General features: G+C 33.4%; 18 protein-coding genes across 18 annotated transcripts; all 18 read right to left on the bottom strand.

The window, feature by feature from the left end:
- Nucleotides 1–3,664: 3,664 nt before the first annotated feature.
- Nucleotides 3,665–4,688, bottom strand: LOC145134043 (chlorophyll a-b binding protein 40, chloroplastic-like). The gene has a single exon (XM_079068968.1). The coding sequence runs from the start codon at nucleotides 4,639–4,641 to the stop codon at nucleotides 3,838–3,840; it is 804 nt and encodes a 267-aa protein (XP_078925094.1). The 5' UTR covers nucleotides 4,642–4,688; the 3' UTR covers nucleotides 3,665–3,837.
- A 4,333-nt stretch (nucleotides 4,689–9,021) lies between these two features.
- On the bottom strand, nucleotides 9,022–10,044 carry LOC145132479 (chlorophyll a-b binding protein 40, chloroplastic). Its single transcript, XM_079067274.1, has one exon. It carries the CDS (start codon nucleotides 9,996–9,998, stop codon nucleotides 9,195–9,197), a length of 804 nt encoding a protein of 267 aa, XP_078923400.1. The 5' UTR covers nucleotides 9,999–10,044; the 3' UTR covers nucleotides 9,022–9,194.
- A 4,324-nt stretch (nucleotides 10,045–14,368) lies between these two features.
- Nucleotides 14,369–15,391, bottom strand: LOC145132829 (chlorophyll a-b binding protein 40, chloroplastic-like). The gene has a single exon (XM_079067758.1). It carries the CDS (start codon nucleotides 15,343–15,345, stop codon nucleotides 14,542–14,544), a length of 804 nt encoding a protein of 267 aa, XP_078923884.1. The 5' UTR covers nucleotides 15,346–15,391; the 3' UTR covers nucleotides 14,369–14,541.
- A 4,318-nt stretch (nucleotides 15,392–19,709) lies between these two features.
- On the bottom strand, nucleotides 19,710–20,732 carry LOC145133905 (chlorophyll a-b binding protein 40, chloroplastic-like). Its single transcript, XM_079068851.1, has one exon. It carries the CDS (start codon nucleotides 20,684–20,686, stop codon nucleotides 19,883–19,885), a length of 804 nt encoding a protein of 267 aa, XP_078924977.1. The 5' UTR covers nucleotides 20,687–20,732; the 3' UTR covers nucleotides 19,710–19,882.
- Nucleotides 20,733–25,061: 4,329 nt separating this feature from the next.
- LOC145132651 (chlorophyll a-b binding protein 40, chloroplastic-like) lies at nucleotides 25,062–26,084 on the bottom strand. The gene has a single exon (XM_079067523.1). The coding sequence runs from the start codon at nucleotides 26,036–26,038 to the stop codon at nucleotides 25,235–25,237; it is 804 nt and encodes a 267-aa protein (XP_078923649.1). The 5' UTR covers nucleotides 26,039–26,084; the 3' UTR covers nucleotides 25,062–25,234.
- A 4,247-nt stretch (nucleotides 26,085–30,331) lies between these two features.
- Nucleotides 30,332–31,424, bottom strand: LOC145132905 (chlorophyll a-b binding protein 40, chloroplastic-like). The gene has a single exon (XM_079067860.1). The coding sequence runs from the start codon at nucleotides 31,376–31,378 to the stop codon at nucleotides 30,587–30,589; it is 792 nt and encodes a 263-aa protein (XP_078923986.1). The 5' UTR covers nucleotides 31,379–31,424; the 3' UTR covers nucleotides 30,332–30,586.
- A 4,332-nt stretch (nucleotides 31,425–35,756) lies between these two features.
- Nucleotides 35,757–36,779, bottom strand: LOC145132423 (chlorophyll a-b binding protein 40, chloroplastic-like). The gene has a single exon (XM_079067195.1). It carries the CDS (start codon nucleotides 36,731–36,733, stop codon nucleotides 35,930–35,932), a length of 804 nt encoding a protein of 267 aa, XP_078923321.1. The 5' UTR covers nucleotides 36,734–36,779; the 3' UTR covers nucleotides 35,757–35,929.
- A 4,459-nt stretch (nucleotides 36,780–41,238) lies between these two features.
- On the bottom strand, nucleotides 41,239–42,131 carry LOC145133737 (chlorophyll a-b binding protein 40, chloroplastic-like). The gene has a single exon (XM_079068700.1). The coding sequence runs from the start codon at nucleotides 42,083–42,085 to the stop codon at nucleotides 41,282–41,284; it is 804 nt and encodes a 267-aa protein (XP_078924826.1). The 5' UTR covers nucleotides 42,086–42,131; the 3' UTR covers nucleotides 41,239–41,281.
- Nucleotides 42,132–46,378: 4,247 nt separating this feature from the next.
- On the bottom strand, nucleotides 46,379–47,471 carry LOC145132895 (chlorophyll a-b binding protein 40, chloroplastic-like). Its single transcript, XM_079067847.1, has one exon. It carries the CDS (start codon nucleotides 47,423–47,425, stop codon nucleotides 46,634–46,636), a length of 792 nt encoding a protein of 263 aa, XP_078923973.1. The 5' UTR covers nucleotides 47,426–47,471; the 3' UTR covers nucleotides 46,379–46,633.
- Nucleotides 47,472–51,789: 4,318 nt separating this feature from the next.
- Nucleotides 51,790–52,812, bottom strand: LOC145133352 (chlorophyll a-b binding protein 40, chloroplastic-like). Its single transcript, XM_079068295.1, has one exon. It carries the CDS (start codon nucleotides 52,764–52,766, stop codon nucleotides 51,963–51,965), a length of 804 nt encoding a protein of 267 aa, XP_078924421.1. The 5' UTR covers nucleotides 52,767–52,812; the 3' UTR covers nucleotides 51,790–51,962.
- A 4,327-nt stretch (nucleotides 52,813–57,139) lies between these two features.
- LOC145133683 (chlorophyll a-b binding protein 40, chloroplastic-like) lies at nucleotides 57,140–58,153 on the bottom strand. The gene has a single exon (XM_079068622.1). The coding sequence runs from the start codon at nucleotides 58,114–58,116 to the stop codon at nucleotides 57,313–57,315; it is 804 nt and encodes a 267-aa protein (XP_078924748.1). The 5' UTR covers nucleotides 58,117–58,153; the 3' UTR covers nucleotides 57,140–57,312.
- A 4,336-nt stretch (nucleotides 58,154–62,489) lies between these two features.
- On the bottom strand, nucleotides 62,490–63,503 carry LOC145132236 (chlorophyll a-b binding protein 40, chloroplastic-like). Its single transcript, XM_079066943.1, has one exon. It carries the CDS (start codon nucleotides 63,464–63,466, stop codon nucleotides 62,663–62,665), a length of 804 nt encoding a protein of 267 aa, XP_078923069.1. The 5' UTR covers nucleotides 63,467–63,503; the 3' UTR covers nucleotides 62,490–62,662.
- Nucleotides 63,504–67,863: 4,360 nt separating this feature from the next.
- LOC145132494 (chlorophyll a-b binding protein 40, chloroplastic) lies at nucleotides 67,864–68,877 on the bottom strand. The gene has a single exon (XM_079067291.1). It carries the CDS (start codon nucleotides 68,838–68,840, stop codon nucleotides 68,037–68,039), a length of 804 nt encoding a protein of 267 aa, XP_078923417.1. The 5' UTR covers nucleotides 68,841–68,877; the 3' UTR covers nucleotides 67,864–68,036.
- A 4,333-nt stretch (nucleotides 68,878–73,210) lies between these two features.
- Nucleotides 73,211–74,221, bottom strand: LOC145132863 (chlorophyll a-b binding protein 40, chloroplastic-like). Its single transcript, XM_079067805.1, has one exon. The coding sequence runs from the start codon at nucleotides 74,173–74,175 to the stop codon at nucleotides 73,384–73,386; it is 792 nt and encodes a 263-aa protein (XP_078923931.1). The 5' UTR covers nucleotides 74,176–74,221; the 3' UTR covers nucleotides 73,211–73,383.
- Nucleotides 74,222–78,538: 4,317 nt separating this feature from the next.
- LOC145132234 (chlorophyll a-b binding protein 40, chloroplastic-like) lies at nucleotides 78,539–79,561 on the bottom strand. Its single transcript, XM_079066941.1, has one exon. It carries the CDS (start codon nucleotides 79,513–79,515, stop codon nucleotides 78,712–78,714), a length of 804 nt encoding a protein of 267 aa, XP_078923067.1. The 5' UTR covers nucleotides 79,516–79,561; the 3' UTR covers nucleotides 78,539–78,711.
- Nucleotides 79,562–84,063: 4,502 nt separating this feature from the next.
- Nucleotides 84,064–84,913, bottom strand: LOC145132482 (chlorophyll a-b binding protein 40, chloroplastic). The gene has a single exon (XM_079067281.1). The coding sequence runs from the start codon at nucleotides 84,865–84,867 to the stop codon at nucleotides 84,064–84,066; it is 804 nt and encodes a 267-aa protein (XP_078923407.1). The 5' UTR covers nucleotides 84,868–84,913.
- Nucleotides 84,914–89,401: 4,488 nt separating this feature from the next.
- LOC145133490 (chlorophyll a-b binding protein 40, chloroplastic-like) lies at nucleotides 89,402–90,262 on the bottom strand. Its single transcript, XM_079068429.1, has one exon. The coding sequence runs from the start codon at nucleotides 90,214–90,216 to the stop codon at nucleotides 89,413–89,415; it is 804 nt and encodes a 267-aa protein (XP_078924555.1). The 5' UTR covers nucleotides 90,217–90,262; the 3' UTR covers nucleotides 89,402–89,412.
- Nucleotides 90,263–106,833: 16,571 nt separating this feature from the next.
- LOC145133567 (chlorophyll a-b binding protein 40, chloroplastic-like) lies at nucleotides 106,834–107,838 on the bottom strand. The gene has a single exon (XM_079068498.1). The coding sequence runs from the start codon at nucleotides 107,808–107,810 to the stop codon at nucleotides 107,007–107,009; it is 804 nt and encodes a 267-aa protein (XP_078924624.1). The 5' UTR covers nucleotides 107,811–107,838; the 3' UTR covers nucleotides 106,834–107,006.
- Nucleotides 107,839–110,346: the final 2,508 nt, after the last annotated feature.

Genomic DNA, 110,346 nt, shown 5'->3' with positions numbered 1-110,346 from the left:
GTATTTTGAAAACCTATACCAACGACATGTCGGTATAGGGTATTATAAAATTAATTTCGATTTACTTATATTCGGTGTCGTAGAAAATAAAAACGGTGTCTTTTTCATCAGCAGCTTATATAGACGATATGTCGTCGGTATAAGGTATTAAAAAAATAATTTCGATTTATTTTTATTCGGTGTCGCGGAAAATAAAAACGGTGTCGTTTTCGTAATCTTATGCCGGCGACATTCCGTCTGCAAAAAGATGGTTCGATCCGCGTGCAATATCTTTCCAGACAATATGTCGTCTGTAAAACTGTTTTTTTTAATGACATAAAAAGGAAACGACGTAGTTTTTGTTGGCCTATACCGACGAAGTGTCGTCGGCATAGGGTTTAGTTATAACAAAGAGGGACCTGCGTTCATTTTGCAGTCGATGTTTTTCTGTTTTCTTTCTCGTGATGTCGGCGATGCAGACCATCCTCCGACCACTCCCGTTCTTCGGCGACTAAAAGGTATGGTTCTTGGTCCTTGTTTTCTTCTTAATTTGTGATAGCTTGAGTTTTAACTCCAATGTTGGGGGATTTTTTTCCGATTGTTGGAGTCCCTAATTCACAGCCTTCACCATTGTCGAAGTATCCTCCGACAACAGCCTTCACCACCGCCGAAGAAACTTATTTATGGTGATTCGGCTACCTTCACCACCAATTTTGAGGTAAGTTTTTGATTTCTTTTTTCATTTTTTGGCATGAAAGTGTGTTTATGCAACCTACTGTATAATTGATTTATGTTTATGCTCACTGTGGTGTATTGTGGTGTATTGGCATGAAAATGAAATTAGGCATGATTTGTTTGAGTTTGTATTTAGATGTATACATTTGTATGAAATTGAAATTAGATGTCTAAAACGTTAGCTGTTATAAGGTATGATTGTATGAAATTGGATGTATTGCTTAATTGTTTGAAATTGAAATTTGAATTGGATTTAATGTATGTTTAATTGTATGAAATTGGAATATGAAAGTGGTATTGTATGTCTAAAATGAAATGAAAATTAGAATTGAATGTATTGTATACATATATGATTATGTGATATTTAGGTTTAATAGTTTGAGTGTATTTAAGATGAAGTGACAAAGTTCTTAATTGATAAGTTATAGTTTTTGTATTTAGATGTTATTCTTTGTATTGTAAAGTGCTTAATTGATAAGTTAAAGTGTTTGATAAGTTGAAGTGTTTGTATTTACATGTATGATTGTATTATATGTTTATTATGTTTTTATTTTCTTGTTAATATGGTTTCAAAGTGCTTAATTTTGGTAGTGACTTAATGTTGGTCATTACGACTTAGCTTAATTAGGTTATTAATAGATACGTACTATTAGTAATTTTAAATTAATTATAAAATAAAGTTAAATTAATTTTTAAAAAATCAATAACGAAAAAGAAAATATTAAGTTAATGGTAAAATCAAAATAAATTAGTTTTAAAATCAAATTAATATTAATATTAAAATGAAATTAAATTAATTATAAAATCAAATTAAAAAAATTAAAAAAAAAAACTATTAACAAAAAAGAAAATATTAAACTAATTATAAAATCCAATTAAGTTAATTTAAAAAAAATTAAATTAATTATAACACCAAATTAATATAATTATTCAAATATAATAAAATAAATTATAAAATCAAATTAACATTAAAACTATAACAAAATCAAATTAAATTAATTTAAAAAAACTAATAACAAAAAATAAAATATTAAATTAATTATAAAATCAAATTAAGTTTAAAATAAAATTAAATTAATTATAAAATCAAATTAATATTAATATTAAAATAAAATAAAATTAATTATAAAATCAAATTAAATTAATTTAAAAAACTAATAAAAAAAGAAAATATTAAATTAATTAAAAAATCAAATTAAGTTAATTTTATAATCAAATTAAATTAATTATAAAATCAAATTAAAATAACTATAAAATCAAATTAAACGGTATATTTTTTAAACCATAATATTATGTAATATAATATTATAAGTATGATGCTATAAAAGAAAATAAACTAAAGTATGATGTTATAATTAACACAATTATGATACTTTTGTTAATAACAACATTATACTTTTGGAACCCTAGGTAGTGGCGTACTATGAAAATCGGTGAAACCACCTTCTAGGAGCATGCTTGAGGTTTTATAAGGATTTTTGAGGACGGAAGACGTGACCTTGAAATTGGGATCATAGAAACCATGTGGTTGATGCATGTATACTAACCTAAAGGTGACAGTGAGAAAAGTCAATTTTTGCATGGTTTAAAATAAGCTGATAAATAGACCGGTATCAATAGATAATATTTTGAGGGTTATACGGATGATGTCCCATATCAAAATGGCGTTGAATATCTCATCACAATCAATTCTTCGGTTTTGGAAGCGACTGTTGGCTACAAGGTTGACATTATAAAGAGAGATACCTACATTGAAACTATGATGAAAGAGCCACATGTAGCGTACAATATTAACCCATTGGAGTCGTCATACAAGAGTCCATGTCCTATTCAAGATACGAACATGGTACTCATCATGTATAACATGTCGCCAGTTGAGGTCCCGGATATCTTGTATGTGGGAGTGGGAGATAGGTTACATAGTTGAGGTCATGAATATCTTGTAGGTGGGATCGGGGGTTAGGATACATAGATGACATGTGGATATTGAGGCATTGTAATGGTTTAACAAGCCCTTCCTGGTTGTATTGTTCGAACTTAACTATTCATGATCTGTAAAATCGAGTTTTAACTAGTCCTTCCTAATCCTTAAATATTGTTAATATTGAAGTTTACTTTCATTCAAAGAATTCAGTATATGCATATATCTTTATTTTGTTTTAGATTTTCATTATTTAAATAAATAATATGTCACTTGATTCTTGTATATTGGTTTTTAGCATAATTCGATTCTTATATATAAACATACTATTTCGAAGGTCACATTAGTATTAGTCAAGAACCAAAGATGGGCTACGTTACCGAAACATTCGCTACACGCTTTGCTCGTGACGGATTGGCGACTAGGGATTGGTTTGTGTGTGTGTGGTTGAAGGGTTTCCGAGCTAGTTTTGGATAGTTTTGCAATGGACTTCCGTTGCTATTTTGTACGCTTTTTTTTCTCTATGGAACCATTATATTATAGATAAGACAGGTTTTTCTCTAGTGTCAATTATAATAGACAAACCATGTTTCAAAATCAACCATTGGAATAGGAATGAACGGAAATCTCGAAAAATCCAAAATACACATTCCGATCAATACTCTAGAAGCATAAAATCCAATTTTAGAAGTTTTAAATTAAAAGTTATACATATCATAGCAGTTTGAATGAAAATGACGATTGATTGTTTTTGTTATGAGGCATGAATTCGTAGAATTCCTACATAGTTATGCATATCAGCGTGGTTTGAATGATAATGGTGATTGACTAATTGATTCGGTCAAGAGGCATGATTTCCTATTTAAGTACACATATCCGTTGTTCCATCCTATAGAAATTAGAAGGGCCCCTTTCAAAAAATGAACTACATTATCATACTCTCAGTGGTAATAAAGTGATGTGATCAGCTATTTATAAATATGGTACTGAAGATTAGAATGTGGAAATGACCGTTTATATCCGGTAAGCTTTGTAAATGTTCATTCATATTTGCACAGCTAATTAATCAATTTACAAAAATATGGATATGGTGGATTTAACTCCATGAATCAAGACCTCTCATTTTCGACCTTATGCTGGTGAAATTTACAATGTCGCAAGCTGTTTTTCTTTCATGGACATTATATTCTTCCCGGCCAGTTTTAGTTTCCAGGGACGAAGTTGGTGGCATAAGCCCATGCGTTGTTGGTAACTGGATCGGCAATGTGGTCTGCAAGGTTTTCTAATGGACCTTTTCCGGTGACTATGGCTTGAACAAAGAACCCAAACATTGAAAACATAGCTAATCTTCCGTTCTTAATCTCCTTCACCTTCAACTCTGCAAAAGCCTCCGGATCTTCAGCTAATCCCAGCGGGTCAAAGCTTCCTCCAGGGTACAATGGGTCAACTATCTCCCCAAGAGGCCCACCGGCAACTCTATAACCTTCAACAGCACCCATCAAGATCACTTGTGTAGCCCAAATTGCCAATATGCTCTGTGCGTGGACCAAGTTGGGGTTGCCCAGATAGTCAAGCCCACCCTCACTAAAGATTTGGGATCCTGCCTTGAACCACACAGCTTCACCGAACTTGACGCCATTGCGGGCTAGAAGCTCCGGGAAAACACATCCCAAAGCTCCTAGCATGGCCCACCTACAATGGATGACCTCAAGCTCACGGTTCTTGGCAAAAGTCTCAGGATCTGCTGAGAGCCCGGCTGTGTCCCACCCGTAGTCTGCAGGGAATTCTCCGGTTAGATATGATGGAGCCTCACCCGAGAATGGCCCCAAGTACTTCACTCTGTCAGGTCCGTACCATGGGCTTCCTGATGAAGCGGTCTTGGGCTTTGCTGCTGTCTTTCTCATTGTCACCCTTCCATCACCAGAAAACTCTGAGGTAGATGGAGCAACCTTGATTGCCTGCCCGGCAAATGAAGGAGATGAGAGAGCCATTGTTGAAGCAGCCATGTATTTATGAACAAAAGATTGAGTTGTATTTGTGTAGTTGAGCAAATGAGAAGAAGAGTTGGTGTAGGAATTGGGAAGTTAGTGTAGTGTTATATAGGTTATGTATGGATATGGAGACGTGGGTATAATATCCATATTATCTCTGTTATTGGTCAAGCTTAGTTTCAAGATTTCAGTTTTGGCGGTATCTATTTCTATCAATCAAGCCTCATGCACCCATCACCCATGCCATGCCATACTAAGCCAATAAGAAATGTGGTTCAGATTTCAACAAATTTGGTTCACAAATTTCCTTCCAGAGTTATTAATATTTGGAGCATATTTATTTTTGTAAATCTTACTTTTACTATCCAACTCCACATCTTTCGTATACGAGAGTGTCATTTTCTTTTAGCATTTTTCCAACAATAACTTGTTTTCAAATTTTAACTCAAAATATTTTATTTTACAATATTTTTATTCAAAAATGTCATATATACGTAATGTTTGTTTTTAGCTTGATCTCAAAAAGTTCATTATCACTACAAGATTAACAATATGTACAGACGACACCTATCCCGACCACATATGTCGTCGGCAAAAGTCCAGCTATCCAGACGACATGTCGTCGGCAGCACAGTATTTTCCAACTTTGACCCTATTTCTTTGACCGGAAAAGCTAAGCAGACGACATGTTGTCGTCGTAGATTCGGTGGGAAGGGGCAAAATTGTCGCGGTATTTTGAAAACCTATACCAACGACATGTCGGTATAGGGTATTATAAAATTAATTTCGATTTACTTATATTCGGTGTCGTAGAAAATAAAAACGGTGTCTTTTTCATCAGCAGCTTATATAGACGATATGTCGTCGGTATAAGGTATTAAAAAAATAATTTCGATTTATTTTTATTCGGTGTCGCGGAAAATAAAAACGGTGTCGTTTTCGTAATCTTATGCCGGCGACATTCCGTCTGCAAAAAGATGGTTCGATCCGCGTGCAATATCTTTCCAGACAATATGTCGTCTGTAAAACTGTTTTTTTTAATGACATAAAAAGGAAACGACGTAGTTTTTGTTGGCCTATACCGACGAAGTGTCGTCGGCATAGGGTTTAGTTATAACAAAGAGGGACCTGCGTTCATTTTGCAGTCGATGTTTTTCTGTTTTCTTTCTCGTGATGTCGGCGATGCAGACCATCCTCCGACCACTCCCGTTCTTCGGCGACTAAAAGGTATGGTTCTTGGTCCTTGTTTTCTTCTTAATTTGTGATAGCTTGAGTTTTAACTCCAATGTTGGGGGATTTTTTTCCGATTGTTGGAGTCCCTAATTCACAGCCTTCACCATTGTCGAAGTATCCTCCGACAACAGCCTTCACCACCGCCGAAGAAACTTATTTATGGTGATTCGGCTACCTTCACCACCAATTTTGAGGTAAGTTTTTGATTTCTTTTTTCATTTTTTGGCATGAAAGTGTGTTTATGCAACCTACTGTATAATTGATTTATGTTTATGCTCACTGTGGTGTATTGTGGTGTATTGGCATGAAAATGAAATTAGGCATGATTTGTTTGAGTTTGTATTTAGATGTATACATTTGTATGAAATTGAAATTAGATGTCTAAAACGTTAGCTGTTATAAGGTATGATTGTATGAAATTGGATGTATTGCTTAATTGTTTGAAATTGAAATTTGAATTGGATTTAATGTATGTTTAATTGTATGAAATTGGAATATGAAAGTGGTATTGTATGTCTAAAATGAAATGAAAATTAGAATTGAATGTATTGTATACATATATGATTATGTGATATTTAGGTTTAATAGTTTGAGTGTATTTAAGATGAAGTGACAAAGTTCTTAATTGATAAGTTATAGTTTTTGTATTTAGATGTTATTCTTTGTATTGTAAAGTGCTTAATTGATAAGTTAAAGTGTTTGATAAGTTGAAGTGTTTGTATTTACATGTATGATTGTATTATATGTTTATTATGTTTTTATTTTCTTGTTAATATGGTTTCAAAGTGCTTAATTTTGGTAGTGACTTAATGTTGGTCATTACGACTTAGCTTAATTAGGTTATTAATAGATACGTACTATTAGTAATTTTAAATTAATTATAAAATAAAGTTAAATTAATTTTTAAAAAATCAATAACGAAAAAGAAAATATTAAGTTAATGGTAAAATCAAAATAAATTAGTTTTAAAATCAAATTAATATTAATATTAAAATGAAATTAAATTAATTATAAAATCAAATTAAAAAAATTAAAAAAAAAAACTATTAACAAAAAAGAAAATATTAAACTAATTATAAAATCCAATTAAGTTAATTTAAAAAAAAATTAAATTAATTATAACACCAAATTAATATAATTATTCAAATATAATAAAATAAATTATAAAATCAAATTAACATTAAAACTATAACAAAATCAAATTAAATTAATTTAAAAAAACTAATAACAAAAAATAAAATATTAAATTAATTATAAAATCAAATTAAGTTTAAAATAAAATTAAATTAATTATAAAATCAAATTAATATTAATATTAAAATAAAATAAAATTAATTATAAAATCAAATTAAATTAATTTAAAAAACTAATAAAAAAAGAAAATATTAAATTAATTAAAAAATCAAATTAAGTTAATTTTATAATCAAATTAAATTAATTATAAAATCAAATTAAAATAACTATAAAATCAAATTAAACGGTATATTTTTTAAACCATAATATTATGTAATATAATATTATAAGTATGATGCTATAAAAGAAAATAAACTAAAGTATGATGTTATAATTAACACAATTATGATATTTTTGTTAATAACAACATTATACTTTTGGAACCCTAGGTAGTGGCGTACTATGAAAATCGGTGATACCACCTTCTAGGAGCATGCTTGAGGTTTTATAAGGATTTTTGAGGACGGAAGACGTGACCTTGAAATTGGGATCATAGAAACCATGTGGTTGATGCATGTATACTAACCTAAAGGTGACCGTGAGAAAAGTCAATTTTTGCATGGTTTAATATAAGCTGATAAATAGACCGGTATCAATAGATAATATTTTGAGGGTTATACGGATGATGTCCCATATCAAAATGGCGTTGAATATCTCATCACAATCAATTCTTCGGTTTTGGAAGCGACTGTTGGCTACAAGGTTGACATTATAAAGAGAGATACCTACATTGAAACTATGATGAAAGAGCCACATGTAGCGTACAATATTAACCCATTGGAGTCGTCATACAAGAGTCCATGTCCTATTCAAGATACGAACATGGTACTCATCATGTATAACATGTCGCCAGTTGAGGTCCCGGATATCTTGTATGTGGGAGTGGGAGATAGGTTACATAGTTGAGGTCATGAATATCTTGTAGGTGGGATCGGGGGTTAGGATACATAGATGACATGTGGATATTGAGGCATTGTAATGGTTTAACAAGCCCTTCCTGGTTGTATTGTTCGAACTTAACTATTCATGATCTGTAAAATCGAGTTTTAACTAGTCCTTCCTAATCCTTAAATATTGTTAATATTGAAGTTTACTTTCATTCAAAGAATTCAGTATATGCATATATCTTTATTTTGTTTTAGATTTTCATTATTTAAATAAATAATATGTCACTTGATTCTTGTATATTGGTTTTTAGCATAATTCGATTCTTATATATAAACATACTATTTCGAAGGTCACATTAGTATTAGTCAAGAACCAAAGATGGGCTACGTTACCGAAACATTCGCTACACGCTTTGCTCGTGACGGATTGGCGACTAGGGATTGGTTTGTGTGTGTGTGGTTGAAGGGTTTCCGAGCTAGTTTTGGATAGTTTTGCAATGGACTTCCGTTGCTATTTTGTACGCTTTTTTTTCTCTATGGAACCATTATATTATAGATAAGACAGGTTTTTCTCTAGTGTCAATTATAATAGACAAACCATGTTTCAAAATCAACCATTGGAATAGGAATGAACGGAAATCTCGAAAAATCCAAAATACACATTCCGATCAATACTCTAGAAGCATAAAATCCAATTTTAGAAGTTTTAAATTAAAAGTTATACATATCATAGCAGTTTGAATGAAAATGACGATTGATTGTTTTTGTTATGAGGCATGAATTCGTAGAATTCCTACATAGTTATGCATATCAGCGTGGTTTGAATGATAATGGTGATTGACTAATTGATTCGGTCAAGAGGCATGATTTCCTATTTAAGTACACATATCCGTTGTTCCATCCTATAGAAATTAGAAGGGCCCCTTTCATAAAATGAACTACATTATCATACTCTCAGTGGTAATAAAGTGATGTGATCAGCTATTTATAAATATGGTACTGAAGATTAGAATGTGGAAATGACCGTTTATATCCGGTAAGCTTTGTAAATGTTCATTCATATTTGCACAGCTAATTAATCAATTTACAAAAATATGGATATGGTGGATTTAACTCCATGAATCAAGACCTCTCATTTTCGACCTTATGCTGGTGAAATTTACAATGTCGCAAGCTGTTTTTCTTTCATGGACATTATATTCTTCCCGGCCAGTTTTAGTTTCCAGGGACGAAGTTGGTGGCATAAGCCCATGCGTTGTTGGTAACTGGATCGGCAATGTGGTCTGCAAGGTTTTCTAATGGACCTTTTCCGGTGACTATGGCTTGAACAAAGAACCCAAACATTGAAAACATAGCTAATCTTCCGTTCTTAATCTCCTTCACCTTCAACTCTGCAAAAGCCTCCGGATCTTCAGCTAATCCCAGCGGGTCAAAGCTTCCTCCAGGGTACAATGGGTCAACTATCTCCCCAAGAGGCCCACCGGCAACTCTATAACCTTCAACAGCACCCATCAAGATCACTTGTGTAGCCCAAATTGCCAATATGCTCTGTGCGTGGACCAAGTTGGGGTTGCCCAGATAGTCAAGCCCACCCTCACTAAAGATTTGGGATCCTGCCTTGAACCACACAGCTTCACCGAACTTGACGCCATTGCGGGCTAGAAGCTCCGGGAAAACACATCCCAAAGCTCCTAGCATGGCCCACCTACAATGGATGACCTCAAGCTCACGGTTCTTGGCAAAAGTCTCAGGATCTGCTGAGAGCCCGGCTGTGTCCCACCCGTAGTCTCCAGGGAATTCTCCGGTTAGATATGATGGAGCCTCACCCGAGAATGGCCCCAAGTACTTCACTCTGTCAGGTCCGTACCATGGGCTTCCTGATGAAGCGGTCTTGGGCTTTGCTGCTGTCTTTCTCATTGTCACCCTTCCATCACCAGAAAACTCTGAGGTAGATGGAGCAACCTTGATTGCCTGCCCGGCAAATGAAGGAGATGAGAGAGCCATTGTTGAAGCAGCCATGTATTTATGAACAAAAGATTGAGTTGTATTTGTGTAGTTGAGCAAATGAGAAGAAGAGTTGGTGTAGGAATTGGGAAGTTAGTGTAGTGTTATATAGGTTATGTATGGATATGGAGACGTGGGTATAATATCCATATTATCTCTGTTATTGGTCAAGCTTAGTTTCAAGATTTCAGTTTTGGCGGTATCTATTTCTATCAATCAAGCCTCATGCACCCATCACCCATGCCATGCCATACTAAGCCAATAAGAAATGTGGTTCAGATTTCAACAAATTTGGTTCACAAATTTCCTTCCAGAGTTATTAATATTTGGAGCATATTTATTTTTGTAAATCTTACTTTTACTATCCAACTCCACATCTTTCGTATACGAGAGTGTCATTTTCTTTTAGCATTTTTCCAACAATAACTTGTTTTCAAATTTTAACTCAAAATATTTTATTTTACAATATTTTTATTCAAAAATGTCATATATACGTAATGTTTGTTTTTAGCTTGATCTCAAAAAGTTCATTATCACTACAAGATTAACAATATGTACAGACGACACCTATCCCGACCACATATGTCGTCGGCAAAAGTCCAGCTATCCAGACGACATGTCGTCGGCAGCACAGTATTTTCCAACTTTGACCCTATTTCTTTGACCGGAAAAGCTAAGCAGACGACATGTTGTCGTCGTAGATTCGGTGGGAAGGGGCAAAATTGTAGCGGTATTTTGAAAACCTATACCAACGACATGTCGGTATAGGGTATTATAAAATTAATTTCGATTTACTTATATTCGGTGTCGTAGAAAATAAAAACGGTGTCTTTTTCATCAGCAGCTTATATAGACGATATGTCGTCGGTATAAGGTATTAAAAAAATAATTTCGATTTATTTTTATTCGGTGTCGCGGAAAATAAAAACGGTGTCGTTTTCGTAATCTTATGCCGGCGACATTCCGTCTGCAAAAAGATGGTTCGATCCGCATGCAATATCAATATGTCGTCTGTAAAACTGTTTTTTTTAATGACATAAAAAGGAAACGACGTAGTTTTTGTTGGCCTATACCGACGAAGTGTCGTCGGCATAGGGTTTAGTTATAACAAAGAGGGACCTGCGTTCATTTTGCAGTCGATGTTTTTCTGTTTTCTTTCTCGTGATGTCGGCGATGCAGACCATCCTCCGACCACTCCCGTTCTTCGGCGACTAAAAGGTATGGTTCTTGGTCCTTGTTTTCTTCTTAATTTGTGATAGCTTGAGTTTTAACTCCAATGTTGGGGGATTTTTTTCCGATTGTTGGAGTCCCTAATTCACAGCCTTCACCATTGTCGAAGTATCCTCCGACAACAGCCTTCACCACCGCCGAAGAAACTTATTTATGGTGATTCGGCTACCTTCACCACCAATTTTGAGGTAAGTTTTTGATTTCTTTTTTCATTTTTTGGCATGAAAGTGTGTTTATGCAACCTACTGTATAATTGATTTATGTTTATGCTCACTGTGGTGTATTGTGGTGTATTGGCATGAAAATGAAATTAGGCATGATTTGTTTGAGTTTGTATTTAGATGTATACATTTGTATGAAATTGAAATTAGATGTCTAAAACGTTAGCTGTTATAAGGTATGATTGTATGAAATTGGATGTATTGCTTAATTGTTTGAAATTGAAATTTGAATTGGATTTAATGTATGTTTAATTGTATGAAATTGGAATATGAAAGTGGTATTGTATGTCTAAAATGAAATGAAAATTAGAATTGAATGTATTGTATACATATATGATTATGTGATATTTAGGTTTAATAGTTTGAGTGTATTTAAGATGAAGTGACAAAGTTCTTAATTGATAAGTTATAGTTTTTGTATTTAGATGTTATTCTTTGTATTGTAAAGTGCTTAATTGATAAGTTAAAGTGTTTGATAAGTTGAAGTGTTTGTATTTACATGTATGATTGTATTATATGTTTATTATGTTTTTATTTTCTTGTTAATATGGTTTCAAAGTGCTTAATTTTGGTAGTGACTTAATGTTGGTCATTACGACTTAGCTTAATTAGGTTATTAATAGATACGTACTATTAGTAATTTTAAATTAATTATAAAATAAAGTTAAATTAATTTTTAAAAAATCAATAACGAAAAAGAAAATATTAAGTTAATGGTAAAATCAAAATAAATTAGTTTTAAAATCAAATTAATATTAATATTAAAATGAAATTAAATTAATTATAAAATCAAATTAAAAAAATTAAAAAAAAAACTATTAACAAAAAAGAAAATATTAAACTAATTATAAAATCCAATTAAGTTAATTTAAAAAAAAATTAAATTAATTATAACACCAAATTAATATAATTATTCAAATATAATAAAATAAATTATAAAATCAAATTAACATTAAAACTATAACAAAATCAAATTAAATTAATTTAAAAAAACTAATAACAAAAAATAAAATATTAAATTAATTATAAAATCAAATTAAGTTTAAAATAAAATTAAATTAATTATAAAATCAAATTAATATTAATATTAAAATAAAATAAAATTAATTATAAAATCAAATTAAATTAATTTAAAAAACTAATAAAAAAAGAAAATAATAAATTAATTAAAAAATCAAATTAAGTTAATTTTATAATCAAATTAAATTAATTATAAAATCAAATTAAAATAACTATAAAATCAAATTAAACGGTATATTTTTTAAACCATAATATTATGTAATATAATATTATAAGTATGATGCTATAAAAGAAAATAAACTAAAGTATGATGTTATAATTAACACAATTATGATACTTTTGTTAATAACAACATTATACTTTTGGAACCCTAGGTAGTGGCGTACTATGAAAATCGGTGATACCACCTTCTAGGAGCATGCTTGAGGTTTTATAAGGATTTTTGAGGACGGAAGACGTGACCTTGAAATTGGGATCATAGAAACCATGTGGTTGATGCATGTATACTAACCTAAAGGTGACAGTGAGAAAAGTCAATTTTTGCATGGTTTAAAATAAGCTGATAAATAGACCGGTATCAATAGATAATATTTTGAGGGTTATACGGATGATGTCCCATATCAAAATGGCGTTGAATATCTCATCACAATCAATTCTTCGGTTTTGGAAGCGACTGTTGGCTACAAGGTTGACATTATAAAGAGAGATACCTACATTGAAACTATGATGAAAGAGCCACATGTAGCGTACAATATTAACCCATTGGAGTCGTCATACAAGAGTCCATGTCCTATTCAAGATACGAACATGGTACTCATCATGTATAACATGTCGCCAGTTGAGGTCCCGGATATCTTGTATGTGGGAGTGGGAGATAGGTTACATAGTTGAGGTCATGAATATCTTGTAGGTGGGATCGGGGGTTAGGATACATAGATGACATGTGGATATTGAGGCATTGTAATGGTTTAACAAGCCCTTCCTGGTTGTATTGTTCGAACTTAACTATTCATGATCTGTAAAATCGAGTTTTAACTAGTCCTTCCTAATCCTTAAATATTGTTAATATTGAAGTTTACTTTCATTCAAAGAATTCAGTATATGCATATATCTTTATTTTGTTTTAGATTTTCATTATTTAAATAAATAATATGTCACTTGATTCTTGTATATTGGTTTTTAGCATAATTCGATTCTTATATATAAACATACTATTTCGAAGGTCACATTAGTATTAGTCAAGAACCAAAGATGGGCTACGTTACCGAAACATTCGCTACACGCTTTGCTCGTGACGGATTGGCGACTAGGGATTGGTTTGTGTGTGTGTGGTTGAAGGGTTTCCGAGCTAGTTTTGGATAGTTTTGCAATGGACTTCCGTTGCTATTTTGTACGCTTTTTTTTCTCTATGGAACCATTATATTATAGATAAGACAGGTTTTTCTCTAGTGTCAATTATAATAGACAAACCATGTTTCAAAATCAACCATTGGAATAGGAATGAACGGAAATCTCGAAAAATCCAAAATACACATTCCGATCAATACTCTAGAAGCATAAAATCCAATTTTAGAAGTTTTAAATTAAAAGTTATACATATCATAGCAGTTTGAATGAAAATGACGATTGATTGTTTTTGTTATGAGGCATGAATTCGTAGAATTCCTACATAGTTATGCATATCAGCGTGGTTTGAATGATAATGGTGATTGACTAATTGATTCGGTCAAGAGGCATGATTTCCTATTTAAGTACACATATCCGTTGTTCCATCCTATAGAAATTAGAAGGGCCCCTTTCATAAAATGAACTACATTATCATACTCTCAGTGGTAATAAAGTGATGTGATCAGCTATTTATAAATATGGTACTGAAGATTAGAATGTGGAAATGACCGTTTATATCCGGTAAGCTTTGTAAATGTTCATTCATATTTGCACAGCTAATTAATCAATTTACAAAAATATGGATATGGTGGATTTAACTCCATGAATCAAGACCTCTCATTTTCGACCTTATGCTGGTGAAATTTACAATGTCGCAAGCTGTTTTTCTTTCATGGACATTATATTCTTCCCGGACAGTTTTAGTTTCCAGGGACGAAGTTGGTGGCATAAGCCCATGCGTTGTTGGTAACTGGATCGGCAATGTGGTCTGCAAGGTTTTCTAATGGACCTTTTCCGGTGACTATGGCTTGAACAAAGAACCCAAACATTGAAAACATAGCTAATCTTCCGTTCTTAATCTCCTTCACCTTCAACTCTGCAAAAGCCTCCGGATCTTCAGCTAATCCCAGCGGGTCAAAGCTTCCTCCAGGGTACAATGGGTCAACTATCTCCCCAAGAGGCCCACCGGCAACTCTATAACCTTCAACAGCACCCATCAAGATCACTTGTGTAGCCCAAATTGCCAATATGCTCTGTGCGTGGACCAAGTTGGGGTTGCCCATATAGTCAAGCCCACCCTCACTAAAGATTTGGGATCCTGCCTTGAACCACACAGCTTCACCGAACTTGACGCCATTGCGGGCTAGAAGCTCCGGGAAAACACATCCCAAAGCTCCTAGCATGGCCCACCTACAATGGATGACCTCAAGCTCACGGTTCTTGGCAAAAGTCTCAGGATCTGCTGAGAGCCCGGCTGTGTCCCACCCGTAGTCTCCAGGGAATTCTCCGGTTAGATATGATGGAGCCTCACCCGAGAATGGCCCCAAGTACTTCACTCTGTCAGGTCCGTACCATGGGCTTCCTGATGAAGCGGTCTTGGGCTTTGCTGCTGTCTTTCTCATTGTCACCCTTCCATCACCAGAAAACTCTGAGGTAGATGGAGCAACCTTGATTGCCTGCCCGGCAAATGAAGGAGATGAGAGAGCCATTGTTGAAGCAGCCATGTATTTATGAACAAAAGATTGAGTTGTATTTGTGTAGTTGAGCAAATGAGAAGAAGAGTTGGTGTAGGAATTGGGAAGTTAGTGTAGTGTTATATAGGTTATGTATGGATATGGAGACGTGGGTATAATATCCATATTATCTCTGTTATTGGTCAAGCTTAGTTTCAAGATTCCAGTTTTGGCGGTATCTATTTCTATCAATCAAGCCTCATGCACCCATCACCCATGCCATGCCATACTAAGCCAATAAGAAATGTGGTTCAGATTTCAACAAATTTGGTTCACAAATTTCCTTCCAGAGTTATTAATATTTGGAGCATATTTATTTTTGTAAATCTTACTTTTACTATCCAACTCCACATCTTTCGTATACGAGAGTGTCATTTTCTTTTAGCATTTTTCCAACAATAACATGTTTTCAAATTTTAACTCAAAATATTTTATTTTACAATATTTTTATTCAAAAATGTCATATATACGTAATGTTTGTTTTTAGCTTGATCTCAAAAAGTTCATTATCACTACAAGAATAACAATGTGTACAGACGACACCTATCCCGACCACATATGTCGTCGGCAAAAGTCCAGCTATCCAGACGACATGTCGTCTTTTCCAACTTTGACCCTATTTCTTTGACCGGAAAAGCTAAGCAGACGACATGTTGTCGTCGTAGATTCGGTGGGAAGGGGCAAAATTTTCGCGGTATTTTGAAAACCTATACCAACGACATTTCGGTATAGGGTATTATAAAATTAATTTCGATTTACTTATATTCGGTGTCGGAGAAAATAAAAACGGTGTCTTTTTCATCAGCTTATACAGACGATATGTCGTCGGTATAAGGTATTAAAAAAATAATTTCGATTTATTTTTATTCCGTGTCGCGGAAAATAAAAACGGTGTCGTTTTCGTAATCTTATGTCGGCGACATTCCGTCTGCAAAAAGATGGGTCGATCCGCGTGAAATATCTTTCCAGACAATATGTCGTCTGTAAAACTGTTTTTTTTTAATGACATAAAAAGGAAACGACGTAGTTTTTGTTGGCCTATACCGACGAAGTGTCGTCGGCATAGGGTTTAGTTATAACAAAGAGGGACCTGCGTTCATTTTGCAGTCGATGCTTTTCTGTTTTCTTTCTCGCGATGTCGGCGATGCAGACCATCCTCCGGCCACTCCCGTTCATCGGCGACTAAAAGGTATGGTTCTTGGTCCTTGTTTTCTTCTTAATTTGTGATAGCTTGAGTTTTAACTCCAATGTTGGGGGATTTTTTTCCGATTGTTGGAGTCCCTAATTCACAGCCTTCACCATTGTCGAAGTATCCTCCGACAACAGCCTTCACCACCGCCGAAGAAACTTATTTATGGTGATTCGGCTACCTTCACCACCAATTTTGAGGTAAGTTTTTGATTTCTTTTTTCATTTTTTGGCATGAAAGTGTGTTTATGCAACCTACTGTATAATTGATTTATGTTTATGTTCACTGTGGTGTATTGTGGTGTATTGTGGTGTATTGGCATAAAATGAAATTAGGCATGATTTGTTTGATTTTGTATTTAGATGTATACATTTGTATGAAATTGAAATTAGATGTCTAAAACGTTAGCTGTTATAAGGTATGATTGTATGAAATTGGATGTATTGCTTAATTGTTTGAAATTGAAATTTGAATTGGATGTAATGTATGTTTAATTGTATGAAATTGGAATATGAAAGTGGTATTGTATGTCTAAAATGAAATGAAAATTAGAATTGAATGTATTGTATACATATATGATTATGTGATATTTAGGTTTAATAGTTTGAGTGTATTTAAGATGAAGTGACAAAGTTCTTAATTGATAAGTTATAGTTTTTGTATTTAGATGCTATTCTTTGTATTGTAAAGTGCTTAATTGATAAGTTAAAGTGTTTGATAAGTTGAAGTGTTTGTATTTACATGTATGATTGTATTATATGTTTATTATGTTTTTATTTTCTTGTTAATTTGGTTTCAAAGTGCTTAATTTTGGTAGTGACTTAATGTTGGTCATTACGACTTAGCTTAATTAGGTTATTAATAGATACGTACTATTAGTAATTTTAAATTAATTATAAAATAAAGTTAAATTAATTTTTAAAAAATCAATAACGAAAAAGAAAATATTAAGTTAATGGTAAAATCAAAATAAATTAGTTTTAAAATCAAATTAATATTAATATTAAAATCAAATTAAATTAATTATAAAATCAAATTAAAAAAATTAAAAAAAAAACTATTAACAAAAAAGAAAATATTAAACTAATTATAAAATCCAATTAAGTTAATTTAAAAAAAATTAAATTAATTATAACACCAAATTAATATAATTATTCAAATATAATAAAATAAATTATAAAATCAAATTAACATTAAAACTATAACAAAATCAAATTAAATTAATTTAAAAAAACTAATAACAAAAAATAAAATATTAAATTAATTATAAAATCAAATTAAGTTTAAAATAAAATAAAATAAATTATAAAATCAAATTAATATTAATATTAAAATAAAATAAAATTAATTATAAAATCAAATTAAATTAATTTAAAAAACTAATAAAAAAAGAAAATATTAAATTAATTAAAAAATCAAATTAAGTTAATTTTATAATCAAATTAAATTAATTATAAAATCAAATTAAAATAACTATAAAATCAAATTAAACGGTATATTTTTTAAACCATAATATTATGTAATATAATATTATAAGTATGATGCTATAAAAGAAAATAAACTAAAGTATGATGTTATAATTAACACAATTATGATACTTTTGTTAATAACAACATTATACTTTTGGAACCCTAGGTAGTGGCGTACTATGAAAATCGGTGATACCACCTTCTAGGAGCATGCTTGAGGTTTTATAAGGATTTTTGAGGACGGAAGACGTGACCTTGAAATTGGGATCATAGAAACCATGTGGTTGATGCATGTATACTAACCTAAAGGTGACAGTGAGAAAAGTCAATTTTTGCATGGTTTAAAATAAGCTGATAAATAGACCGGTATCAATAGATAATATTTTGAGGGTTATACGGATGATGTCCCATATCAAAATGGCGTTGAATATCTCATCACAATCAATTCTTCGGTTTTGGAAGCGACTGTTGGCTACAAGGTTGACATTATAAAGAGAGATACCTACATTGAAACTATGATGAAAGAGCCACATGTAGCGTACAATATTAACCCATTGGAGTCGTCATACAAGAGTCCATGTCCTATTCAAGATACGAACATGGTACTCATCATGTATAACATGTCGCCAGTTGAGGTCCCGGATATCTTGTATGTGGGAGTGGGAGATAGGTTACATAGTTGAGGTCATGAATATCTTGTAGGTGGGATCGGGGGTTAGGATACATAGATGACATGTGGATATTGAGGCATTGTAATGGTTTAACAAGCCCTTCCTGGTTGTATTGTTCGAACTTAACTATTCATGATCTGTAAAATCGAGTTTTAACTAGTCCTTCCTAATCCTTAAATATTGTTAATATTGAAGTTTACTTTCATTCAAAGAATTCAGTATATGCATATATCTTTATTTTGTTTTAGATTTTCATTATTTAAATAAATAATATGTCACTTGATTCTTGTATATTGGTTTTTAGCATAATTCGATTCTTATATATAAACATACTATTTCGAAGGTCACATTAGTATTAGTCAAGAACCAAAGATGGGCTACGTTACCGAAACATTCGCTACACGCTTTGCTCGTGACGGATTGGCGACTAGGGATTGGTTTTTGTGTGTGTGGTTGAAGGGTTTCCGAGCTAGTTTTGCAATGGACTTCCGTTGCTATTTTGTACGCTTTTTTTTTCTCTATGGAACCATTATATTATAGATAAGACAGGTTTTTCTCTAGTGTCAATTATAATAGACAAACCATGTTTCAAAATCAACCATTGGAATAGGAATGAACGGAAATCTCGAAAAATCCAAAATACACATTCCGATCAATACTCTACAAGCATAAAATCCAATTTTAGAAGTTTTAAATTAAAAGTTATACATATCATAGCAGTTTGAATGAAAATGACGATTGATTGTTTTTGTTATGAGGCATGAATTCGTAGAATTCCTACATAGTTATGCATATCAGCGTGGTTTGAATGATAATGGTGATTGACTAATTGATTCGGTCAAGAGGCATGATTTCCTATTTAAGTACACATATCCGTTGTTCCATCCTATAGAAATTAGAAGGGCCCCTTTCATAAAATGAACTACATTATCATACTCTCAGTGGTAATAAAGTGATGTGATCAGCTATTTATAAATATGGTACTGAAGATTAGAATGTGGAAATGACCGTTTATATCCGGTAAGCTTTGTAAATGTTCATTCATATTTGCACAGCTAATTAATCAATTTACAAAAATATGGATATGGTGGATTTAACTCCATGAATCAAGACCTCTCATTTTCGACCTTATGCTGGTGAAATTTACAATGTCGCAAGCTGTTTTTCTTTCATGGACATTATATTCTTCCCGGACAGTTTTAGTTTCCAGGGACGAAGTTGGTGGCATAAGCCCATGCGTTGTTGGTAACTGGATCGGCAATGTGGTCTGCAAGGTTTTCTAATGGACCTTTTCCGGTGACTATGGCTTGAACAAAGAACCCAAACATTGAAAACATAGCTAATCTTCCGTTCTTAATCTCCTTCACCTTCAACTCTTCAAAAGCCTCCGGATCTTCAGCTAATCCCAGCGGGTCAAAGCTTCCTCCAGGGTACAATGGGTCAACTATCTCCCCAAGAGGCCCACCGGCAACTCTATAACCTTCAACAGCACCCATCAAGATCACTTGTGTAGCCCAAATTGCCAATATGCTCTGTGCGTGGACCAAGTTGGGGTTGCCCAGATAGTCAAGCCCACCCTCACTAAAGATTTGGGATCCTGCCTTGAACCACACAGCTTCACCGAACTTGACGCCATTGCGGGCTAGAAGCTCCGGGAAAACACATCCCAAAGCTCCTAGCATGGCCCACCTACAATGGATGACCTCAAGCTCACGGTTCTTGGCAAAAGTCTCAGGATCTGCTGAGAGCCCGGCTGTGTCCCACCCGTAGTCTCCAGGGAATTCTCCGGTTAGATATGATGGAGCCTCACCCGAGAATGGCCCCAAGTACTTCACTCTGTCAGGTCCGTACCATGGGCTTCCTGATGAAGCGGTCTTGGGCTTTGCTGCTGTCTTTCTCATTGTCACCCTTCCATCACCAGAAAACTCTGAGGTAGATGGAGCAACCTTGATTGCCTGCCCGGCAAATGAAGGAGATGAGAGAGCCATTGTTGAAGCAGCCATGTATTTATGAACAAAAGATTGAGTTGTATTTGTGTAGTTGAGCAAATGAGAAGAAGAGTTGGTGTAGGAATTGGGAAGTTAGTGTAGTGTTATATAGGTTATGTATGGATATGGAGACGTGGGTATAATATCCATATTATCTCTGTTATTGGTCAAGCTTAGTTTCAAGATTTCAGTTTTGGCGGTATCTATTTCTATCAATCAAGCCTCATGCACCCATCACCCATGCCATGCCATACTAAGCCAATAAGAAATGTGGTTCAGATTTCAACAAATTTGGTTCACAAATTTCCTTCCAGAGTTATTAATATTTGGAGCATATTTATTTTTGTAAATCCTACTTTTACTATCCAATTCCACATCTTTCGTATACGAGAGTGTCATTTTCTTTTAGCATTTTTCCAACAATAACTTGTTTTCAAATTTTAACTCAAAATATTTTATTTTACAATATTTTTATTCAAAAATGTCATATATACGTAATGTTTGTTTTTAGCTTGATCTCAAAAAGTTCATTATCACTACAAGAATAACAATGTGTACAGACGACACCTATCCCGACCACATATGTCGTCGGCAAAAGTCCAGCTATCCAGACGACATGTCGTCGGCAGCACAGTATTTTCCAACTTTGACCCTATTTCTTTGACCGGAAAAGCTAAGCAGACGACATGTTGTCGTCGTAGATTCGGTGGGAAGGGGCAAAATTTTCGCGGTATTTTGAAAACCTATACCAACGACATGTCGGTATAGGGTATTATAAAATTAATTTCGATTTACTTATATTCGGTGTCGTAGAAAATAAAAACGATGTCTTTTTCATCAGCTTATACAGACGATATGTCGTCGGTATAAGGTATTAAAAAAATAATCTCGATTTATTTTTATTCGGTGTCGCGGAAAATAAAAACGGTGTCGTTTTCGTAATCTTATGCCGGCGACATTCCGTCTGCAAAAAGATGGGTCGATCCGCGTGAAATATCTTTCCAGACAATATGTCGTCTGTAAAACTGTTTTTTTTAATGACATAAAAAGGAAACGACGTAGTTTTTGTTGGCCTATACCGACGAAGTGTCGTCGGCATAGGGTTTAGTCATAACAAAGAGGGACCTGCGTTCATTTTGCAGTCGATGCTTTTCTGTTTTCTTTCTCGCGATGTCGGCGATGCAGACCATCCTCCGGCCACTCCCGTTCATCGGCGACTAAAAGGTATGGTTCTTGGTCCTTGTTTTCTTCTTAATTTGTGATAGCTTGAGTTTTAACTCCAATGTTGGGGGATTTTTTTCCGATTGTTGGAGTCCCTAATTCACAGCCTTCACCATTGTCGAAGTATCCTCCGACAACAGCCTTCACCACCGCCGAAGAAACTTATTTATGGTCATTCGGCTACCTTCACCACCAATTTTGAGGTAAGTTTTTGATTTCTTTTTTCATTTTTTGGCATGAAAGTGTGTTTATGCAACCTACTGTATAATTGATTTATGTTTATGCTCACTGTGGTGTATTGTGGTGTATTGGCATGAAAATGAAATTAGGCATGATTTGTTTGATTTTGTATTTAGATGTATACATTTGTATGAAATTGAAATTAGATGTCTAAAACGTTAGCTGTTATAAGGTATGATTGTATGAAATTGGATGTATTGCTTAATTGTTTGAAATTGAAATTTGATTTGGATGTAATGTATGCTTAATTGTATGAAATTGGAATATGAAAGTGGTATTGTATGTCTAAAATGAAATGAAAATTTGAATTGAATGTATTGTATACATATATGATTATGTGATATTTAGGTTTAATAGTTTGAGTGTATTTAAGATGAAGTGACAAAGTTCTTAATTGATAAGTTATGGTTTTTATATTTATATGATATTCTTTGTATTGTAAAGTGCTTAATTGATAAGTTAAAGTGTTTGATAAGTTGAAGTGTTTGTATTTACATGTATGATTGTATTATATGTTTATTATGTTTTTATTTTCTTGTTAATACGGTTTCAAAGTGCTTAATTTTGGTAGTGACTTAATGTTGGTCATTACGACTTAGCTTAATTAGGTTATTAATAGCTACGTACTATTAGTAATTTTAAATTAATTATAAAATAAAGTTAAATTAATTTTTTAAACATCAATAACGAAAAAGAAAATATTAAGTTAATGGTAAAATCAAAATAAATTAGTTTTAAAATCAAATTAATATTAATATTAAAATGAAATTAAATTAATTATAAAATCAAATTAAAAAAATTAAAAAAAAACTATTAACAAAAAAGAAAATATTAAACTAATTATAAAATCCAATTAAGTTAATTTAAAAAAAAATTAAATTAATTATAAAACCAAATTAATATAATTATTCAAATATAATAAAATAAATTATAAAATCAAATTAACATTAAAACTATAACAAAATCAAATTAAATTAATTTAAAAAAACTAATAACAAAAAATAAAATATTAAATTAATTATAAAATCAAATTAAGTTTAAAATAAAATTAAATTAATTATAAAATCAAATTAATATTAATATTAAAATAAAATAAAATTAATTATAAAATCAAATTAAATTAATTTAAAAAACGAATAAAAAACGAAAATATTAAATTAATTAAAAAATCAAATTAAGTTAGTTTTATAATCAAATTAAATTAATTATAAAATCAAATTAAAATAACTATAAAATCAAATTAAACGGTATATTTTTTAAACCATAATATTATGTAATATAATATTATAAGTATGATGCTATAAAAGAAAATAAACTAAAGTATGATGTTATAATTAACACAATTATGATACTTTTGTTAATAACAACATTATACTTTTGGAACCCTAGGTAGTGGCGTACTATGAAAATCGGTGATACCACCTTCTAGGAGCATGCTTGAGGTTTTATAAGGATTTTTGAGGACGGAAGACGTGACCTTGAAATTGGGATCATAGAAACCATGTGGTTGATGCATGTATACTAACCTAAAGGTGACAGTGAGAAAAGTCAATTTTTGCATGGTTTAAAATAAGCTGATAAATAGACCGGTATCAATAGATAATATTTTGAGGGTTATACGGATGATGTCCCATATCAAAATGGCGTTGAATATCTCATCACAATCAATTCTTCGGTTTTGGAAGCGACTGTTGGCTACAAGGTTGACATTATAAAGAGAGATACCTACATTGAAACTATGATGAAAGAGCCACATGTAGCGTACAATATTAACCCATTGGAGTCGTCATACAAGAGTCCATGTCCTATTCAAGATACGAACATGGTACTCATCATGTATAACATGTCGCCAGTTGAGGTCCCGGATATCTTGTATGTGGGAGTGGGAGATAGGTTACATAGTTGAGGTCATGAATATCTTGTAGGTGGGATCGGGGGTTAGGATACATAGATGACATGTGGATATTGAGGCATTGTAATGGTTTAACAAGCCCTTCCTGGTTGTATTGTTCGAACTTAACTATTCATGATCTGTAAAATCGAGTTTTAACTAGTTCTTCCTAATCCTTAAATATTGTTAATATTGAAGTTTACTTTCATTCAAAGAATTCAGTATATGCATATATCTTTATTTTGTTTTAGATTTTCATTATTTAAATAAATAATATGTCACTTGATTCTTGTATATTGGTTTTTAGCATAATTCGATTCTTATATATAAACATACTATTTCGAAGGTCACATTAGTATTAGTCAAGAACCAAAGATGGGCTACGTTACCGAAACATTCGCTACACGCTTTGCTCGTGACGGATTGGCGACTAGGGATTGGTTTGTGTGTGTGTGGTTGAAGGGTTTCCGAGCTAGTTTTGGATAGTTTTGCAATGGACTTCCGTTGCTATTTTGTACGCTTTTTTTTCTCTATGGAACCATTATATTATAGATAAGACAGGTTTTTCTCTAGTGTCAATTATAATAGACAAACCATGTTTCAAAATCAACCATTGGAATAGGAATGAACGGAAATCTCGAAAAATCCAAAATACACATTCCGATCAATACTCTAGAAGCATAAAATCCAATTTTAGAAGTTTTAAATTAAAAGTTATACATATCATAGCAGTTTGAATGAAAATGACGATTGATTGTTTTTGTTATGAGGCATGAATTCGTAGAATTCCTACATAGTTATGCATATCAGCGTGGTTTGAATGATAATGGTGATTGACTAATTGATTCGGTCAAGAGGCATGATTTCCTATTTAAGTACACATATCCGTTGTTCCATCCTATAGAAATTAGAAGGGCCCCTTTCATAAAATGAACTACATTATCATACTCTCAGTGGTAATAAAGTGATGTGATCAGCTATTTATAAATATGGTACTGAAGATTAGAATGTGGAAATGACCGTTTATATCCGGTAAGCTTTGTAAATGTTCATTCATATTTGCACAGCTAATTAATCAATTTACAAAAATATGGATATGGTGGATTTAACTCCATGAATCAAGACCTCTCATTTTCGACCTTATGCTGGTGAAATTTACAATGTCGCAAGCTGTTTTTCTTTCATGGACATTATATTCTTCCCGGACAGTTTTAGTTTCCAGGGACGAAGTTGGTGGCATAAGCCCATGCGTTGTTGGTAACTGGATCGGCAATGTGGTCTGCAAGGTTTTCTAATGGACCTTTTCCGGTGACTATGGCTTGAACAAAGAACCCAAACATTGAAAACATAGCTAATCTTCCGTTCTTAATCTCCTTCACCTTCAACTCTGCAAAAGCCTCCGGATCTTCAGCTAATCCCAGCGGGTCAAAGCTTCCTCCAGGGTACAATGGGTCAACTATCTCCCCAAGAGGCCCACCGGCAACTCTATAACCTTCAACAGCACCCATCAAGATCACTTGTGTAGCCCAAATTGCCAATATGCTCTGTGCGTGGACCAAGTTGGGGTTGCCCATATAGTCAAGCCCACCCTCACTAAAGATTTGGGATCCTGCCTTGAACCACACAGCTTCACCGAACTTGACGCCATTGCGGGCTAGAAGCTCCGGGAAAACACATCCCAAAGCTCCTAGCATGGCCCACCTACAATGGATGACCTCAAGCTCACGGTTCTTGGCAAAAGTCTCAGGATCTGCTGAGAGCCCGGCTGTGTCCCACCCGTAGTCTCCAGGGAATTCTCCGGTTAGATATGATGGAGCCTCACCCGAGAATGGCCCCAAGTACTTCACTCTGTCAGGTCCGTACCATGGGCTTCCTGATGAAGCGGTCTTGGGCTTTGCTGCTGTCTTTCTCATTGTCACCCTTCCATCACCAGAAAACTCTGAGGTAGATGGAGCAACCTTGATTGCCTGCCCGGCAAATGAAGGAGATGAGAGAGCCATTGTTGAAGCAGCCATGTATTTATGAACAAAAGATTGAGTTGTATTTGTGTAGTTGAGCAAATGAGAAGAAGAGTTGGTGTAGGAATTGGGAAGTTAGTGTAGTGTTATATAGGTTATGTATGGATATGGAGACGTGGGTATAATATCCATATTATCTCTGTTATTGGTCAAGCTTAGTTTCAAGATTCCAGTTTTGGCGGTATCTATTTCTATCAATCAAGCCTCATGCACCCATCACCCATGCCATGCCATACTAAGCCAATAAGAAATGTGGTTCAGATTTCAACAAATTTGGTTCACAAATTTCCTTCCAGAGTTATTAATATTTGGAGCATATTTATTTTTGTAAATCTTACTTTTACTATCCAACTCCACATCTTTCGTATACGAGAGTGTCATTTTCTTTTAGCATTTTTCCAACAATAACTTGTTTTCAAATTTTAACTCAAAATATTTTATTTTACAATATTTTTATTCAAAAATGTCATATATACGTAATGTTTGTTTTTAGCTTGATCTCAAAAAGTTCATTATCACTACAAGAATAACAATGTGTACAGACGACACCTATCCCGACCACATATGTCGTCGGCAAAAGTCCAGCTATCCAGACGACATGTCGTCTTTTCCAACTTTGACCCTATTTCTTTGACCGGAAAAGCTAAGCAGACGACATGTTGTCGTCGTAGATTCGGTGGGAAGGGGCAAAATTTTCGCGGTATTTTGAAAACCTATACCAACGACATTTCGGTATAGGGTATTATAAAATTAATTTCGATTTACTTATATTCGGTGTCGGAGAAAATAAAAACGGTGTCTTTTTCATCAGCTTATACAGACGATATGTCGTCGGTATAAGGTATTAAAAAAATAATTTCGATTTATTTTTATTCCGTGTCGCGGAAAATAAAAACGGTGTCGTTTTCGTAATCTTATGCCGGCGACATTCCGTCTGCAAAAAGATGGGTCGATCCGCGTGAAATATCTTTCCAGACAATATGTCGTCTGTAAAACTGTTTTTTTTTAATGACATAAAAAGGAAACGACGTAGTTTTTGTTGGCCTATACCGACGAAGTGTCGTCGGCATAGGGTTTAGTTATAACAAAGAGGGACCTGCGTTCATTTTGCAGTCGATGCTTTTCTGTTTTCTTTCTCGCGATGTCGGCGATGCAGACCATCCTCCGGCCACTCCCGTTCATCGGCGACTAAAAGGTATGGTTCTTGGTCCTTGTTTTCTTCTTAATTTGTGATAGCTTGAGTTTTAACTCCAATGTTGGGGGATTTTTTTCCGATTGTTGGAGTCCCTAATTCACAGCCTTCACCATTGTCGAAGTATCCTCCGACAACAGCCTTCACCACCGCCGAAGAAACTTATTTATGGTGATTCGGCTACCTTCACCACCAATTTTGAGGTAAGTTTTTGATTTCTTTTTTCATTTTTTGGCATGAAAGTGTGTTTATGCAACCTACTGTATAATTGATTTATGTTTATGTTCACTGTGGTGTATTGTGGTGTATTGTGGTGTATTGGCATAAAATGAAATTAGGCATGATTTGTTTGATTTTGTATTTAGATGTATACATTTGTATGAAATTGAAATTAGATGTCTAAAACGTTAGCTGTTATAAGGTATGATTGTATGAAATTGGATGTATTGCTTAATTGTTTGAAATTGAAATTTGAATTGGATGTAATGTATGTTTAATTGTATGAAATTGGAATATGAAAGTGGTATTGTATGTCTAAAATGAAATGAAAATTAGAATTGAATGTATTGTATACATATATGATTATGTGATATTTAGGTTTAATAGTTTGAGTGTATTTAAGATGAAGTGACAAAGTTCTTAATTGATAAGTTATAGTTTTTGTATTTAGATGCTATTCTTTGTATTGTAAAGTGCTTAATTGATAAGTTAAAGTGTTTGATAAGTTGAAGTGTTTGTATTTACATGTATGATTGTATTATATGTTTATTATGTTTTTATTTTCTTGTTAATTTGGTTTCAAAGTGCTTAATTTTGGTAGTGACTTAATGTTGGTCATTACGACTTAGCTTAATTAGGTTATTAATAGATACGTACTATTAGTAATTTTAAATTAATTATAAAATAAAGTTAAATTAATTTTTAAAAAATCAATAACGAAAAAGAAAATATTAAGTTAATGGTAAAATCAAAATAAATTAGTTTTAAAATCAAATTAATATTAATATTAAAATCAAATTAAATTAATTATAAAATCAAATTAAAAAAATTAAAAAAAAAAACTATTAACAAAAAAGAAAATATTAAACTAATTATAAAATCCAATTAAGTTAATTTAAAAAAAATTAAATTAATTATAACACCAAATTAATATAATTATTCAAATATAATAAAATAAATTATAAAATCAAATTAACATTAAAACTATAACAAAATCAAATTAAATTAATTTAAAAAAACTAATAACAAAAAATAAAATATTAAATTAATTATAAAATCAAATTAAGTTTAAAATAAAATAAAATAAATTATAAAATCAAATTAATATTAATATTAAAATAAAATAAAATTAATTATAAAATCAAATTAAATTAATTTAAAAAAGTAATAAAAAAAGAAAATATTAAATTAATTAAAAAATCAAATTAAGTTAATTTTATAATCAAATTAAATTAATTATAAAATCAAATTAAAATAACTATAAAATCAAATTAAACGGTATATTTTTTAAACCATAATATTATGTAATATAATATTATAAGTATGATGCTATAAAAGAAAATAAACTAAAGTATGATGTTATAATTAACACAATTATGATACTTTTGTTAATAACAACATTATACTTTTGGAACCCTAGGTAGTGGCGTACTATGAAAATCGGTGATACCACCTTCTAGGAGCATGCTTGAGGTTTTATAAGGATTTTTGAGGACGGAAGACGTGACCTTGAAATTGGGATCATAGAAACCATGTGGTTGATGCATGTATACTAACCTAAAGGTGACAGTGAGAAAAGTCAATTTTTGCATGGTTTAAAATAAGCTGATAAATAGACCGGTATCAATAGATAATATTTTGAGGGTTATACGGATGATGTCCCATATCAAAATGGCGTTGAATATCTCATCACAATCAATTCTTCGGTTTTGGAAGCGACTGTTGGCTACAAGGTTGACATTATAAAGAGAGATACCTACATTGAAACTATGATGAAAGAGCCACATGTAGCGTACAATATTAACCCATTGGAGTCGTCATACAAGAGTCCATGTCCTATTCAAGATACGAACATGGTACTCATCATGTATAACATGTCGCCAGTTGAGGTCCCGGATATCTTGTATGTGGGAGTGGGAGATAGGTTACATAGTTGAGGTCATGAATATCTTGTAGGTGGGATCGGGGGTTAGGATACATAGATGACATGTGGATATTGAGGCATTGTAATGGTTTAACAAGCCCTTCCTGGTTGTATTGTTCGAACTTAACTATTCATGATCTGTAAAATCGAGTTTTAACTAGTCCTTCCTAATCCTTAAATATTGTTAATATTGAAGTTTACTTTCATTCAAAGAATTCAGTATATGCATATATCTTTATTTTGTTTTAGATTTTCATTATTTAAATAAATAATATGTCACTTGATTCTTGTATATTGGTTTTTAGCATAATTCGATTCTTATATATAAACATACTATTTCGAAGGTCACATTAGTATTAGTCAAGAACCAAAGATGGGCTACGTTACCGAAACATTCGCTACACGCTTTGCTCGTGACGGATTGGCGACTAGGGATTGGTTTGTGTGTGTGTGGTTGAAGGGTTTCCGAGCTAGTTTTGGATAGTTTTGCAATGGACTTCCGTTGCTATTTTGTACGCTTTTTTTTCTCTATGGAACCATTATATTATAGATAAGACAGGTTTTTCTCTAGTGTCAATTATAATAGACAAACCATGTTTCAAAATCAACCATTGGAATAGGAATGAACGGAAATCTCGAAAAATCCAAAATACACATTCCGATCAATACTCTAGAAGCATAAAATCCAATTTTAGAAGTTTTAAATTAAAAGTTATACATATCATAGCAGTTTGAATGAAAATGACGATTGATTGTTTTTGTTATGAGGCATGAATTCGTAGAATTCCTACATAGTTATGCATATCAGCGTGGTTTGAATGATAATGGTGATTGACTAATTGATTCGGTCAAGAGGCATGATTTCCTATTTAAGTACACATATCCGTTGTTCCATCCTATAGAAATTAGAAGGGCCCCTTTCATAAAATGAACTACATTATCATACTCTCAGTGGTAACAAAAATGATGTGATCAGCTATTTATAAATATGGTACTGAAGATTAGAATGTGGAAATGACCGTTTATATCCGGTAAGCTTTGTAAATATTCATTCATATTTGCACAGCTAATTAATCAATTTACAAAAATATGGATATGGTGGATTTAACTCCATGAATCAAGACCTCTCATTTTCGACCTTATGCTGGTGAAATTTACAATGTCGCAAGCTGTTTTTCTTTCGTGGACATTATATTCTTCCCGGCCAGTTTTAGTTTCCAGGGACGAAGTTGGTGGCATAAGCCCATGCGTTGTTGGTAACTGGATCGGCAATGTGGTCTGCAAGGTTTTCTAATGGACCTTTTCCGGTGACTATGGCTTGAACAAAGAACCCAAACATTGAAAACATAGCTAATCTTCCGTTCTTAATCTCCTTCACCTTCAACTCCGGATCTTCAGCTAATCCCAGCGGGTCAAAGCTTCCTCCAGGGTACAATGGGTCAACTATCTCCCCAAGAGGCCCACCGGCAACTCTATAACCTTCAACAGCACCCATCAAGATCACTTGTGTAGCCCAAATTGCCAATATGCTCTGTGCGTGGACCAAGTTGGGGTTGCCCAGATAGTCAAGCCCACCCTCACTAAAGATTTGGGATCCTGCCTTGAACCACACAGCTTCACCGAACTTGACGCCATTGCGGGCTAGAAGCTCCGGGAAAACACATCCCAAAGCTCCTAGCATGGCCCACCTACAATGGATGACCTCAAGCTCACGGTTCTTGGCAAAAGTCTCAGGATCTGCTGAGAGCCCGGCTGTGTCCCACCCGTAGTCTCCAGGGAATTCTCCGGTTAGATATGATGGAGCCTCACCCGAGAATGGCCCCAAGTACTTCACTCTGTCAGGTCCGTACCATGGGCTTCCTGATGAAGCGGTCTTGGGCTTTGCTGCTGTCTTTCTCATTGTCACCCTTCCATCACCAGAAAACTCTGAGGTAGATGGAGCAACCTTGATTGCCTGCCCGGCAAATGAAGGAGATGAGAGAGCCATTGTTGAAGCAGCCATGTATTTATGAACAAAAGATTGAGTTGTATTTGTGTAGTTGAGCAAATGAGAAGAAGAGTTGGTGTAGGAATTGGGAAGTTAGTGTAGTGTTATATAGGTTATGTATGGATATGGAGACGTGGGTATAATATCCATATTATCTCTGTTATTGGTCAAGCTTAGTTTCAAGATTTCAGTTTTGGCGGTATCTATTTCTATCAATCAAGCCTCATGCACCCATCACCCATGCCATGCCATACTAAGCCAATAAGAAATGTGGTTCAGATTTCAACAAATTTGGTTCACAAATTTCCTTCCAGAGTTATTAATATTTGGAGCATATTTATTTTTGTAAATCCTACTTTTACTATCCAATTCCACATCTTTCGTATACGAGAGTGTCATTTTCTTTTAGCATTTTTCCAACAATAACTTGTTTTCAAATTTTAACTCAAAATATTTTATTTTACAATATTTTTATTCAAAAATGTCATATATACGTAATGTTTGTTTTTAGCTTGATCTCAAAAAGTTCATTATCACTACAAGAATAACAATGTGTACAGACGACACCTATCCCGACCACATATGTCGTCGGCAAAAGTCCAGCTATCCAGACGACATGTCGTCGGCAGCACAGTATTTTCCAACTTTGACCCTATTTCTTTGACCGGAAAAGCTAAGCAGACGACATGTTGTCGTCGTAGATTCGGTGGGAAGGGGCAAAATTTTCGCGGTATTTTGAAAACCTATACCAACGACATGTCGGTATAGGGTATTATAAAATTAATTTCGATTTACTTATATTCGGTGTCGTAGAAAATAAAAACGATGTCTTTTTCATCAGCTTATACAGACGATATGTCGTCGGTATAAGGTATTAAAAAAATAATCTCGATTTATTTTTATTCGGTGTCGCGGAAAATAAAAACGGTGTCGTTTTCGTAATCTTATGCCGGCGACATTCCGTCTGCAAAAAGATGGGTCGATCCGCGTGAAATATCTTTCCAGACAATATGTCGTCTGTAAAACTGTTTTTTTTAATGACATAAAAAGGAAACGACGTAGTTTTTGTTGGCCTATACCGACGAAGTGTCGTCGGCATAGGGTTTAGTTATAACAAAGAGGGACCTGCGTTCATTTTGCAGTCGATGCTTTTCTGTTTTCTTTCTCGCGATGTCGGCGATGCAGACCATCCTCCGGCCACTCCCGTTCATCGGCGACTAAAAGGTATGGTTCTTGGTCCTTGTTTTCTTCTTAATTTGTGATAGCTTGAGTTTTAACTCCAATGTTGGGGGATTTTTTTCCGATTGTTGGAGTCCCTAATTCACAGCCTTCACCATTGTCGAAGTATCCTCCGACAACAGCCTTCACCACCGCCGAAGAAACTTATTTATGGTCATTCGGCTACCTTCACCACCAATTTTGAGGTAAGTTTTTGATTTCTTTTTTCATTTTTTGGCATGAAAGTGTGTTTATGCAACCTACTGTATAATTGATTTATGTTTATGCTCACTGTGGTGTATTGTGGTGTATTGGCATGAAAATGAAATTAGGCATGATTTGTTTGATTTTGTATTTAGATGTATACATTTGTATGAAATTGAAATTAGATGTCTAAAACGTTAGCTGTTATAAGGTATGATTGTATGAAATTGGATGTATTGCTTAATTGTTTGAAATTGAAATTTGATTTGGATGTAATGTATGCTTAATTGTATGAAATTGGAATATGAAAGTGGTATTGTATGTCTAAAATGAAATGAAAATTAGAATTGAATGTATTGTATACATATATGATTATGTGATATTTAGGTTTAATAGTTTGAGTGTATTTAAGATGAAGTGACAAAGTTCTTAATTGATAAGTTATGGTTTTTATATTTATATGATATTCTTTGTATTGTAAAGTGCTTAATTGATAAGTTAAAGTGTTTGATAAGTTGAAGTGTTTGTATTTACATGTATGATTGTATTATATGTTTATTATGTTTTTATTTTCTTGTTAATACGGTTTCAAAGTGCTTAATTTTGGTAGTGACTTAATGTTGGTCATTACGACTTAGCTTAATTAGGTTATTAATAGCTACGTACTATTAGTAATTTTAAATTAATTATAAAATAAAGTTAAATTAATTTTTTAAACATCAATAACGAAAAAGAAAATATTAAGTTAATGGTAAAATCAAAATAAATTAGTTTTAAAATCAAATTAATATTAATATTAAAATGAAATTAAATTAATTATAAAATCAAATTAAAAAAATTAAAAAAAAAACTATTAACAAAAAAGAAAATATTAAACTAATTATAAAATCCAATTAAGTTAATTTAAAAAAAAATTAAATTAATTATAAAACCAAATTAATATAATTATTCAAATATAATAAAATAAATTATAAAATCAAATTAACATTAAAACTATAACAAAATCAAATTAAATTAATTTAAAAAAACTAATAACAAAAAATAAAATATTAAATTAATTATAAAATCAAATTAAGTTTAAAATAAAATTAAATTAATTATAAAATCAAATTAATATTAATATTAAAATAAAATAAAATTAATTATAAAATCAAATTAAATTAATTTAAAAAACTAATAAAAAACGAAAATATTAAATTAATTAAAAAATCAAATTAAGTTAGTTTTATAATCAAATTAAATTAATTATAAAATCAAATTAAAATAACTATAAAATCAAATTAAACGGTATATTTTTTAAACCATAATATTATGTAATATAATATTATAAGTATGATGCTATAAAAGAAAATAAACTAAAGTATGATGTTATAATTAACACAATTATGATACTTTTGTTAATAACAACATTATACTTTTGGAACCCTAGGTAGTGGCGTACTATGAAAATCGGTGATACCACCTTCTAGGAGCATGCTTGAGGTTTTATAAGGATTTTTGAGGACGGAAGACGTGACCTTGAAATTGGGATCATAGAAACCATGTGGTTGATGCATGTATACTAACCTAAAGGTGACAGTGAGAAAAGTCAATTTTTGCATGGTTTAAAATAAGCTGATAAATAGACCGGTATCAATAGATAATATTTTGAGGGTTATACGGATGATGTCCCATATCAAAATGGCGTTGAATATCTCATCACAATCAATTCTTCGGTTTTGGAAGCGACTGTTGGCTACAAGGTTGACATTATAAAGAGAGATACCTACATTGAAACTATGATGAAAGAGCCACATGTAGCGTACAATATTAACCCATTGGAGTCGTCATACAAGAGTCCATGTCCTATTCAAGATACGAACATGGTACTCATCATGTATAACATGTCGCCAGTTGAGGTCCCGGATATCTTGTATGTGGGAGTGGGAGATAGGTTACATAGTTGAGGTCATGAATATCTTGTAGGTGGGATCGGGGGTTAGGATACATAGATGACATGTGGATATTGAGGCATTGTAATGGTTTAACAAGCCCTTCCTGGTTGTATTGTTCGAACTTAACTATTCATGATCTGTAAAATCGAGTTTTAACTAGTCCTTCCTAATCCTTAAATATTGTTAATATTGAAGTTTACTTTCATTCAAAGAATTCAGTATATGCATATATCTTTATTTTGTTTTAGATTTTCATTATTTAAATAAATAATATGTCACTTGATTCTTGTATATTGGTTTTTAGCATAATTCGATTCTTATATATAAACATACTATTTCGAAGGTCACATTAGTATTAGTCAAGAACCAAAGATGGGCTACGTTACCGAAACATTCGCTACACGCTTTGCTCGTGACGGATTGGCGACTAGGGATTGGTTTGTGTGTGTGTGTGGTTGAAGGGTTTCCGAGCTAGTTTTGGATAGTTTTGCAATGGACTTCCGTTGCTATTTTGTACGCTTTTTTTTCTCTATGGAACCATTATATTATAGATAAGACAGGTTTTTCTCTAGTGTCAATTATAATAGACAAACCATGTTTCAAAATCAACCATTGGAATAGGAATGAACGGAAATCTCGAAAAATCCAAAATACACATTCCGATCAATACTCTAGAAGCATAAAATCCAATTTTAGAAGTTTTAAATTAAAAGTTATACATATCATAGCAGTTTGAATGAAAATGACGATTGATTGTTTTTGTTATGAGGCATGAATTCGTAGAATTCCTACATAGTTATGCATATCAGCGTGGTTTGAATGATAATGGTGATTGACTAATTGATTCGGTCAAGAGGCATGATTTCCTATTTAAGTACACATATCCGTTGTTCCATCCTATAGAAATTAGAAGGGCCCCTTTCATAAAATGAACTACATTATCATACTCTCAGTGGTAATAAAGTGATGTGATCAGCTATTTATAAATATGGTACTGAAGATTAGAATGTGGAAATGACCGTTTATATCCGGTAAGCTTTGTAAATGTTCATTCATATTTGCACAGCTAATTAATCAATTTACAAAAATATGGATATGGTGGATTTAACTCCATGAATCAAGACCTCTCATTTTCGACCTTATGCTGGTGAAATTTACAATGTCGCAAGCTGTTTTTCTTTCATGGACATTATATTCTTCCCGGACAGTTTTAGTTTCCAGGGACGAAGTTGGTGGCATAAGCCCATGCGTTGTTGGTAACTGGATCGGCAATGTGGTCTGCAAGGTTTTCTAATGGACCTTTTCCGGTGACTATGGCTTGAACAAAGAACCCAAACATTGAAAACATAGCTAATCTTCCGTTCTTAATCTCCTTCACCTTCAACTCTTCAAAAGCCTCCGGATCTTCAGCTAATCCCAGCGGGTCAAAGCTTCCTCCAGGGTACAATGGGTCAACTATCTCCCCAAGAGGCCCACCGGCAACTCTATAACCTTCAACAGCACCCATCAAGATCACTTGTGTAGCCCAAATTGCCAATATGCTCTGTGCGTGGACCAAGTTGGGGTTGCCCAGATAGTCAAGCCCACCCTCACTAAAGATTTGGGATCCTGCCTTGAACCACACAGCTTCACCGAACTTGACGCCATTGCAGGCTAGAAGCTCCGGGAAAACACATCCCAAAGCTCCTAGCATGGCCCACCTACAATGGATGACCTCAAGCTCACGGTTCTTGGCAAAAGTCTCAGGATCTGCTGAGAGCCCGGCTGTGTCCCACCCGTAGTCTCCAGGGAATTCTCCGGTTAGATATGATGGAGCCTCACCCGAGAATGGCCCCAAGTACTTCACTCTGTCAGGTCCGTACCATGGGCTTCCTGATGAAGCGGTCTTGGGCTTTGCTGCTGTCTTTCTCATTGCCACCCTTCCATCACCAGAAAACTCTGAGGTAGATGGAGCAACCTTGATTGCCTGCCCGGCAAATGAAGGAGATGAGAGAGCCATTGTTGAAGCAGCCATGTATTTATGAACAAAAGATTGAGTTGTATTTGTGTAGTTGAGCAAATGAGAAGAAGAGTTGGTGTAGGAATTGGGAAGTTAGTGTAGTGTTATATAGGTTATGTATGGATATGGAGACGTGGGTATAATATCCATATTATCTCTGTTATTGGTCAAGCTTAGTTTCAAGATTCCAGTTTTGGCGGTATCTATTTCTATCAATCAAGCCTCATGCACCCATCACCCATGCCATGCCATACTAAGCCAATAAGAAATGTGGTTCAGATTTCAACAAATTTGGTTCACAAATTTCCTTCCAGAGTTATTAATATTTGGAGCATATTTATTTTTGTAAATCTTACTTTTACTATCCAACTCCACATCTTTCGTATACGAGAGTGTCATTTTCTTTTAGCATTTTTCCAACAATAACTTGTTTTCAAATTTTAACTCAAAATATTTTATTTTACAATATTTTTATTCAAAAATGTCATATATACGTAATGTTTGTTTTTAGCTTGATCTCAAAAAGTTCATTATCACTACAAGAATAACAATGTGTACAGACGACACCTATCCCGACCACATATGTCGTCGGCAAAAGTCCAGCTATCCAGACGACATGTCGTCTTTTCCAACTTTGACCCTATTTCTTTGACCGGAAAAGCTAAGCAGACGACATGTTGTCGTCGTAGATTCGGTGGGAAGGGGCAAAATTTTCGCGGTATTTTGAAAACCTATACCAACGACATTTCGGTATAGGGTATTATAAAATTAATTTCGATTTACTTATATTCGGTGTCGGAGAAAATAAAAACGGTGTCTTTTTCATCAGCTTATACAGACGATATGTCGTCGGTATAAGGTATTAAAAAAATAATTTCGATTTATTTTTATTCCGTGTCGCGGAAAATAAAAACGGTGTCGTTTTCGTAATCTTATGCCGGCGACATTCCGTCTGCAAAAAGATGGGTCGATCCGCGTGAAATATCTTTCCAGACAATATGTCGTCTGTAAAACTGTTTTTTTTTAATGACATAAAAAGGAAACGACGTAGTTTTTGTTGGCCTATACCGACGAAGTGTCGTCGGCATAGGGTTTAGTTATAACAAAGAGGGACCTGCGTTCATTTTGCAGTCGATGCTTTTCTGTTTTCTTTCTCGCGATGTCGGCGATGCAGACCATCCTCCGGCCACTCCCGTTCATCGGCGACTAAAAGGTATGGTTCTTGGTCCTTGTTTTCTTCTTAATTTGTGATAGCTTGAGTTTTAACTCCAATGTTGGGGGATTTTTTTCCGATTGTTGGAGTCCCTAATTCACAGCCTTCACCATTGTCGAAGTATCCTCCGACAACAGCCTTCACCACCGCCGAAGAAACTTATTTATGGTGATTCGGCTACCTTCACCACCAATTTTGAGGTAAGTTTTTGATTTCTTTTTTCATTTTTTGGCATGAAAGTGTGTTTATGCAACCTACTGTATAATTGATTTATGTTTATGTTCACTGTGGTGTATTGTGGTGTATTGTGGTGTATTGGCATAAAATGAAATTAGGCATGATTTGTTTGATTTTGTATTTAGATGTATACATTTGTATGAAATTGAAATTAGATGTCTAAAACGTTAGCTGTTATAAGGTATGATTGTATGAAATTGGATGTATTGCTTAATTGTTTGAAATTGAAATTTGAATTGGATGTAATGTATGTTTAATTGTATGAAATTGGAATATGAAAGTGGTATTGTATGTCTAAAATGAAATGAAAATTAGAATTGAATGTATTGTATACATATATGATTATGTGATATTTAGGTTTAATAGTTTGAGTGTATTTAAGATGAAGTGACAAAGTTCTTAATTGATAAGTTATAGTTTTTGTATTTAGATGCTATTCTTTGTATTGTAAAGTGCTTAATTGATAAGTTAAAGTGTTTGATAAGTTGAAGTGTTTGTATTTACATGTATGATTGTATTATATGTTTATTATGTTTTTATTTTCTTGTTAATATGGTTTCAAAGTGCTTAATTTTGGTAGTGACTTAATGTTGGTCATTACGACTTAGCTTAATTAGGTTATTAATAGATACGTACTATTAGTAATTTTAAATTAATTATAAAATAAAGTTAAATTAATTTTTAAAAAATCAATAACGAAAAAGAAAATATTAAGTTAATGGTAAAATCAAAATAAATTAGTTTTAAAATCAAATTAATATTAATATTAAAATCAAATTAAATTAATTATAAAATCAAATTAAAAAAATTAAAAAAAAAAACTATTAACAAAAAAGAAAATATTAAACTAATTATAAAATCCAATTAAGTTAATTTAAAAAAAATTAAATTAATTATAACACCAAATTAATATAATTATTCAAATATAATAAAATAAATTATAAAATCAAATTAACATTAAAACTATAACAAAATCAAATTAAATTAATTTAAAAAAACTAATAACAAAAAATAAAATATTAAATTAATTATAAAATCAAATTAAGTTTAAAATAAAATAAAATAAATTATAAAATCAAATTAATATTAATATTAAAATAAAATAAAATTAATTATAAAATCAAATTAAATTAATTTAAAAAAGTAATAAAAAAAGAAAATATTAAATTAATTAAAAAATCAAATTAAGTTAATTTTATAATCAAATTAAATTAATTATAAAATCAAATTAAAATAACTATAAAATCAAATTAAACGGTATATTTTTTAAACCATAATATTATGTAATATAATATTATAAGTATGATGCTATAAAAGAAAATAAACTAAAGTATGATGTTATAATTAACACAATTATGATACTTTTGTTAATAACAACATTATACTTTTGGAACCCTAGGTAGTGGCGTACTATGAAAATCGGTGATACCACCTTCTAGGAGCATGCTTGAGGTTTTATAAGGATTTTTGAGGACGGAAGACGTGACCTTGAAATTGGGATCATAGAAACCATGTGGTTGATGCATGTATACTAACCTAAAGGTGACAGTGAGAAAAGTCAATTTTTGCATGGTTTAAAATAAGCTGATAAATAGACCGGTATCAATAGATAATATTTTGAGGGTTATACGGATGATGTCCCATATCAAAATGGCGTTGAATATCTCATCACAATCAATTCTTCGGTTTTGGAAGCGACTGTTGGCTACAAGGTTGACATTATAAAGAGAGATACCTACATTGAAACTATGATGAAAGAGCCACATGTAGCGTACAATATTAACCCATTGGAGTCGTCATACAAGAGTCCATGTCCTATTCAAGATACGAACATGGTACTCATCATGTATAACATGTCGCCAGTTGAGGTCCCGGATATCTTGTATGTGGGAGTGGGAGATAGGTTACATAGTTGAGGTCATGAATATCTTGTAGGTGGGATCGGGGGTTAGGATACATAGATGACATGTGGATATTGAGGCATTGTAATGGTTTAACAAGCCCTTCCTGGTTGTATTGTTCGAACTTAACTATTCATGATCTGTAAAATCGAGTTTTAACTAGTCCTTCCTAATCCTTAAATATTGTTAATATTGAAGTTTACTTTCATTCAAAGAATTCAGTATATGCATATATCTTTATTTTGTTTTAGATTTTCATTATTTAAATAAATAATATGTCACTTGATTCTTGTATATTGGTTTTTAGCATAATTCGATTCTTATATATAAACATACTATTTCGAAGGTCACATTAGTATTAGTCAAGAACCAAAGATGGGCTACGTTACCGAAACATTCGCTACACGCTTTGCTCGTGACGGATTGGCGACTAGGGATTGGTTTGTGTGTGTGTGGTTGAAGGGTTTCCGAGCTAGTTTTGGATAGTTTTGCAATGGACTTCCGTTGCTATTTTGTACGCTTTTTTTTCTCTATGGAACCATTATATTATAGATAAGACAGGTTTTTCTCTAGTGTCAATTATAATAGACAAACCATGTTTCAAAATCAACCATTGGAATAGGAATGAACGGAAATCTCGAAAAATCCAAAATACACATTCCGATCAATACTCTAGAAGCATAAAATCCAATTTTAGAAGTTTTAAATTAAAAGTTATACATATCATAGCAGTTTGAATGAAAATGACGATTGATTGTTTTTGTTATGAGGCATGAATTCGTAGAATTCCTACATAGTTATGCATATCAGCGTGGTTTGAATGATAATGGTGATTGACTAATTGATTCGGTCAAGAGGCATGATTTCCTATTTAAGTACACATATCCGTTGTTCCATCCTATAGAAATTAGAAGGGCCCCTTTCATAAAATGAACTACATTATCATACTCTCAGTGGTAACAAAAATGATGTGATCAGCTATTTATAAATATGGTACTGAAGATTAGAATGTGGAAATGACCGTTTATATCCGGTAAGCTTTGTAAATATTCATTCATATTTGCACAGCTAATTAATCAATTTACAAAAATATGGATATGGTGGATTTAACTCCATGAATCAAGACCTCTCATTTTCGACCTTATGCTGGTGAAATTTACAATGTCGCAAGCTGTTTTTCTTTCGTGGACATTATATTCTTCCCGGCCAGTTTTAGTTTCCAGGGACGAAGTTGGTGGCATAAGCCCATGCGTTGTTGGTAACTGGATCGGCAATGTGGTCTGCAAGGTTTTCTAATGGACCTTTTCCGGTGACTATGGCTTGAACAAAGAACCCAAACATTGAAAACATAGCTAATCTTCCGTTCTTAATCTCCTTCACCTTCAACTCTTCAAAAGCCTCCGGATCTTCAGCTAATCCCAGCGGGTCAAAGCTTCCTCCAGGGTACAATGGGTCAACTATCTCCCCAAGAGGCCCACCGGCAACTCTATAACCTTCAACAGCACCCATCAAGATCACTTGTGTAGCCCAAATTGCCAATATGCTCTGTGCGTGGACCAAGTTGGGGTTGCCCAGATAGTCAAGCCCACCCTCACTAAAGATTTGGGATCCTGCCTTGAACCACACAGCTTCACCGAACTTGACGCCATTGCGGGCTAGAAGCTCCGGGAAAACACATCCCAAAGCTCCTAGCATGGCCCACCTACAATGGATGACCTCAAGCTCACGGTTCTTGGCAAAAGTCTCAGGATCTGCTGAGAGCCCGGCTGTGTCCCACCCGTAGTCTCCAGGGAATTCTCCGGTTAGATATGATGGAGCCTCACCCGAGAATGGCCCCAAGTACTTCACTCTGTCAGGTCCGTACCATGGGCTTCCTGATGAAGCGGTCTTGGGCTTTGCTGCTGTCTTTCTCATTGTCACCCTTCCATCACCAGAAAACTCTGAGGTAGATGGAGCAACCTTGATTGCCTGCCCGGCAAATGAAGGAGATGAGAGAGCCATTGTTGAAGCAGCCATGTATTTATGAACAAAAGATTGAGTTGTATTTGTGTAGTTGAGCAAATGAGAAGAAGAGTTGGTGTAGGAATTGGGAAGTTAGTGTAGTGTTATATAGGTTATGTATGGATATGGAGACGTGGGTATAATATCCATATTATCTCTGTTATTGGTCAAGCTTAGTTTCAAGATTTCAGTTTTGGCGGTATCTATTTCTATCAATCAAGCCTCATGCACCCATCACCCATGCCATGCCATACTAAGCCAATAAGAAATGTGGTTCAGATTTCAACAAATTTGGTTCACAAATTTCCTTCCAGAGTTATTAATATTTGGAGCATATTTATTTTTGTAAATCTTACTTTTACTATCCAACTCCACATCTTTCATATACGAGAGTGTCATTTTCTTTTAGCATTTTTCCAACAATAACTTGTTTTCAAATTTTAACTCAAAATATTTTATTTTACAATATTTTTATTCAAAAATGTCATATATACGTAATGTTTGTTTTTAGCTTGATCTCAAAAAGTTCATTATCACTACAAGAATAACAATGTGTACAGACGACACCTATCCCGACCACATATGTCGTCGGCAAAAGTCCAGCTATCCAGACGACATGTCGTCGGCAGCACAGTATTTTCCAACTTTGACCCTATTTCTTTGACCGGAAAAGCTAAGCAGACGACATGTTGTCGTCGTAGATTCGGTGGGAAGGGGCAAAATTTTCGCGGTATTTTGAAAACCTATACCAACGACATGTCGGTATAGGGTATTATAAAATTAATTTCGATTTACTTATATTCGGTGTCGTAGAAAATAAAAACGGTGTCTTTTTCATCAGCTTATACAGACGATATGTCGTCGGTATAAGGTATTAAAAAAACAATTTCGATTTATTTTTATTCGGTGTCGCGGAAAATAAAAACGGTGTCGTTTTCGTAATCTTATGCCGGCGACATTCCGTCTACAAAAAGATGGGTCGATCCGCGTGAAATATCTTTCCAGACAATATGTCGTCTGTAAAACTGTTTTTTTTAATGACATAAAAAGGAAACGACGTAGTTTTTGTTGGCCTATACCGACGAAGTGTCGTCGGCATAGGGTTTAGTTATAACAAAGAGGGACCTGCGTTCATTTTGCAGTCGATGCTTTTCTGTTTTCTTTCTCGCGATGTCGGCGATGCAGACCATCCTCCGGCCACTCCCGTTCATCGGCGACTAAAAGGTATGGTTCTTGGTCCTTGTTTTCTTCTTAATTTGTGATAGCTTGAGTTTTAACTCCAATGTTGGGGGATTTTTTTCCGATTGTTGGAGTCCCTAATTCACAGCCTTCACCATTGTCGAAGTATCCTCCGACAACAGCCTTCACCACCGCTGAAGAAACTTATTTATGGTGATTCGGCTACCTTCATCACCAATTTTGAGGTAAGTTTTTGATTTCTTTTTTCATTTTTTGGCATGAAAGTGTGTTTATGCAACCTACTGTATAATTGATTTATGTTTATGCTCACTGTGGTGTATTGTGGTGTATTGGCATGAAAATGAAATTAGGCATGATTTGTTTGATTTTGTATTTAGATGTATACATTTGTATGAAATTGAAATTAGATGTCTAAAACGTTAGCTGTTATAAGGTATGATTGTATGAAATTGGATGTATTGCTTAATTGTTTGAAATTGAAATTTGATTTGGATGTAATGTATGCTTAATTGTATGAAATTGGAATATGAAAGTGGTATTGTATGTCTAAAATGAAATGAAAATTAGAATTGAATGTATTGTATACATATATGATTATGTGATATTTAGGTTTAATAGTTTGAGTGTATTTAAGATGAAGTGACAAAGTTCTTAATTGATAAGTTATGGTTTTTGTATTTAGATGTTATTCTTTGTATTGTAAAGTGCTTAATTGATAAGTTAAAGTGTTTGATAAGTTGAAGTGTTTGTATTTACATGTATGATTGTATTATATGTTTATTATGTTTTTATTTTCTTGTTAATACGGTTTCAAAGTGCTTAATTTTGGTAGTGACTTAATGTTGGTCATTACGACTTAGCTTAATTAGGTTATTAATAGCTACGTACTATTAGTAATTTTAAATTAATTATAAAATAAAGTTAAATTAATTTTTAAAAAATCAATAACGAAAAAGAAAATATTAAGTTAATGGTAAAATCAAAATAAATTAGTTTAAAAATCAAATTAATATTAATATTAAAATGAAATTAAATTAATTATAAAATCAAATTAAAAAAATTAAAAAAAACTATTAAAAAAAAGAAAATATTAAACTAATTATAAAATCCAATTAAGTTAATTTTAAAAAAAATTAAATTAATTATAACATCAAATTAATATAATTTTTCAAATATAATAAAATAAATTACAAAATCAAATTAATATTAAAACTATAACAAAATCAAATTAAATTAATTTAAAAAAACTAATAACAAAAAATAAAATATTAAATTAATTATAAAATCAAATTAAGTTTAAAATAAAATTAAATTGATTATAAAATCAAATTAATATTAATATTAAAATAAAATAAAATTAATTATAAAATAAAATAAAATTAATTTAAAAAACTAATAAAAAAAGAAAATATTAGATTAATTAAAAAATCAAATTAAGTTAATTTTATAATCAAATTAAATTAATTATAAAATCAAAATTAAAATAACTATAAAATCAAATTAAACGGTATATTTTTTAAACCATAATATTATGTAATATAATATTAAAAGTATGATGCTATAAAAGAAAATAAACAAAAGTATGATGTTATAATTAACACAATTATGATACTTTTGTTAATTACAACATTATACTTTTGGAACCCTAGGTAGTGGCGTACTATGAAAATCGGTGATACCACCTTCTAGGAGCATGCTTGAGGTTTTATAAGGATTTTTGAGGACGGAAGACGTGACCCTGAAATTGGGATCATAGAAACCCTGTGGTTGATGCATGTATACTAACCTAAAGGTGACCGTGAGAAAAGTCAATTTTTGCATGGTTTAAAATAAGCTGATAAATAGACCGGTATCAATAGATAATATTTTGAGGGTTATACGGATGATATCCCATATGAAAATGGCGTTGAAAATCTCATCACAATCAATTCTTCGGTTTTGGAAGCGACTGTTGGCTACAAGGTTGACATTATAAAGAGAGATACCTACATTGAAACTATGATGAAAGAGCCACATGTAGCGTACAATATTAACCCATTGGAGTCGTCATACAAGAGTCCATGTCCTATTCAAGATACAAACATGGTACTCATCATGTATAACATGTCGCCAGTTGAGGTCCCGGATATCTTGTATGTGGGAGTGGGAGATAGGTTACATAGTTGAGGTCATGAATATCTTGTAGGTGGGATCGGGGGTTAGGATACATAGATGACATGTGGATATTGAGGCATTGTAATGGTTTAACAAGCCCTTCCTGGTTGTATTGTTCGAACTTAACTATTCATGATCTGTAAAATCGAGTTTTAACTAGTCCTTCCTAATCCTTAAATATTGTTAATATTGAAGTTTACTTTCATTCAAAGAATTCAGTATATGCATATATCTTTATTTTGTTTTAGATTTTCATTATTTAAATAAATAATATGTCACTTGATTCTTGTATATTGGTTTTTAGCATAATTCGATTCTTATATATAAACATACTATTTCGAAGGTCACATTAGTATTAGTCAAGAACCAAAGATGGGCTACGTTACCGAAACATTCGCTACACGCTTTGCTCGTGACGGATTGGCGACTAGGGATTGGTTTGTGTGTGTGTGGTTGAAGGGTTTCCGAGCTAGTTTTGGATAGTTTTGCAATGGACTTCCGTTGCTATTTTGTACGCTTTTTTTTCTCTATGGAACCATTATATTATAGATAAGACAGGTTTTTCTCTAGTGTCAATTATAATAGACAAACCATGTTTCAAAATCAACCATTGGAATAGGAATGAACGGAAATCTCGAAAAATCCAAAATACACATTCCGATCAATACTCTAGAAGCATAAAATCCAATTTTAGAAGTTTTAAATTAAAAGTTATACATATCATAGCAGTTTGAATGAAAATGACGATTGATTGTTTTTGTTATGAGGCATGAATTCGTAGAATTCCTACATAGTTATGCATATCAGCGTGGTTTGAATGATAATGGTGATTGACTAATTGATTCGGTCAAGAGGCATGATTTCCTATTTAAGTACACATATCCGTTGTTCCATCCTATAGAAATTAGAAGGGCCCCTTTCATAAAATGAACTACATTATCATACTCTCAGTGGTAACAAAAATGATGTGATCAGCTATTTATAAATATGGTACTGAAGATTAGAATGTGGAAATGACCGTTTATATCCGGTAAGCTTTGTAAATATTCATTCATATTTGCACAGCTAATTAATCAATTTACAAAAATATGGATATGGTGGATTTAACTCCATGAATCAAGACCTCTCATTTTCGACCTTATGCTGGTGAAATTTACAATGTCGCAAGCTGTTTTTCTTTCGTGGACATTATATTCTTCCCGGCCAGTTTTAGTTTCCAGGGACGAAGTTGGTGGCATAAGCCCATGCGTTGTTGGTAACTGGATCGGCAATGTGGTCTGCAAGGTTTTCTAATGGACCTTTTCCGGTGACTATGGCTTGAACAAAGAACCCAAACATTGAAAACATAGCTAATCTTCCGTTCTTAATCTCCTTCACCTTCAACTCCGGATCTTCAGCTAATCCCAGCGGGTCAAAGCTTCCTCCAGGGTACAATGGGTCAACTATCTCCCCAAGAGGCCCACCGGCAACTCTATAACCTTCAACAGCACCCATCAAGATCACTTGTGTAGCCCAAATTGCCAATATGCTCTGTGCGTGGACCAAGTTGGGGTTGCCCAGATAGTCAAGCCCACCCTCACTAAAGATTTGGGATCCTGCCTTGAACCACACAGCTTCACCGAACTTGACGCCATTGCGGGCTAGAAGCTCCGGGAAAACACATCCCAAAGCTCCTAGCATGGCCCACCTACAATGGATGACCTCAAGCTCACGGTTCTTGGCAAAAGTCTCAGGATCTGCTGAGAGCCCGGCTGTGTCCCACCCGTAGTCTCCAGGGAATTCTCCGGTTAGATATGATGGAGCCTCACCCGAGAATGGCCCCAAGTACTTCACTCTGTCAGGTCCGTACCATGGGCTTCCTGATGAAGCGGTCTTGGGCTTTGCTGCTGTCTTTCTCATTGTCACCCTTCCATCACCAGAAAACTCTGAGGTAGATGGAGCAACCTTGATTGCCTGCCCGGCAAATGAAGGAGATGAGAGAGCCATTGTTGAAGCAGCCATGTATTTATGAACAAAAGATTGAGTTGTATTTGTGTAGTTGAGCAAATGAGAAGAAGAGTTGGTGTAGGAATTGGGAAGTTAGTGTAGTGTTATATAGGTTATGTATGGATATGGAGACGTGGGTATAATATCCATATTATCTCTGTTATTGGTCAAGCTTAGTTTCAAGATTTCAGTTTTGGCGGTATCTATTTCTATCAATCAAGCCTCATGCACCCATCACCCATGCCATGCCATACTAAGCCAATAAGAAATGTGGTTCAGATTTCAACAAATTTGGTTCACAAATTTCCTTCCAGAGTTATTAATATTTGGAGCATATTTATTTTTGTAAATCTTACTTTTACTATCCAACTCCACATCTTTCGTATACGAGAGTGTCATTTTCTTTTAGCATTTTTCCAACAATAACTTGTTTTCAAATTTTAACTCAAAATATTTTATTTTACAATATTTTTATTCAAAAATGTCATATATACGTAATGTTTGTTTTTAGCTTGATCTCAAAAAGTTCATTATCACTACAAGAATAACAATGTGTACAGACGACACCTATCCCGACCACATATGTCGTCGGCAAAAGTCCAGCTATCCAGACGACATGTCGTCGGCAGCACAGTATTTTCCAACTTTGACCCTATTTCTTTGACCGGAAAAGCTAAGCAGACGACATGTTGTCGTCGTAGATTCGGTGGGAAGGGGCAAAATTTTCGCGGTATTTTGAAAACCTATACCAACGACATGTCGGTATAGGGTATTATAAAATTAATTTCGATTTACTTATATTCGGTGTCGTAGAAAATAAAAACGGTGTCTTTTTCATCAGCTTATACAGACGATATGTCGTCGGTATAAGCTATTAAAAAAACAATTTCGATTTATTTTTATTCGGTGTCGCGGAAAATAAAAACGGTGTCGTTTTCGTAATCTTATGCCGGCGACATTCCGTCTACAAAAAGATGGGTCGATCCGCGTGAAATATCTTTCCAGACAATATGTCGTCTGTAAAACTGTTTTTTTTAATGACATAAAAAGGAAACGACGTAGTTTTTGTTGGCCTATACCGACGAAGTGTCGTCGGCATAGGGTTTAGTTATAACAAAGAGGGACCTGCGTTCATTTTGCAGTCGATGCTTTTCTGTTTTCTTTCTCGCGATGTCGGCGATGCAGACCATCCTCCGGCCACTCCCGTTCATCGGCGACTAAAAGGTATGGTTCTTGGTCCTTGTTTTCTTCTTAATTTGTGATAGCTTGAGTTTTAACTCCAATGTTGGGGGATTTTTTTCCGATTGTTGGAGTCCCTAATTCACAGCCTTCACCATTGTCGAAGTATCCTCCGACAACAGCCTTCACCACCGCTGAAGAAACTTATTTATGGTGATTCGGCTACCTTCATCACCAATTTTGAGGTAAGTTTTTGATTTCTTTTTTCATTTTTTGGCATGAAAGTGTGTTTATGCAACCTACTGTATAATTGATTTATGTTTATGCTCACTGTGGTGTATTGTGGTGTATTGGCATGAAAATGAAATTAGGCATGATTTGTTTGATTTTGTATTTAGATGTATACATTTGTATGAAATTGAAATTAGATGTCTAAAACGTTAGCTGTTATAAGGTATGATTGTATGAAATTGGATGTATTGCTTAATTGTTTGAAATTGAAATTTGATTTGGATGTAATGTATGCTTAATTGTATGAAATTGGAATATGAAAGTGGTATTGTATGTCTAAAATGAAATGAAAATTAGAATTGAATGTATTGTATACATATATGATTATGTGATATTTAGGTTTAATAGTTTGAGTGTATTTAAGATGAAGTGACAAAGTTCTTAATTGATAAGTTATGGTTTTTGTATTTAGATGTTATTCTTTGTATTGTAAAGTGCTTAATTGATAAGTTAAAGTGTTTGATAAGTTGAAGTGTTTGTATTTACATGTATGATTGTATTATATGTTTATTATGTTTTTATTTTCTTGTTAATACGGTTTCAAAGTGCTTAATTTTGGTAGTGACTTAATGTTGGTCATTACGACTTAGCTTAATTAGGTTATTAATAGCTACGTACTATTAGTAATTTTAAATTAATTATAAAATAAAGTTAAATTAATTTTTAAAAAATCAATAACGAAAAAGAAAATATTAAGTTAATGGTAAAATCAAAATAAATTAGTTTAAAAATCAAATTAATATTAATATTAAAATGAAATTAAATTAATTATAAAATCAAATTAAAAAAATTAAAAAAAACTATTAAAAAAAAGAAAATATTAAACTAATTATAAAATCCAATTAAGTTAATTTTAAAAAAAATTAAATTAATTATAACATCAAATTAATATAATTTTTCAAATATAATAAAATAAATTACAAAATCAAATTAATATTAAAACTATAACAAAATCAAATTAAATTAATTTAAAAAAACTAATAACAAAAAATAAAATATTAAATTAATTATAAAATCAAATTAAGTTTAAAATAAAATTAAATTGATTATAAAATAAAATTAATATTAATATTAAAATAAAATAAAATTAATTATAAAATAAAATAAAATTAATTTAAAAAACTAATAAAAAAAGAAAATATTAGATTAATTAAAAAATCAAATTAAGTTAATTTTATAATCAAATTAAACTAATTATAAAATCAAAATTAAAATAACTATAAAATCAAATTAAACAGTATATTTTTTAAACCATAATATTATGTAATATAATATTAAAAGTATGATGCTATAAAAGAAAATAAACAAAAGTATGATGTTATAATTAACACAATTATGATACTTTTGTTAATTACAACATTATACTTTTGGAACCCTAGGTAGTGGCGTACTATGAAAATCGGTGATACCACCTTCTAGGAGCATGCTTGAGGTTTTATAAGGATTTTTGAGGACGGAAGACGTGACCCTGAAATTGGGATCATAGAAACCCTGTGGTTGATGCATGTATACTAACCTAAAGGTGACCGTGAGAAAAGTCAATTTTTGCATGGTTTAAAATAAGCTGATAAATAGACCGGTATCAATAGATAATATTTTGAGGGTTATACGGATGATGTCCCATATGAAAATGGCGTTGAAAATCTCATCACAATCAATTCTTCGGTTTTGGAAGCGACTGTTGGCTACAAGGTTGACATTATAAAGAGAGATACCTACATTGAAACTATGATGAAAGAGCCACATGTAGCGTACAATATTAACCCATTGGAGTCGTCATACAAGAGTCCATGTCCTATTCAAGATACAAACATGGTACTCATCATGTATAACATGTCGCCAGTTGAGGTCCCGGATATCTTGTATGTGGGAGTGGGAGATAGGTTACATAGTTGAGGTCATGAATATCTTGTAGGTGGGATCGGGGGTTAGGATACATAGATGACATGTGGATATTGAGGCATTGTAATGGTTTAACAAGCCCTTCCTGGTTGTATTGTTCGAACTTAACTATTCATGATCTGTAAAATCGAGTTTTAACTAGTCCTTCCTAATCCTTAAATATTGTTAATATTGAAGTTTACTTTCATTCAAAGAATTCAGTATATGCATATATCTTTATTTTGTTTTAGATTTTCATTATTTAAATAAATAATATGTCACTTGATTCTTGTATATTGGTTTTTAGCATAATTCGATTCTTATATATAAACATACTATTTCGAAGGTCACATTAGTATTAGTAAAGAACCAAAGATGGGCTACGTTACCGAAACATTCGCTACACGCTTTGCTCGTGACGGATTGGCGACTAGGGATTGGTTTGTGTGTGTGTGGTTGAAGGGTTTCCGAGCTAGTTTTGCAATGGACTTCCGTTGCTATTTTGTACGCTTTTTATTCTCTATGGAACCATTATATTATAGATAAGACAGGTTTTTCTCTAGTGTCACTTATAATAGACAAACCATGTTTCAAAATCAACCATTGGAATAGGAATGAACGGAAATCTCGAAAAATCCAAAATACACATTCCGATCAATACTCTAGAAGCATAAAATCCAATTTTAGAAGTTTTAAATTAAAAGTTATACATATTATAGCAGTTTGAATGAAAATGACGATTGATTGTTTTTGTTATGAGGCATGAATTCGTAGAATTCCTACATAGTTATGCATATCAGCGTGGTTTGAATGATAATGGTGATTGACTAATTGATTCGGTCAAGAGGCATGATTTCGTATTTAAGTACACATATCCGTTGTTCCATCCTATAGAAATTAGAAGGGCCCCTTTCATAAAATGAACTACATTATCATACTCTCAGTGGTAATAAAGTGATGTGATCAGCTATTTATAAATATGGTACTGAAGATTAGAATGTGGAAATGACCGTTTATATCCGGTAAGCTTTGTAAATGTTCATTCATATTTGCACAGCTAATTAATCAATTTACAAAAATATGGATATGGTGGATTTAACTCCATGAATCAAGACCTCTCATTTTCGACCTTATGCTGGTGAAATTTACAATGTCGCAAGCTGTTTTTCTTTCATGGACATTATATTCTTCCCGGACAGTTTTAGTTTCCAGGGACGAAGTTGGTGGCATAAGCCCATGCGTTGTTGGTAACTGGATCGGCAATGTGGTCTGCAAGGTTTTCTAATGGACCTTTTCCGGTGACTATGGCTTGAACAAAGAACCCAAACATTGAAAACATAGCTAATTTTCCGTTCTTAATCTCCTTCACCTTCAACTCTGCAAAAGCCTCCGGATCTTCAGCTAATCCCAGCGGGTCAAAGCTTCCTCCAGGGTACAATGGGTCAACTATCTCCCCAAGAGGCCCACCGGCAACTCTATAACCTTCAACAGCACCCATCAAGATCACTTGTGTAGCCCAAATTGCCAATATGCTCTGTGCGTGGACCAAGTTGGGGTTGCCCAGATAGTCAAGCCCACCCTCACTAAAGATTTGGGATCCTGCCTTGAACCACACAGCTTCACCGAACTTGACGCCATTGCGGGCTAGAAGCTCCGGGAAAACACATCCCAAAGCTCCTAGCATGGCCCACCTACAATGGATGACCTCAAGCTCACGGTTCTTGGCAAAAGTCTCAGGATCTGCTGAGAGCCCGGCTGTGTCCCACCCGTAGTCTCCAGGGAATTCTCCGGTTAGATATGATGGAGCCTCACCCGAGAATGGCCCCAAGTACTTCACTCTGTCAGGTCCGTACCATGGGCTTCCTGATGAAGCGGTCTTGGGCTTTGCTGCTGTCTTTCTCATTGTCACCCTTCCATCACCAGAAAACTCTGAGGTAGATGGAGCAACCTTGATTGCCTGCCCGGCAAATGAAGGAGATGAGAGAGCCATTGTTGAAGCAGCCATGTATTTATGAACAAAAGATTGAGTTGTATTTGTGTAGTTGAGCAAATGAGAAGAAGAGTTGGTGTAGGAATTGGGAAGTTAGTGTAGTGTTATATAGGTTATGTATGGATATGAAGACGTGGGTATAATATCCATATTATCTCTGTTATTGGTCAAGCTTAGTTTCAAGATTTCAGTTTTGGCGGTATCTATTTCTATCAATCAAGCCTCATGCACCCATCACCCATGCCATGCCATACTAAGCCAATAAGAAATGTGGTTCAGATTTCAACAAATTTGGTTCACAAATTTCCTTCCAGAGTTATTAATATTTGGAGCATATTTATTTTTGTAAATCTTACTTTTACTATCCAACTCCACATCTTTCGTATACGAGAGTGTCATTTTCTTTTAGCATTTTTCCAACAATAACTTGTTTTCAAATTTTAACTCAAAATATTTTATTTTACAATATTTTTATTCAAAAATGTCATATATACGTAATGTTTGTTTTTAGCTTGATCTCAAAAAGTTCATTATCACTACAAGAATAACAATGTGTACAGACGACACCTATCCCGACCACATATGTCGTCGGCAAAAGTCCAGCTATCCAGACGACATGTCGTCGGCAGCACAGTATTTTCCAACTTTGACCCTATTTCTTTGACCGGAAAAGCTAAGCAGACGACATGTTGTCGTGGTAGATTCGGTGGGAAGGGGCAAAATTTTCGCGGTATTTTGAAAACCTATACCAACGACATGTCGGTATAGGGTATTATAAAATTAATTTCGATTTACTTATATTCGGTGTCGTAGAAAATAAAAACGGTGTCTTTTTCATCAGCTTATACAGACGATATGTCGTCGGTATAAGGTATTAAAAAAACAATTTCGATTTATTTTTATTCGGTGTCGCGGAAAATAAAAACGGTGTCGTTTTCGTAATCTTATGCCGGCGACATTCCGTCTACAAAAAGATGGGTCGATCCGCGTGAAATATCTTTCCAGACAATATGTCGTCTGTAAAACTGTTTTTTTTAATGACATAAAAAGGAAACGACGTAGTTTTTGTTGGCCTATACCGACGAAGTGTCGTCGGCATAGGGTTTAGTTATAACAAAGAGGGACCTGCGTTCATTTTGCAGTCGATGCTTTTCTGTTTTCTTTCTTGCGATGTCGGCGATGCAGACCATCCTCCGGCCACTCCCGTTCATCGGCGACTAAAAGGTATGGTTCTTGGTCCTTGTTTTCTTCTTAATTTGTGATAGCTTGAGTTTTAACTCCAATGTTGGGGGATTTTTTTCCGATTGTTGGAGTCCCTAATTCACAGCCTTCACCATTGTCGAAGTATCCTCCGACAACAGCCTTCACCACCGCCGAAGAAACTTATTTATGGTCATTCGGCTACCTTCACCACCACTTTTGAGGTAAGTTTTTGATTTCTTTTTTCATTTTTTGGCATGAAAGTGTGTTTATGCAACCTACTGTATAATTGATTTATGTTTATGCTCACTGTGGTGTATTGTGGTGTATTGGCATGCAAATGAAATTAGGCATGATTTGTTTGATTTTGTATTTAGATGTATACATTTGTATGAAATTGAAATTAGATGTCTAAAACGTTAGCTGTTATAAGGTATGATTGTATGAAATTGGATGTATTGCTTAATTGTTTGAAATTGAAATTTGATTTGGATGTAATGTATGCTTAATTGTATGAAATTGGAATATGAAAGTGGTATTGTATGTATAAAATGAAATGAAAATTAGAATTGAATGTATTGTATACATATATGATTATGTGATATTTAGGTTTAATAGTTTGAGTGTATTTAAGATGAAGTGACAAAGTTCTTAATTGATAAGTTATGGTTTTTGTATTTAGATGCTATTCTTTGTATTGTAAAGTGCTTAATTGATAAGTTAAAGTGTTTGATAAGTTGAAGTGTTTGTATTTACATGTATGATTGTATTATATGTTTATTATGTTTTTATTTTCTTGTTAATACGGTTTCAAAGTGCTTAATTTTGGCAGTGACTTAATGTTGGTCATTACGACTTAGCTTAATTAGGTTATTAATAGCTACGTACTATTAGTAATTTTAAATTAATTATAAAATAAAGTTAAATTAATTTTTAAAAAATCAATAACGAAAAAGAAAATATTAAGTTAATGGTAAAATCAAAATAAATTAGTTTTAAAATCAAATTAATATTAATATTAAAATGAAATTAAATTAATTATAAAATCAAATTAAAAAAATTAAAAAAAAAACTATTAACAAAAAAGAAAATATTAAACTAATTATAAAATCCAATTAAGTTAATTTAAAAAACAATTAAATTAATTATAACATCAATTAATATAATTATTCAAATATAATAAAATAAATTATAAAATCAAATTAATATTAAAACTATAACAAAATCAAATTAAATTAATTTAAAAAAACTAATAATGAAAAATAAAATATTAAATTAATTATAAAATCAAATTAAGTTTAAAATAAAATTAAATTAATTATAAAATCAAATTAATATTAATATTAAAATCAAATAAAATTAATTATAAAATCAAATTAAATTAATTTAAAAAACTAATAAAAAAAGAAAATATTAAATTAATTAAAAAATCAAATTAAGTTAATTTTATAACCAAATTAAATTAATTATAAAATCAAAATAAATTAACTATAAAATCAAATTAAATGGTATATTTTTTAAACCATAATATTATGTAATATAATATTAAAAGTATGATGCTATAAAAGAAAATAAACTAAAGTATGATGTTATTATTAACACAATTATGATACTTTTGTTAATTACAACATTATACTTTTGGAACCCTAGGTAGTGGCGTACTATGAAAATCGGTGATACCACCTTCTAGGAGCATGCTTGAGGTTTTATAAGGATTTTTGAGGACGGAAGACGTGACCCTGAAATTGGGATCATAGAAACCCTGTGGTTGATGCATGTATACTAACCTAAAGGTGACCGTGAGAAAAGTCAATTTTTGCATGGTTTAAAATAAGCTGATAAATAGACCGGTATCAATAGATAATATTTTGAGGGTTATACGGATGATGTCCCATATCAAAATGGCGTTGAATATCTCATCACAATCAATTCTTCGGTTTTGGAAGCGACTGTTGGCTACAAGGTTGACATTATAAAGAGAGATACCTACATTGAAACTATGATGAAAGAGCCACATGTAGCGTACAATATTAACCCATTGGAGTCGTCATACAAGAGTCCATGTCCTATTCAAGATACGAACATGGTACTCATCATGTATAACATGTCGCCAGTTGAGGTCCCGGATATCTTGTATGTGGGAGTGGGAGATAGGTTACATAGTTGAGGTCATGAATATCTTGTAGGTGGGATCGGGGGTTAGGATACATAGATGACATGTGGATATTGAGGCATTGTAATGGTTTAACAAGCCCTTCCTGGTTGTATTGTTCGAACTTAACTATTCATGATCTGTAAAATCGAGTTTTAACTAGTCCTTCCTAATCCTTAAATATTGTTAATATTGAAGTTTACTTTCATTCAAAGAATTCAGTATATGCATATATCTTTATTTTGTTTTAGATTTTAATTATTTAAATAAATAATATGTCACTTGATTCTTGTATATTGGTTTTTAGCATAATTCGATTCTTATATATAAACATACTATTTCGAAGGTCACATTAGTATTAGTCAAGAACCAAAGATGGGCTACGTTACCGAAACATTCGCTACACGCTTTGCTCGTGACGGATTGGCGACTAGGGATTGGTTTGTGTGTGTGGTTGAAGGGTTTCCGAGCTAGTTTTGGATAGTTTTGCAATGGACTTCCGTTGCTATTTTGTACGCTTTTTTTTCTCTATGGAACCATTATATTATAGATAAGACAGGTTTTTCTCTAGTGTCAATTATAACAGACAAACCATGTTTCAAAATCAACCATTGGAATAGGAATGAACGGAAATCTCGAAAAATCCAAAATACACATTCCGATCAATACTCTAGAAGCATAAAATCCAATTTTAGAAGTTTTAAATTAAAAGTTATACATATCATAGCAGTTTGAATGAAAATGACGATTGATTGTTTTTGTTATGAGGCATGAATTCGTAGAATTCCTACATAGTTATGCATATCAGCGTGGTTTGAATGATAATGGTGATTGACTAATTGATTCGGTCAAGAGGCATGATTTCCTATTTAAGTACACATATCCGTTGTTCCATCCTATAGAAATTAGAAGGGCCCCTTTCATAAAATGAACTACATTATCATACTCTCAGTGGTAATAAAGTGATGTGATCAGCTATTTATAAATATGGTACTGAAGATTAGAATGTGGAAATGACCGTTTATATCCGGTAAGCTTTGTAAATGTTCATTCATATTTGCACAGCTAATTAATCAATTTACAAAAATATGGATATGGTGGATTTAACTCCATGAATCAAGACCTCTCATTTTCGACCTTATGCTGGTGAAATTTACAATGTCGCAAGCTGTTTTTCTTTCATGGACATTATATTCTTCCCGGACAGTTTTAGTTTCCAGGGACGAAGTTGGTGGCATAAGCCCATGCGTTGTTGGTAACTGGATCGGCAATGTGGTCTGCAAGGTTTTCTAATGGACCTTTTCCGGTGACTATGGCTTGAACAAAGAACCCAAACATTGAAAACATAGCTAATCTTCCGTTCTTAATCTCCTTCACCTTCAACTCTTCAAAAGCCTCCGGATCTTCAGCTAATCCCAGCGGGTCAAAGCTTCCTCCAGGGTACAATGGGTCAACTATCTCCCCAAGAGGCCCACCGGCAACTCTATAACCTTCAACAGCACCCATCAAGATCACTTGTGTAGCCCAAATTGCCAATATGCTCTGTGCGTGGACCAAGTTGGGGTTGCCCAGATAGTCAAGCCCACCCTCACTAAAGATTTGGGATCCTGCCTTGAACCACACAGCTTCACCGAACTTGACGCCATTGCGGGCTAGAAGCTCCGGGAAAACACATCCCAAAGCTCCTAGCATGGCCCACCTACAATGGATGACCTCAAGCTCACGGTTCTTGGCAAAAGTCTCAGGATCTGCTGAGAGCCCGGCTGTGTCCCACCCGTAGTCTCCAGGGAATTCTCCGGTTAGATATGATGGAGCCTCACCCGAGAATGGCCCCAAGTACTTCACTCTGTCAGGTCCGTACCATGGGCTTCCTGATGAAGCGGTCTTGGGCTTTGCTGCTGTCTTTCTCATTGTCACCCTTCCATCACCAGAAAACTCTGAGGTAGATGGAGCAACCTTGATTGCCTGCCCGGCAAATGAAGGAGATGAGAGAGCCATTGTTGAAGCAGCCATGTATTTATGAACAAAAGATTGAGTTATATTTGTGTAGTTGAGCAAATGAGAAGAAGAGTTGGTGTAGGAATTGGGAAGTTAGTGTAGTGTGATATATATAGGTTATGTATGGATATGGAGACGTGGGTATAATATCCATATTATCTCTGTTATTGGTCAAGCTTAGTTTCAAGATTTCAGTTTTGGCGGTATCTATTTCTATCAATCAAGCCTCATGCACCCATCACCCATGCCATGCCATACTAAGCCAATAAGAAATGTGGTTCAGATTTCAACAAATTTGGTTCACAAATTTCCTTCCAGAGTTATTAATATTTGGAGCATATTTATTTTTGTAAATCTTACTTTTACTATCCAACTCCACATCTTTCGTATACGAGAGTGTCATTTTCTTTTAGCATTTTTCCAACAATAACTTGTTTTCAAATTTTAACTCAAAATATTTTATTTTACAATATTTTTATTCAAAAATGTCATATATACGTAATGTTTGTTTTTAGCTTGATCTCAAAAAGTTCATTATCACTACAAGATTAACAATATGTACAGACGACACCTATCCCGACCACATATGTCGTCGGCAAAAGTCCAGCTATCCAGACGACATGTCGTCGGTAGCACAGTATTTTCCAACTTTGACCCTATTTCTTTGACCGGAAAAGCTAAGCAGACGACATGTTGTCGTCGTAGATTCGGTGGGAAGGGGCAAAATTGTCGCGGTATTTTGAAAACCTATACCAACGACATGTCGGTATAGGGTATTATAAAATTAATTTCGATTTACTTATATTCGGTGTCGTAGAAAATAAAAACGGTGTCTTTTTCATCAGCAGCTTATATAGACGATATGTCGTCGGTATAAGGTATTAAAAAAATAATTTCGATTTATTTTTATTCGGTGTCGCGGAAAATAAAAACGGTGTCGTTTTCGTAATCTTATGCCGGCGACATTCCGTCTGCAAAAAGATGGTTCGATCCGCGTGCAATATCTTTCCAGACAATATGTCGTCTGTAAAACTGTTTTTTTTAATGACATAAAAAGGAAACGACGTAGTTTTTGTTGGCCTATACCGACGAAGTGTCGTCGGCATAGGGTTTAGTTATAACAAAGAGGGACCTGCGTTCATTTTGCAGTCGATGTTTTTCTGTTTTCTTTCTCGTGATGTCGGCGATGCAGACCATCCTCCGACCACTCCCGTTCTTCGGCGACTAAAAGGTATGGTTCTTGGTCCTTGTTTTCTTCTTAATTTGTGATAGCTTGAGTTTTAACTCCAATGTTGGGGGATTTTTTTCCGATTGTTGGAGTCCCTAATTCACAGCCTTCACCATTGTCGAAGTATCCTCCGACAACAGCCTTCACCACCGCCGAAGAAACTTATTTATGGTGATTCGGCTACCTTCACCACCAATTTTGAGGTAAGTTTTTGATTTCTTTTTTCATTTTTTGGCATGAAAGTGTGTTTATGCAACCTACTGTATAAATGATTTATGTTTATGCTCACTGTGGTGTATTGTGGTGTATTGGCATGAAAATGAAATTAGGCATGATTTGTTTGAGTTTGTATTTAGATGTATACATTTGTATGAAATTGAAATTAGATGTCTAAAACGTTAGCTGTTATAAGGTATGATTGTATGAAATTGGATGTATTGCTTAATTGTTTGAAATTGAAATTTGAATTGGATTTAATGTATGTTTAATTGTATGAAATTGGAATATGAAAGTGGTATTGTATGTCTAAAATGAAATGAAAATTAGAATTGAATGTATTGTATACATATATGATTATGTGATATTTAGGTTTAATAGTTTGAGTGTATTTAAGATGAAGTGACAAAGTTCTTAATTGATAAGTTATAGTTTTTGTATTTAGATGTTATTCTTTGTATTGTAAAGTGCTTAATTGATAAGTTAAAGTGTTTGATAAGTTGAAGTGTTTGTATTTACATGTATGATTGTATTATATGTTTATTATGTTTTTATTTTCTTGTTAATATGGTTTCAAAGTGCTTAATTTTGGTAGTGACTTAATGTTGGTCATTACGACTTAGCTTAATTAGGTTATTAATAGATACGTACTATTAGTAATTTTAAATTAATTATAAAATAAAGTTAAATTAGTTTTTAAAAAATCAATAACGAAAAAGAAAATATTAAGTTAATGGTAAAATCAAAATAAATTAGTTTTAAAATCAAATTAATATTAATATTAAAATGAAATTAAATTAATTATAAAATCAAATTAAAAAAATTAAAAAAAAAACTATTAACAAAAAAGAAAATATGAAACTAATTATAAAATCCAATTAAGTTAATTTAAAAAAAAATTAAATTAATTATAACACCAAATTAATATAATTATTCAAATATAATAAAATAAATTATAAAATCAAATTAACATTAAAACTATAACAAAATCAAATTAAATTAATTTAAAAAAACTAATAACAAAAAATAAAATATTAAATTAATTATAAAATCAAATTAAGTTTAAAATAAAATTAAATTAATTATAAAATCAAATTAATATTAATATTAAAATAAAATAAAATTAATTATAAAATCAAATTAAATTAATTTAAAAAACTAATAAAAAAAGAAAATATTAAATTAATTAAAAAATCAAATTAAGTTAATTTTATAATCAAATTAAATTAATTATAAAATCAAATTAAAATAACTATAAAATCAAATTAAACGGTATATTTTTTAAACCATAATATTATGTAATATAATATTATAAGTATGATGCTATAAAAGAAAATAAACTAAAGTATGATGTTATAATTAACACAATTATGATACTTTTGTTAATAACAACATTATACTTTTGGAACCCTAGGTAGTGGTATACTATGAAAATCGGTGATACCACCTTCTAGGAGCATGCTTGAGGTTTTATAAGGAGTTTTGAGGACGGAAGACGTGACCTTGAAATTGGGATCATAGAAACCATGTGGTTGATGCATGTATACTAACCTAAAGGTGACAATGAGAAAAGTCAATTTTTGCATGGTTTAATATAAGCTGATAAATAGACCGGTATCAATAGATAATATTTTGAGGGTTATACGGATGATGTCCCATATCAAAATGGCGTTGAATATCTCATCACAATCAATTCTTCGGTTTTGGAAGCGACTGTTGGCTACAAGGTTGACATTATAAAGAGAGATACCTACATTGAAACTATGATGAAAGAGCCACATGTAGCGTACAATATTAACCCATTGGAGTCGTCATACAAGAGTCCATGTCCTATTCAAGATACGAACATGGTACTCATCATGTATAACATGTCGCCAGTTGAGGTCCCGGATATCTTGTATGTGGGAGTGGGAGATAGGTTACATAGTTGAGGTCATGAATATCTTGTAGGTGGGATCGGGGGTTAGGATACATAGATGACATGTGGATATTGAGGCATTGTAATGGTTTAACAAGCCCTTCCTGGTTGTATTGTTCGAACTTAACTATTCATGATCTGTAAAATCGAGTTTTAACTAGTCCTTCCTAATCCTTAAATATTGTTAATATTGAAGTTTACTTTCATTCAAAGAATTCAGTATATGCATATATCTTTATTTTGTTTTAGATTTTCATTATTTAAATAAATAATATGTCACTTGATTCTTGTATATTGGTTTTTAGCATAATTCGATTCTTATATATAAACATACTATTTCGAAGGTCACATTAGTATTAGTCAAGAACCAAAGATGGGCTACGTTACCGAAACATTCGCTACACGCTTTGCTCGTGACGGATTGGCGACTAGGGATTGGTTTTTGTGTGTGTGGTTGAAGGGTTTCCGAGCTAGTTTTGCAATGGACTTCCGTTGCTATTTTGTACGCTTTTTATTCTCTATGGAACCATTATATTATAGATAAGACAGGTTTTTCTCTAGTGTCAATTATAATAGACAAACCATGTTTCAAAATCAACCATTGGAATAGGAATGAACGGAAATCTCGAAAAATCCAAAATACACATTCCGATCAATACTCTAGAAGCATAAAATCCAATTTTAGAAGTTTTAAATTAAAAGTTATACACATCATAGCAGTTTGAATGAAAATGACGATTGATTGTTTTTGTTATGAGGCATGAATTCGTAGAATTCCTACATAGTTATGCATATTAGCGTGGTTTGAATGATAATGGTGATTGACTAATTTATTCGGTGAAGAGGCATGATTTCCTATTTAAGTACACATATCCGTTGTTCCATCCTATAGAAATTAGAAGGGCCCCTTTCATAAAATGAACTACATTATCATACTCTCAGTGGTAATAAAGTGATGTGATAAGCTATTTATAAATATGGTACTGAAGATTAGAATGTGGAAATGACCGTTTATATCCGGTAAGCTTTGTAAATGTTCATTCATATTTGCACAGCTAATTAATCAATTTACAAAAATATGGATATGGTGGATTTAACTCCATGAATCAAGACCTCTCATTTTCGACCTTATGCTGGTGAAATTTACAATGTCGCAAGCTGTTTTTCTTTCATGGACATTATATTCTTCCCGGCCAGTTTTAGTTTCCAGGGACGAAGTTGGTGGCATAAGCCCATGCGTTGTTGGTAACTGGATCGGCAATGTGGTCTGCAAGGTTTTCTAATGGACCTTTTCCGGTGACTATGGCTTGAACAAAGAACCCAAACATTGAAAACATAGCTAATCTTCCGTTCTTAATCTCCTTCACCTTCAACTCTGCAAAAGCCTCCGGATCTTCAGCTAATCCCAGCAGGTCAAAGCTTCCTCCAGGGTACAATGGGTCAACTATCTCCCCAAGAGGCCCACCGGCAACTCTATAACCTTCAACAGCACCCATCAAGATCACTTGTGTAGCCCAAATTGCCAATATGCTCTGTGCGTGGACCAAGTTGGGGTTGCCCAGATAGTCAAGCCCACCCTCACTAAAGATTTGGGATCCTGCCTTGAACCACACAGCTTCACCGAACTTGACGCCATTGCGGGCTAGAAGCTCCGGGAAAACACATCCCAAAGCTCCTAGCATGGCCCACCTACAATGGATGACCTCAAGCTCACGGTTCTTGGCAAAAGTCTCAGGATCTGCTGAGAGCCCGGCTGTGTCCCACCCGTAGTCTCCAGGGAATTCTCCGGTTAGATATGATGGAGCCTCACCCGAGAATGGCCCCAAGTACTTCACTCTGTCAGGTCCGTACCATGGGCTTCCTGATGAAGCGGTGTTGGGCTTTGCTGCTGTCTTTCTCATTGTCACCCTTCCATCACCAGAAAACTCTGAGGTAGATGGAGCAACCTTGATTGCCTGCCCGGCAAATGAAGGAGATGAGAGAGCCATTGTTGAAGCAGCCATGTATTTATGAACAAAAGATTGAGTTATATTTGTGTAGTTGAGCAAATGAGAAGAAGAGTTGGTGTAGGAATTGGGAAGTTAGTGTAGTGTGATATATATAGGTTATGTATGGATATGGAGACGTGGGTATAATATCCATATTATCTCTGTTATTGGTCAAGCTTAGTTTCAAGATTTCAGTTTTGGCGGTATCTATTTCTATCAATCAAGCCTCATGCACCCATCACCCATGCCATGCCATACTAAGCCAATAAGAAATGTGGTTCAGATTTCAACAAATTTGGTTCACAAATTTCCTTCCAGAGTTATTAATATTTGGAGCATATTTATTTTTGTAAATCTTACTTTTACTATCCAACTCCACATCTTTCGTATACGAGAGTGTCATTTTCTTTTAGCATTTTTCCAACAATAACTTGTTTTCAAATTTTAACTCAAAATATTTTATTTTACAATATTTTTATTCAAAAATGTCATATATACGTAATGTTTGTTTTTAGCTTGATCTCAAAAAGTTCATTATCACTACAAGAATAACAATGTGTACAGACGACACCTATCCCGACCACATATGTCGTCGGCAAAAGTCCAGCTATCCAGACGACATGTCGTCGGCAGCACAGTATTTTCCAACTTTGACCCTATTTCTTTGACCGGAAGAGCTAAGCAGACGACATGTTGTCGTCGTAGATTCGGTGGGAAGGGGCAAAATTTTCGCGGTATTTTGAAAACCTATACCAACGACATGTCGGTATAGGGTATTATAAAATTAATTTCGATTTACTTATATTCGGTGTCGTAGAAAATAAAAACGGTGTCTTTTTCATCAGCTTATACAGACGATATGTCGTCGGTATAAGGTATTAAAAAAACAATTTCGATTTATTTTTATTCGGTGTCGCGGAAAATAAAAACGGTGTCGTTTTCGTAATCTTATGCCGGCGACATTCCGTCTACAAAAAGATGGGTCGATCCGCGTGAAATATCCTTCCAGACAATATGTCGTCTGTAAAACTGTTTTTTTTTAATGACATAAAATGGAAACGACGTAGTTTTTGTTGGCCTATACCGACGAAGTGTCGTCGGCATAGGGTTTAGTTATAACAAAGAGGGACCTGCATTCATTTTGCAGTCGATGCTTTTCTGTTTTCTTTCTTGCGATGTCGGCGATGCAGACCATCCTCCGGCCACTCCCGTTCATCGGCGACTAAAAGGTATGGTTCTTGGTCCTTGTTTTCTTCTTAATTTGTGATAGCTTGAGTTTTAACTCCAATGTTGGGGGATTTTTTTCCGATTGTTGGAGTCCCTAATTCACAGCCTTCACCATTGATGAAGTATCCTCCGACAACAGCCTTCACCACCGCCGAAGAAACTTATTTATGGTCATTCGGCTACCTTCACCACCACTTTTGAGGTAAGTTTTTGATTTCTTTTTTCATTTTTTGGCATGAAAGTGTGTTTATGCAACCTACTGTATAATTGATTTATGTTTATGCTCACTGTGGTGTATTGTGGTGTATTGGCATGCAAATGAAATTAGGCATGATTTGTTTGATTTTGTATTTAGATGTATACATTTGTATGAAATTGAAATTAGATGTCTAAAACGTTAGCTGTTATAAGGTATGATTGTATGAAATTGGATGTATTGCTTAATTGTTTGAAATTGAAATTTGATTTGGATGTAATGTATGCTTAATTGTATGAAATTGGAATATGAAAGTGGTATTGTATGTATAAAATGAAATGAAAATTAGAATTGAATGTATTGTATACATATATGATTATGTGATATTTAGGTTTAATAGTTTGAGTGTATTTAAGATGAAGTGACAAAGTTCTTAATTGATAAGTTATGGTTTTTGTATTTAGATGCTATTCTTTGTATTGTAAAGTGCTTAATTGATAAGTTAAAGTGTTTGATAAGTTGAAGTGTTTGTATTTACATGTATGATTGTATTATATGTTTATTATGTTTTTATTTTCTTGTTAATACGGTTTCAAAGTGCTTAATTTTGGCAGTGACTTAATGTTGGTCATTACGACTTAGCTTAATTAGGTTATTAATAGCTACGTACTATTAGTAATTTTAAATTAATTATAAAATAAAGTTAAATTAATTTTTAAAAAATCAATAACGAAAAAGAAAATATTAAGTTAATGGTAAAATCAAAATAAATTAGTTTTAAAATCAAATTAATATTAATATTAAAATGAAATTAAATTAATTATAAAATCAAATTAAAAAAATTAAAAAAAAAACTATTAACAAAAAAGAAAATATTAAACTAATTATAAAATCCAATTAAGTTAATTTAAAAAACAATTAAATTAATTATAACATCAATTAATATAATTATTCAAATATAATAAAATAAATTATAAAATCAAATTAATATTAAAACTATAACAAAATCAAATTAAATTAATTTAAAAAAACTAATAATGAAAAATAAAATATTAAATTAATTATAAAATCAAATTAAGTTTAAAATAAAATTAAATTAATTATAAAATCAAATTAATATTAATATTAAAATCAAATAAAATTAATTATAAAATCAAATTAAATTAATTTAAAAAACTAATAAAAAAAGAAAATATTAAATTAATTAAAAAATCAAATTAAGTTAATTTTATAACCAAATTAAATTAATTATAAAATCAAAATAAATTAACTATAAAATCAAATTAAATGGTATATTTTTTAAACCATAATATTATGTAATATAATATTAAAAGTATGATGCTATAAAAGAAAATAAACTAAAGTATGATGTTATTATTAACACAATTATGATACTTTTGTTAATTACAACATTATACTTTTGGAACCCTAGGTAGTGGCGTACTATGAAAATCGGTGATACCACCTTCTAGGAGCATGCTTGAGGTTTTATAAGGATTTTTGAGGACGGAAGACGTGACCCTGAAATTGGGATCATAGAAACCCTGTGGTTGATGCATGTATACTAACCTAAAGGTGACCGTGAGAAAAGTCAATTTTTGCATGGTTTAAAATAAGCTGATAAATAGACCGGTATCAATAGATAATATTTTGAGGGTTATACGGATGATGTCCCATATCAAAATGGCGTTGAATATCTCATCACAATCAATTCTTCGGTTTTGGAAGCGACTGTTGGCTACAAGGTTGACATTATAAAGAGAGATACCTACATTGAAACTATGATGAAAGAGCCACATGTAGCGTACAATATTAACCCATTGGAGTCGTCATACAAGAGTCCATGTCCTATTCAAGATACGAACATGGTACTCATCATGTATAACATGTCGCCAGTTGAGGTCCCGGATATCTTGTATGTGGGAGTGGGAGATAGGTTACATAGTTGAGGTCATGAATATCTTGTAGGTGGGATCGGGGGTTAGGATACATAGATGACATGTGGATATTGAGGCATTGTAATGGTTTAACAAGCCCTTCCTGGTTGTATTGTTCGAACTTAACTATTCATGATCTGTAAAATCGAGTTTTAACTAGTCCTTCCTAATCCTTAAATATTGTTAATATTGAAGTTTACTTTCATTCAAAGAATTCAGTATATGCATATATCTTTATTTTGTTTTAGATTTTCATTATTTAAATAAATAATATGTCACTTGATTCTTGTATATTGGTTTTTAGCATAATTCGATTCTTATATATAAACATACTATTTCGAAGGTCACATTAGTATTAGTCAAGAACCAAAGATGGGCTACGTTACCAAAGATGGGCTACGTTACCGAAACATTCGCTACACGCTTTGCTCGTGACGGATTGGCGACTAGGGATTGGTTTGTGTGTGTGGTTGAAGGGTTTCCGAGCTAGTTTTGGATAGTTTTGCAATGGACTTCCGTTGCTATTTTGTACGCTTTTTTTTCTCTATGGAACCATTATATTATAGATAAGACAGGTTTTTCTCTAGTGTCAATTATAATAGACAAACCATGTTTCAAAATCAACCATTGGAATAGGAATGAACGGAAATCTCGAAAAATCCAAAATACACATTCCGATCAATACTCTAGAAGCATAAAATCCAATTTTAGAAGTTTTAAATTAAAAGTTATACATATCATAGCAGTTTGAATGAAAATGACGATTGATTGTTTTTGTTATGAGGCATGAATTCGTAGAATTCCTACATAGTTATGCATATCAGCGTGGTTTGAATGATAATGGTGATTGACTAATTGATTCGGTCAAGAGGCATGATTTCCTATTTAAGTACACATATCCGTTGTTCCATCCTATAGAAATTAGAAGGGCCCCTTTCATAAAATGAACTACATTATCATACTCTCAGTGGTAATAAAGTGATGTGATCAGCTATTTATAAATATGGTACTGAAGATTAGAATGTGGAAATGACCGTTTATATCCGGTAAGCTTTGTAAATGTTCATTCATATTTGCACAGCTAATTAATCAATTTACAAAAATATGGATATGGTGGATTTAACTCCATGAATCAAGACCTCTCATTTTCGACCTTATGCTGGTGAAATTTACAATGTCGCAAGCTGTTTTTCTTTCATGGACATTATATTCTTCCCGGCCAGTTTTAGTTTCCAGGGACGAAGTTGGTGGCATAAGCCCATGCGTTGTTGGTAACTGGATCGGCAATGTGGTCTGCAAGGTTTTCTAATGGACCTTTTCCGGTGACTATGGCTTGAACAAAGAACCCAAACATTGAAAACATAGCTAATCTTCCGTTCTTAATCTCCTTCACCTTCAACTCTGCAAAAGCCTCCGGATCTTCAGCTAATCCCAGCGGGTCAAAGCTTCCTCCAGGGTACAATGGGTCAACTATCTCCCCAAGAGGCCCACCGGCAACTCTATAACCTTCAACAGCACCCATCAAGATCACTTGTGTAGCCCAAATTGCCAATATGCTCTGTGCGTGGACCAAGTTGGGGTTGCCCAGATAGTCAAGCCCACCCTCACTAAAGATTTGGGATCCTGCCTTGAACCACACAGCTTCACCGAACTTGACGCCATTGCGGGCTAGAAGCTCCGGGAAAACACATCCCAAAGCTCCTAGCATGGCCCACCTACAATGGATGACCTCAAGCTCACGGTTCTTGGCAAAAGTCTCAGGATCTGCTGAGAGCCCGGCTGTGTCCCACCCGTAGTCTCCAGGGAATTCTCCGGTTAGATATGATGGAGCCTCACCCGAGAATGGCCCCAAGTACTTCACTCTGTCAGGTCCGTACCATGGGCTTCCTGATGAAGCGGTCTTGGGCTTTGCTGCTGTCTTTCTCATTGTCACCCTTCCATCACCAGAAAACTCTGAGGTAGATGGAGCAACCTTGATTGCCTGCCCGGCAAATGAAGGAGATGAGAGAGCCATTGTTGAAGCAGCCATGTATTTATGAACAAAAGATTGAGTTATATTTGTGTAGTTGAGCAAATGAGAAGAAGAGTTGGTGTAGGAATTGGGAAGTTAGTGTAGTGTTATATAGGTTATGTATGGATATGGAGACGTGGGTATAATATCCATATTATCTCTGTTATTGGTCAAGCTTAGTTTCAAGATTCCAGTTTTGGCGGTATCTATTTCTATCAATCAAGCCTCATGCACCCATCACCCATGCCATGCCATACTAAGCCAATAAGAAATGTGGTTCAGATTTCAACAAATTTGGTTCACAAATTTCCTTCCAGAGTTATTAATATTTGGAGCATATTTATTTTTGTAAATCTTACTTTTACTATCCAACTCCACATCTTTCGTATACGAGAGTGTCATTTTCTTTTAGCATTTTTCCAACAATAACTTGTTTTCAAATTTTAACTCAAATATTTTATTTTACAATATTTTTATTCAAAAATGTCATATATACGTAATGTTTGTTTTTAGCTTGATCTCAAAAAGTTCATTATCACTACAAGAATAACAATGTGTACAGACGACACCTATCCCGACCACATATGTCGTCGGCAAAAGTCCAGCTATCCAGACGACATGTCGTCTTTTCCAACTTTGACCCTATTTCTTTGACCGGAAAAGCTAAGCAGACGACATGTTGTCGTCGTAGATTCGGTGGGAAGGGGCAAAATTTTCGCGGTATTTTGAAAACCTATACCAACGACATTTCGGTATAGGGTATTATAAAATTAATTTCGATTTACTTATATTCGGTGTCGGAGAAAATAAAAACGGTGTCTTTTTCATCAGCTTATACAGACGATATGTCGTCGGTATAAGGTATTAAAAAAATAATTTCGATTTATTTTTATTCCGTGTCGCGGAAAATAAAAACGGTGTCGTTTTCGTAATCTTATGCCGGCGACATTCCGTCTGCAAAAAGATGGGTCGATCCGCGTGAAATATCTTTCCAGACAATATGTCGTCTGTAAAACTGTTTTTTTTTAATGACGTAAAAAGGAAACGACGTAGTTTTTGTTGGCCTATACCGACGAAGTGTCGTCGGCATAGGGTTTAGTTATAACAAAGAGGGACCTGCGTTCATTTTGCAGTCGATGCTTTTCTGTTTTCTTTCTCGCGATGTCGGCGATGCAGACCATCCTCCGGCCACTCCCGTTCATCGGCGACTAAAAGGTATGGTTCTTGGTCCTTGTTTTCTTCTTAATTTGTGATAGCTTGAGTTTTAACTCCAATGTTGGGGGATTTTTTTCCGATTGTTGGAGTCCCTAATTCACAGCCTTCACCATTGTCGAAGTATCCTCCGACAACAGCCTTCACCACCGCCGAAGAAACTTATTTATGGTGATTCGGCTACCTTCACCACCAATTTTGAGGTAAGTTTTTGATTTCTTTTTTCATTTTTTGGCATGAAAGTGTGTTTATGCAACCTACTGTATAATTGATTTATGTTTATGTTCACTGTGGTGTATTGTGGTGTATTGTGGTGTATTGGCATAAAATGAAATTAGGCATGATTTGTTTGATTTTGTATTTAGATGTATACATTTGTATGAAATTGAAATTAGATGTCTAAAACGTTAGCTGTTATAAGGTATGATTGTATGAAATTGGATGTATTGCTTAATTGTTTGAAATTGAAATTTGAATTGGATGTAATGTATGTTTAATTGTATGAAATTGGAATATGAAAGTGGTATTGTATGTCTAAAATGAAATGAAAATTAGAATTGAATGTATTGTATACATATATGATTATGTGATATTTAGGTTTAATAGTTTGAGTGTATTTAAGATGAAGTGACAAAGTTCTTAATTGATAAGTTATAGTTTTTGTATTTAGATGCTATTCTTTGTATTGTAAAGTGCTTAATTGATAAGTTAAAGTGTTTGATAAGTTGAAGTGTTTGTATTTACATGTATGATTGTATTATATGTTTATTATGTTTTTATTTTCTTGTTAATATGGTTTCAAAGTGCTTAATTTTGGTAGTGACTTAATGTTGGTCATTACGACTTAGCTTAATTAGGTTATTAATAGATACGTACTATTAGTAATTTTAAATTAATTATAAAATAAAGTTAAATAAATTTTTAAAAAATCAATAACGAAAAAGAAAATATTAAGTTAATGGTAAAATCAAAATAAATTAGTTTTAAAATCAAATTAATATTAATATTAAAATCAAATTAAATTAATTATAAAATCAAATTAAAAAAATTAAAAAAAAAACTATTAACAAAAAAGAAAATATTAAATTAATTATAAAATCCAATTAAGTTAATTTAAAAAAAATTAAATTAATTATAACACCAAATTTATAATTATTCAAATATAATAAAATAAATTATAAAATCAAATTAACATTAAAACTATAACAAAATCAAATTAAATTAATTTAAAAAAACTAATAACAAAAAATAAAATATTAAATTAATTATAAAATCAAATTAAGTTTCAAATAAAATAAAATAAATTATAAAATCAAATTAATATTAATATTAAAATAAAATAAAATTAATTATAAAATCAAATTAAATTAATTTAAAAAACTAATAAAAAAAGAAAATATTAAATTAATTAAAAAATCAAATTAAGTTAATTTTATAATCAAATTAAATTAATTATAAAATCAAATTAAAATAACTATAAAATCAAATTAAACGGTATATTTTTTAAACCATAATATTATGTAATATAATATTATAAGTATGATGCTATAAAAGAAAATAAACTAAAGTATGATGTTATAATTAAGACAATTATGATACTTTTGTTAATAACAACATTATACTTTTGGAACCCTAGGTAGTGGCGTACTATGAAAATCGGTGATACCACCTTCTAGGAGCATGCTTGAGGTTTTATAAGGATTTTTGAGGACGGAAGACGTGACCTTGAAATTGGGATCATAGAAACCATGTGGTTGATGCATGTATACTAACCTAAAGGTGACAGTGAGAAAAGTCAATTTTTGCATGGTTTAAAATAAGCTGATAAATAGACCGGTATCAATAGATAATATTTTGAGGGTTATACGGATGATGTCCCATATCAAAATGGCGTTGAATATCTCATCACAATCAATTCTTCGGTTTTGGAAGCGACTGTTGGCTACAAGGTTGACATTATAAAGAGAGATACCTACATTGAATCTATGATGAAAGAGCCACATGTAGCGTACAATATTAACCCATTGGAGTCGTCATACAAGAGTCCATGTCCTATTCAAGATACGAACATGGTACTCATCATGTATAACATGTCGCCAGTTGAGGTCCCGGATATCTTGTATGTGGGAGTGGGAGATAGGTTACATAGTTGAGGTTATGAATATCTTGTAGGTGGGATCGGGGGTTAGGATACATAGATGACATGTGGATATTGAGGCATTGTAATGGTTTAACAAGCCCTTCCTGGTTGTATTGTTCGAACTTAACTATTCATGATCTGTAAAATCGAGTTTTAACTAGTCCTTCCTAATCCTTAAATATTGTTAATATTGAAGTTTACTTTCATTCAAAGAATTCAGTATATGCATATATCTTTATTTTGTTTTAGATTTTCATTATTTAAATAAATAATATGTCACTTGATTCTTGTATATTGGTTTTTAGCATAATTCGATTCTTATATATAAACATACTATTTCGAAGGTCACATTAGTATTAGTCAAGAACCAAAGATGGGCTACGTTACCGAAACATTCGCTACACGCTTTGCTCGTGACGGATTGGCGACTAGGGATTGGTTTGTGTGTGTGTGGTTGAAGGGTTTCCGAGCTAGTTTTGGATAGTTTTGCAATGGACTTCCGTTGCTATTTTGTACGCTTTTTTTTCTCTATGGAACCATTATATTATAGATAAGACAGGTTTTTCTCTAGTGTCAATTATAATAGACAAACCATGTTTCAAAATCAACCATTGGAATAGGAATGAACGGAAATCTCGAAAAATCCAAAATACACATTCCGATCAATACTCTAGAAGCATAAAATCCAATTTTAGAAGTTTTAAATTAAAAGTTATACATATCATAGCAGTTTGAATGAAAATGACGATTGATTGTTTTTGTTATGAGGCATGAATTCGTAGAATTCCTACATAGTTATGCATATCAGCGTGGTTTGAATGATAATGGTGATTGACTAATTGATTCGGTCAAGAGGCATGATTTCCTATTTAAGTACACATATCCGTTGTTCCATCCTATAGAAATTAGAAGGGCCCCTTTCATAAAATGAACTACATTATCATACTCTCAGTGGTAATAAAGTGATGTGATCAGCTATTTATAAATATGGTACTGAAGATTAGAATGTGGAAATGACCGTTTATATCCGGTAAGCTTTGTAAATGTTCATTCATATTTGCACAGCTAATTAATCAATTTACAAAAATATGGATATGGTGGATTTAACTCCATGAATCAAGACCTCTCATTTTCGACCTTATGCTGGTGAAATTTACAATGTCGCAAGCTGTTTTTCTTTCATGGACATTATATTCTTCCCGGCCAGTTTTAGTTTCCAGGGACGAAGTTGGTGGCATAAGCCCATGCGTTGTTGGTAACTGGATCGGCAATGTGGTCTGCAAGGTTTTCTAATGGACCTTTTCCGGTGACTATGGCTTGAACAAAGAACCCAAACATTGAAAACATAGCTAATCTTCCGTTCTTAATCTCCTTCACCTTCAACTCCGGATCTTCAGCTAATCCCAGCGGGTCAAAGCTTCCTCCAGGGTACAATGGGTCAACTATCTCCCCAAGAGGCCCACCGGCAACTCTATAACCTTCAACAGCACCCATCAAGATCACTTGTGTAGCCCAAATTGCCAATATGCTCTGTGCGTGGACCAAGTTGGGGTTGCCCAGATAGTCAAGCCCACCCTCACTAAAGATTTGGGATCCTGCCTTGAACCACACAGCTTCACCGAACTTGACGCCATTGCGGGCTAGAAGCTCCGGGAAAACACATCCCAAAGCTCCTAGCATGGCCCACCTACAATGGATGACCTCAAGCTCACGGTTCTTGGCAAAAGTCTCAGGATCTGCTGAGAGCCCGGCTGTGTCCCACCCGTAGTCTCCAGGGAATTCTCCGGTTAGATATGATGGAGCCTCACCCGAGAATGGCCCCAAGTACTTCACTCTGTCAGGTCCGTACCATGGGCTTCCTGATGAAGCGGTCTTGGGCTTTGCTGCTGTCTTTCTCATTGTCACCCTTCCATCACCAGAAAACTCTGAGGTAGATGGAGCAACCTTGATTGCCTGCCCGGCAAATGAAGGAGATGAGAGAGCCATTGTTGAAGCAGCCATGTATTTATGAACAAAAGATTGAGTTGTATTTGTGTAGTTGAGCAAATGAGAAGAAGAGTTGGTGTAGGAATTGGGAAGTTAGTGTAGTGTTATATAGGTTATGTATGGATATGGAGACGTGGGTATAATATCCATATTATCTCTGTTATTGGTCAAGCTTAGTTTCAAGATTTCAGTTTTGGCGGTATCTATTTCTATCAATCAAGCCTCATGCACCCATCACCCATGCCATGCCATACTAAGCCAATAAGAAATGTGGTTCAGATTTCAACAAATTTGGTTCACAAATTTCCTTCCTGAGTTATTAATATTTGGAGCATATTTATTTTTGTAAATCCTACTTTTACTATCCAACTCCACATCTTTCGTATACGAGTGTCATTTTCTTTTAGCATTTTTCCAACAATAACTTGTTTTCAAATTTTAACTCAAAATATTTTATTTTACAATATTTTTATTCAAAAATGTCATATATACGTAATGTTTGTTTTTAGCTTGATCTCAAAAAGTTCATTATCACTACAAGAATAACAATGTGTACAGACGACACCTATCCCGACCACATATGTCGTCGGCAAAAGTCCAGCTATCCAGACGACATGTCGTCGGCAACACAGTATTTTCCAACTTTGACCCTATTTCTTTGACCGGAAAAGCTAAGCAGACGACATGTTGTCGTCGTAGATTCGGTGGGAAGGGGCAAAATTTTCGCGGTATTTTGAAAACCTATACCAACGACATGTCGGTATACGGTATTATAAAATTAATTTCGATTTACTTATATTCGGTGTCGTAGAAAATAAAAACGGTGTCTTTTTCATCAGCTTATACAGACGATATGTCGTCGGTATAAGGTATTAAAAAAATAATTTCGATTTATTTTTATTCGGTGTCGCGGAAAATAAAAACGGTGTCGTTTTCGTAATCTTATGCCGGCGACATTCCGTCTGCAAAAAGATGGGTCGATCCGCGTGAAATATCTTTCCAGACAATATGTCGTCTGTAAAACTGTTTTTTTTAATGACATAAAAAGGAAACGACGTAGTTTTTGTTGGCCTATACCGACGAAGTGTCGTCGGCATAGGGTTTAGTTATAACAAAGAGGGACCTGCGTTCATTTTGCAGTCGATGCTTTTCTGTTTTCTTTCTCGCGATGTCGGCGATGCAGACCATCCTCCGGCCACTCCCGTTCATCGGCGACTAAAAGGTATGGTTCTTGGTCCTTGTTTTCTTCTTAATTTGTGATAGCTTGAGTTTTAACTCCAATGTTGGGGGATTTTTTTCCGATTGTTGGAGTCCCTAATTCACAGCCTTCACCATTGTCGAAGTATCCTCCGACAACAGCCTTCACCACCGCCGAAGAAACTTATTTATGGTGATTCGGCAACCTTCACCACCACTTTTGAGGTAAGTTTTTGATTTCTTTTTTCATTTTTTGGCATGAAAGTGTGTTTATGCAACCTACTGTATAATTGATTTATGTTTATGCTCACTGTGGTGTATTGTGGTGTATTGGCATGAAAATGAAATTAGGCATGATTTGTTTGATTTTGTATTTAGATGTATACATTTGTATGAAATTGAAATTAGATGTCTAAAACGTTAGCTGTTATAAGGTATGATTGTATGAAATTGGATGTATTGCTTAATTGTTTGAAATTGAAATTTGATTTGGATGTAATGTATGCTTAATTGTATGAAATTGGAATATGAAAGTGGTATTGTATGTCTAAAATGAAATGAAAATTAGAATTGAATGTATTGTATACATATATGATTATGTGATATTTAGGTTTAATAGTTTGAGTGTATTTAAGATGAAGTGACAAAGTTCTTAATTGATAAGTTATGGTTTTTGTATTTAGATGCTATTCTTTGTATTGTAAAGTGCTTAATTGATAAGTTAAAGTGTTTGATAAGTTGAAGTGTTTGTATTTACATGTATGATTGTATTATATGTTTATTATGTTTTTATTTTCTTGTTAATATGGTTTCAAAGTGCTTAATTTTGGTAGTGACTTAATGTTGGTCATTACGACTTAGCTTAATTAGGTTATTAATAGATACGTACTATTAGTAATTTTAAATTAATTATAAAATAAAGTTAAATTAATTTTTAAAAAATCAATAACGAAAAAGAAAATATTAAGTTAATGGTAAAATCAAAATAAATTAGTTTTAAAATCAAATTAATATTAATATTAAAATGAAATTAAATTAATTATAAAATCAAATTAAAAAAATAAAAAAAAAAACTATTAACAAAAAAGAAAATATTAAACTAATTATAAAATCCAATTAAGTTAATTTAAAAAAAATTAAATTAATTATAACACCAAATTAATATAATTATTCAAATATAATAAAATAAATTATAAAATCAAATTAACATTAAAACTATAACAAAATCAAATTAAATTAATTTAAAAAAACTAATAACAAAAAATAAAATATTAAATTAATTATAAAATCAAATTAAGTTTAAAATAAAATTAAATTAATTATAAAATCAAATTAATATTAATATTAAAATAAAATAAAATTAATTATAAAATCAAATTAAATTAATTTAAAAAACTAATAAAAAAAGAAAATATTAAATTAATTGAAAAATCAAATTAAGTTAATTTTATAATCAAATTAAATTAATTATAAAATCAAATTAAAATAACTATAAAATCAAATTAAACGGTATATTTTTTAAACCATAATATTATATAATATAATATTAAAAGTATGATGCTATAAAAGAAAATAAACTAAAGTATGATGTTATTACTAACACAATTATGATAGTTTTGTTAATTACAACATTATACTTTTGGAACCCTAGGTAGTGGCGTACTATGAAAATCGGTGATACCACCTTCTAGGAGCATGCTTGAGGTTTTATAAGGATTTTTGAGGACGGAAGACGTGACCCTGAAATTGGGATCATAGAAACCCTGTGGTTGATGCATGTATACTAACCTAAAGGTGACCGTGAGAAAAGTCAATTTTTGCATGGTTTAAAATAAGCTGATAAATAGACCGGTATCAATAGATAATATTTTGAGGGTTATACGGATGATGTCCCATATCAAAATGGCGTTGAATATCTCATCACAATCAATTCTTCGGTTTTGGAAGCGACTGTTGGCTACAAGGTTGACATTATAAAGAGAGATACCTACATTGAAACTATGATGAAAGAGCCACATGTAGCGTACAATATTAACCCATTGGAGTCGTCATACAAGAGTCCATGTCCTATTCAAGATACGAACATGGTACTCATCATGTATAACATGTCGCCAGTTGAGGTCCCGGATATCTTGTATGTGGGAGTGGGAGATAGGTTACATAGTTGAGGTCATGAATATCTTGTAGGTGGGATCGGGGGTTAAGATACATAGATGACATGTGGATATTGAGGCATTGTAATGGTTTAACAAGCCCTTCCTGATTGTATTGTTCGAACTTAACTATTCATGATCTGTAAAATCGAGTTTTAACTAGTCCTTCCTAATCCTTAAATATTGTTAATATTGAAGTTTACTTTCATTCAAAGAATTCAGTATATGCATATATCTTTATTTTGTTTTAGATTTTCATTATTTAAATAAATAATATGTCACTTGATTCTTGTATATTGGTTTTTAGCATAATTCGATTCTTATATATAAACATACTATTTCGAAGGTCACATTAGTATTAGTCAAGAACCAAAGATGGGCTACGTTACCGAAACATTCGCTACACGCTTTGCTCGTGACGGATTGGCGACTAGGGATTGGTTTTTGTGTGTGTGGTTGAAGGGTTTCCGAGCTAGTTTTGCAATGGACTTCCGTTGCTATTTTGTACGCTTTTTATTCTCTATGGAACCATTATATTATAGATAAGACATGTTTTTCTCTAGTGTCAATTATAATAGACAAACCATGTTTCAAAGTCAACCATTGGAATAGTAATGAACGGAAATCTAGAAAAATCCAAAATACACATTCCGATCAATACTCTAGAAGCATAAAATCCAATTTTAGAAGTTTTAAATTAAAAGTTATACACATCATAGCAGTTTGAATGAAAATGACGCTTGATTGTTTTTGTTATGAGGCATGAATTCGTAGAATTCCTACATAGTTATGCATATCAGCGTGGTTTGAATGATAATGGTGATTGACTAATTGATTCGGTCAAGTGGCATGATTTCCTATTTAAGTACACATATCCGTTGTTCCATCCTATAGAAATTAGAAGGGCCCCTTTCATAAAATGAACTACATTATCATACTCTCAGTGGTAATAAAGTGATGTGATAAGCTATTTATAAATATGGTACTGAAGATTAGAATGTGGAAATGACCGTTTATATCCGGTAAGCTTTGTAAATGTTCATTCATATTTGCACAGCTAATTAATCAATTTACAAAAATATGGATATGGTGGATTTAACTCCATGAATCAAGACCTCTCATTTTCGACCTTATGCTGGTGAAATTTACAATGTCGCAAGCTGTTTTTCTTTCATGGACATTATATTCTTCCCGGCCAGTTTTAGTTTCCAGGGACGAAGTTGGTGGCATAAGCCCATGCGTTGTTGGTAACTGGATCGGCAATGTGGTCTGCAAGGTTTTCTAATGGACCTTTTCCGGTGACTATGGCTTGAACAAAGAACCCAAACATTGAAAACATAGCTAATCTTCCGTTCTTAATCTCCTTCACCTTCAACTCTTCAAAAGCCTCCGGATCTTCAGCTAATCCCAGCGGGTCAAAGCTTCCTCCAGGGTACAATGGGTCAACTATCTCCCCAAGAGGCCCACCGGCAACTCTATAACCTTCAACAGCACCCATCAAGATCACTTGTGTAGCCCAAATTGCCAATATGCTCTGTGCGTGGACCAAGTTGGGGTTGCCCAGATAGTCAAGCCCACCCTCACTAAAGATTTGGGATCCTGCCTTGAACCACACAGCTTCACTGAACTTGACGCCATTGCGGGCTAGAAGCTCCGGGAAAACACATCCCAAAGCTCCTAGCATGGCCCACCTACAATGGATGACCTCAAGCTCACGGTTCTTGGCAAAAGTCTCAGGATCTGCTGAGAGCCCGGCTGTGTCCCACCCGTAGTCTCCAGGGAATTCTCCGGTTAGATATGATGGAGCCTCACCCGAGAATGGCCCCAAGTACTTCACTCTGTCAGGTCCGTACCATGGGCTTCCTGATGAAGCGGTCTTGGGCTTTGCTGCTGTCTTTCTCATTGTCACCCTTCCATCACCAGAAAACTCTGAGGTAGATGGAGCAACCTTGATTGCCTGCCCGGCAAATGAAGGAGATGAGAGAGCCATTGTTGAAGCAGCCATGTATTTATGAACAAAAGATTGAGTTGTATTTGTGTAGTTGAGCAAATGAGAAGAAGAGTTGGTGTAGGAATTGGGAAGTTAGTGTAGTGTTATATAGGTTATGTATGGATATGGAGACGTGGGTATAATATCCATATTATCTCTGTTATTGGTCAAGCTTAGTTTCAAGATTTCAGTTTTGGCGGTATCTATTTCTATCAATCAAGCCTCATGCACCCATCACCCATGCCATGCCATACTAAGCCAATAAGAAATGTGGTTCAGATTTCAACAAATTTGGTTCACAAATTTCCTTCCAGAGTTATTAATATTTGGAGCATATTTATTTTTGTAAATCTTACTTTTACTATCCAACTCCACATCTTTCGTATACGAGAGTGTCATTTTCTTTTAGCATTTTTCCAACAATAACTTGTTTTCAAATTTTAACTCAAAATATTTTATTTTACAATATTTTTATTCAAAAATGTCATATATACCTAATGTTTGTTTTTAGCTTGATCTCAAAAAGTTCATTATCACTACAAGAATAACAATGTGTACAGAAGACACCTATCCCGACCACATATGTCGTCGGCAAAAGTCCAGCTATCCAGACGACATGTCGTCTTTTCCAACTTTGACCCTATTTCTTTGACCGGAAAAGCTAAGCAGACGACATGTTGTCGTCGTAGATTCGGTGGGAAGGGGCAAAATTTTCGCGGTATTTTGAAAACCTATACCAACGACATTTCGGTATAGGGTATTATAAAATTAATTTCGATTTACTTATATTCGGTGTCGGAGAAAATAAAAACGGTGTCTTTTTCATCAGCTTATACAGACGATATGTCGTCGGTATAAGGTATTAAAAAAATAATTTCGATTTATTTTTATTCGGTGTCGCGGAAAATAAAAACAGTGTCGTTTTCGTAATCTTATGTCGGCGACATTCCGTCTGCAAAAAGATGGGTCGATCCGCGTGAAATATCTTTCCAGACAATATGTCGTCTGTAAAACTGTTTTTTTTTAATGACATAAAAAGGAAACGACGTAGTTTTTGTTGGCCTATACCGACGAAGTGTCGTCGGCATAGGGTTTAGTTATAACAAAGAGGGACCTGCGTTCATTTTGCAGTCGATGCTTTTCTGTTTTCTTTCTCGGGATGTCGGCGATCCAGACCATCCTCCGGCCACTCCCGTTCATCGGCGACTAAAAGGTATGGTTCTTGGTCCTTGTTTTCTTCTTAATTTGTGATAGCTTGAGTTTTAACTCCAATGTTGGGGGATTTTTTTCCGATTGTTGGAGTCCCTAATTCATAGCCTTCACCATTGTCGAAGTATCCTCCAACAACAGCCTTCACCACCGCCGAAGAAACTTATTTATGGTGATTCGGCTACCTTCACCACCAATTTTGAGGTAAGTTTTTGATTTCTTTTTTCATTTTTTGGCATGAAAGTGTGTTTATGCAACCTACTGTATAATTGATTTATGTTTATGCTCACTGTGGTGTATTGTGGTGTATTGGCATGAAAATGAAATTAGGCATGATTTGTTTGATTTTGTATTTAGATGTATACATTTGTATGAAATTGAAATTAGATGTCTAAAACGTTAGCTGTTATAAGGTATGATTGTATGAAATTGGATGTATTGCTTAATTGTTTGAAATTGAAATTTGATTTGGATGTAATGTATGCTTAATTGTATGAAATTGGAATATGAAAGTGGTATTGTATGTCTAAAATGAAATGAAAATTAGAATTGAATGTATTGTATACATATATGATTATGTGATATTTAGGTTTAATAGTTTGAGTGTATTTAAGATGAAGTGACAAAGTTCTTAATTGATAAGTTATGGTTTTTGTATTTAGATGATATTCTTTGTATTGTAAAGTGCTTAATTGATAAGTTAAAGTGTTTGATAAGTTGAAGTGTTTGTATTTACATGTATGATTGTATTATATGTTTATTATGTTTTTATTTTCTTGTTAATACGGTTTCAAAGTGCTTAATTTTGGTAGTGACTTAATGTTGGTCATTACGACTTAGCTTAATTAGGTTATTAATAGCTACGTACTATTAGTAATTTTAAATTAATTATAAAATAAAGTTAAATTAATTTTTTAAAAATCAATAACGAAAAAGAAAATATTAAGTTAATGGTAAAATCAAAATAAATTAGTTTTAAAATCAAATTAATATTAATATTAAAATGAAATTAAATTAATTATAAAATCAAATTAAAAAAATTAAAAAAAAAAACTATTAACAAAAAAGAAAATATTAAACTAATTATAAAATCCAATTAAGTTAATTTAAAAAACAATTAAATTAATTATAACATCAATTAATATAATTATTCAAATATAATAAAATAAATTATAAAATCAAATTAACATTAAAACTATAACAAAATCAAATTAAATTAATTTAAAAAAACTAATAACGAAAAATAAAATATTAAATTAATTATAAAATCAAATTAAGTTTAAAATAAAATTAAATTAATTATAAATTCAAATTAATATTAATATTAAAATCAAATAAAATTAATTATAAAATCAAATTAAATTAATTTAAAAAACTAAGAAAAAAAGAAAATATTAAATTAATTAAAAAATCAAATTAAGTTAATTTTATAATCAAATTAAATTAATTATAAAATCAAATTAAAATAACTATAAAATCAAATTAAACGGTATATTTTTTAAACCATAATATTATATAATATAATATTAAAAGTATGATGCTATAAAAGAAAATAAACTAAAGTATGATGTTATTACTAACACAATTATGATAGTTTTGTTAATTACAACATTATACTTTTGGAACCCTAGGTAGTGGCGTACTATGAAAATCGGTGATACCACCTTCTAGGAGCATGCTTTAGGTTTTATAAGGATTTTTAAGGACGGAAGACGTGACCCTGAAATTGGGATCATAGAAACCCTGTGGTTGATGCATGTATACTAACCTAAAGGTGACCGTGAGAAAAGTTAGTTTTTGCATGGTTTAAAATAAGCTGATAAATAGACTGGTATCAATAGATAATATTTTGAGGGTTATACGGATGATGTCCCATATGAAAATGGCGTTGAATATCTCATCACAATCAATTCTTCGGTTTTGGAAGCGACTGTTGGCTACAAGGTTAACATTATAAAGAGAGATACCTGCATTGAAACTATGATGAAAGAGCCACATGTAGCGTACAATATTAACCCATTGGAGTCGTCATACAAGAGTCCATGTCCTATTCAAGATACGAACATGGTACTCATCATGTATAACATGTCGCCAGTTGAGGTCCCGGATATCTTGTATGTGGGATTGGGAGATAGGTTACATAGTTGAGGTCATGAATATCTTGTAGGTGGGATCGGGGGTTAGGATACATAGATGACATGTGGATATTGAGGCATTGTAATGGTTTAACAAGCCCTTCCTGGTTGTATTGTTCGAACTTAACTATTCATGATCTGTAAAATCGAGTTTTAACTAGTCCTTCCTAATCCTTAAATATTGTTAATATTGAAGTTTACTTTCATTCAAAGAATTCAGTATATGCATATATCTTTATTTTGTTTTAGATTTTCATTATTTAAATAAATAATATGTCACTTGATTCTTGTATATTGGTTTTTAGCATAATTCGATTCTTATATATAAACATACTATTTCGAAGGTCACAGTTGAACGTCAATTAGTATTAGTCAAGAACCAAAGATGGGCTACGTTACCGAAACATTCGCTACACGCTTTGCTCGTGACGGATTGGCGACTAGGGATTGGTTTGTGTGTGTGGTTGAAGGGTTTCCGAGCTAGTTTTGGATAGTTTTGCAATGGACTTCCGTTGCTATTTTGTACGCTTTTTTTTCTCTATGGAACCATTATATTATAGATAAGACAGGTTTTTCTCTAGTGTCAATTATAATAGACAAACCATGTTTCAAAATCAACCATTGGAATAGGAATGAACGGAAATCTCGAAAAATCCAAAATACACATTCCGATCAATACTCTAGAAGCATAAAATCCAATTTTAGAAGTTTTAAATTAAAAGTTATACATATCATAGCAGTTTGAATGAAAATGACGATTGATTGTTTTTGTTATGAGGCATGAATTCGTAGAATTCCTACATAGTTATGCATATCAGCGTGGTTTGAATGATAATGGTGATTGACTAATTGATTCGGTCAAGAGGCATGATTTCCTATTTAAGTACACATATCCGTTGTTCCATCCTATAGAAATTAGAAGGGCCCCTTTCATAAAATGAACTACATTATCATACTCTCAGTGGTAATAAAGTGATGTGATAAGCTATTTATAAATATGGTACTGAAGATTAGAATGTGGAAATGACCGTTTATATCCGGTAAGCTTTGTAAATGTTCATTCATATTTGCACAGCTAATTAATCAATTTACAAAAATATGGATATGGTGGATTTAACTCCATGAATCAAGACCTCTCATTTTCGACCTTATGCTGGTGAAATTTACAATGTCGCAAGCTGTTTTTCTTTCATGGACATTATATTCTTCCCGGCCAGTTTTAGTTTCCAGGGACGAAGTTAGTGGCATAAGCCCATGCGTTGTTGGTAACTGGATCGGCAATGTGGTCTGCAAGGTTTTCTAATGGACCTTTTCCGGTGACTATGGCTTGAACAAAGAACCCAAACATTGAAAACATAGCTAATCTTCCGTTCTTAATCTCCTTCACCTTCAACTCTGCAAAAGCCTCCGGATCTTCAGCTAATCCCAGCGGGTCAAAGCTTCCTCCAGGGTACAATGGGTCAACTATCTCCCCAAGAGGCCCACCGGCAACTCTATAACCTTCAACAGCACCCATCAAGATCACTTGTGTAGCCCAAATTGCCAATATGCTCTGTGCGTGGACCAAGTTGGGGTTGCCCAGATAGTCAAGCCCACCCTCACTAAAGATTTGGGATCCTGCCTTGAACCACACAGCTTCACCGAACTTGACGCCATTGCGGGCTAGAAGCTCCGGGAAAACACATCCCAAAGCTCCTAGCATGGCCCACCTACAATGGATGACCTCAAGCTCACGGTTCTTGGCAAAAGTCTCAGGATCTGCTGAGAGCCCGGCTGTGTCCCACCCGTAGTCTCCAGGGAATTCTCCGGTTAGATATGATGGAGCCTCACCCGAGAATGGCCCCAAGTACTTCACTCTGTCAGGTCCGTACCATGGGCTTCCTGATGAAGCGGTCTTGGGCTTTGCTGCTGTCTTTCTCATTGTCACCCTTCCATCACCAGAAAACTCTGAGGTAGATGGAGCAACCTTGATTGCCTGCCCGGCAAATGAAGGAGATGAGAGAGCCATTGTTGAAGCAGCCATGTATTTATGAACAAAAGATTGAGTTGTATTTGTGTAGTTGAGCAAATGAGAAGAAGAGTTGGTGTAGGAATTGGGAAGTTAGTGTAGTGTTATATAGGTTATGTATGGATATGGAGACGTGGGTATAATATCCATATTATCTCTGTTATTTGTCAAGCTTAGTTTCAAGATTTCAGTTTTGGCGGTATCTATTTCTATCAATCAAGCCTCATGCAGCCATGCCATGCCATACTAAGCCAATAAGAAATGTGGTTCAGATTTCAACAAATTTGGTTCACAAATTTCCTTCCAGAGTTATTAATATTTGGAGCATATTTATTTTTGTAAATCTTACTTTTAATATCCAACTCCACATCTTTCGTATACGAGAGTGTCATTTTCTTTTAGCATTTTTCCAACAATAACTTGTTTTCAAATTTTAACTCAAAATATTTTATTTTACAATATTTTTATTCAAAAATGTCATATATACGTAATGTTTGTTTTTAGCTTGATCTCAAAAAGTTCATTATCACTACAAGAATAACAATGTGTACAGACGACACCTATCCCGACCACATATGTCGTCGGCAAAAGTCCAGCTATCCAGACGACATGTCGTCGGCAACACAGTATTTTCCAACTTTGACCCTATTTCTTTGACCGGAAAAGCTAAGCAGACGACATGTTGTCGTCGTAGATTCGGTGGGAAGGGGCAAAATTTTCGCGGTATTTTGAAAACCTATACCAACGACATGTCGGTATAGGGTATTATAAAATTAATTTCGATTTACTTATATTCGGTGTCGTAGAAAATAAAAACGGTGTCTTTTTCATCAGCTTATACAGACGATATGTCGTCGGTATAAGGTATTAAAAAAATAATTTCGATTTATTTTTATTCCGTGTCACGGAAAATAAAAACGGTGTCGTTTTCGTAATCTTATGCCGGCGACATTCCGTCTGCAAAAAGATGGGTCGATCCGCGTCAAATATCTTTCCAGACAATATGTCGTCTGTAAAACTGTTTTTTTTAATGACATAAAAAGGAAACGACGTAGTTTTTGTTGGCCTATACCGACGAAGTGTCGTCGGCATAGGGTTTAGTTATAACAAAGATGGACCTGCGTTCATTTTGCAGTCGATGCTTTTCTGTTTTCTTTCTCGCGATGTCGGCGATGCAGACCATCCTCCGGCCACTCCCGTTCATCGGCGACTAAAAGGTATGGTTCTTGGTCCTTGTTTTCTTCTTAATTTGTGATAGCTTGAGTTTTAACTCCAATGTTGGGGGATTTTTTTCCGATTGTTGGAGTCCCTAATTCACAGCCTTCACCATTGTCGAAGTATCCTCCGACAACAGCCTTCACCACCGCCGAAGAAACTTATTTATGGTGATTCGGCTACCTTCACCACCAATTTTGAGGTAAGTTTTTGATTTCTTTTTTCATTTTTTGGCATGAAAGTGTGTTTATGCAACCTACTGTATAATTGATTTATGTTTATGCTCACTGTGGTGTATTGTGGTGTATTGGCATGAAAATGAAATTAGGCATGATTTGTTTGATTTTGTATTTAGATGTATACATTTGTATGATATTGAAATTAGATGTCTAAAACGTTAGCTGTTATAAGGTATGATTGTATGAAATTGGATGTATTGCTTAATTGTTTGAAATTGAAATTTGATTTGGATGTAATGTATGCTTAATTGTATGAAATTGGAATATGAAAGTGGTATTGTATGTCTAAAATGAAATGAAAATTAGAATTGAATGTATTGTATACATATATGATTATGTGATATTTAGGTTTAATAGTTTGAGTGTATTTAAGATGAAGTGACAAAGTTCTTAATTGATAAGTTATGGTTTTTGTATTTAGATGATATTCTTTGTATTGTAAAGTGCTTAATTGATAAGTTAAAGTGTTTGATAAGTTGAAGTGTTTGTATTTACATGTATGATTGTATTATATGTTTATTATGTTTTTATTTTCTTGTTAATACGGTTTCAAAGTGCTTAATTTTGGTAGTGACTTAATGTTGGTCATTACGACTTAGCTTAATTAGGTTATTAATAGCTACGTACTATTAGTAATTTTAAATTAATTATAAAATAAAGTTAAATTAATTTTTTAAAAATCAATAACGAAAAAGAAAATATTAAGTTAATGGTAAAATCAAAATAAATTAGTTTTAAAATCAAATTAATATTAATATTAAAATGAAATTAAATTAATTATAAAATCAAATTAAAAAAATTAAAAAAAAACTATTAACAAAAAAGAAAATATTAAACTAATTATAAAATCCAATTAAGTTAATTTAAAAAACAATTAAATTAATTATAACATCAATTAATATAATTATTCAAATATAATAAAATAAATTATAAAATCAAATTAACATTAAAACTATAACAAAATCAAATTAATTTAATTTAAAAAAACTAATAACGAAAAATAAAATATTAAATTAATTATAAAATCAAATTAAGTTTAAAATAAAATTAAATTAATTATAAATTCAAATTAATATTAATATTAAAATCAAATAAAATTAATTATAATATTAAATTAATTTAAAAAACTAAGAAAAAAAGAAAATATTAAATTAATTAAAAAATCAAATTAAGTTAATTTTATAATCAAATTAAATTAATTATAAAATCAAATTAAAATAACTATAAAATCAAATTAAACGGTATATTTTTTAAACCATAATATTATATAATATAATATTAAAAGTATGATGCTATAAAAGAAAATAAACTAAAGTATGATGTTATTATTAACACAATTATGATAGTTTTGTTAATTACAACATTATACTTTTGGAACCCTAGGTAGTGGCGTACTATGAAAATCGGTGATACCACCTTCTAGGAGCATGCTTTAGGTTTTATAAGGATTTTTGAGGACGGAAGACGTGACCCTGAAATTGGGATCATAGAAACCCTGTGGTTGATGCATGTATACTAACCTAAAGGTGACCGTGAGAAAAGTCAGTTTTTGCATGGTTTAAAATAAGCTGATAAATAGACTGGTATCAATAGATAATATTTTGAGCGTTATACGGATGATGTCCCATATGAAAATGGAGTTGAATATCTCATCACAATCAATTCTTCGGTTTTGGAAGCGACTGTTGGCTACAAGGTTAACATTATAAAGAGAGATACCTGCATTGAAACTATGATGAAAGAGCCACATGTAGCGTACAATATTAACCCATTGGAGTCGTCATACAAGAGTCCATGTCCTATTCAAGATACGAACATGGTACTCATCATGTATAACATGTCGCCAGTTGAGGCCCCGGATATCTTGTATGTGGGATTGGGAGATAGGTTACATAGTTGAGGTCATGAATATCTTGTAGGTGGGATCGGGGGTTAGGATACATAGATGACATGTGGATATTGAGGCATTGTAATGGTTTAACAAGCCCTTCCTGGTTGTACTGTTCGAACTTAACTATTCATGATCTGTAAAATCGAGTTTTAACTAGTCCTTCCTAATCCTTAAATATTGTTAATATTGAAGTTTACTTTCATTCAAAGAATTCAGTATATGCATATATCTTTATTTTGTTTTAGATTTTCATTATTTAAATAAATAATATGTCACTTGATTCTTGTATATTGGTTTTTAGCATAATTCGATTCTTATATATAAACATACTATTTCGAAGGTCACAGTTGAACGTCAATTAGTATTAGTCAAGAACCAAAGATGGGCTACGTTACCGAAACATTCGCTACACGCTTTGCTCGTGACGGATTGGCGACTAGGGATTGGTTTGTGTGTGTGGTTGAAGGGTTTCCGAGCTAGTTTTGGATAGTTTTGCAATGGACTTCCGTTGCTATTTTGTACGCTTTTTTTTCTCTATGGAACCATTATATTATAGATAAGACAGGTTTTTCTCTAGTGTCAATTATAATAGACAAACCATGTTTCAAAATCAACCATTGGAATAGGAATGAACGGAAATCTCGAAAAATCCAAAATACACATTCCGATCAATACTCTAGAAGCATAAAATCCAATTTTAGAAGTTTTAAATTAAAAGTTATACATATCATAGCAGTTTGAATGAAAATGACGATTGATTGTTTTTGTTATGAGGCATGAATTCGTAGAATTCCTACATAGTTATGCATATCAGCGTGGTTTGAATGATAATGGTGATTGACTAATTGATTCGGTCAAGAGGCATGATTTCCTATTTACGTACACATATCCGTTGTTCCATCCTATAGAAATTAGAAGGGCCCCTTTCATAAAATGAACTACATTATCATACTCTCAGTGGTAATAAAGTGATGTGATCAGCTATTTATAAATATGGTACTGAAGATTAGAATGTGGAAATGACCGTTTATATCCGGTAAGCTTTGTAAATGTTCATTCATATTTGCACAGCTAATTAATCAATTTACAAAAATATGGATATGGTGGATTTAACTCCATGAATCAAGACCTCTCATTTTCGACCTTATGCTGGTGAAATTTACAATGTCGCAAGCTGTTTTTCTTTCATGGACATTATATTCTTCCCGGCCAGTTTTAGTTTCCAGGGACGAAGTTGGTGGCATAAGCCCATGCGTTGTTGGTAACTGGATCGGCAATGTGGTCTGCAAGGTTTTCTAATGGACCTTTTCCGGTGACTATGGCTTGAACAAAGAACCCAAACATTGAAAACATAGCTAATCTTCCGTTCTTAATCTCCTTCACCTTCAACTCTTCAAAAGCCTCCGGATCTTCAGCTAATCCCAGCGGGTCAAAGCTTCCTCCAGGGTACAATGGGTCAACTATCTCCCCAAGAGGCCCACCGGCAACTCTATAACCTTCAACAGCACCCATCAAGATCACTTGTGTAGCCCAAATTGCCAATATGCTCTGTGCGTGGACCAAGTTGGGGTTGCCCAGATAGTCAAGCCCACCCTCACTAAAGATTTGGGATCCTGCCTTGAACCACACAGCTTCACCGAACTTGACGCCATTGCGGGCTAGAAGCTCCGGGAAAACACATCCCAAAGCTCCTAGCATGGCCCACCTACAATGGATGACCTCAAGCTCACGGTTCTTGGCAAAAGTCTCAGGATCTGCTGAGAGCCCGGCTGTGTCCCACCCGTAGTCTCCAGGGAATTCTCCGGTTAGATATGATGGAGCCTCACCCGAGAATGGCCCCAAGTACTTCACTCTGTCAGGTCCGTACCATGGGCTTCCTGATGAAGCGGTCTTGGGCTTTGCTGCTGTCTTTCTCATTGTCACCCTTCCATCACCAGAAAACTCTGAGGTAGATGGAGCAACCTTGATTGCCTGCCCGGCAAATGAAGGAGATGAGAGAGCCATTGTTGAAGCAGCCATGTATTTATGAACAAAAGATTGAGTTGTATTTGTGTAGTTGAGCAAATGAGAAGAAGAGTTGGTGTAGGAATTGGGAAGTTAGTGTAGTGTTATATAGGTTATGTATGGATATGGAGACGTGGGTGTAATATCCATATTATCTCTGTTATTGGTCAAGCTTAGTTTCAAGATTTCAGTTTTGGCGGTATCTATTTCTATCAATCAAGCCTCATGCACCCATCACCCATGCCATGCCATACTAAGCCAATAAGAAATGTGGTTCAGATTTCAACAAATTTGGTTCACAAATTTCCTTCCAGAGTTATTAATATTTGGAGCATATTTATTTTTGTAAATCTTACTTTTACTATCCAACTCCACATCTTTCGTATACGAGAGTGTCATTTTCTTTTAGCATTTTTCCAACAATAACTTGTTTTCAAATTTTAACTCAAAATATTTTATTTAACAATATTTTTATTCAAAAATGTCGTAATGTTTGTTTTTAGCTTGATCTCAAAAAGTTCATTATCACTACAAGAATAACAATGTGTACAGACGACACCTATCCCGACCACATATGTCGTCGGCAAAAGTCCAGCTATCCAGACGACATGTCGTCGGCAGCACAGTATTTTCCAACTTTGACCCTATTTCTTTGATCGGAAAAGCTAAGCAGACGACATGTTGTCGTCGTAGATTAGGTGGGAAGGGGCTAAATTTTCGCGGTATTTTGAAAACCTATACCCACGACGTGCCGGTATAGGGTATTATAAAAATAATTTTGATTTACCTATATTCGGTGTTGTAGAAAATAAAAACGGTGTCGTTTTCATCAGCTTATACAGACGATATGTCGTCGGTATAAGGTACTAAAAAAATAATTTCGATTTATTTTTATTCCGTGTCGCGGAAAATAAAACCGGTGTCGTTTTCGTAATCTTATGCCGACGACATTTTGTCTGTAAAACTGTTTTTTTTTTAATGACATAAAAAGGAAACGACGTAATTTTTGTTGGCCTATACCGACGAAGTTGATGGGTTTTATACAAACAATCCTATGCGTGCATGCAACCCTAGAGTTGGATCTATGTTATCACTATTAGTTATACAACATTATGAACACATAAGGAAACCTAGCACGCTCCTAGTAATTTCGAAATTCACATAAGAGAATAGAATACATACATTTTGTTGTTATATAGTAATAACAACTAATTTCTTGAGTTTCCTTAGCTCTTGAAAGCAAGTACCACAAGTGTAGTACCTCTAATGGCTCACAAACACACTTTGGGTGAGAGGATGAATATGAGAGAGAGGAGGAAAAGTACTAAGCTCCAAAATTCGTCCCTAGTAGGGTTTTCCCAAGGAGTGGTCGAATTCTAGTGCCTTAGGGTGATATTTATACTTGAAGCTAGCTAGGGTTTCAAGGTGGAAACCCTAATCCCTTAGCTTAGGGCCTAAGGAAGTCCATGGACTCCTTTCCTTAAGCCCTTGGACGAAAACTCCTAGATCCTTCTAGGATTTTCGTTCAAGCCTTAATAAAGGTGATCCAATAGCCCAAAGTCTCAACTATCAAATAATTACAAAACAACCCCTGTACTTTTAATTAATTCCTTTAATCCCGAAATTAATTCCTAATTAATTTCTGATTAAATACTAATTAATAATATGATTCCAAATTAATATATTATTCATATAATATATTAACAAGTCATATTTATACCCCAATTTATTATTCTTAACAATAAACCAGCCTCTCTCCTTAACAGTCATCCTGTCTAGTCACCAGTGTGAAGGCAACCCAAAAGGACCATGCTCACAATCGAGTCAAGTACATACCAAAATAGTTATGGACTTAGACACTAATCCAACAGTCTCCCACTTGGATAAGTCTAATAACTATTCTGCGTATGACTTCAGAACCTGATCAGCAATCGTAGCTTTCAAAAGCCGCTGTCAACTCTGATCTTATCAGAAGTGTGTCCTTTAGATAAGGGATCATATATTCCTCCATTCTGGATATCATATAGACGTGAGACATGGATTATAATCATTCTCTCATTCTATGTGTTGTTTCCCGATTTCCGATTTATGACGACTGACAACAAACTACAATTTGAACACATCAACTTAGTCCCGGCTTGGCCAAGCGCTTAGAGTGTCATCACTAAATCATCGAGGGGCCCACAGATATCGCTTTTATCCCACTTTGGGTAAAAGGAATGGATAAACTTCGACTCAAATGCTTGCTTGCACCTACTAACTGAATCACACACAACAATAAGTTTTATAACACCAAGTTACTGGTGCGTTTACTTATCATCAATGTGCAACCGACCAGCAAATAACAACTCACACGTCTCGGTTTCAAGAATATACAATGTTATCGTCTCACTAATCACCCGTGATAAATCCATGAAGTGATTCAAGTGAGCGTGGGTTTAATCCAATACTTTAATCTTATCAAAGCACTCATGAACTCTGCAGCAAACTTGTGCTATGTCTAAACACTTTAGACAATCTGCAGACAGATTCATGACAGTCTTCCTTCATACCTACTTCCAACATATGACCGACTGTGGAGGATCGAATAACCCAGTTATTCTGGAAGTCAAAACATGCAAAGTGAAACGCAATAATAATATTAATCCTATATGGCCCCAAAACTTTTGAGCGTAAATAAAACACTTTTATTTAAACACCATATTGATTACTCATTATTCATTGCTCACTGTTTCAGAAAATTAACTTATTACTAGAATTACAACAATAATTGTCTCATGCTCCAAGCATGCACACTTTGTTTCCTATGGTCCATGCTTTGTGAAATAGATCAATTGAAAACTTTTCCAATGATGCTCATTTCACAATTCCTAATCCTCATCGTTAGTGTAAGAACACAAGGTTCTCGCCACTTTTAGAATATATCAGATTCTAACATTTTATGCAACGATTTTTTCGTAAAATCACAACACAAAAGTCGCAAAGACTCGGCCAATGAAATCACAAGGTACTCTATCAGAAATTGTTACAAAACAATTATATAGATGTGATGTCTCTCACTCAAAGTACATTCCTTTGAACATCCTTTTTGCATAAAATTTTCTAATCTAGACATAAATTCTTAATTTCCAACTCCCAATTATGGAAACATTTCCATATATGTCATATGACAACTCATTCTAAATAGAATCTTATCTATTCATAATAATGTCAATATAGTCCATCCAGTACTATACTTCCACCTACTCACAAGCGACAAATCCTCAGCGAACCTCAGATCGTCCTTTGATAGTTGTTTAATTATTTTAGTCAAAACCATTTCTAGTCCTTTTTCCCCTCTTAATGCCCTAGGCATTTGGAAAATTATAGAATGGTCTAATATTATAGCATATGCAATCGATCCCATACCCGAAGCGTATTGGACACGATGCATAATGTCTCACATAAGGACATGATACTTTATCATCCTTCTGCCATAATATTTTATGTGTCATGTTCCCAAAATTCGAACTATGAAGAGGGATGCCGTAATCATAATCGAATTTTGAGAATGCACTATGTATCCTTGACTAAATTTATTAACATTTCTCGATCTAAGCTTTAGAATTTTGAAACGAAGTATAATATTCTCTCCCTTAATTATAGCAAAACAACTTTTCAACCCTTGCAACTTTGCAAAATGAATCTTTGTTTTCTATAATTAATATTGCTAACTTGCAATACTTACCATAATAATCATGCTCCCACTAACATGATGATTATTTTCTTACCAGCATAACACTTATGCTCCCACTAGCTTTGATATGTATTCAGAAAACAATTGAACTTCCAAAAAACAATGCTTATTGAATTCCTTAAGTTTATATTTCTAATACCTAATGCTTTGATAAGCCTTTATCTAAGCTTTTTAAGCTCATACACCTTTGCCTTAGATAGCTCACATGTGTGTCTAAACAATTCAGAATTTATGTTACTAAGTCCCAGATGTTCAGACTAATTTCCAAATCTCACAATTCGAACTACGAAGAAGGATGCCGTAATCATAATCGAATTTGAGAATACAATTTTTCACAATTGCTATCTTCTGAAAATCTCTCTTAGTGAAATCATTTCCTCACAATCATTTTCATGAAGGAGGGAAACCTTATGACACTTAGATTTTATGATGTATGTGTTCCTATCCATGTGAATTTGTCAAAACGAAGGTTTGCGACAAATCCAAAACCATATGGACTGAACTTGTTCAATCTGGATTTCTTGCCTCATGGTAACACGAGTGCCCACCATGTCTTCCAAGTGGTTTAGCAACTCACCCTTAGATATCAATGTACTTTCCATTGATCAAGGTGCTTTGTCTTTATGCATTCAAATGAGAACTCATAGAACTCACATACATATTTAGCTTAATTGGAATGGCACAGAAACAAAATAATGTCAACACGATAGGTTATAAACCTCAAGTCGTGCGCTAGTGATGATTAACTAGGTTTTTTTTTTCTTGATTTTTTCTTGAGACTTTTCAAGACCATTAAGACTCCCACTGACTCCTTGACATATGAGGTTCTCTTGTCAAGAAATATTTCTCGACAAATATTCAAGAGTAAGTGTAGCTTCTTATCAAGTTTTAACACTTCACACAATTGGTCCTAGTTGGTCTTTGTCTTATCCAAGACATCACAACTTACCAATTTCAAATGTACAAGAATAAGAAACTTTCTTATTCTACATTTGATAAGTGTTACAAACCTACTTAAGACTTGTCACTCAAGTCACAATCTTGGAGTATGACTCTAAGACTTGATTTTGGAACGAAGTATGATTGACTTATTGATTTAACTATTTCCATAATTCTCGATTCCTCTTCTTAGACATACAAATGCACTAAGACTCACTTAGAGGACCAGTTGAGAAACAGTTCCTAATCATCAAAGCTTATCATAAAACAAAATAAAAGGTACTCTCCCTTCTTCTTAGAATGGAGAAACTTTTATCTTTCTGCCTACTTGATTCTTCTTATTCGTTCTGTTATTGATTGAAACTCTTTCAATCAACTCAGAATTATACTTAACCTTATAATTATAACCATATTTACTAAACTTTAGTAAATCATGACGAATATCTTTATCACTCTTGTAGTGGACTTGATCAACGCACAACCTAGTGTACTCGATCTCCTAGTCCTTCTCTTGACACTTTGTCAAAAAATAGTCTAATTTCCAAATATAAAGCTTCTCATTCATCACGCAACCAAGTTGTATGATTCCAAGTTTCTGTCCAATTGAAACTTGGGCGATGAGAATCTTCCTTTATTTGGCAAATTCTCGACATTTCCACAAATAACATAATTAAGAATCAAATCCATTATTGCTAATAATAGAAACAATTAAACATCAATTTTTCATACACACCATTGCAAGGATAAATAAATAAGACAAAATCAAATTTTATATTATTGCGGAAAAAATTTGTCCTTACAATGCAATTCAACTGAAAAACTATGCTATTACATATTTCTTATCAATCTATCCTAACTCTAGAGTAGCAGCTCAAAAATCTGATCTTCGAATCCATGCGATCGAAATCCATTTCTTCATGATCAGATTCAGCACGCTTCTTCCTTAAGCTTCCTCTCTTTTCTTCGATCCGGCAAAACTTCAAAATGTAATCTTATCACATCAGATATTAAGAATCAAAGAATAGGAACTTATAGAGTTAGTTAATGGATTTTACCTGAAGTAGAGCCATACGTCTTGTCTCTCCCATCTCTTAGATCTCTCAGGTAAACAGGGCAGCTTCGTCTCTAATGCCCCTTCTCTTGGAAATAGAAGCAAATGGAATCTTTTGGAATGGCACAAGGAACTATCTCAGAATTTACCTTTTCTGGATTCCCAATGTCACCATTTTCAATGTCCATTGAAGTTTGGGAGTTTGATTCACCAGACAAATTTGCTTGATCAGCATGCCAAATCATTGTTGATTTAGCAGCTATAAGCAAATAGGTCAAATCAATGAGGGTCACGTCATGGTCCATCATATAGTACTCTCTAACGAACTCACTATATGATTCAGGAAGTGTCACACCCCAAAACCAAGAACGGCGGAAACGTTCTGGGGCGGAGGACGTCATGTACAGTATCACAACAATGAATAGTAGTAAACAAGCAACAACATCATCCATTGCATTAATAATATAATTTTAATACAAGTATGTCTTGCCAAATTTAATAGACACCAAAATATAATTCAAAATGAAAGATGAATCTTGAACGAGCTTTATCTTCTCAAAACTTGGCTTCGGTACCTGTCTACTAGTGACCTGAGAATACAAGTTATTTTGAAAGTGAGTATCAGCTTTAAAGCTGGTGAGATCATAAGTATATTAGTGTCTGTATTTGTAAGATGTTTTGTAAGATGTTTTGTAAGACGTTTTGAACTCTCCTAGAAAACCCTATGTTTCCTACTAAAAGTAGCCTTCTACCAAGGCATCTAGTGTCTGTGTGTGTGTCTCTTGTAAGAGTATGTATTTTTCCCAAATCTGACTATCATTAACCAAAAATAAAGTTTTTACATTACAGTGCATTGTGTGAATGTTCACAAAGTGAATGTAATGGGAAAATGAAATAGTACTGTAGTGTTGTCTTAAGTAACTACTGCTGTACTAATTACCTTAAACCAATTATTATTTAAAGTACCATGTGATCGGCATGTACCCTGCTACCGACTCATAGAAAAACGACAATGTAAGACATCGTAAGAAATGACGTTTGAAACCCGTAGACTTACAAGTCCCACTGTAGCGAGCAGCAAGGTGTAGGATAGTCAATCCAGTATAGATCTATACACAAACTCATACGCTCCCCACTTAAGGAGATTCTGGATACAAAAACGGTCATGGCAGGTAGTGCCATGCCCCGTTACGTGGCTCACATAACTGTATTAATGTATATGTAATGTATGTGCTAGCTGTATTGTGTGTTCTTTCTCTGTCTAGCCTGTATGTATGTTCTCTCGGTAATGTATTGTTTGTTTCTCATCACTATGTATTATGTTTGTTTCTCATCACTTATGTATTATGTTTGTTTCTCATCACTATGTATTATGTTTGTTTCTCATCACTATAAGTTATGACTCATGTATGGACTGACTCATTGTATGTTTCATTATTCTAGTAATAGTATTAGTATCTCCCTAAACTACACCTATAGTAGCTTACTAGTAATATGATTTGAATGTATAAACATGTATGTATACCTTTGCTACCCAAAGGTAATGAACTGAAAGAAAGAAAGAACCTTTATATCTATATACATATACATAATATATAACTAGGATTCAAACGACCTTCAGACAAATAACCGATACCCTAAGTCCACAACCAAACGAGGAACAGGAAGTAAGGTGAGTTATCAGTCCTAAGTCCTTTCAATCCTACTTATATAACTATATCTATAAAGATATACATTTAACAGAATATAAGTGTAAAAGAGTTTAAGTAAAAGTAATTGACATGAAAAGGATTTACTAAAAGGACTAGGGCACACTTTGGCCCCTTTGTTAGGGTTTACGGTCCAAGAACATCTTGGACCGTAAACACCTTTGATCTAGTGTTTCCTTGTGATTTCTAGATGTTTTAGAAGTGTAACAAGTCTTATAACAAGCCAAGGTAAGAGTACTTACTATGTAGAAGCTTGAAAAGGTGCTAGAAGTCCAAGAACACTAGTGTGTGTTCTTGGTGTTCTTGGTGAAACTAAGAACACTTGAAGATCTACACAAATGGAATGATTTCATGGATGAAATCATGTAAGATCACTAGATTAGGGTAGATATCAACTAAACAAGGAAGAAAACACTTACTTTCTTGAAGATTTTTGAATAACTTTGGATGATACTTGAGAGAGAATTGGTTCTAGACTTGGAAGTGTGAAAAAAAGTTAAAAATAAACTAAGTGTCACTTATATAGCCATTAGGGTTTACGGCCCTAATACCATTTGGGCCGTAAACTCCAAACTCTTGGAGTTTTTGGAACTTTATTGATGCACAATAAACCCTAAGGCATCCTCTCTCCTGTTATCTCCTGAAGCACTAACTTTAAAACACTCAAACTTATTCCAAAAAGCTTGAAAGTTAGCAGAAACTGTTCTGACTTCTATTGAATTGAATGGTTGTACAGAATAGAAATTTTGGGTTGTCACAGGAAGCGACTGAAGAACCCAGTCAACAGCCAACTCACCTGAAATATCGACACCCAACATCCTTAACCTGTCAATGTGTGACTTTATCTCCAAGACGTGTGCACACACAGGTTTCCCATCTTCGTGCTTACTTGCCAATAGGGCTTGAGTGAGCTTGAACTTTTCAAGTGTAACGCCCGTCGATTCGGGCTAGTCAATTTAGAGGCAATGAGCGTCGAAAACGAATTTTTGGCAAAAGATTATTTATAATAAATAATATTAACCAAGTTGTAGAATATTTCTCAAGGTTTCCGTACATATAAAGAACTCTGAAATCCGAGTTATAACGAAGAAGTTATGGCCCGTCGAAGTTTTACGGCAAAACCGGCACGACACCAGGAAGCGTAAATAGTGAATTTACGATGGAGCGACTTTTAGCCTTAGTGATCTAAACAAAAATCGTAGAAGACGTTAAACCGAGAGCGTCCATAAGAAGAACGCCCAAATCTGACTTCGTATGAGGAAGTTATGATTTTTTGAAGTTTCGGCTTAGCAATGTACAGCCCGAAACTCGAATTTTAGTTCGAGCGGTTTTTGGCTTACACGATCTAAATGAGATTTGAAGATCTCATTAATAGGAACTCAACGGTAAAAAGACAGACAAAAACGAAGCTCGTATGCGAAAGTTATGGACGAAGCTTAGTCTCTACTTTTCGAGCGCGGCGAATTCGATACAGTTTTGTAAATCCGAGATAGAATGAGAATTAGCCAACGAGGTCTAAATGAGAGTTGAAGACTCATTAATAGGACTCAACGGTAAAAAGACAGTCAAAAACGGAGCTCGTATGCGAAAGTTATGGACGAAGCTTAGTCTCTACTTTTCGAGCGCGGCGAATTCGATACAGTTTTGTAAATCCAAGATAGAATGAGAATTAGCCAACGAGGTCTAAATGAGAGTTGAAGATCTCATTAATAGCAACTCAACGGTAAAAATACAGACAAAAATGGAGCTCGTATGCGAAAGTTACGGACGAAGCTTGGAGACTACTTTACTATACAATTCCTATAAATAAGAGATGAACTCTTCATAATTTCCTCACACCTTCAAACCTTTCTTTCTCTCTCTAACTTCTCTCTAACCTCCCTAAACCCCTCCCAAGTCTAGGGAACCTCCCTAGCACGAGAAGAAAGCCCCGGAGCGCCCGACGGCTCCGAGAAGAAAAGCTTTCGGCTCGGAAACGCTGCTCCAGCGAAGCCCGATTTTTAATAAAAACTCGCTGGAAGTGAGCTACGCCTACGCTATTTTTAATATAACTTCTAATTAATTATAGTAACATTAATAGGACCTTAAAACAATTATTTGGGATATTATTATGAGTTATATAAGAGTGTTGTTTAACGCTTATATAATAATAATAGCAAGACTATTAATTACGGTTAACGTTAGACTAAACCCTAGTGGTATTGATACTAGGTTTTGTCGAAGGAAATTGTTTTAAGAGTAACGAAGCGCTGTCTGAGTTTGGAATCATCACTTTAACAGGTGAGTGCATGGTCCCTTTCATCTTACACATAGATATGAAGTATTTTATATAAATTACGTGCTATGTGTGCATATTATCTGAATACTTGCTGTCTATGATTGATGAATGATTTTATACATGTTTTAAATGATTTAAATATATATTTATTTTATATCTACAAATACGTTGGGATAAAACATGGGTAGACGAAATAGTTGGTGTGTGATGAAATAAAATGATGAGAGATAGGTGATGATAGGAAGGTGATGATAATTAGGTGATGGATAGGTGATGATGAATCAGTGATGTAGGATGAAAGATACTATAACCTTGTCCGACAATTTGGAGATGTAGTCATCTACTAGAGTATAGATGGCGACCACGGAATATTATAGACAACCCGTGGAAACACCAGCAGACTTATAACCTGTAGGTGATGAATTATGAGTCCAGGTGATGTGGTGACTGTATATTCATGCTATGATACTCTAACCCTTACTATGAATTACGAGTTCAGGCGACGTTGTAACTACGTATTCATGCCTTAGGAACGAGCATATAAGGAAATGTGAGGTAGAAAGATGAGAGGTAAATATGATATAGGAGATGACCCTTAAGATAATTCTTTAAGGAATATTAAAGAAGATAACGGGGATGGGTAATCGGGTTGATTGTTTGATGTTTAAATATAATAATTATATTATTGTGGGTTGAAAACCCTATGTACTCACCAGGTTTCCCAACCTGACCCACTCCAGCTTATTTGTATCACAGGTGTCGATACGAAGCTACTTTGCACTGAGAGATTTAAAAGAGATGTAGATTACTAGTGTAAATGAATGTAAGTTCTGTTTATGCTTATGTTTCTGTATTAACGATTACATCCCAAATGTTTTAAATGAATAAAAATACATTTCTTCGGAAATGCTTTGATAACGTATTTATCATGTTTTTCTGGGAACAAATTCCGCAACATTTTTATTAAAAGAAGTACTCTGATTTTTATAAAGCATAAACAAAAATCGGTCTTTTCTGGCCGTGAAAATGGGGATGTCACATCAAGCCTTTGAACTTGTGGGTTAGGGAGAGTAATTGGAGGAGGTGGAGGAAGTGAAGCATGACTCTCATTTCCTTGATCGTATCGTGGAACGTCATCTTCATTTGGAAAGCTTGTTCCAAGGGACTTGGGAAGACCATTGTAAGATTTAGACATCTATAAAACGGGAGAAACTTCAGGTTAGTTGATAAGAATTCTTGATGTAAAACCCAAATGAAACATCAAGGCTAGGATCCAAACACAATGCTCTACAACCTAGAAGAGGGATGCCGTAATCTAGTTGCAGAATATTTGAAGGTAGGTAAATGACGATTTACCAATTTCCACCATGAAAAACGAAAAAGAATTTTAAGTTTTAAATGAATTGAAACTCCTAGATCTTTTGAGATTCATTGAACTTTTCAATGGCATGTTTAATCTCGATTATGCCCTTCAAATTTGCGACTGGGATGCCGAGGATCACAAACAAGGTGTGAATAACCATACAAATCTATGTGATGCACTCAATGCTACTATCACCTAATCAATGTGTCGGTTAACCACACACGCTCCATTGATCTATGATAAACATCGAGCCACCCTTCACTACCAATGTCAACCCCAAATTAGTATGCCGGTTAACCAGGCACGCTCCACTAACGTTTGGCAAGGGTGTGAAGTGTAATTCCATGGATTAGCATACAATTTCACATTTTGCCTAAAGTAACTATGATTTGGGAATTTGTAAAAGCATCTAGTTACTTTGTACTTTTAATGGAAAGGGTTTGCCCTATCCTACCCGTTCGGCTAACGACCCTCCACCAATCAAGAGTGCGGTGGGTAAGAGTGGATACCCATTCAATCGCCATTTTATAGGCAATTTCCTTAAACACCCCTTATAGACCAGCTTCGTGAATGAGGCCTACTAACGGTAAGACTAGCAGTTTAAGTTATACATATATAATATTAGACTTTTAATGTTATATATAGTATAAGGGTGTATTTTACACTTAAAATACTAGGTGGTTTAATTTAATAAATTACACTTTTAATTTAATTAAATATAAACCATATCATTACGGATTTACTAATTCTCTTTTAATTATACTTTTAATTAACTTAATAAAACCATAAGGGTGTAATTTGAACTTTTCAAAAACTAGGGTTTTAGAATTTAACATTTTAAAATTAAACTTTTAATCAAAATTTAAATTCCAAAACTTGAGGGCAAGTTTTGAAACTTTTCAAAAAAATTAGGTTTAGAAATTTTCGAAAAATTAAAACCTTTTAATCTTAAATATTAAAATTTGATATAATAATTATCCAAAATTAAACAATTAATTTGAATTATTAAATCTTGGAGGATATCTATTAAATTAAACAATTAATTTAACCTAATCCATTAAATCCCCTAAAATTCGAAATTATGGGATGGGATAATTCAAAATCTTTAATTACCAAATTTAAACACTTAAAAGATAATTACAAGATATGGCATTACCCAAATCCCTAAAAATTAGGATCTAATCTTGGGGAGGAGGCCAATTTCGAAATCCTAGGGTTGGATAACCCTAGAATTCGAAATCTTGGAGGCTAAGGAAAGGATTTGCGAAACCCTAACCAAATTTCGAAATTTAGGGTTTATGAACCCTAATTTCGAAAATCATGCCTTTAGGGTTTATTGGCTATAAACCCTAATATGTCAAATTCATACTTTTGTATAGAATCTAATTGAAAACAAAAACTAATGGCTCTGATACCACTGATGGGTTTTATACAAACAATCCTATGTGTGCATGCAACCCTAGAGTTGGATCTATGTTATCACTATTAGTTATACAACATTATGAACACATAAGGAAACCTAGCATGCTCCTAGTAATTTCGAAATTCACATAGGAGAATAGAATACATACCTTTTGTTGTTATATAGTAATAACAACTAATTCCTTGAGTTTCCTTAGCTTTCGAAAGCATGTACCACAAGTGTAGTACCTCTAATGGCTCACAAACACACTTTAGGTGAGAGGATGAATATGAGAGAGAGGAGGAAAAGTACTAAGCTCCAAAATTCGTCCCTACTAGGGTTTTCCCAAGGAGTGGTCGAATTCTAGTGCCTTAGGGTGTTATTTATACTTGAGGCTAGCTAGGGTTTCAAGGTGGAAACCTTAATCCCTTAGCTTAGGGCCTAAGCAAGTCCATGGACTCCTTTCCTTAAGCCCTTGGACGAAAACTCCTAGATACTTCTAGGATTTTCCTTCAAGCCTTAATAAAGGTGATCCAATAGCCCAAAGTCTCAACTATCAAATAATTACAAAACAGCCCCTGTACTTTTAATTAATTCCTATAATCCCGAAATTCATTCCTAATTAATTTCTGATTAAATACTAATTAATAATATGATTCCAAATTAATATATTATTCATATAATATATTAACAAATCATATTTATACCCCAATTTATTATTCCTAACAATAAACCAGCCTCTCTCCTTAACAGTCATCCTGTCTAGTCACCAGTGTGAAGGCAACCCAAAAGGACCATGTTCACAATCGGGTCAAGTACATACCAAAATAGTTATGGACTTAGACACTAATCCAACAGAAGTGTCGTCGGCATAGGGTTTAGTTATAACAAAGAGGGATCTGAGTTCATTTTGCAGTCGATTCCTTTCTGTTTTCTTTCTCGTGATGTCGGCGTTGCAGACCATCCTCTAGCCACTCCCCTTCATCGGCGACTAAAAGGTATGATACTTGGTCCTTGTTTTCTTCTTAATTTGTGATAGCTTGAGTTTTAACTCCGATGTTGGGGGATTTTTTTCCAATTGTTGGAGTCCCTAATTCACAGCCTTCGCCATTGTCGAAGTATCCTCTGACAACAGCCTTCACCACCGCCGAAGAAACTTATTTATGGTGATTCGGCTACCTTCACCACCAATTTTGAGGTAAGTTTTTGATTTTATTTTTCATTTTTTGGCATGAAAGTGTGTTTATGCAACCTACTGTATAATTGATTTATGTTTATGCTCACTGTGGTGTATTGGCATGAAAATGAAATTAGGCATGATTTGTTTGATTTTGTATTTAGATGTATACATTTGTATGAAATTGAAATTAGATGTCTAAAACGTTAGCTGTTATAAGGTATGATTGTATGAAATTGGATGTATTGCTTAATTGTTTGAAATTGAAATTTGAATTGGATGTAATGTATGCTTAATTGTATGAAATTGGAATATGAAAGTGGTATTGTATGTCTAAACTGAAATGAAAATTAGAATTGAATGTATTGTATACATATATGATTATGTGATATTTAGGTTTAATAGTTTGAGTGTATTTAAGATGAAGTGACAAAGTTCTTAATTGATAAGTTATAGTTTTTGTATTTAGATGCTATTCTTTGTATTGTAAAGTGCTTAATTGATAAGTTAAAGTGTTTGATAAGTTAAAGTGTTTGTATTTACATGTATGATTGTATTATATGTTTATTATGTTTTTATTTTCTTGTTAATACCGTTTCAAAGTGCTTAATTTTGGTAGTGACTTAATGTTGGTCATTACGACCTTAGCTTAATTAGGTTATTAATAGCTACGTACTTTTAGTAATTTTAAATTAATTATAAAATAAAGTTAAATTAATTTTAAAAAAAATCAATAACGAAAAAGAAAATATTAAGTTAATGATAAAATCAAAATAAATTAGTTTTAAAATCAAATTAATATTAATATTAAAATCAAACTAAATTAATTATAAAATCAAATTAAAAAATTTTAAAAAAACTATTAACAAAAAAGAAAATATTAAACTAATTATAAAATCCGATTAAATTAATTTTAAAAAAAATTAAATTAATTATAACATCAAATTAATATAATTATTCAAATATAATAAAATAAATTATAAAATCAAATTAATATTAAAACTATAACAAAATCAAATTAAATTAATTTAAAAAAACTAATAACAAAAAATAAAATATTAAATTAATTATAAAATGAAATTAAGTATAAAATAAAATTAAATTAATTATAAAATCAAATTAATATTAATATTAAAATAAAATAAAATTAATTATAAAATCAAATTAAATTAATTTAAAAAACTAATAAAAAAAGAAAATATTAAATTAATTAAAAAATCAAATTAAGTTAATTTTATAATCAAATTAAATTAATTATAAAATCAAATTAAACGGTATATTTTTTAAACCATAATATTATGTAATATAATATTAAAAGTATGATGCTATAAAAGAAAATAAACTAAAGTATGATGTTATAATTAACACAATTATGATACTTTTGTTAATTACAACATTATACTTTTGGAACCCTAGGTAGTGGCGTACTATGAAAATCGGTGATATCACCTTCTAGGAGCATGCTTGAGGTTTTATAAGGATTTTTGAGTACGGAAGACGTGACCCCGAATTGGGATCATAGAAACCCTGTGGTTGATGCATGTATACTGTCCTAAAGGTGACCGTGAGAAAAGTCAATTTTTGCATGGTTTAAAATAAGCTGATAAATAGACCGGTATCAATAGATAATATTTTGAGGGTTATACGGATAATGTCCCATATGAAAATGGTGTTGAATATCTCATCACAATCAATTCTTCGGTTTTGGAAGCGACTGTTGGCTACAAGGTTGCCATTATAAAGAGAGATACCTACATTGAAACTATGATGAAAGAGCCACATGTAGCATACAATATTAACCCATTGGAGTCGTCATACAAGAGTCCATGTCCTATTCAAGATACGAACATGGTACTCATCATGTATAGCATGTCGCCGGTTGAGGTCCCGAATATCTTATATGTGGGATTAGGAGATAGGTTACATAGTTGAGGTCATGAATATCTTGTAGGTGGGATCGGGGGTTAGGATACATAGATGACATGAGGATATTGAGGCGTTGTAATGGTTTAACAAGCCCTTCCTGGTTGTGTTGTTCGAACTTAACTATTCATGATCTGTAAAATCGAGTTTTAACTAGTCCTTCCTAATCCTTAAATATTGTTAATATTGAAGTTTACTTTCATTCAAAGAATTCAGTATATGCATATATCTTTATTTTGTTTTAGATTTTCATTATTTAAATAAATAATATGTCACTTGATTCTTGTATATTGGTTTTTAGCATAATTCGATTCTTATATATAAACATACTATTTCGAAGGTCACAGTTCAACATCAATTAGTATTAGTCAAGAACCAAAGATGGGCTACGTTACTGAAACATTCGCTACACGCTTTGCTCGTGACGGATTGGCAACCGGTGATGTCAGGGATTGGTTTGTGTGTGTGTGGTTGAAGGGTTTCCGAGCTAGTTTTGGATAGTTTTGCAATGGACTTCCGTTGCTATTTTGTATGCTTTTTTCTCTATGGAACCATTATATTATAGATAAGACAGGTTTTTCTCTAGTGTCAATTATAAGAGACAAACCATGTTTCAAAATCAACCATAGCAATATATAGGAATGAACAGAAATCTCAAAAATCCAAAATACACATTCCAATCAATACTTTAGAAGCATAAAATCCAATTTTAGAAGTTTTAAATTAAAAGTTATACATATCATAGTAGTTTGAATGAAAATGACGATTGATTGTTTTTGTTACGAGGCATGAATTCGTAGAATTCCTACATAGTTATCCATATCAGCGTGGTTTGAATGATAATGGTGATTGACTAATTGATTCGGTCAAGAAGCATGACTTCCTATTTAAGTACACATATCCGTTGTTCCATCCTATAGAAATTAGAAGGGCCCCTTTCATAAAATGAACTACATTATCATACTCTCAGTGGTAATAAAGTGATGTGATCAGCTATTTATAAATATGGTACTGAAGATTAGAATGTGGAAATGACCGTTTATATCCGGTAAGCTTTGTAAATGTTCATTCATATTTGCACAGCTAATTAATCAATTTACAAAAATATGGATATGGTGGATTTAACTCCATGAATCAAGACCTCTCATTTTCGACCTTATGCTGGTGAAATTTACAATGTCGCAAGCTGTTTTTCTTTCATGGACATTATATTCTTCCCGGCCAGTTTTAATTTCCAGGGACGAAGTTGGTGGCATAAGCCCATGCGTTGTTGGTAACTGGATCGGCAATGTGGTCTGCAAGGTTTTCTAATGGACCTTTTCCAGTGACTATGGCTTGAACAAAGAACCCAAACATTGAAAACATATCTAATCTTCCGTTCTTAATCTCCTTCACCTTCAACTCTGCAAAAGCCTCCGGATCTTCAGCTAATCCCAGCGGGTCAAAGCTTCCTCCAGGGTACAATGGGTCAACTATCTCCCCAAGAGGCCCACCTGCAACTCTATAACCTTCAGCAGCACCCATCAAGATCACTTGTGTAGCCCAAATTGCGAGTATGCTCTGTGCGTGGACCAAGTTGGGGTTGCCCAGATAGTCAAGCCCACCCTCACTAAAGATTTGGGATCCTGCCTTGAACCACACAGCTTCACTGAACTTGACGCCATTGCGGGCTAGAAGCTCCGGGAAAACACGTCCCAAAGCTCCTAGCATGGCCCACCTACAATGGATGACCTCAAGCTCACGGTTCTTGGCAAAAGTCTCAGGATCTGCTGAGAGCCCGGCTGTGTCCCACCCGTAGTCTCCAGGGAATTCTCCGGTTAGATATGATGGAGCCTCACCCGAGAATGGCCCCAAGTACTTCACTCTGTCAGGTCCGTACCATGGGCTTCCTGATGAAGCGGTCTTGGGCTTTGTTGCTGTCTTTCTCATTGTCACCCTTCCATCACCAGAAAACTCTGAGGTAGATGGAGCAACCTTGATTGCTTGCCCGGCAAATGAAGGAGATGAGAGAGCCATTGTTGAAGCAGCCATGTATTTATGAACAAAAGATTGAGATGTATTTGTGTAGTTGAGCAAATGAGAAGAAGAGTTGGTGTAGGAATTGGGAAGTTAGTGTAGTGTTATATAGGTTATGTATGGATATGGAGACGTGGGTATAATATCCATATTATCTCTGTTATTTGTCAAGCTTAGTTTCAAGATTTCAGTTTTGGCGGTATCTATTTCTATCAATCAAGCCTCATGCAGCCATGCCATGCCATACTAAGCCAATAAGAAATGTGGTTCAGATTTCAACAAATTTGGTTCACAAATTTCCTTCCAGAGTTATTAATATTTGGAGCATATTTATTTTTGTAAATCTTACTTTTAATATCCAACTCCACATCTTTCGTATATGAGAGTGTCATTTTCTTTTAGCATTTTTCCAACAATAACTTGTTTTCAAATTTTAACTCAAAATATTTTTATTTTACAATATTTTTATTCAAAAATGTGATATATACGTAATGTCACACCCCAAAACCAGAACGACGGAATCGTTCGGGGGTGGAGGACGGCGGAATCGTTCGGGGGTGGAGGACGTCATGTACAGTATCACAACAATGCATAATAGTAAACAAGCAACAACATCATCCCTTGCATTAATAATATAATTTTTAATACAAGTGTGTTCTATCAAGTTTAATAGATACCAAAAATATGAATCAAAATAAAAGATGAGTCTTGAATGAGCTCCATCTTCTCAAAACCTGGCACTGGTACCTTCTACTGGTGACCTGAGAATACAAGTTATTTTGAAAGAGTTTATCAGCTTTAAAGCTGGTGAGATCATAAGTATTTTAGTGTCATTGCTTGTATGAAAGTGTTTGTAAGTACTTGATGTATAAGTGTGTAAATGTTTGTAATTGTTTGTAAATGTTTGAACTCTCCTAGAAAACCCTATATTTTCTACTAAAAGTAGTCTTCTACCAAGGCATCAAATGTTTGTATGTCTGTTTCTTGTAAGAGTATGTATTTTCCCAAATCTGACTATCATTAACCAAAAATATATGTTTTTACATTACCTTTCATTGTGTGAAGATCATAAAGTGAATGCAATGGGGAAATAAAATAGTGTTGTAGTGTTGTATTAAGTAACTACTGATGCACTAACTACCTTAAACCAATTGTTATTTAAAGTACCATGTGATATGCCTGTACCATACTACCGACTAAAAACACGACGATGAAAGACGTCGGAAGAAATGACATTTGGCACCCATAGACTTGCAAGTCCCACTGTAGCGAGCAGCAAGGTGTAGGATAGTCAATCCAGTATAGATCTATACACAAACTCAACGCTCTCCACTTAAGGAGGTTCTGGATACAAAACGAGCCATGACAGGTGATGTCATGCCCCGTTACGTGGCTCACATAACTGTTGTAGTGTTCTTGTATATGTATTGTGTGTACTAGCTGTATTGTATGTTCTCTCTCAGTCTAGTATGTATGTATGTTCTCTCTGTTTCTCATAATAGTATGTTCTCTTGTATAATGTATAGTATGTACTAGCTGTATTGTATGTTCTCTCTCTGTCTAGTATGTTATGTTTGTTTCTCATCACTATATGTTATGACTCATGTATGAACTGACTCATTGTATGTTTCATTGTTCTAGAAATAGTATTAGTAACTTCCTAAACTATACCTATTATAGTTTACTAGTAATGTTGTTTGTATGTATGAACATGTTTGTATACCTTTGCTACCGAAAGGTATTGAATTTGAAAGAAGGAACTTTTATATCTATTTACATATACATAATATATAACTAGGATTCAAACGACCTTCAGACAAACAACCGATACCCTAAGTCCACAACCAAACAAGGAACAGGAGGTAAGGTGAGCTATCAGTCCTAAGTCCTTTCAATCCTACTTATATAACTATATCTATATAGATACACATTTAACAAAATATAAGTTTAAAAGAGTTTAATAAAAGTATTTAACATGTAAAAGAGTTTGTAAAACAGTTTGAAGTAGTTTGTTTGATAACATAGTTTGAAAAGTAAGAAATCCACTTGTTTGGTAGTTATTAATTGTCACACCCCCAAACCAAGGATGGCGGAAACGTCCGGGGGTGGAGGACTTCATGTATAGTATCACAACAACGAGTATAATAGTGCTCAAAGTAAATACAACCATCATAAATATAATTGAAAAGATTACACCATAGAATAAGTTTACATGTTTCGAAATCAATTACATTATGATGACAAAATGAACTATTTGACGATTTATCGTCCCATCCTCAAAATGCCGTTGGTTTTCCTGTTTCACTGATTTCCTGAGAATACAAGTAGTTTTAAAAAAGTGTCAACAATTAAGTTGGTGAGTTCATAAGAGTTTTGTTTGAGAAAGAAACTGTTTTCCTTGTAAAAGCGACAAAGTATGTTTCCAGAAAATCCAATATTTTCTTTATTAAATGAAATGAATGCTTCTATGTTATGCGATAATGAACCCTAGAAAGGCCCATAGATTTCCTTCTATAATCGCCCAGTGTATATAAGTTATATAAAATTTAAG

This window comes from Lactuca virosa, chromosome 8 (assembly GCF_052849685.1).
Source record: "Lactuca virosa cultivar CGN04683 chromosome 8, Lactuca_virosa_CGN04683_v6, whole genome shotgun sequence".
NCBI lineage: Eukaryota > Viridiplantae > Streptophyta > Magnoliopsida > Asterales > Asteraceae > Lactuca > Lactuca virosa.
Note: the sequence above shows the minus strand (reverse complement) of the source record. Positions and strands in the feature narration are given on the sequence as shown.

Excerpts from the sequence above, each read along its gene's own strand:
- LOC145134043 (XM_079068968.1), bottom strand. The coding sequence starts at position 4,641 with ATGGCTGCTTCAACAATGGCTCTCTCATCTCCTTCATTTGCCGGGCAG.
- LOC145132479 (XM_079067274.1), bottom strand. The coding sequence starts at position 9,998 with ATGGCTGCTTCAACAATGGCTCTCTCATCTCCTTCATTTGCCGGGCAG.
- LOC145132829 (XM_079067758.1), bottom strand. The coding sequence starts at position 15,345 with ATGGCTGCTTCAACAATGGCTCTCTCATCTCCTTCATTTGCCGGGCAG.
- LOC145133905 (XM_079068851.1), bottom strand. The coding sequence starts at position 20,686 with ATGGCTGCTTCAACAATGGCTCTCTCATCTCCTTCATTTGCCGGGCAG.
- LOC145132651 (XM_079067523.1), bottom strand. The coding sequence starts at position 26,038 with ATGGCTGCTTCAACAATGGCTCTCTCATCTCCTTCATTTGCCGGGCAG.
- LOC145132905 (XM_079067860.1), bottom strand. The coding sequence starts at position 31,378 with ATGGCTGCTTCAACAATGGCTCTCTCATCTCCTTCATTTGCCGGGCAG.
- LOC145132423 (XM_079067195.1), bottom strand. The coding sequence starts at position 36,733 with ATGGCTGCTTCAACAATGGCTCTCTCATCTCCTTCATTTGCCGGGCAG.
- LOC145133737 (XM_079068700.1), bottom strand. The coding sequence starts at position 42,085 with ATGGCTGCTTCAACAATGGCTCTCTCATCTCCTTCATTTGCCGGGCAG.
- LOC145132895 (XM_079067847.1), bottom strand. The coding sequence starts at position 47,425 with ATGGCTGCTTCAACAATGGCTCTCTCATCTCCTTCATTTGCCGGGCAG.
- LOC145133352 (XM_079068295.1), bottom strand. The coding sequence starts at position 52,766 with ATGGCTGCTTCAACAATGGCTCTCTCATCTCCTTCATTTGCCGGGCAG.
- LOC145133683 (XM_079068622.1), bottom strand. The coding sequence starts at position 58,116 with ATGGCTGCTTCAACAATGGCTCTCTCATCTCCTTCATTTGCCGGGCAG.
- LOC145132236 (XM_079066943.1), bottom strand. The coding sequence starts at position 63,466 with ATGGCTGCTTCAACAATGGCTCTCTCATCTCCTTCATTTGCCGGGCAG.
- LOC145132494 (XM_079067291.1), bottom strand. The coding sequence starts at position 68,840 with ATGGCTGCTTCAACAATGGCTCTCTCATCTCCTTCATTTGCCGGGCAG.
- LOC145132863 (XM_079067805.1), bottom strand. The coding sequence starts at position 74,175 with ATGGCTGCTTCAACAATGGCTCTCTCATCTCCTTCATTTGCCGGGCAG.
- LOC145132234 (XM_079066941.1), bottom strand. The coding sequence starts at position 79,515 with ATGGCTGCTTCAACAATGGCTCTCTCATCTCCTTCATTTGCCGGGCAG.
- LOC145132482 (XM_079067281.1), bottom strand. The coding sequence starts at position 84,867 with ATGGCTGCTTCAACAATGGCTCTCTCATCTCCTTCATTTGCCGGGCAG.
- LOC145133490 (XM_079068429.1), bottom strand. The coding sequence starts at position 90,216 with ATGGCTGCTTCAACAATGGCTCTCTCATCTCCTTCATTTGCCGGGCAG.
- LOC145133567 (XM_079068498.1), bottom strand. The coding sequence starts at position 107,810 with ATGGCTGCTTCAACAATGGCTCTCTCATCTCCTTCATTTGCCGGGCAA.